We start from the raw sequence: 144,179 nt of genomic DNA on the forward strand, positions 1-144,179 counted from the left end.
GATCTATCCTGGAGAATGTTCCGTGAGCACTTGAGAAGAAAGTGTATTCTGTTGTTTTTGGATGGAATGTCCTGTAAATATCAGTTAAATCCATCTTGTTTAGTGTATCATTTAAAGCCTGTGTTTCCTTATTTATTTTCATTTTGGATGATCTGTCCATTGGTGAAAGTGGGGTGTTAAAATCCCCTATTATAGTTGTGTTACTGTTGATTTCTCATTTTATGGCTGTTAGCAGTTGCCTTATATATTGAGGTGTTCCTATGTTGGGTGCATAAATATTTACAATTGTTATATCTTCTTCTTGGATTGATCCCTTGATCATTATGTAGTGTCCTTCTTTGTCTCTTGTAATAGTCTTTGTTTTAATGTCTATTTGGTCTGATATGAGAATTGCTACTCCAGCTTTCTTTTGATTTCCATTTTCATGGATTATCTTTTTCCATCCCCTCACTTTCAGTCGGTATGTGTCCCTAAGTCTGAAGTGGTCTCTTGTAGACAGCATATATATGGGTGTTGTTTTTGTGTCCATTCAGCCAATCTGTGTCTTTTGGTTGAAGCATTTACTCCATTTACATTTAAGGTAATTTTTGATATGTATGTTCCTACTACGATTTTCTTAATTGTTTTGTGATTTTTATTGTAGATCTTTTCCTTCTCTTGTGTTTCCTGCCTAGAGAAGTTCCTTTAGCATTTGTTGTAAAGCTGGTTTTGTGGTGCTGAATTCTCTTAGCTTTTGTTGTCTGTAAATGTTTTAATTTCTCTGTTGAATCTGAATGAGATCCTTGGTGGGTAGAGTAATCTTCGCTGTAGGTTTTTCCCTTTCATCACTTTAAATATGTCCTTCCACTCCCTTCTGGCTTGCAGAAATTCTGCTGAAAGTTCAGTTGTTAACCTTATGGGGATTCCCTCTTATGTTATTTGTTGTTTTTCCCTTGCTGCTTTAATGTTTTTTCTTTGTATTTAATTTTGATACTTTGATTAATATTTGTCTTGGCATGTTTCTCCTTGGATTTTCCTATGTGGGACTCTCTGCGCTTCCTGGACTTGATTGACTATTTCCTTTCCCATATTAAGGAAGGTTTCAACTATAATTGCTTCAGATATTTTCTCACTCCCTTTCTTTTTCTCTTCCTCTTCTGGGACCCCTATAATCTGAATGTTGGTGTGTTTAATGTTGTCCCAGAGGTCTCTGAGACTGTCCTCAATTCTTTTCATTCTTTTTTCTTTATTCTGCCGTGCAGTATTTATTTCCACTATTTTATCTTCTAGTTCACTTATCCGTTCTTCTGCCTCAGTTATTCTGCTATTGATTCCTTCTAGAGAATTTTTTATTTCATTTATTGTGTCGTTCATCATTGTTTGTTTTCTCTTTAGTTCTTCTATTTCCTTTTTAAACGTTTCTTGTATTTTCTCCATTTTATTTCCAAGATTTTGCGATCATCTTTACTATCATTACTCTGAATTTTTTTTTCAGGTAGACTGCCTATTTCTTCTTCATTTGTTTGATCTGGTGCGTTTTTATCCTGCTCCTTCATGTGCTGTGTGTTTCTCTGTCTTTTCATTTTGCTTAACTTACTGTGTTTGGGGTCTCCTTTTCACAGGTTGCAGTTTCGTACTTCCCGTTGCTTTTGGTGTCTGCCCCCAGTGGCTAAGGTTGGTTCAGTGGGTTTTTGTACGCTTCCTGGTGGAGGGCACTGGTGCCTGTGTTCTGGTGGATGAGGCTGGATCTTGTCTTTCTGGTGGGCAGGACCACGTCCAGTGGTGTGTTTTGGGGTGTCTGTGACCTTATGATTTTAGGTGCCTCTCTTCTAATAGGTGGGGTTGTGTTTCTGTCTTGCTAGTTGTTTGGCATAGGGTGTCCAGCACTGTATCTTGCTGGTCGTTTAGTGGAGCTGGCTCTTAGCGTTTAGGTGGAGATCTCTGGGAGAGCTTTTGCCATTTGATAGTACATGGAGCCAGGAGGTCTCTGGTGGACCAATGTCCTGAACTCGGCTCTCACTCCTCAGATGCACAGGCCTGACACCTGGCTCAAGCACAAGACCCTGTCAGTCATATGGCTCAGAGAAAAAGGGAGAAAAAAAGAAAAAATAAATAAAATTAAGTTATTAAAATAAAAAAATAATTATTAAAAATAAAAAAATTAAAAGTCAGTAAAAAAAAAAAAAAAAAATAAGAGAAAAAGAAAGAAAAAAATGAGAGAAGGAATGAAGAGAGCAACCAAACCAAAAAACAAATCCACCAGTGATAACAAGTGCTAAAAACTGAACTAAAAAAAAAAAAAAAACGGACAGACAGAACCCTAGGACAAATGGTAAAAGCAAAACTATACAGACAAAATCACACAAAGAAGCATACACATACACACTCACAAAAAGAGAAAAAGGAATATATATATATATATATATATATATATATATATTAAAAAAAAAAGGAGGATGAGAGCAACCCAATCAATAAACAAATCTCCCAATGATAATAAACTCTAAATACTAAACTAAGATAAACATAAATCCAGGAACAAATTAGATGCAGAAAGCAAACCCCAAATCTACAGTTGCTCCCAATGTCCACCGCCTCAATTTTGGTGTGATTCATTGTCTATTCATGTATTCCAGAGATGCAGGATACATCAAGTTGATTGTAGAGATTTAATCCGCTGCTCCTGAGGCTGTTGGGAAAAATTTCCCTTTCTCTTCTTTGTTCGCACAGCTCCTGGGGTTCAGCTTTGGATTTGGTCTCGACTCTGCGTGTAGGTCGCCTGAGGGCGTTTGTTCTTTGCTCAGACAGGACGGGTTTAAAGTAGCAGCTGATTAGGGAGCTCTGGCTCACTCAGGCCGTGGGGAGGGTGGGGTACAGAATGAGGGGCGAGCCTGCAGCAGCAGAGGCAGGCATACTGTTGCAGCAGCCTGAGGTGCACTGTGTGTGCTCCAAGGGAAGTTTTCCCCTGACCACGGGACCCTGGCAGTGGCGGGCTGCACAGGCTCCCGGGAGGGGAGGTGTGGAGAGTGACCTGTGCTTGCTCACAGGATTCTTGGTGGCTGCAGTAGCAGGCTTAGCGTTTCATGCCCATTTCTGGTGTCCGCATTGATAGCTGTGGCTTGTTCCCATCTCTGGATCTCAGCTAGGCGGTGCTCTGAATCCCCTCTCCTTGCGCACCCTGAAACAATGGTCTCTTGCTTCTTAGGCAGGTCCAGACTTTTTCCCGATTCCCTCCTGGCTAGCTGTGGTGCACTAGCTCCTTTCAGGCTGTGTTCACGCAGCCAACCCCAGTCCTCTCCCTGGGATCTGACCTCCGAAGCCCAAGCTTCAGCTCCCAGCCCCCACCTGTCCCAGGAGGTGAGCAGACAAGCCTCTCAGGCTGGTGAGTGCTGTTTGGCACTGATCCTCTGTGCGGGAGTCTCTCCACTTTGCCCTCCACACCCCTGTGGCTGCGCTCTCCTCCGTGGCTCCGAAGCTTCCCCCCTCTGCCACCCGCAGTCTCTGCCCACAAAGGGGCTTCCTAGTGCGTGGAAACCTTTCCTCCTTCACAGCTCCCTCCCACTGGTGCAGGTCCCGTCCCTATTCTTTTGTCTCTGTTTTTTCTTTTTTCTTTTGCCCTACCCAGGTATGTGGGGAGTTTCTTGCCTTTTGGGAGGTCTGAGGTCTTCTGCCAGCATTCAGTAGGTGTTCTGTAGGAGTTGTTCCACATGTAGTTGTATTTCTGATGTATTTGGGTGGAGGAAGTTTATCTCCATGTCTTACTCCTCCACCATCTTGAAGGTCTCTATATGTTTAGCTCTTGATTAACACTTTCTTTTTTTATAGCAGGCCTTATATTTGACAGATACAGTCCTATTAGTAATGATGACTAGAGCAATTATCAGGCACCTCCTTTGGGCCAGCCACTGCTAAGTACACTATATTCATAAGTACAACTGCTATGAGCATTTTGCAGATATGAAAATCTTGCTGATTAAGAAATGTGGAGATGATCACTTTTTTGAGATTTCTGATCACACAGTGTTTTAAAACAAAACCCTTAATATTCTTAATCTTGTTGTTTTAGCCATGTTCACTGTACACTGAGCATTTAATTGCTAAAACTCTAGATTTGTGGACATCTCTCGTTCAGTAAAGGTGAAGTTTAACTCTGTCTCTGCTCAGTCTGGGTAAAAGATGGAAGTAGAATTTAACTCATTTTTCTCCTTTCTGAAAATATCACCATGTATTTCTATCCTACCTCTGTTCTCTTGTGTTATTTCTGGGCCTCCAGGTCTTTAAATCGTTAGGCTATAGGCTTAAGGTAGGAAGAGCTATGATTTAGAACAGTGCTGTGAGAGAAGGAAAATAAAGGAAAACTGTCATTGAACCAATAAATAGTCTGCAAGACATTCAACCAAAGGTCAATCAATATTTTATTTTTTGACCTGTTTAAGTCACAAGAGCTCAAGATTCATGGTACTAATATACATTAGCTCTCACGTGTTTCCTTTATCCTCCAATGATGTTCATTTTGCTTGCTATAGTCTCAGTCTAGGATCATGTATAGTTCTTGCTAATAAAAAAAATTAAAAAAAAAAAGCAAGCTTGCTAAACATGGAAGGTGTTAGCAAACTGACAGAGTCATTTTTTTTTTCTTGACTGCAGTTTCATATTTTACTCCTTTTGCAAGCAGCATTACTTCAACTATTTTCGGTCCTACAGTTCATTGATACATAGTAATCAACATTGATCTGAACACAGCTTATTTTTTCTTTTTCTTTGTTTTTTACTTTTACCCAGACTTACCCAATTTGTACATTTTCTATGCTGTCTACATTAAAGAACTTTATTTGATTTTATACATATGTGCTTAAAATTATTAGGTAAAGTCAGTTTATATTTTTATTGATTTTCATTTTTAATATTTCATATATCTTGATAGATTAAAAAGAATATGAGAATTCCAGGCACAAAAATGAGGCCCTGGGTCAGGTTTACCACTGTATAGCTGTGTTCCTATGCGCAAGCCATTTCCTGATTCAGTCAGTTTCCATTTCTAAAATGTGATTAATTATAACTCCATCAAAAGTTTGTTCTGACCAATGGGATAAAAAAAGTGAAAGTGCTTTTTTATAAATAGTAAAGTGCCTGGTAAATATTACATTTTTAAAGTTTTACATTTACATTTTATAGAATATCATGCATATTTTATAGTTATTTAACTTTTAAAATAAGAATATGTGCAAATTCCACAAAAGTTCAAGATATAGATCACTCTGAAGCATATGTCCAAGGCTATGTTACTATTTAATATGTAATTTTAAAACCTGTCTATAATTTCATATTCTTCTTTTTTTGATCATTTACAATTGCATCTCTGACTTTAATTATCATGTTTTTGCTCCCATTAGGCAAGAAAATAACTTATGACTTACTACCATAGATACTCAGTTGAAACTTACATGTGGCTTATTTATTTCAATTTTGAGACAGTCATTTACCGAGAGGGAAACAAAGGTGGTATAATTTTCATCTGCTCCTTTAGGTGAATTGGAAGTCTTCAGAATTTACAAGAAAAGCAGCAATACTGAAAAAGATTTCTAAATCTATCCCATCTAGTGGCTTATGATTCAAGGTGCTCAGATACTTACAGCTTGATCTGTGTATGTCTGGCAAAGGGGCTGACTTCCTTTCAGGGGACTTGGCCATCAACACCGTTCTGATTCTACTAAGAAATAGGCACCTGATCCTTCATCTTTCCGACCTCTTCACCAAGAGCAGGCTTTGACTGTCACTGTTTCTCCTAGTTCTTGGCATCTAATTTTATCTCATAACTTAATTCTGGATTTCATTGCAATGATCCAGGGTTTTAAATCTTGCCATCCTAGGCAACTAATGGCAGTCTCCTTTTGATTTGGGTGCTAAGAATAAGATAAAATTAAAATCCAATAAAAGTTCATTTTCTGGTTTTATCATTATCTAAAGTGCTTGTACTAAAGAGAGAGGTGTTTCAAAAATGATTTGGATATTATCAAATTACCAGATATGAAAAAAGGAGAATGGATCAGAAAGGAGATAAGACAAGCTAACCCATTTATATGTATCTCCCACTCTTCAGGGAAAATAGTTATCAGACAAAAGGGAATTTTATTAGCATTTTTGGTTTAAAAAATAGTTTTATTTTTGCTTTCTATTTTAGCAGCAAATTCTTTTTTCACAATATATCTTACATGTAAACTTTATAAACACAAATTCTTTGTTTACAATATAAAGTGGTGAGAGTTGGAACCCTGAAACTCAATCCATCTTTCTGAGATGCTCCAAAGACCATGTAGGTATCAAAGAAAAACAGTTTGAAAATCAATGAGTTAGGAAAATACCTAGAAGTCAAGATACATAAGTCGTGCCCTCATAGTACTGAAAGTACTTAAAACCAAAGGACTAACTGTGGAACCAACCAAATGATATCCATTAACCAATCAGGCTGAAATGGTGACTAGAGCAGTGTCTGGCACTTGGGAAGTGCTCTACAAATGACTAGTGAAGGCCAACTGCTAGCAATTGACACACACTGGTATTCAGTATCAAATGAAAGCAGATATTTTGTTAACATGCTTTATGCAGAGATTTACAAGACTTTATCTTAGGACATTTATAAGGAGTGCATAATTCCATAGGGAAAAATTTATTAATTTTCTTATTTTAAACTATTTAAGTACATAGATTCCTAGGAAGCTGCAAAGACAGGACAGAGAGGTCCCTTGTACTGTATCCACTAATGGTTACAGCCTACGTAAATACAGAACAATGTAAATAGTAGTAAATTTGGTACAGTGTATATATAGTTCGTGTTTGTGTATATATATATAAATGCCGTTTTATCATGTAGTGATTTGTGTAACCACCACAGCAATCAAGATACAGAACAATTTTACAATCACAAAGATCTACTGGTATCAACATTTTACAAGTTTGTGTAAAGTGTTGAAATGTTGTATCCCTTTGATTCTCTTTACCCTGCACTTCCAATAATATAATGGTTTTTGCTTTGACCATCAAACATAATTTTAAAAATTAGAGTGAAAATTCATTGTATTTACCCTTATATTGGCTATTCCCATTTTTCTTCTGACCTGACATTCCAAGACTCCTTATTTTATCATGTGCTTTCTGCTTAAAGAACTTCATTTAGCCATTCTTTTAGAGTTGTTTGATGACAAACGAAGTTTTCCTTCATTTGAGAATGTCTTTATTTGACCTTCACTCCTCAAGGATAATTTTTTCAGGTATGAAATTCAGGGTTGCCTCAACTTTTCTTTCAGCACTTAAAATGCTGTGAAACTTCTATCTGACTTCCATAGTTCATGATGAAAAATCCACTGCAACTCAAAAAATTTTCCCCTTGGTAAATTGTTGCTTCTATCTGGCTGCTTTCAAGAATTTGTTCTGTCTCTAGTTTTCTGAAGTTTGATTATAATGTCTTGACACGGATTCCTTCAGGTTTATCCTGTTAGTGTTGGCTCAGCATTTTGAATATGTACATTTATGTCACTTGCAAAATTTAGACAATTTTATGCATTGTTTCTTTGAATGCTTGTGCAGTAATACCTTCTTTCTCCTCTCCTTCTGGGTCTCTGATGACATGAATGGTGGATCTTTTATTTTTCAGCAGGTTTCTGAGGGTCTTTTTTTAATGCAATCTATTTCTGTTCAGTAATTTCTATTGTTCCATCTTCAAGACCACTCATTCTTTATGTCTTTAAACAATGTCTCTTCACCAGTTTTAACACTCACTTTTAGAATTTTGCTAGTTTTAAATCTACTATTGGCTGTTTTTATTATTCTAATATACTGCTATTTTTACCTGACTTTAGATAATACCACCCGACTCCCTGTTATGTAAAATGAGGAAATAATCACCCCTCAACTTCAACTTTCTTCTGTCCATTTTTTATGCCTTCTCACTGCTCTTGGCTGTACCTTCCTTTTACATTATCAAGGTTCATAATATTTTAAATCTGTACATTGCATGCTTTCTTTTTTATTATAAGTATTTCAATGTCTTTTTATTGAGGTGTAGTTGACATATATTAGTTTCAGGATATGACATATGATTTGATATTTAAATATATTGCAAAATGATCACCAAAATAAATCTAGTTATAATCTGTCACTATATATACTTACAATTTTTCTCTTGTCGTAACTTTTAAAATGTACTCCTAGCAACTTTCAAATATACAATTCAGTGTTATTAACTATAGTCATCATGTTGTACATTACATGCTCATGACATATTTTATTTTTTTTATTTTTTGGCTGTGTTGGGTCTTCGTTGCAGTGCATGGGCTTTCTCTAGTTGCGGCGAGAGGGGACCACTCTTCGCTGCCGTGTGTGGGCTTCTCATTGCAGTGGCTTATCTTTGTTGTGGAGCACAGGCTCTAGATGTGTGGGCTTCACTTGTGGCATGCGGGCTCAGTAGTTGTGGCTCGTGGACTCTAGAGCGCAGGCTCAGTAGCTGTGGTGCATGGGCTTAGTTGCTCCACGGCATGTGAGATCTTCCCAGACAGGGCTCGAACCCATGTCCCCTGCACTGGCAGGCAGATTCTTAACCACTGAGCCACCAGGGAAGTCCCTCATTGTGGTTTTGATTTGCATTTCCCTGATTAGTGATGTTGAACACTTTTTCCATGTACCTGTTGGTCCTCTGTATGAATTCTTTGAAAAAATGTCTATTCAGATCTTCTGCTCATTTTTAAAATGAGATTGGTTATTTTTATTATTTAGTTTTATAAGATATTGATATATTTTGGATATTAGCCCCTTATCAGATATACGATTAGCAAATATTTTTCTCCCATTTGGTAGGTTGTCTTTAGCCCCTTATCAGATATACGATTAGCAAATATTTTTCTCCCATTTGGTAGGTTGTCTTTTCATTTTCTTAATGATTTCCTTTGCTGTGAAGGTGTAGTCCTACTTGTTTATTTTTGCTTTTGTTGCTTTTGCTTTTGGTGTCAAATTCAGAAAAACTATCACCACAACCTATGTCGAAGAGCTTACTATGTTTTCTCCTAGGAGTTTTATGGTTTCAGATCTTACATTTAAGTATTTAATACATTTTGAGTTAATTTTTGTGCATGGTGTAAGATAGTGACCCAGTTTCTTTCTTTTCTGTACGGCTATCCAGTTATCCCAACACCATTTATTGAGGAGATTCTTTAACCCATTGTATATTCTTGGTTCCTTTTAAAAAAATAGACCATATAAGAATAAGCTTATTTCTGGGCTCTCTATTCTGTTTCCTTGATCTGTGTGTCTATTTTTATGCCAATACCATACTATTTTAATTACTGTGGCTTTGTAATACAGTCTAAAAACAAGGCGCATGATACCTCCAGCTTTATTCTTCTTTTTCAAGATTGCTTTGGCTATTTGGGGTCTTTTATAATTCTATACAAATTTTAGGATTGTTTGTTCTATTTGTCAAAAATGCCACTGAGATTAATAAGCATTGCACTGAATCTGTAGATTCCTTGGGGTAGTGTGGGTAGTTTAACAAGATTAATTCTTCCAATTCATGAGCACAGAATCTTTCCATTTATTTTTCTCTTTAACTTCTTTCATTAATGTCTTGAAGTTTTCAACATACAGATCTTTCACCAGCTTGATTTAATTTATTCTGAGGTATTTTCTGTTTGATACAATTGTAAATGGGATTATTATCTTAATTTCTGTTTCTGATAGTTCATTGTTACTGTATATAAATGCAAGTTTTCTGCATATTGATTTTTGTATGATGCAGCTTTAGTGAATTTGATTATAACAGTTTTTTTAATAGAATCTTTAGAGTTTTCTATGTATATAATGTATATAATGCCATCTGGAAACAATGACAACTTTGTTTCTTCCTTTTCAACTTGGATGTCTTTCTTCTCTTTTCTGATTTCTGTGGCTAGAACTTCCTAATAATATGTCAAATAAAAGTGACAAGAGCAGGCATCCTTGTTTTGTTCCTCATCTTAGACAAGGATGCCTTAGCTTTCAGCTTTTCAACACTGAGTATGATGTTAGCTGTGGGCTTGTCATTTGACCTTTTACAGTATGAGGTACATCCCCTCTATATTCACTTTATTGACTGTTTTTATTACAAATGAATATTGAATTTTGTCGAACTTTTTCTAAATCTATTGCAATGATCATAGTGTTTTTATCTTTAATTTTGTTAATATAGTATATCACATTGATCTGCAGATATTGAACCATCCTTGTATCACTGGGAGAAATCCCACTTGATCATGGTGTATGATTCTTTTAATGTATTGTTGAATTTAGTATGCTAATATTGTGAGGATTTTTGGATCTATGCTCTTCGGGAATATTGGGCTGTAACTTTTCTTGTGACATCCTTGTCTGGTTTTGGTATCAGGGTAATGCTGTCCTCTTAAAATGAGTTTGGAAGAGTTCCATACTCTTCTATTTTTTGGAAGAGTTTGAGAAGAATTGGTATTGATTCTTTAAATCTTTGATAGAATTCACCAGTGAAGCCATCTTGATCTTGGACTTATGTATGTTGGTAGGTTTTTGATTACTGATTCAATCTGCTTACTACTAAATGGTCTGTTCAGATTTATTTCATCATAATTCAGTCTTGATAGGTGATGTATTTCTAGGAATCTTCCCATTTCGTGTAGGTTGTCCAATTTGTTGGCATATAGCTGTTCATAATAGTCTCTTATGATACTTTATTTTTGTCTGGTATCAATTGTAACACCTCTTTTCACTTATAATTTTGAGTCCTGTCTATCTCTTTTTGTTGGTGAGTTTAGCTAAAGGTCTGTCACTTCTGTTTATCTTTTCAAAGAACCAGCTCTTTGTTTCCTTTATCTTTTTTATTTTTTTTTTTGTCTCTGTTGCATATACTTCTTCTCTGATATCTGTAATTTCCTTTCTTCCAGTAACTTTAGTCTTTGTTCTTCCAGCTCACTGGAGTGTGAAGTTAGGTTGGCTTAGACTTTACTTGCTTTTTGAGGTAGACATTTATCAGTATAAACTTCCCTCTTGGAACTGTTTCTGCTCCATCCCACAAATTTTGGTTTGTTATATTTTCATTTTCATTTGTCTCAAGGTTTTGGTTTCTTCTGTGACCCATTTTTTTTGTTCAGTAGCACATTGTTTAATCTCCAGATATTTGTAAATTTTCCAGTTTTCTTTATGTAATTTCTACTTTCATACCATTGTTTTCAGAAAAGATGATGATATAATTTCAGTCCCCTTAAATTAAGATTTGTTTTGTAGCCTAATATGTGATCTATCTTGAAAAATGTTCTGGCAATTGAAGAAAGTGTATTATATTGCTTTTGATTGGAATGTTCTGTAAATATGTTAGATCCATCTGTTCTGACTTATCTGTTAAGGCCAATATTTCCTACTGACCTTGGGTCTGTATGATCTATCTTTTGATGTAGGAGGGATATTAAAGTCCCCTACTACTATTGTATTGCTGTCTACTTCTCTTATTTGGCCTGTTAATATTTGCTTTATATATTTGCATGCTCCTATGTTGGGTGCATAAATACTTAGAAAGTTTATATCTTATTGGATTGACCCTTTTATCAAGAGATGCCTGTGTTTGTCTCTTATTACAGTCTTTGGCTTTAAGTCAATTTTGTCTAATATAAGTATGATGATCCCAACTTTTTTGATTTCCATTTGCATGCAATATATTTTTCTATCCTTTCACTTTCAGTCTATGTGTGTCCCTAAAGCTTATGTGATTCTCTGATAGTCAGCATATAGTTGGGTCTTGCTTTTTTTGTTGTTATTGTTGTTGTTGTTGTTGTTGTTTTAATACATTCAGCCACTCTGTCTTTTGATTGGAGAATTTAGTCCATTCATGTTTAAAGTGAGTGTTATTAGGTATGTGTTTATTACCATTTGTTAACTGTTTTCTGGATGGTTTTGTAATTCCTTTTTCTTCTTTCCTTGCTCTCTTCCTTTGTGGTTTGACGACTTTATTCAATGGTATGTTTGTATTCCTTTTTCTCTCTTTTGTGTATTTAGAATAGTTTTTTGCTTTGTGGTTACCATGAGGCTTCCATAGAATATCTTATATTTATAATGGTCTATTTTAAGTTGATAACAACTTACATTTGATCTCATTGTAAAGATAAACATGATTACTCTCCTTCCTCACATTTTGTTTTTGATGTCACATTTTACATTGTTTAATCTTGTGTATCACTTAACTGATTATTGTATAGTTCTTTTTACTACTTTTGTCTTTTTACCTTTATACTAGCTTTATAAGTGATTAATCCACTACCTTTACTATATATTTACATTTACCAGCAGGATTTATTCTTTCCATATGTGTACTTGTTATTAATTACTGCCTTTTTCTTTTCATCTTATAGATGTCCCTTTTACATTTTTGTAAAGCTAGTTTAGTGGTAATGAACTCCTTTAGCTTTTACTTGTATGGAAAACTCTTTATTTCTCCACTTCTGAGTTATATCATTACCAGGTAAAGAATTCTTGGTGGTTGTTTTCTTTCAGTGCTTTGAATATATCATGCCACTGCCTTATGGCCTACAAGGGTTTTGCTGAGAAATCTGCTCATAGTCTTATGGAGATTCCCTTGTGTGTAACAAGTTGTTTTTCTCTTGCTGATTTTAATATTCTCTCCTTGTCTTTGTAATTAAAACATCAAAAGTTAATGTCTTGGTGTGGGTCTCTTTGAGTTCCTCTTATTTGGATGTCTGTTTCCTTGCCCAGTTTAGGGAAGTTTTCAGCCATGATTTCTTCAGATAAGATTTCTGCCCCTTTATCTCTCTCCCCTCCTTCTACATAGTCCCTTAAGCTACTTTTTTTTTTCTGTTTTAATTGGGTGAGTTTCACTGCTCTTTGTGTTGACTGATCCTTTCCTCTGTTTCATCTAGTCTGCTGTTGAGCCCCTCTAGTATATTTTTCAGTTAAGTTATTGTATTCTGTACCTCTGTGACTTCTATCTAGTACTTTCTTATGTTTTCTATCTCTTTGTTAAAGTTCTCACTGTGTTCATCCATTTTCCTTCCCCATTTGATGAGCACCATCTTAACCATTACTTTTTATTCTTTATCAGGTAAATTATTTTTGTTTCATAACACTCTTTTCTCCCTGAGGTTAATCTTGTGTAATTAGGAACATATTCTTCTGTTTCTTCATTTAGTTCAACACTCTGTGTTGGTGTCTATACTGTAGATGAAACAGCCATCTCTCCCAGTCTTGAAGGAATGACCTCATGTAGGAGGTGAACCTTGTCTTCAACCCTTCCTCAGCTCTTGGTTTTCTCTCAAACCTTAGTGCTAGTCCAAGCAGCCTATTATATTTGTAATAGCTCCCAATAGTTGAGATTATGCCAAGACCAGTAATTTGTCCCAAAGGGGAGGATCTCAGCACCTAGATTCAAGATGACTGGAAACCAGACCTTTAGACATCAGCTTTTAAAAGTATGCAGATGCATACTGTTGGACAATAAGCATAAGCCCTGCTGTCCACCAGAGCCAGGTGATCTAGAAGTATCCCCTGATAGTAGAAGGAAAACTCAGGTTGCCAGACAGGGGTGTGAGCTCCTTTCTGGGTGACACCCATTATTTTAGCCCCAGGAGACCAGGGACACAAGCTTCCAGCCACGATTCAAGAAGTGTCACCTAGGCAGAAGCAGCAAAAATTGGGGCACCAGACATGTGTAAAATCTCCCTTCCAGGAGATACTGGTGCTCTGGAGTACGGCAAAGGGAGAGTGCAAATATAGGGCCTGCAAGTCTCTATCCCTGGAGAGTGTTCCAGCAGGCTCCTAGATGTGCGTGCCCCTCAGGCTGACACTTTAACATAAGCAGTTCAGCCTCCTTCAGTTAGAGTTTGGGCACAACCAGCTACATCTGGTGAGCTGTGTGAGCAAGCCTTTTAGAGTGGTTTTTCAGATTACTACAGTCTTGTGCATCTTGGACAGGAGCCCCCTTGGTTTTCCAAGTTATATTTTTAGAAGTTCATCTCTCAACCGTATGTTTTAAAAGTTGGAATATCCAATGTTGGGTTCAAATCCTCAGCTTCTCAGGGAGGGGCTCTGGGTTTGAGTTCCCTCCCAGTTGTGGGTCACTGTACTGGGGGTGAGGTTTATGGTGAGATTTTGTCCCAGACTCTCCAGTCAGCTTTGATGGGTTTTTATTCTTTGCCTGATGTGTAGTCATCACTCAGCCAGGCTTTAGTTTAAGAGGACAATTTTCCATATGTAGCTGTAAGCTGAGTGTGTCCATGGGAGGACGTGAGTCCAGGACTTTTCTACACTGCCATCTTGAACCGGAACCCTCTGGAATTTATATTTCTCTGTGTCCTAAACAATGCCCAGCCAAAATTTTAGCATAAAGTGGCTTAAATTTCCAAACAGTAACAAATCCTCAGTGGAGTTATCTCACATACAGGCTTTAAAGAAACCCACAGATAGAAGTTTAAGGAAGATAAGGTTCACAGTAAAACAAACAAAAACCATATGGGAATATAAACCACCTTGACAGAGTCCAGAGAAATAACCAACTGCCCAATCATGCACAAGAGATTGCATTTCTATTATTGTATAATACTATAGAATTCACTTGTAAATGTATTTCATAGTTTAATAAAATAAAATGAGTTTAAATATAAAATGGCAACTGAAATAGTCAAGCATATTGCAAAAATAACCAATTTCCAGAACTAAAAATATAATTAGAAAATAACCTCAATGGCAGATTATGATAGTCAAACTGCAGAACATCAAAAGTAAAAAGATCTTTAAAACAGTCAAAAAGAAATGACTGATTTTCACTCTTCGTAGGCAAACAATTGATTTCTCAATGGCAATGATAGAAACAAAGTCATATTCACCATTCAACTAGAGGGGAAAAAAAGTGTAAAGTTAGAACTGTATACCAAGGAAGCTATTTTAATATTGTAGTCAGAATAAGGCTATTTTTAGATTAACTGAATAAATTCTCAATACAGGATCTTCTAAATAATGTTAGGAAGAAATATTATTGCATGTGGAATTTCTTTGATGCAAGGAAAAAAATAGCAAAGTTTTAGCAATTACATGGCCAATCCAAATATTGACCTTATAAGATCATAATATAATGATGTTCAATTGATGGCTTTGTAAACAAAAAAAAAAAGAAAGAACTAGAATATTGGACAGTTTCAGCTTATACATCCCACATGCTTAGAAAAATAACTTTCATTGTTGAAAGAATGAAGGGAGCCATTAAAGAAACCAAGTCACTCTAATGTGTTTGAATAGTTCAGGAGAATGATATATTGATTAAGGCTAACAAACTAATTAAAAAGTCTTTATTGCAAGAATCTGAACAGTCCAAAGTTAGGTTATTTGTAGAAGGTCTGCATATTATAGACCTGATACTTCAACTTTCTAGCCTTCCCATTGGCGTCTGAAATTGTCTTGCTTTCCTGATATGCTTCAGCTCTTCCCTCTTTTGCCTCCCTCATCTCTCCTTTTATGATACTCTAGAGCATGTCTTTGTAATATTGCCTGTCCCTTTGGAATTATACTTGAACAGCTGTTTGTGCTGAGAACAACACTTATTGCAGTTTTTTTTTTAAACATCTTTATTGGAGTATAATTGCTTTACAATGGTGTGTTAGTTTCTACTTTATAACAAAGTGAATCAGTTATACATATACATATGTTCCCATATCTCTTCCCTCTTGCATCTCCCTCCCTCCCACCGTCCCTATCCCACCCCTCTAGGTGGTCACAAAGTACCTAGGTGATCTCCCTGTGCTATGCGGCTGCTTCCCACTAGCTATCTATTTTACGTTTGGTAATGTATATATGTCCATGCCACTCTCTCGCTTTGTTCCAGCTTACCCTTCCCCTCCCCATATCCTCAAGTCCATTCTCTAGTAGGTCTGTGTCTTTATTCCCATCTTGCCCCTAGGTTCTTCATGACCTTTTTTTTTTTCCCTTAGATTCCATATATATGTGTTGGCATACGGTATTTGTTTTTCTCTTTCTGACTTACTTCACTCTGTATGACAGACTCTAGGTCCATCCACCTCATTACAAATAACTCAATTTCGTTTCTTTTTAGGGCTGAGTAATATTCCATTTTATATATGTGCCACATCTTCTTTATCCATTCATCTGTTGATGGACACTTAGGTTGCTTCCAAGTCCTGGCTATTGTAAATAGAGCTGCAATGAACATTTTGGTACATGACTCTTTTTGAATTATGGTTTTCTCAGGGTATATGCCCAGTAGTGGGATTGCTGGGTCATATGGTAGTTGTATTTGTAGTTTTTTAAGGAACCTGTATACTGTTCTCCATAGTGGCTGTATCAATTTATATTCCCACCAACAGTGCAAGAGTGTTCCCTTTTCTCCACACCCTCTCCAGCATTTACTGTTTGTAGATTTTTTGATGATGGCCATTCTGACCGGTGTGAGATGATATCTCATTGTAGTTTTGATTTGCATTTCTCTAATGATTAATGATGTTGAGCATTCTTTCATGTGTTTGTTGGCAATCTGTATATCTTCTTTGGAGAAATGTCTATTTAGGTCTTCTGCCTATTTTTGGATTAGGTTTGTTTCTTTGATATTGAGCTGCATGAGCTACTTGTAAATTTTGGAGATTAACCCTTTGTCAGTTGCTTCATTTGCAAATATTTTCTCCCATTCTGAGGGTTGTCTTTTCGTCTTGTTTATGGTTCCCTTTGTTGTGCAAAAGCTTTTAAGTTTCATTAGGTCCCATTTGTTTATTTTTGTTTTTATTTCCATTTCTCTAGGAGTTGGGTCAAAAAGGATCTTGCTGTGATTTATGTCATACAGTGTTCTGCCTATGTTTTCCTCTAAGAGTTTGATAGTGTCTGGATTTACATTTAGGTCTTTAATCCATTTTGAGTTTATTTTTGTGTATGGTGTTAGGGAGTGTTCTAACTTCATACTTTTACATGTACCTCTCCAGTTTTCCCAGCACCACTTATTGAAGAGGCTGTCTTTTCTCCACTGTATATTCTTGCCTCCTTTATCAAAGATAAGGTGACCATATGTGCATGGTTTTATCTCTGGGCTTTCTATCCTGTTCCATTGATCTCTATTTCTGTTTTTGTGCCAGTACCATACTGCCTTGATTACTGTAGCTTTGTAGTATAGTCTGAAGTCATGGAGCCTGATTCGTCCAGCTCCATTTTTCGTTCTCAAGATTGCTTTGGCTATTTGGGGTCTTTTGTGTTTCCATACAAATTGTGAAATTTTTTGTTCTAGTTATTGCAGTTTTGATTGAGTGTATCTCAAGATATTTTTTTACAAGCAGTGAAGTGTTTTTAATAGTAGAGTTTGTGTATAAGGGAAAGTTAAAATAGTTTTCTCCCTATTTTATATAAATATTTGGTCATGTATCATCTAACATTACAGGGGGGAAATGTGGTAAAATGGAAAAACACAAAACCAGAAGAATTTATTTCTAATTTCTCTACTAATTTGCTCTGTGATGTTCTCAATTCACCTAACCTCTCTGGAAATAATACTTGTTCTTCTACCTTGAGGACAGAAAGAGATAATAGATATTAAATTGCTCTGAAACAGTTCAAAGTGCTACTATTACAAAGAACAGGTCACTTATCAAAGAAAAAAACACAGCTAAATCCTGCAGTCACTTGACTTATTTTTTGTCATGCCCTAGGGAATTATTCAATCAGATGTTGAGCTATCCACTTTAGAATCCTTTGAGCCCTAAAATGATCAATACTTGATTTGCTTCTCTTTCTATTTGTCCCATGTAGCTTTGATATGTTTACAAGCTTAAGAGGAAAAAATCAGAGTTTGGATGTGTTTTCTACATAAGGTCTGATGTTAACTACAATGTATCTGTGGAACATTCAATACAGAACATTCTAATTACTTATATATATTGTTTTGATTTGGAAAGGATTATTCAGGTATACTGAAGAACTTTTTTTCTTGAAAGTGTTTATAAAGTAACCCGTACTAAATGTGTAGAGTCTTATGAAAGCAAATAAATGGACAACACTCTATATGAATGTTTTTCCTTTATACAACTATATTTGAAAATATCATTCTTTTGCTTCAACAGTGTTGAATTTCCTACTTTGATTTTCACTTATCAAGACATGCAAGTCATTCCCAAAACTTTTAATATCTTATTTTGTGCTTTAGCTACCTATTTACCCAGACCAAATAAATTATTTTACATATCCTGGAATACATAGCTTTTTCTAAGAATAATTATTGGTCATTGAGCTCTTTAAAATACTTATTTTAAGGTTCTACTTCTGACAGTGGCAGACAATGTGGTTTTAACCAACTCTCCCCACTGAGAGCAGCTAGGAAAGTTGGAGGAAATTTTTTTTTTTTTAAATTTTTCTTAAAGGTGTTGAAGAACTACTATTATGGAGACAAGGTATAAGAAAAAAGGAAAGAACTCTGACATTTAGTGTTACTTTTAGTTCAAGGCTTTTTTCAGTTCCAAAATCATGGCTGAGGAGTAGAAAACCTGAGTATTCTTAAGGATTCAAGCACTGGGGGCAATATTTGCAGTTGAAGGCCTGTCAAGGAGGAGGAGCCATGGTTAACCACTAGGCTTAATGTGTGCTGTCATTGTTAATCTCTACTCTTCCACTTGCCCAAAAATATGAAGATAACTTCATCTAAAACCTCAAATTATCTCTACATTTAAAAAATATACAATGGCTGGTACTCAATAAAAATCAGGCATACAAAGAAACATGAATTTCAGTTGTAAAATCAGAGAAATTTAGGTTAAAAATGCTTAAAATGATCAAAGAAATAAAAGACATAATTGAGAATTTAAGTCAAGAACTAAAAACTATTGAAAAGAACCAAATGGAAATTCTAGAACTGAAAGCTACAATAACTGAAATTTAAATTCAATGAATAGGTTAATTAACAGAAAACTAACCATAGCTGAGAAGCAAGTAAGTACTGTGTGAGACATATCAGAAGAAAATATCAAAAGAAAAAGGATAAATGATACAAAAAATTGTGCAAAAGACACACGAGGTACAGTGTAAGTCTAACATGTATGCACTTAAGGTCTTAGAAGAGGAGAAAGAAAATATGGTAAGGAAAAACTTTAAAGAATTAAATATCAAGTCAAAGAATCAATAAATGCCGCAGATCCTCAAGATAAATAAAAATAAAACCACATAATGGCATATAACAGTTAGGAAAACCAAAGAGCAAAACCAAAGTGTAAAAATCTCAAAGCAGGCAAAACAAAATTATGTATTCTGAAGGTACAGAAATGAGACTGGACTGAGGCCTTAAGCAATGGAGATCAGAACAGAATAGGTTGATATAAAGTGCTGAAAGAAAATAATTGACAACTTAGAATTATTTAACCCATTAATATATCCTTAAAGAAACTAAGTGATTAAAATACCAAGAGCTCAAAGGCTGTGTTGACAGATATTAGGCATTATGAAGAGTAAACTAGTGAGTTAAAGATCAGAATAGAAGCAATCTAGATTTAAATGGATGAAAAGTATTTAAAAATGTAAGAAATGCATGGAATTCTATTAGTTATCAGTTATCTGGTACAGTAAATTACCACAAAGGTGCCTTTAAACATTTATTATCTTTCAGTGGCTAGGAGTCAAGAGTGTGAACATCACCTCACTGGGTCCTCTGCTCAGGATTTCACAAGGTTGCACTCAAGGCATTAGTCAAGTTGTGTTTTTTCTATAAAGCTTGGATCCTCTTCCAAGCTCATGTGGTCACTGGCAAAATCCAGTTCCTCTTTGCTATAGGCCTGAAGTTGTATTTCTTGCTAAATGTTGGCTAGAGACTGCTCTCAGGTTCTAGAGATCTTCTGCCAATTCCTTACCACGTGGCCCTCTCCCAGCAGGCCCCTCCCTCACAATATGGCAGTTTAATTTTTCAAGGCCAGCAGAAGAATCTCTTGCTCTCGTCCCCTAAGGTGAAGCGTTACATAATGTAACATCATAATGGGAGTGACTATTCCATCACCTTTGCCATATTCTCTTGTCTAGAAGGAAGTCAATTTCCACTTCCATTCAAGAGGAAGGAATTACACAAAGATGTGGATAAAAGGAAGTGAGAATCACAGGGTCATCCTAGAAGTCTGTTTATCACAGGAATAGTAGAAAAGCCTGAAACAGGTGTAATTGGAATCTGAATAGGAGAGACTGTATAGCAAGGACGTAGATTAAGAATGTTTTGCAACCAGAACTCTCACGTGTTTCTGGTGGAAAGAATATTGTTACAGACACTTTGAAACACTGAGAAGATCAGTTAAAGCTGAACATTCGGATATCATATAATCCAGAAGTTCCTTTTTTAGCAATATATCAAACATAAATAAGTATATATGATCACCTAAATAGGTAAACGAATGTCCAAAATGCAGTTTGTAACATACCTCTTTTTATGGACTGAATTGTGTTTCCTTCAAAGAGCTGTGTTGAAGTCCTCATCCATAGAATGACTGTATTTGGAAACAGAACCTTTACAGAGGTAATTAAGGTTAAATGGGGTCATAAAGATAGTGCCATAACGTGATATGGCTGCTGTTCTTACAAGAAGAGGAAGAGACATAGGGGAGTATACACAGAGAAAAGGACATGTGAGGTCACACCTAGAGGATGGCATCTGTAACCCAAGGAGAGAGGCCTCAGGAGAAACCAAACCTGCGATAACTTTGATCTTTGATTTCTAGCCCCCAGAACTGTGAGAAACACATATCTGTTGTTTAGCCACCAAGCCTCCATTTTGTTATGGCAGCCCTATCAAACTAATACAATATGCAAACTGAAAACTGGCCAATGTCCATCAGCAGTAGAGTAAATAAATAGAACTATAATCATACAATGAAATACTATATAGCAATGAGGAATAATGATCCATAACTACATACACAATATGAGTGAATATACAAAGGTAGTTTAGAGCCAAAGAAGTCAGTTGTGATACAATTTGTGTATGATATATTAGTTTGCCTTTGTTGAACTTCATAAAAATGGTGTGAGAAATTAGCACACTGATTACTCTTAAGGATAGTAGCAATTGGAAAAAAGCATGATGTAAGGCTTCTGGGATGTTGGCAATGTTGTTTTTTAACCTGAGTGCTGGACGCAAGGAAGTATCTAGTAAATTAAAATTAATCAAAATGTATATCTATGAGATATTATGTTTTCCTTGTACAAATTATCTTGATTTTACCCTTTTAAAACTTAAGTATAAAGTTATTTTTGGACAAATGAAACAACTGTTTCCCCAAACAATCCTCACTAAAGGAAATAATGAAGAGTATTCTTCAGCTGGAAAGAAAGATCCCTGATGGAAGCTCAGAAGTACATTAAAGAATAAAGAAGTTGAATGTATTGGAAAATGTAAAAATTATTACACTGATAAAAAGGAAACTGTGTGATTATTTTATAAAATGTATTAAAGGACAAATCTAGTATGTAAATCAGGAGGCCTGAACTTAAAGTATTCTAAGTTACTTGCATTTGATTGGAAGTAAAACACTGATTATATTAGACTTTTATAAATTAAAGCTGCAAATTGCAGAAAGAATAGTAAATGTGTTGATATCAAACTAAGATAAGGGAAGATACGCTAAAAGAAATATTCAATCCAACATAAGAAAAGAAAGGAGAAAACCAGAAATGCAGGCCAGGAGGAACAAATAAAATCAACAAGCTAGATATAAAGCATAATACACTTAGAACTACATTAAGAGTAAAATGCTAAACATTCTAATTAAGACAGATTGTCAGAATAGGTAAAACACATGTGCAAGTGTATAGGCGTGCACATATACAAAATGGGCCACTATCTAGAGACATATGTTAAATACGAAGATTCAGAAAAGATTGAAGTATAAAGGTAAAAGGAAACTAATGACAGTAATCCAAAAGAATGTTGCTATCACTGTACCAATATCACACAAAGTAGGTTTTTAAAGAAAGGAACATCATCATAAATAGAGAGGTAATGATAGTTGTTTTTATTCACCTAATAACATGGTCTCAAAATACATAAGATTTATATAACAACAGTAGGAACTTTAGCAAATCTCTCTCTGCCAAGAGAGTGACTGCCAAGCATACAAAGAGTAAACTTGGTAAGAATATAGATTTGAACAGCGCAATTTGAAAAATTGACACAATGTACACACAATAAATACCATCCAGCAACTGACTAAAAATGGTCACGAGTTCTGAATGCATGTGTAGTAAGTGAGGTTTACTAAATGAGTTGATTTCATATGCTGATTCACCAAAGTCATTACTAATTTTAAAAACTTCATTTAAAATTACAAAATATATTTAAAAGGACAATTCCAGGTGTTGGTGGTGAGATGGAGGATGCAGAATTATACACTGCCAGGGGGATTGTAAATTGGTACAACCATTTGGAAACCGCATCCCTTGGGAGCCTACTATGATGTGGACATTTGTGTGCAGGAAGTCTATTCAGGATTGCTCTCAGTATCAACATTTGTGAAGAAGCAAAAGAAACAGGTACAGGCAGAGGAAGAGTTGAACTGCAATCTGTTCGCAACAAAAACCTCCACTTCACCCTATGTGGAGCTCTGGATGTGCACCGGCCTTTCAGAGTTGTCCAGAATTTGAGCTCTATTGCCAGGATTTTATAACCACATGTGATCTAATCACTGGATGCAGGCTGCTGATGAAAAGTAGACCTGACCTCACAGGAGGCAGCTCATGTCAATGAATGGCAAGTTTCCAAGAAGAGCTCATCTGATAACTGTTCATTGTCAATTCTTCCAGCAATAGGCAGAATGAGCGCTTCAGTCTTTGGAAGAGGGGATCTGGGCAGCAGACCATAGCAACTACTGTAATATCCGGTAGACATTTGTGTACATGTGCACCAAAGACATATAAGAATGTTCATAGCAGTATTATTTATACTTAACAAATTTACAATGAACCCAAATGTTCATCAACTGTTAAGTGGATAAATTGCCATGTGTTCATACTAAACAGTATTTAGCAATGAAAATCAATAAACTAGAGCTAACTCAACTGCATGAATAAATTTCACATGTAATACTGAGCCAAAGAAGTGAGACATAGTAGGAAACACACTATGTTATTCCATGTAGGTAAAGTTCAAGAAAAGTAAAACAGTAGCGTCTTCTAGGGTTCTGGTAACATTCTATAAATTCACCGAGTGATGCTTACAAGAGCCTCTTCACATTATAATTCATTGAACTGTACTCTTATGATCTGTACATACTTTAGGTTATGTACATTTTTATTGACAAACATTTATAATACAAAATATTTTACATTTGTCTCTGGTCATTAAAATGCAGACACATACATTCAACTTCTAATATTAAAACTAGATGAATTTGCCTGTCTATACCTTTGTGCTATTTTTCCTCTATGTATTATCTTTAAAAATTAACCTTGCATGTTAAAATGTTTTCTGAACTTAAACTTTCCCTTTTAATTATTTTCTCTTATTATTAGTGCCATACTTCCCAGAGTGAATAGCCTGATTCCCTGTCTATAACTATTATTCACTCTTTCATTTCAGGAATGTTTATAGCTTACATATCTGGGGAAATGAATGCATTAACTCTGAGGAGAAATAAAATGCATATATTTCCATTGTCTCCATGGACTTTCAGATCTAGTAGGAAACCTATGATTTGTAAAGATATTAAAATAACATGAAACTGTGCTACATACAGGTATATTTTTTATCTTAAATTCTTCCCACTGAATAATACTTTTCCTCTTATAAAATTGCTAAAACACCTCAAGTTTAGAAAAAAAAATCTGACTGAAAACAGCTCATATATAGTCTTTCAAAACTGTCTTTTTTCTTCACATTCCAAAATGCCTTTCATAGGTTGAAATTCAATCATCATCTAGACACCTGAGTAATACTTCTCTGGCTATAATTCAATAGATTAGGAAGAAATCTGGGTGGGGAAACATGTTTGCAAATATTTTAGTTTTGTAGATTTTGGCACTGATTCACATTTTAATTCAAGTATTTATTGATTGCCTACTATGTGCCATAGAATGTGTTATGGGAGTATCACTGAGCCAATAGACAGATTTTTGCCCTTAGGTAACTTACATTCTAGCAAGGGAGACAGAAAAGCCACCACTGTAATAAATTGTTCAGTATATTGGATAAGTTGTATGGAGAAAAAGATAAAAGAAGTAGCATAAGAGGAATTTGTATTAGTAGTATTAGGGGAAAAGAATGCAATTTTAATAGTGTTCAGGGTAGGCCTCATGAAGAAGGAGGCATTTGAACATTTCTTGAATGTTAAGAATTAATGTTGTAAGTATATAGAGGAAGAACATTCCAGGCAGAGAGAAGAGTTGGTGAAAAAGCCCTGAGTTCCAAATGTGCCAGACAAGTTTGAAGACTATTAGGGGGTTCAATAGGACAGGAACAGAGTGAATGTGGGGAAAATAAATACAATCAGAAAGGTTGGAGGGGGGGATAGCTTATATGAACTTTCTAAGCCACTATAAACTTTGGTTTTTGCAGTGAGATTTTTGGGAGAAGAGTGACATTATGACTTTTTTACTGAAAGGATGACCCTGACCGCTGTGTGTTGTGATTAGACTGCAGGGGCCAAGGGTAAAAGCAGGGAAATTAGTTAGAAGGCTGTCATAGTAATCCAGTGTAAAGATGATTATGGTTTAAGACAGGGTGTTAGCTCTGAATGTAGAAGAAAGTCTCTGGAATTTGGATACATTTTGAAAATAGAGGCAGAAGAAAAATCTCACAGATTACAGTGTGAGAAATTAAAGGCAACAGAGAAAAAAAAAAAATAGTTGCCATCAACTGAGGTGAAAAGGCCTGGGTGTGGAAGCCTGGGGAGAAGATTCTGTCTTGAGCATGTCACATTAAAAATGTCTCTTAAGCATCCAAATGAGAAGGTACTTTAGGCAACCAGATAAGGTTACTGATTGCTACATGAATAACACCCTATATCATGCTGGCTTAAAGTAGTCTTTTGATTATTTTTCCTAATTCTGAGGAATGACTGATCAGCCATACGATTTTTGGACCGTCATGTTTTGAGTTTCTCCTAAGGATATCGGCAAATGATGATGGGGGTGGTATGTCCAATATGGCTTTACCCAAATGTCTAGTATTTTGGTATGGGTGGCTGGAAATCTGGGACACTGTGTCCAGGTGTGCTTCTCTCTATGTGGCTTTCTCATGTGGTCTCTCTACTTAGTCTCTTCAGCATAGTAGTTGGACCACTTGATTGATGGTTTAAGGCTCCAAAAGCACAAAAGCAGAACTGGCCAGGCCTTCATAAGGCTCAGGACTTGAACTAGCACCACCTACTACTTCTGCATTTTTTGGATTAAGCATATTGCACAACCCGACCCAAACTCCATGTGGCAGGGTTCTCCAAAGGCATGAATAATGGGGGTGTGATTCACTGGGGACCACTTTGTGACCAATCTGACCACAAGCACGTCAGATCTGAGAGGTCTGTTAGGCATCCAAATGTAGATGTGAAGTAGACACTGCGATTGATATATGAGTTGAAATTTTAGTAGCGTAGTCTGGTTTCGAGATACCAATTCTAGAGTTTTTGTCACGCTGAATAGATGAAATCACCAAGAAAGTGATTTACAGGAGAATCAAGGAATGGAAATGTTTCCATTATGTTTTTATAAAATTTTAGTAAACTTGAGGCATTTCACACTAGATAGAAAGTAGGTAGATTGACAAGTGTGTGTGGCCAGGGAGAGAGCATGTGTATGTATTAGTTACATGACAATCCTGTGCTCATTGTATTACCTTGTCTTGTGAGTTTGTTGTACTACTTAGCTGACATAATTAGAAATGAAAAACAAAGTGGTGTGTAACTTAGTTGAATGTACAGTGTGGCCTTGGGGTAAACTAAATAGAAAAAAATACCGTGCTCTGATCCATTTTTAAGGTCTCTGAAAATAAGCATTAAGATATTGTCAAAACATCTTGAGAAGCTAAATTTTTCACCTCATTAGCCTCAGCTGGATACAAAGGCTCAGAGGAAGTAGCCTCAGCTGGATACAAAGGCTCAGAGGAAGTGGCCTCAGGAAGGTTCAGTCAAGATATTTCTCTCTCTACTGCGTTCCCTCCCCCCACCTGTTCCATCCTACACTTTGCAAGTAGTACAGCAACAACCCTGGTTGAATCAGACCTGTTACCCATTCTAGTTCCAACTTCCCATACCTTCTCAACCCCACTCTATGTGAAAGATTTAGTAAAGTCCAGGAACGTGTATTGAGCTAAGGGATAAACTCCCCCTTGCATTTGATACTTAGGAAATTAGATTGGTCATTATCACTGTTTTCCCAAACGTAGGTGTGGCAGTGGGAGGAGAGCAGGGCCTCCTGCTTGTGAGAAGATGCTTTTGGCAACGCTTCTCCTACCCTCCCACTACCTCCTCAGAACATCAGGCAAGGGCCAGCCTGGCTAAAGAGTGCCTGGAACAGATATGTCAGCTCTGCTTTTGCTTTCCTTTCCTTTGCTATGAAAATACTAAGATAGGCAGAGCCACAGTTTTGATATGGGCCTAGTGTATGCAGGTAAAACCAGTCTCTTAATCTACGCAGTGCTTTAAACATTTGCCAAAATTAGGCTGGGCCTAAGCCGGTGGGGGTCAAGGGTGGGAGAGCTTTAAGCCCCTGAGGTATAACTGACTCATCAGTAAACTGGGCCAGAGTTGAGGGCAAAGCCATTTTAGTAAGAGAGCATTCATTTGCATGGTGTTGCTTCTTCCTGTCTCCTTGAGGAAACTAGTTTAAATGGTAGGTGTTTGTTTAAGAGTTAAGATACTAGACAATCTGGATAGTCCAAAGAATACGATCCTAGTATTCTTGACAGCTGCCTCAGACGAGTTCTTTATGAGTAGAACCAAATCATTTAAATTTCACCTTCTCTCTGTGCATTGTAAACACAGGGTAAATAGACTAGTCGCTTTTCCTATGTTCCTGTCAAAACTACACTGAGCAACTTGCTGGTTGCTTGTGAAGCTTGATACGCACCACTGAGTTGAGAAGAATTGGGCTCAAGGGAAGTGCGTGCTGATTGGGTGGAATTCCCTTTGTACTTCATAATCCTTACAGACTTACAACAAACTTTGCCCCTTAGAAGTCATCTGTACCTGCTTCTTTCTTACCATGCTAATTTTTTTTCCCCTTCAGCTGTAGGCACAGTATTTGTTTCATAGAATGCTTTGTTTGTTTACTCATCCTTCAATGAAGAGAGATCACCCCAAAACAGTGTTTGCCAGTAGAGTGTGTGTGTGTGTGTCTGTGTATGCACGTGTGCGCGCGCATGCACGTGCGCATGAGCACACATGTGCTCTTGTGTGTTGCTCTCCTGGTTCTGATTGCCAACCACCCATGTATATTTGAAATACAAATTGATATGCACAGCTCCAGTTCAAATTTTCAATCCTGTTACTGAAATCTATCTTCAGTAAGGATTGATGTAAAGATTTTTCTCTACATCCATACACAATGACTTCCTTCCCAGAATGCAATAGACCCACCTCTGTTAGCTGTTAGAATTTTCCCATCCAGGGACTTCCGTGGTGGCTCAGTGGTTGTGAATCCGCCTGCCAATGCAGGGGGCATGGGTTCGAGCCCGGGTTGGGGAAGATCCCACATGCCACGGAGCAACTAAGCCCACAAGCCACAATTACTGAGCCCACTTGCCACAACTACTGAAGACCTCGTGCCTAGAGCCCATGCTCTGCAACGAGAGAAGCCACCTCAATGAGAAGCCTGCACATGCATCGAAGAGCAGCCCCCACTCGCCGCAACTAGAGAAAGCCCGAGCGCAGGAACGAAGACCCAATGCAGCCTAAATCAATAAATCTATTTTTAAAAAAAATTCCCCATCCAGTTTTTGCTTCTGAAGTTTAAGGAATATTTGGAGGTGGGATTTCTGGAGGAAGTTAGGGAACAGTGGTTGAGAATAGTATGCATATAACCTCACATTAAACTAAATTCATAATATATGTAAAACTGCTAATTTTCTTGTGGATTGTTGATCACAAAGCTTAATAGTATTCAAGTAGTTGGGGAATGGAATGGGAGGACTAAATATATTTTTACCTTCTTAGGGTGAAATGAAACATAATACCAGTCATTTTCATAAACTCTGCTACAGTTTAGACATTGGTTATAAGTAAAAGGTTTTAGTTTGTGTCATTTAAAAACTTTTATGTCTTCATACAAATTTCTCTTGAAATTTGGAAAATGTTCTGTCCAGAGCTGCTATTCCAACTATTTGAATTACAACTAGATTCTTGGAATCCTTCTTTAGTCATTTTGGATTTAATTCCTATCCTTCATCTTGATTTATATCATGTCATAATTTGATCTGCTTCATGTTTAGAGCTTCTTATAATTCTCTTCTCTGAAAAAAAACTAATGTCCCATCTATGACTAGGGAACAAATAATTACAATCTCAATGCCAGGTATATACAGCATTGAGCCAATATATTCCGTTCTTATGGACACATCTATCAATACACCTTCTAGTTTCAAGCTCATAATTCCCCTGTGGATTCTGTAGGAGAGTAAACCTCTCAGGCAGGTGTTAGACCACTAGCTAGCAGAGGTAAATGCATGACTAAGTAGTTCTTTCATTTCACTAAAAATTGAGAACTAAGGCTTTGCCTTGATGTTATTCTTTTCCTACTACTTGATCCTTCATTTTCTGGATATGACCAAAGAAGAGGTAGAATGGAAGAAAAGAAATGAAATTTAATATCTGGGAACCAAAGTAAAGAATATAGCAAACCAGACTGGAACTGAGAAATGAGGCCTAGGGATTAAAACACCTGAGAACTATGTGGATTCCTGATTACAAAATCCCCAACTAGTCTATATTTTCTGAAATTCTCTAGTTTCCACCCTCCAAATGAAAGCACGTCTTTCCTTACAACACCTTCTCCAGAAAACTCCTGAATCTCTATGCTCAGATCCATGCATTTTATAGCAACTTGCTGGTTTCAACCTGGAGTATCTCTAATTTATGCATATTGATTCCTAATTCTTATTCCTCCTATTCATGTACCTAAAGTCAAATAAACCTTTATAGAACCTAGAAAATGTCAGATAAACCTCATTTCCTCAGGTTCAAGGTGATTATAAATGGCTCATTAGGTGTTGATTTTTCATAATTCTTTTTGTTATGAATCTATTATGAGCCCCATGGTAGAAGCTGACAGACTGGTTCACAGTCTCTTCCTTATAACAAAAAGGCACACAATATAAAGCATACTTAGAATTTTATTTTGTCATCTACTTTCTCCTTCCTGAGTTTCTCCTACTAACGTCTCCATTTTCCTTATTACCTTTCAATGCCACCCACTGTGGACTAATAAAGAAGTAAAACATGAGGTTTAGTCCATCCTAAACACTTGTTTTTGATCTAGCATGCGCTTGCACCTCATTGGCCGAGACGGTGTTATCTAAAGCTTAGCCCTGGGAAGCAGCTGCTCATATCCTTATTCTTCATTGTACCTGTCGTCTTTTCCTGACACGACATCAAAACTCTTCCAGAATTTACTCTCTTGGGGTCCACATTTGTCAGAAGGAAAGAAATAGGTCAGGGCTCTGTAACTTATAGATAGAAATCTGAGACCTAAGCCTTTACAGTTAATTTCTTGCTTCTGCAATACATCTCTTGTACTCTTGATCACCTAGGGTCCTGTGAGCTGATCTCACTTCATTAGGCCCTAGGTGGACTTGAATCGATGCAGATTTGGCAGTTTCCTTTTAAATGTGATTTTAGGGATCCTTGGAAAACTCTAATCAGAGATGTCTGCCACTTCTCAGTAAAATAATCAAACAAACACTCCACCATTCTAGGGTAAGGATATGACCTATATTAAAATAAAAGCCAGGCATCACTAACTTGCATATTCCTGAGAATAAATGTATCATATCCTTTCTGAACAAAATGATAAAGAGTGAATTGATACCGCATAGCCTGTATAGAGAAGATTGCTGAAAAAGTTGTAGAAGACACATGTAATCAATTTTTATCATTTTGCCTAAATTCAGCACTGGTTAGGCCATGTGATAACACCAGACTTTCAGTCACAAAAGGTATTAGGGGAACAGGTTAGATATGAAGGCTTTCTATAACTGAAGTTTTCCTCAGAGTTCTAATCATTTTTACTCAAACATTCTGGGAATTTCATCTGTTTGCAAGAAAATTTCTGCAACTAAAATCATGTGTTTTTTTGCTACCCCAGAATAACTTCTTTATGTGCTATATTAGTTTCTTATTGCTGCTATAACAAATGACCAAACTTAGTGGCTTAAAAAACACATATTTATTATCTTACATTTCTGGAGACCAGAAGTCCAAAATGAGTCTTATGATGCTAAAAGCAAAGTATTGGAGGGCTGGTTCCCTCTGGAGGGTTGCAGGAAAATCTGTTTCCTTGTCTTTTCTAGCTTCTGGAAATACCTGCATTTTTTTTTTTTTTTTTTTTTTTTTTTGGCTCATGATCCCTTTCTTGAATCACATTCCTCTTCCTCTTCTGTAGTCAAAATCACCCTCTGCCTCTGTCTTGTAAGGGCATTCGTGATTACATTTAAGGCCCATTTAGATAATACAGAACGATCTCTCCATCTCCAGATCCTGAATTGAATCATACCTGCAAAATCCGTGTCTGCCATGTAAAGTAATGTTCAGAGGTTCCAGGAAGTAGGACCTTGATATCTTTGGGGGACATTATTCAGGCTACCATATATGCTATTAGTAATTATGTTTTAAAATTTGTATTTCAATAGTAACTACATTAGCAAATGTTTATTAGGTGTTAGTCTGGAGATATTACCACTCAAGTGTATTTATTTGGTTAAATATTAGCTGAGCTGGAAAAATTATCATGCATTCATATGCAAACTCCACAGATCTTACATCATCATGTAGATTTGATTGTATTTAAATTTTTCAGTACATAAGAGAAAGCTTTCAGGAAGAAAAACTTACCCAACCCAAAATTTGATTTGAGTTGCTATAGATGAAAGTTATTATTTTTATCATCTTGAAATTTTAAAAAGCTAGATGTTTTCTAGTCTCTTTTGCATTTGTATGGAAATATACCCAAAATGTAAATACAAAAAAAAAAAATAGTTTATATATGTGCTAGAGAACAAATTGAAAGGACAATACCTTTTCAGAATGACAATCTCATAAAACCAGTTGAGAAGCCTTCATGAAAAATAAAGAAATATTTAATTTGAGTCCTCCAAAGGTCATCTTTGTGCATTTGTAGGTTATTGATATTTGCTTTGAGGTTTCAGAAGGTTGGAAAAATACTTGAAAAGGAAGAATTTTGACAACCAGTCAATGTATCTTTTAGTGCTTTTGAGAAAGGAATGGAATCAGTAGCCACCTTGGTGAATGGCACTGCAGGAAGTCTATTTCTATTATAGCAAATGTTAAACTACACTTTAAAAAAAGAAGTAAAAATCTAGGTCTCCTAAGGAACAGCTACTTATGCTTTTGAAACAGTAACCAAAGTAGGTCCCAGCTAGTATAAACTCTCTATAGCCATCGGTCTTGGAAAAGTAGATAGAAGGAAACTGTTTAAGGTAAGATCACTGCTGCTGTTGGAAAAGGAAGCAGAGAAATTTGGTAAAGGTAAATTCAGATATCAGTTTAACCTGGAATTCCAAGGTAACCACAGGCAATGTGTGATTCCCAGTTCAGCAGGTATGCTTAGGGTTAGAGTAACACTTCTATACTGATATAGCTACCCTGATAATCTAATACAGAAATGGGCTGGGAATAATGGTCTCTATTTCTAGATGGACTCAGGACATGTTTGTGTGGAATCTGGAACTTCAAAAAAAATTAAAGCCAAAAATATATTTGTATTCATAAGCAGAGAAGATTATATATGTTATTTTTATCAATATTTTGATGGATTAGAGGAAGAAAAATCCCCAAGGGAAGACGGTGTTTACACTGGCAGGTTTTAGGAAGCAGTATTATTGGCTATAGCAGATTTGGTCATCATCCTTAAACATTTCCTTGCACACTGATCGAACTTCTAACTTTGAGCACAAACTTTGATTCGCCTGAGAATTTTCTCTCCACTCCAGAGCTTTCTCCCCAAGCTTAGTCAGCCCAGAGTGCAGAGAATTAGTGATACCTGGAGCAGCTTTCAAGCAACTGCCCCTCAGTGGGATAACCTGAATCCTGTGTTCTACACAGGCTCCCAGAATTTCTCTATTGGACTGAGCTCCATGCCCATAGAGGTAACTTGTTTGTTAATCCATTCTTTACTAGCTGCCTTCATCTCCCTTCCCTGTCTCATTTCCCGGCTCCTACCCTGGGTGTTTCCAGGGACCACTTCCCAAATAAACTACTTGCATTTGGATATTTGTCACAGGGTCACCTTCTGGGGGAACCCAAGCTAAGATAATTGTTATTGAAACTGAAGGTAGGAAGCAGATTCTCAGGATGGTATTCTGGAATGGCCTCACTTCACTACCTAGCCAGAAGGCTGTAAGAACACCACAGTGTGATAAGCCCTGGCATGATGTTCTACCAGAATTAAAATGCTGACACTTGTGGCTACTAGTAAATGAGGTGCACTAGCTTATTCAGTATGTCTGGCATTTGAGGGAGAAGAGGACAATGGTGTATATTAGGACTGAACTATTTTGGTTGTTAAATGTCACTGAAGCCTGGATGGAAGGAATTGACAACTTAGGGCATGGTGTAAAAGCCAGAAGGCCTTGATGACAATGTTGAAAGAAAATTTCTTCCCTTGTATCAGAGGACAGACTGAACTGGAAACCACAATCAGCCTCTCACTTAAGGTTGTGCCTCCCATCCCTTATATTTTGGTCCCCCTGAACCAGAGTCCTAGTTGCTGGGGCAGAAGTGTTGCCTCTATTATGTAGCACAGCAAGGATCTCACTAATTTTAATTGTCTTTTGCCTAATCTTTTTGGATACATTGTGGCAGTAGATAAGCAGAAAAAGGAGTTGTCACATAAACCCCCCAAAGTCCTTTTCTTTTTTTCAAGAAATTGTGCTTATCCACTACCTTGAATAATCAATGACAGGATAGAGTAAAGGTAATGTAGGGCATGAGTGGAACTAAATGCTGCACGTGCCTTTATTATTTTCATATACACTGGCCTGTCTTCCAAATGTCAGCCCCTGCAATTGGTTTGCCTCAGGGCTTTTTTTGACCTGCGAGCCTAATCCATAAACCACAGGTCAGGCCACAAGGGAATATTTACAATACTGTCCCTTCACCCATGAGCTACCATCAACAAAAGACGTGTACAAGTTGGTAGATAAATAGCATAGCACCTATCAATCCCCCTTAGGTGGGAAAATTCTGACATACATGTTCTCTATCTTGATTTCTAGAATTTGAGTGGAACTGAGAATCAGTTGCCCATGATGGTAACCAGCTTGGTAATTTTAATGGGCAAATATGGGATTCATTACTACAATACATTGGTTTCCTATTGCTTCTGTAACAGATTACCATGAATGTAGTGGCTTGAAACAACACAAATATGTTATCTTACAGTTCTGGACATCTGAAGTCTGAAATGGATTTTGTGGAGCTAACTTCAAGGTGCCAACGGGGTTACCTTCCCAATATAGGCTCTAGGAAAAAATCCATTCCCTTGCTTTTTCTAGTTTCTAGAGACTGCCTGTATTCCTTGGCTCATGGCACTTTCTAACAATCACTCCAACCTCTTTTACTTTTTATGTCGGGTTTTATAAGCGGAACTCAGCTTATTAAAAACAATTACATCATTATGAGGATCGGTATTTTTTTAACTTATTAGGTTTGTCTTCCAGTACTGCTTTTGGCTCTCATTTTATGGCTATTTGGCAAAAGACCCAGTTTTTCACTTTAAATAAACTCAGTGAGTTTATACTGCCCTTGTTTGAGCCATCACTCTTTTGACAGATCGTTTAAATAATGTATATACACTTGAGAAATTAAGGTAAATTTGTTCCACACTAGTGGCTTTGTTGGCATTATATGTTAAATAACCCAGTGGCTGGGTGGAGAGTTATAAAATTGTCTGGAACCCCTTAAAGCAAAAGAAAAGTATGGTTTCTTAACATATGTAGCCAAGATGAAATAGGACTTTTAAAATTCAGAAGTAATCCTCTAAATTTATGGATTCTACCTCTTATTTATCAAGTGGTAGGGACATGTAAAGATGTGCATACTTGCTGTTCAGGTAACCTACATTTCTTTCTATAATTATAGTAAGAGTAAAATTTCTCTCTGAGGATGACAACTTAAAGTTGTTGGTGTGGCAGCATCACGATAGCACCAACTGTTCTGCTTTGGGTAAGATGAAGTTGAGTCTTTTGTAATCAGTTATTTTGTGGGAATAAATATGAAGATCTATATGCATTAGAAAACTTTGTATGACTTTCCATTTCCATTACTTTCCCACATTCTAAAGTTCACCTGTAAAGTTGGCAGTATGTGGAATTTTACTGCCATAACTCATAACCAATGGAAGAACAGACCTGGGCGTAAGTATGTCTGTCCATTGTGTACTATTACCATGAGCATTAGGTATGCGCATTGGAGATTGGGGAGCTCATGTATGGAACAGAGGCTTAAAGTTGGAAGAAAAGTGATGAAACAGGAGGGAACAATTCACTCTAGGGGTATCACTTCTTCCTGTGGTTGAGGAACCTGGTTGAGGCAATCATGGTGACTGGAGTGAGAATCGGGGCCTATCCTTTCAGAGAAAATCACTTTAATCCTCTGGTCCTTAGTCCCTTCATCCATAAATGATGAATTTGTACCATATAATTGGTCATTTTTCTCTCAGTTCTAAGAATGCATTTTTCCCTGTAAGGGCAAATCCAAATAAAGAGGCATAATTCTTCCTGTTAAGAATAAGGAAAAAGACCTTCCTTCCATTTTCTTAGAGCATTTACTTTAGAAAACTTCTAAGTTCTTTCCTAGTTTTTAGAAATGTATGAAAATCTTTTTAGAAGCTAAATAGGTCTCTGGCTAGTTCTAGGACTCAGAAGTGTCTTTCTCAGCAGCCTGGGAACCAGTTTTTTTGAAATCATCAAGGCTGTTCACACCCCCATCTCCCCTACCTCCAAGTCTCTACGGGAGGATAGGAGCCTAACTTTTGTAGCCCCCTTGCTCCAAGTGAAAAATTACTTTTTGTCATAAAGATATGAAAAGTTTTTTGTCTTTTTTCCCTTGGGTTGAAGCCAATTAACACAGATGGTCACCTCAATTACCAAGGGAATTTGGGATGAACTGTGTGAGAACTGGTGCTGTGAAATTCTTACTTGTGGACTAGTTTTGTATCTTGAACATACATGTAATGAGTAGTGTCTGTGTGGATCTATAAAAGGGTATGCAGGACTCTCGAGTAGAGCAAGGCTTTCTGTCTTTGCAATCTTTTAGTGGATTGCCTGTACTGGGCATCACATTCAGGTTTTAATGCTTATTCAATAACGAAACATCTTTTTCTTTTACCTTTGTGGAATTTTCAGGGTCATAAGATTTTGTTTTTAACTATATTTCCCCAACAACCTGGATATATCCTCTAATCATTAAAAAAAAATATGACCAAATTACACTGCCTTTTGTAAAGAATTTTGAAAGTTGTCATGTAAGATATATAAAGAAGCATATATTTAGACTTTCTTTAAATTCATTTTATTCAAGTATAGTTGATCTACAGTGTTGTGTTAATTTCTGCTGTATAGCAAAGTGACTCAGTTATACATATATATATTCGTTTTCATATTCTTTTCCATTATGGTTTATCACAGGATATTGAACACAGTTTCCTGTGCCATACAGTAGGACCTTGTTGTTTATCCATTCTGTATATAATTGTTTGCATCTGCTAATCCTAAACTCCCAATCCATCCCTCCTCCACTCCCTCTCCCCTTTGGCAACCACAAGTCTGTTCTCTACATCTGTGTCTGTTTCATAGATAAGTTCATTTTTGTCTTATTTTAGATTCCACATATACGTAATATCATATGGTATTTATCTTTCTCTGTCTGACTTACTTCCTTAGTATGGTAATCTCTAGGTCCATCCATGTTGCTGCAATATCCTTTAAATATTGAACTCAGAACAAGAGAGTCAAAACTCACAACATTTACCAGAATCTTCGGTGTTGCCTTCTCGCTTCCCAGGAGAGGAGTCTAGGTCCTCAGTTCTGCTCTTGGTCCCACTCTTACAGCCCAAAGCTCATTCTACAAGGTAGAAACAATACATGTAAATTGTTCTCTGAAAAGTGAATCATTTGTTTCTTAATCCTTTCTTCTTGGTCTATGTAATATAGACCCTCAGTTTGCAATGTCACATTTAGAGGGAAGAAGCATTTACAATGTTTTATATATTAACACCACGATTATTTTTATTTCATGATTGGCTTAAATTTTCATCATTTTGTATTGTGTAACTGCCCTTCTCATACAGATTATAAGGGAAGCAAAGTTTAGAAGACAAGGGATAGTCCAAGACTAAGAGCAAGTTTTAAAATGAAGAACTCCTGAGTAACGCTTTTAGTCATGAAAACTCCGTTTTGAAAATAACTCCATAGCACAAGAGGTAATTATGAATATGGCAGTCAACTAATTATCTCAACTTGTCAAATGTAACAAACAGAGAAAAAGAGGCAATACCATTAAATTTTAAGTTTGTTAGGAGCACTTCATAATGAGGTATTATTTCTGAAACCCTTTGAAGTGATTTTAAATTTTTGATATTTTCCAGAAGATGAGGGATATTGTCCAGGAAAATCATTTTTATAGTCATGTGTGAAATGATGATTTATTAATCATACATGAAATAATATAATCCCCTCATAGTTTGGGTCACCTGAACGGATACCTTGGTTTCTGCTGAATAAATCTGTTAGAACCACAGATGCTACAGTTACTTTAGCTGTGTTTCTTCAGTTCAGTTTGCTTTTTAAATCCACAGAATGCTTTCAGCTGGTAGCGGCAACCATACTCTCTCTATAATTAGAATGTTATTAGCCTTAAAAGGCAGATCTGGAGGGAACTTGTGTTCTCCCGTAACTTCAGGCACACCGGCCCTGACAAATTTCCTCTGAGCTTTTTCTCCAGAGACTTAGAATCTGTGTCTTTTTAAAGAGTTAAATTAGTCACAGGGCACCAGCAGCAGTTGCATTGCAAGATTTTTGCTTATTCTCAGTCTTTAACTAATTGCCCCACTTAAATGGCAGCCAACTCTTAAAAAAATCAATAGTTGCTTTGCTCAGATGTTGGTTGAATTGTAAAAAATCCACTCGGTAGAACACTTTGCCATTTAACGAAGGATAATATTCTTTCAACCACTTTTTAAAAAACTCTAATTGTACAGTCTGCCAAGTCCTGTGTTGCTTGATCTCCAACTAATATTATATTTAATCTTCTGTAATCAGTTTAATGTTGAAAGAAACAAAACAGCTGCCTTGCAGGATTTCTAAATGCCAAGTATGCATGTCTCACCGTCAATAACACATTATTTGCTTTGAATGGAAGTGAAATTCAAGACAACTGGTGCCTCAGCTGCTGAGGAAGCCGAGGAAGCATCAGGTGATAGGAACTAGCTTGCTCAGTAAAACTGCTGCACGCTGAGGAGCCCAACCATCAGGAACTCACTGAAAATCCTGCTTCAGTGGACTGAGCATTGCTGTTTAGTGACTCATTTCAGATGAAACAGAATTTCTGAAAGACGATGGCTTGTGGATTTTCACAAGCTCACATTTTCATTGTACTAGCTGTCTAATCCTATAACGCTGATTGGTGTCTCAGAGGTAGTTTAAAAACATGTCTGCAAATTCTTTGACCTTCTTTCCATCAAAAGGCACGAATGTCCCTTCCCCTTAAAACTGGGTGAACCCTTTTAGATAACCTCAGCAAACAGAATACAGTGGAAGTGATGCAGTGTGCCTTCCAAGAGCAGGTGAGATAAGGTCATGAATGAAGAGTCTGCTGGTCCCTCTTGGGACACTTGCTCTGGGATCCTTTGGCTACCACATGGGAAGTCCAGCTACCCTGAAGCTGCAAGGAGTGGTAAGACCATCCAGAGATAAGAGAGGTGTTAGAGAGGCCCCAGAAGTACAGTTGTTTCTTAGTAGCCACGGATTGGTTCCAGCAGCCCCCGTGGATACCAAAATCTATGGATATTTAAGTCCCTTACATGAAATGGTGGATATACAGGGCCCACTGTACTTGCTGCCAGCTCTTTGATCTTCCCAGATCAGGTGCTGGAAAATGAGTGGGAAAGTTTTCAACATCTCCCCAACTCCAGCCACCTTTGGATGGCAATGGTATGAGCCATCCTGAGTGAGAAGTGCCTAGCTGAGCCCTGTCACCCACAGACTCAGGAACAAAACAAATGATTGTTACTGTTTTAAGCCATTGAGAAGGAGTGCATTTTTATATAACAAGAGATACCTGGGAATGTTTCATTATAGTACACTTTTCAGATTTATAGGCTGAAAATAGATAGTTGCCTAAACACATTTATTTCTCTTTCAGGGGTTCTGTCGCATTACATGAAAACATTTCCTCACATGATTTCTCTGACTCTATTTATTTTATTTAGCTTCAGATATTATGTTAAGTCCAAACTGAATCATAAATTCAACATAACATAAGTTATGATATAAAAGATTCTTAAACTGATAAGTATAAAACAGATAAAATGCAATTTGGCAGGTCTTTTGTTGATCTTTTTCTCCCATGTTGAATGTGAGATATGCTAAAACTTCACTCTTTTCCTTAGAAAACATATGGATTTTTATGAATTTTAATAGCTTTTTTTTTAATGTAGCTAATACTCTCCATGATGTTAGAAGAATAGGGACTTGTTCACACTTAGACTTATTCTTTCCACAGATTAGATGTATTATATTAATCTCTTAAAGTTCCTAAGATTTGAAAGATATTTTATAAACATTAGGGGAACAGATAAGAGGGCTCTGAAATATTTGTTTTTATAAAAAATTATTTAAGAAAGGAAATCACCTAAGACCATTACAGCAATTTTGATAAATCATTGTGAACATTATCACCTTAACACACCCACTTTCATTTTGGTAGACTATCTTCTAATATGCACACGTGTGAATTTTTAATTTAAGTATTACTCTACAATTTATATTTTAGAAAATAGAAATATACATTACCAAATATAATTATGTATTTTTTCAGCTTGGACTACTATTAAAAGTAACATCTTAAGAAAGACTAAGCAGGAGGTCTCCTTGCTTCCCAGAGTGAAGTAAACACATGACCTTCACAGAGCAGGAGTTCAAGTCCTTGGAATCTGTATTTGTAGGCTTTTTCCTAAATCCATGTTTGTCTTCCCCCATTTCTTTCTTTAGAACAAATTTAGCTCATACATCTCAATGAGGTTAAAAATACCAATTGATGATAATTAATAATCACCAAATGCCAGGCACTGTGATAGAACCCCCTACTAACCGCAGGCATCAGCCTTAAAACTATCTTTGGAGGGAAACACTTTTTCTTATACTATTTTTACATATCAGGCAACCGAAACTCAGAGTTTCAGTGATATATTTGAGGTTTCTCTACTGTTAAGTTATAGATTGGCTATTTGATACAACCTCTGACATCAGAACGCAGATTATTAACTCTTAGTTTACTATACTTCACAAAATATAAGCAGACTCTATAGAATTAAGTTAGCATGAATAAATGGATATTTTAAGAAGGTATGTATTTTTAATGAATACCTCTTAAAAATAATTATCTAACATTGCCTATGTTGATCTTGTTAACACAATCGAATTATATTAGATGGGAAAATCAGTTGACTCATTATCTAAATGTCAGTAGATTAAAACCCAAGGTTTAGCAACGTTATAATATGGACATTTCTGTTCAAATGAATTCTAGTATAATTAAAGGATCTTTCTTATGAAAACATAACAAAATTTGTAAACAATTAAATCATGAAGGAGAGTTATTGAATTAAAATTGGAGAATATTCTAATCATTGTTCCTCTTAGAAGACATGATAGACATATGATACATCACATAAAGTAAATGGAAAATATTTCCTACATGTTGGTGTTTGGGGAAAATTTGTATTTTTCATGTTTCTTTTATATAAAATAAAATGCCATTAACTACAAAGCAGTAAGAACAAGATGCAACTTACTATAATCTTTGGGTTAAGTCCCATTCCATTTCCTCACTTTCCTAATTGAGAATATGTGATTAATCTATCATAAGAACACACTGAATTTAAAACATCTCATGGTCTGTTTCATTCTGCTGTAAGACTCTATCATGTTAGGAAGCTATAAGTGTGATCAGTTTACTTATTAATAACTCTGTGCTCTTTATCCTTTCACCTGTCTAGGTAGGATGTAAAGATGGTTAAAGATTGTTTATTTCCAACAAGTTAATTGTAAACTCAAACTATGTTGCTTTCTCTGCCAGGATGCTAAATACTGAGTAGTTCATGAATGATTAAGGAAGGTCCAGTGATCTTTTGAAAGATGATAGAACAGCAAAAATCTATGTTTCTTTTCACTTATTCACAGCAACATGAAGCATGAATTTGAAAAAAAAAAAAAATCAGACCTTGAACTTGAGAACCTGGTAGGTGGTAGAAAGGAAATACATAATTTACCTTATACAGAAACAATTTTGCCTTAAAAGTATTTTAAACTCATTCCAGATTTTTTTTCACTTTGATTCATTTATAGTGTTCTTGTGAGGGTTGATCATACTGGATAATGCCCTTATATATAAAAATTGACCACTGTGACCCTTACTATCAACTTAATTGGCAAGAACCACTGAAAGACAGCATTAGTGCTGCTTTACCACACTATATTAAATACGGTGTGCTCTTCTCCAAAATATCATGTTTAAATGATCCCTTTTTATCCATTGCAGACTGTAAATGTGTTATTGGTAGCAGTCTATTAATTTCAAAGCCACTGAAGTCAACAAGAACTATAGAAGAACAGCTTTAGGGGTGACAGCCCAGATTGCTGGACTAAGCAATCTGAATATCCAGGGCACTAAGTAGATTGGTTTTCTATTACAGCAATAGGCAGTATTCATCTCCCGGGTTTTCCTTTGGGAACAGTAACTTGACACATGACTCTACAACATCAATTACCTTCTCCAGATAAGTTTCTGATGGGTAAGAGGAATTCCTACTCCTGCTTAGATTTCAGGCCTTCTGATAAAGATATTTTTTATTTGTAAATTGTTGCCCAATTTGTTGAAATTCCTGAAATTTCAGAAATTTGTTACCCAATTTCTGTAAATAGGAGCAAAACATACACAATGGATAAAATAGATATGCAAAAGTACTGAATTGTGACAGGGCAGAAAGTCTCTAGAAGGAATTAGAAAAATAGAAGGATGATTTAACTCCAGACTAGAGGAAGCAGGAGTATGTGCAACTAGGTAATGGAGAGAGAAAGAAATTTTTAAAAAGTGAATTAAATCAGAAAACATTTGCGTCTATCAGATTCATGTCATCTGGCCATTGGGTCAAAGTAAATGAGAACAATGACTTTGTCATATCTAAGAACTGTCAAGTGAGCATTTTCAGCATCAGTCTAAGAACTCTACCCATATCAACAGAGGACAAGGGGCTTAGGGAAAATTCTTACTTAAAAATTCTTAGCTAAAAGTCTAACAACTACTAAACTCTGAGACAGAGGAGACCCTCACTTTGCAATACTGCTGTCTGTACTGTGCCAACCTCTGTGCAATCTGCATTCACTGATTTTCTACAGTTTTGATAGAAAAAGACATTATCTAGTTTGAATAATTGACAGAATGTATAATGTACTAAAATTGAGATGCTAAAGGAGTATGTTTGTATGAATTACCTGGGGAGCTTGATAATATTTCAGATTTCCAGGCTTTACCCCTAGAATTCTGATCAGTGGGTCTGGAGGGGTGTATCGGGTAACTCTTAGGACCCAGTTCACTTATCCTCTTAATTCCACATCAAGAACTGTGAAGGGACTGATATCTTACCTTACTTGCAAGCTAACAAACCCACCTGCCACAGTTTCATGGATATTGGCATAAGGGACAAGATTCCTGGGTCAGAGACTAAGAACTTTGTTATTCTAGGCACAGAAAGCAGTGTAATCATCGGCATATCTTCAGCAGTTCCCTTTGCCCCCAAGTCCCACAGCCTGATGCATTTGGGCTCAGATATTCATCTGCACATGCACTGGGCTGTGTTATAGGAGAGGGGTAATAAGTTCAGGATATCTTTATCTTATCAAAACTGGAGATCTTTATCAAAACCAAACTCTGGGAACTTTCTTTCTAAAGAGTCCTCTGACTCCAGTCACTTATTTTTGACCAGAATCTCTTGAAAGCATGAAAACTGATACATACATTCATTTTAAATTAGAAGTAAGTAAGCATGATTTTGAGTACCGTCCCCTAGGCCTTGTGCTTTTTGCCATCAAGACAAACTTAAGTACATACCTTTAACTCATAGTTGTGGTTATTTTTGTAACCATCTATCACAAAAATATCCCCTTACTCCTGTTTTTGATTTTCTTTGCTCATGTGACATCTTTTTTCATCATGACCACTCTATCCAGCAGTGGAAACAAAAACAAGAAAAAGTACATGACTAGAGAATGTATTTTTATTCATTTACAAACTACATGAGTAACCTCATTTCTGCTTTTGTCACATTTCATTTTTGACCAGAGAAGTTCCACCAAGCTAGAATTGGCTCTAGTTCACATGGCCATTTCTTTAAAAAAACAAAGACAATATCTAGCAGTACAGGCTTGCTACTATTAATGATACTCTAGATTTTATTTTTCTTATCCATATTTCTGTTCATATAGCTTTTCTACCTATAATTCCCTAAATAATTACATCCACATATTCTCTGGTACACTTCACCAATGCCATGCTCTCCGTAAAAATCTTCCATTTTTCAAGATAAATTATATCATCCTATACCCCTCTCCTGAGGCCTTGGTTTACCTTTCTATGTCACTTAGCACATCTACCTTGGGTAACTTAACATATGCCTGTCCTTTCTCTGCAACAGCTAGAGCTTCAGGGTCATAGATCATGTATTATTCGTGGCGTGTTCTTCCTAATGCCAAGCATGGTTAACTTCCTTGTGTCATCTAGTCTTTGAAGATCACCTAAATAGCCAACACAGCATCTTGGCACTCTCCATTCAGTTACCAAAATTATTGTTAGATAACCTCTCACTACCTGTCTATATATTATCTCTATTTACTGACACACTTACCTAACTCCAGTGACAGAGACTCTCTATTTACTCTCAAACAAAACAACAGCAAAAAAAAAAACACCTCATAACTTTCAAAACCATCTACTTAACATGACACACATCCCTATATGCAATTAATGCATTTATTGTAAATTATTTGTATCAATCCACTAAACAATTCTTAAAATGACTTCTACTTATAGAATCACTGATTCCAAAAATTATCCGTTGCATTCTTCTGACTTTAGTTAGGTAATATGTCATTAACAGCCCTTTATGAACAGTGAAGAATCAAATACCTAATGATTAAAAATTAACAGAATTAGGTGAGGAGGTAACTAGTAACTGAATTGGTTAACTTTGGGGGCAGTGCATAATGTTATTTATACTTCAAAATAAAAAATTGTATTAATTACAAATCATTCTCCACTTGGTATCTTTTTATTCTCTACAGTATCCAAGTTAGTGTTATCCATATATTTGTTTATTTTGTTAAGGAAAATATGTTCATGCTACACAAGTCATTTCTGGCACACTATTTTCTTCAGTAGTTCTTTTTTTTTTTTTTTATTAAGAACTAGTTTCATTAGATTCCTTGAAAAATGAACTGTGGACCGTCAGAAAAGTTATTTATCTATATGGAGTACCCAATAATAATTCCCACATTAGAGGAACGTAAATCAAATTTAACATCAGCTTAATTTTCTTGCATTTGACTTGTCTAGTAAATATTTTTCCGTGTTCTCCTCAAATTTTCTCCACAATAAATCTACACCAAAAATGCTTTGTATGTTTTTTTATATTTTTGTACTTTTATGTATTTTATATTCTTTTTTATCTTTTTTGTATTCTTACAGTGACAAGAAAATTCTAGATCAAAATAATTTATATTTTTGGAAGAAAGACAATCATTTCCTTGGAAGTAAGGGGCTCCAATTTTAGTCTTATTTTCAATTCTATGTGTATAAACAAAATCAAATATTTTCACAGCTCATGAAGACCTGGGGAAAGTTTTATTTTGAGGGATTAAAATTTAACTGTAAACGTTTTATCAAGGAGACTAGGCCCTCAATTTTAAAAGTAGTGGTGCAAAACAAATACAAAGCAAAAATGAAATAAGATCATAATTATTTTCAAACTCTTTTTTAAGGAAGGAGTTCTGCCTGACATGGTAAGTGGACTTTTAGGTGACAGGGAAATTGGCAAATATTGTTATCTGGTAAAAATTAGAATTCTAGCATGTAGATGGTTACCGATAGTGACAAATATTGATTTGAAATATACATACAAGGATAAAATTAGACCACAATTATGTCTTGAAGCAAACAGAAATAGTGTAGCTGATCCTTGTATTAGGAATTTTGTCCTAAAAATCCATGTCTCTAGAGCTTATTAATTATCAGGTAACTACAGAGAACAAACTCAAATATAATTCAAAGGGTGGTATACTGCAATCTGTATATTTTCCAAAGTCAGGCATCAAAACATTTATGAAAATGATTTTCAGTTACCAATGTATTTTTGAATTAGTATTAGCTGCCTACTTTTCTACATGTGACTGAAAATTTTTTCTCTAGAATAACACAATGTGCAGCAAATAATATCAATTTGAATAAGTATTGAGAATTCAGTCTCTGTGTTCATGGAGAGAATCAGTACAGTATGGAAGCTCAAAGATGATGATTGATGACAAATTCAGACATTTTTTTATAACATGATTCTGGGTTAAATGCCTATAGGCAGTGGTTTGGACAATAAAGAGAAATAATTGTTAATTTGAAAACATTTTACACTAGGTCATTAATAATGATGAGTTCAATATCATTTTTAAAGATACTTTATTTTTGAAATCATGGTAAATGCAATCAGCATATGCTTTCAAACATAATCTCTTCCTCTTCCTATCTCTTTCTGTTGTAGATTTCATTATAACCACCTACAAAAAAGGTTCAGGCAATATTGAAATCTATGCCTTTTAGTACAACTTCTCTCTATTTGCCTCATTGACCTTCCATGTATTGCATATCTAATCTCACTTAAAAGCATTCTAACACTTTCTTGCTTATATAACTATTGCCTTTCCCCTCTCTATTTTTCATTGCTCTTTAATTTTACTGCTGTATTATTTTGATGTTCCTCTGAAATGAAATTTAGAATGAAAAACTTCTGAGAATCTCAGTACTGTGATAACTAAGCAGATACTCTCTGTTACATGTATGACTATTTTGGTATTTACGCGTAACGTAGGTGATGAAAAGCTGTTAGCAAATTTTATGCTCATTTTCCCATAACATAGTGTTGATTTCTAATCACTTTTTGTAGCTTCTCTTTGTTTTTCATCCAATACTGTTGAAAAATATAAACTCTGCAATATTAGAAAATAAGGCATAGTTTCCTAACACTGGACATGGTGCATATTTTTCAGAGGGAAAGCTTTAATTCAGCTGATATTTTACAGTATGTATCATCTGAATTGTAAACATCTCTCACATAAATGTATAACTGCCTAATAAGGTGAGACAGCTTCCACTGGTGTATCCAGGGAAACTCTTCCTCCTTCTTCCCTACCAAGGTCATCAAGATGGTCCCTTTGAAACAACTGCTGACACAAGAGATGACTCTTCCTGCCTTCAGCTTTTTGTTCTTCTTTCTCTTTTTCTGATCTGGCAATTGCTGCTGCTGCCTGCTGAAACAATTCAGTCTGCCTCTCCCTATTTCTCCACCTCCTCCTTCCAGACTTTAATTACTACACAGTTAAAACATGGGATGATGGTGATATTGCTGGAAAAAGACTTGAAGTTGCTACTATGTCTCTCTAGAATATCAAATTTTAATTAGGTTCTTCATATACAAGTATTTGTCATTTACAAGTGTCACAAAACTTTACTAATAATAAATAGCAAAGATACTGTTTTTTTTTTTTTTTACAAACATTACATATCTGAGAGACTCAAGGTCATCCCTAATTCAGTACCTCCCTCACTTGTTTTCCAATATGCTCTTTGAGTAGATGGAAGTAGTTTGTGTGCTATGAACAGAATGTAAGTCTGAGGTACTCTAAACTTTGTGTAGTGAACATGAATATTTCTGATGGTAAGAAATCCTTTCTTTTGGAGAACAACTACTGCCCTCCCACACCTATTCCATGATAACTTTAGACCGTGTGGTTTTGTTAGAGCAGCTTCTATATCCCTATCTTTAACATAATCCACTCGTGGTCCTGTGAGCCCATGTAAGCTCATGGCACATGATCCAAGCCTAATTATCAGGGTTTCCCACTCTGCCACAGTGATAATTTCAGGGATAGGTGGGGAAACTTATGTGAACTTGTCAGAGTCTTCCCCAGGACTTTGACAGAGCTATAAAGATTGTTCAAAGTAGGCCAGTCTGAAAATGTGACTTGAAGAGAAGGTGAAGCCAACAACTGGGAGGAGAGAGTGGGTGAGCCCGGTCCCAGGTTCTCTGAGCGCATCTCTTCCTTCCGTCCTTCCAGCCTGAGTGTGGTGGTCGAGGCTCACTGCAGTAGCTATTCAGTCCCTTTCTTCCCTGAAACTGGTTTGATTTCTCAGGCTCTTCCATCACCTGAGTAATACCTAGTCTTTTTGTTTTAAATACTAAAAAGTTTTTCTTTTCTTATTTTCCTGTTTGGACACTAACAGATACACTTTTTGGATCTTATTATTATTATCTTTTTTGGAAACTATATCTTTTTCTCTAAATAAAGCTTACAAAGAAGTCTAAAAGATAGAACAAATGTAGAGGCATTAATAGATCTGTTTCAGTGACATAATTTTAATAAAACTGGTTCGATTTCTTTCTAGTTCTCTGCCTTCCCAAATCCCTAGAGCACTACTTAATACAACTAAAAATACACTGCTATATTCTTTTCAGTTGAGAATATCTAGATATATTATTAATATATAGAAGTCCTGTTTGAGTCGTATGTGTTCTTTGTGTGTTTTGGATGTTAACCTATTACTGGATATATCATTTGTGATTAAAAAATGGGCAGAGGAGAGGAATAGACATTTTTCCAAAGAAGACATACAGGTGGCCCACTGGCACAGGAAAAGACACTCAACATCACAAATTATCAGGAAAATACAAATCAAAACCGTGAGATATCACCTCATGCCTGTTAGAATGGCTATTATCAAAAAGGTGGGATCAGCCGTAAAAAAAAAATGAAATTGAGTTATTTGTAGTGAGGTGGATGGACCTAGAGTCTGTCATACAGAGTGAAGTAAGTCAGAAAGAGAAAAACAAATACCATATGCTAACACATATATATGGAATCTAAAAAAAAAAAAAATGGTTATGAAGAACCTAGTGGCAGGACAGGAATAAAGATGCAGACGTAGAGAATGGACTTGAGGACATGGGGAGGGGGAAGGGTAATCTGGGACGAAGTGAGAGAGTGGCATGGACATATATACACTACCAAATGTAAAATAGATAGCTAGTGGGAAGCAGCCACATAGCACAGGGAGATCAGCTCAGTGCTTTGTGACCACCTAGAGGGGTGGGATAGGGAGGGTGGGAGGGAGACATAAGAGGGAGGAGATAGGGGCATATATGTATATGTATAGCTGATTCACTTTGTTATAAAGTAGAAACTAACACACCATTGTAAAGCAATTATACTCCAATAAAGATGTTAATAAAATAAAATCCTGTAAAAAAAGGCAAAAAATAACAAGTTTTGACAAGAATGTGAAGAAAAGGGAACCCTCCTGCACTATTGGTGGGAATGCAAGATGATGCAGCCACTATAGAAAACAGTATGGAGATGCCTCAAATTAAGACTAGAACTACCATATGATCCAGCTATCACAGTTCTGGGTATTTATCCAAAGAAAACAAAAACTCTAATTCAGAAAGACACAAGCACCCTTATGTTCATCACGATATTATTTACAATAGCCAAGATATGCAAACAACCTACATGCCCACCAAGGGATGGTTGGATGAAGATGTGATGTATATATACAATGGAATACTATTCAGCCATAAAAATGAAATCTTGCCATTTACAACAACATGGATGTAACCTGAGGGTAACATGCTAAGTGAAATAAGACAGAGAAAGAGAAATACTATATGATTTCTCTCATATGTGGAATATAAAGACAGCAACAACAACAAACCAAACAGAAACAAACATGTAGATATAGAGAACAGAATAGTGGTTACCAGAGGGGAAGGGCTGTGGTGGGAGAGGGTGAAAGGGGTGTGGTGACAAATAGAAACTAAACTCTTGGTGATGAGCATGCCTTAGGGTACACAGAAGTAGAAATATAATGTTATACACACCAAGTTTGTCATAATCCAATGTTACCTCAATAAAAAATAAATCTAAAATAAAGTTAAAAATTTTTAAAGTAAAAAATATACATGTAGATGTCTTATCACAAAAACAGAAAAACCTTAGAAATATTCTGGATATACTTCATCATATAGAGGATGAGGAAGTCCCTATTTCATTGTGATAAACATCTTTGAATACACTTCTCTCATATCTACTAATCACTCTAGAAGTTTAGTCCAGCCTTAAATTTATAACTTGATTACACATCTTTTCCTAATACTGTCCTTTACTGGAGACTTTATCTTTTCTGTGTCTTTCCAACATTTAAGAATTTTCAATTCTGAGACCTACTTATTGACAATTTTACCACTCACCTTCCAATACCCATTCCTATTTTACTGCCTCTGTATACCTCTCTCTCTTTCTTTCTCTTTCATCTCACACACAAACATGCAGACGTATTTCAGCATTGCATGTGAATAAACTGTAAAACTTTTAGATGATTCAGTTTTGTCCTTGTTCTGAACTCTCACCAACTAATTCTGACCATAATGGACCTGACTTATAAGGATCAAATCCACATCTCTATACTCTACACCAAGTTGTAAATGTGGTATTTTAGAGAAGGCTTATATCAGAGGAAGTACATTATAGGATGGAAAGATTGAATCAGGTAATATATGTAAAGACAATATTAAGTAGGAAATGCTGAAACAATTACACAGGATTAAGAGATTGCTCCAAGCAACAATTTGCAATATCAAACATCCTTTCTAGTCTAGACCTGCCAGGGGCAGCCCGCATCCCTCCACAGTAAATCATCTTCCTTGAGGAGACACAGTAATTCACTCAACAATTATTTATTTAACAGCTGTTCTTTTCCCGGCCAATGTATCAAGAACTTGGGAGCACGGGGATGGCAGGTAGGGAACATATCTTCAAGTACCTTGTGTTTTCACGTAAAGACAGGAATATAAATGACTGCAATGTGAAGTAATATAGCTACAGTGAAAGACTGGATAAGGTACTGATGAAGTGAAGACAATTTGGACGTAAGATTGCATGAGGAGGCCGTGCAGAGTAGCATTCAAGTTCAGATTCTCAAGTAACTCCGTGTGACTGATGCAAAGAGGGAAGAGAGTGGTTGGGACTGAGGCCCTGACATGGGCATCCAGCCAGTTTCCCAAAGATACATGAATTATTTTGATTAAAAAAGTGGCAGCCGGGCTTCCTTGGTGGCGCAGTGGTTGGGAGTCTGCCTGCTGATGCAGGGGATATGGATTCGAGCCCTGGTCTGGGAGGATCCCACGTGCCGCGGAGCAACTAGGTCCGTGAGCCACAACTGCTGAGCCTGCGCGTCTGGAGTCTGTGCTCCGCAGCAGGAGAGGCCACGATGGTGAGAGGCCCGCGCACCGTGATGAAGAGTGGCCCCCGCTTGCCGCAGCTAGAGAAAGCCCTCGCACAGAAACGAAGACACAACATAGCCAAAAAATAAATTAATTAATTAATTAAAAAAAAAAAAAAAAAGTGGCAGGCACATTGCATTAATCAATACACAGTACATGGTTTATATAAATGGACAGAGATGGTGGGTTCTAGTGTAGTGACAGAGGCCCTGGGAACAGACAGAGTCAGGGTCATTCACCTTTATAAACCTTCATTTTGAATATATTTACAGTTCTCATTGATATTGCAAGGTACATCAGGGACAAAGTGTGTTAAGCACTTAGCAAAGTATTTGTCACATTAGAGGCACCAGAGAAGTGGAGGTTATTTGCAATAGCCTGAGTATTAATGAAAGCAGTGGTGGTGGCTGTGTTGGCAGAGTGATAATAGATGGTCCCTTGGAATTACTCTATTAGCCAAACCATGTCATCATTCTATGCCTGCCTGATACTAGAAGGAAAACTAAACTTAGGAAATTCAAAATATGTTTTTTCTGGTGCCTGGAAAATTAAAGAATGATAATAAATATTTCCCCGCAGTAGAAAATGAGGGTAATTTTTAAAAGGCATGCAAAAGTCCTAGTTCTCTTTACTTTGTACATCTGGGACTTAATTTTAGAGTCCATCATAACCTACTGCTGTGGCAGGGTCAAATTTGTCCTTCTACACCCATCCCTACACCCATCCCTACACCCATCCCTAGCCCCATCCCTAGCCTAGGTGAGTGTCTACTACTGATTAAGATAAATGTAAATAATGCCCTTTACTTAAGCTGTCCAGACCTATTTTTTTCAAACAAGGACACAGAGACTGAGATAGCTGGGCATTGAGTTCTGGCTTTAGTGAAATGTGGCTACTCTTGAGACTAAGGAATGGCTCTAACTAAAAGCTTAGGCACTGCCTCTTAGAGGAAGAAGCAGTTTTTTCAGGAATCAAAAGTCTCCTCAATAATTCTTGGAACAAAAAAACAGAACTGCAACCACAGCTCTGATGTAGCTCTGATGTAGCAAGGGACCAATTCTTCTCTGGTCCTTGGTGAAATATGCATTTATTAGCAAACAGGAACTCTTGAGAAACATCTATTTTATCCATTTACACAAAACAAATTTACAGTTGGGCCTACCCTAGGGTTGTCCTTATATGAAGAGCCAGTAGAAGTATCTAAAAATTGTAGACAGTACCCCTCATCCTGACTCTTTAATAGTAAAATATTATCTGCAAGTTTTATCAGTAATTAATCAGGAATATTTTAATTGCAGTTCACTGTTATGTACCTTAATTTTACTTCAAAGTACCTTATTTAAAGGGACTTATGTCAATTTTATGAGCTGTATTACTTTTTTCCATAGGAGATTTTTGAACTATATATCTTGAGATATTTTATATAGGTGTATTAATGATCAGTAAAACAAACTGATCTTAATCATATTCTTTGTATTTTAAAAAGTTGCTATTACTGAATCCAACCTTAAATTTGAGTATTTAGACAAGAGAGTATTTAATGATATGAGGAAATGTCCATAATCATTTTGCTCAAAATACACTGTTAAATTTTTTTTAAAAGGCTGAAAGTAGTTTCCAAAATGTAAGTCAACTTTTATTGTATTTTTTTAAAATTAATTTTAGTCTAAAATAAGTATATCAAATGTATGTATTTAAGGAAAAATGATAAATCTAGTATGTACCAATTTTCTTAGGTTTAATTATACAAATTTAGGTACATACATTCTCTCTCTCTCCCTCTCTCTGATTTTTGTGTGTGAAGATTATTTCTGCTGTAAAAATGAGAGACATTAGGGCAATGGCACTGTTTACTTATTGGTCCATATTGCTTTGTGGTAGTAAGGCAGCATATTTCTTACATATGTAGTAAGAAATTCATCTGAAAGGAATATTTTCATTCATTGAGTCTCTTTTCTGGATTTCAGATAATTGCCCCATACCATCCAACATTAAACAGTAACAATAATATCAATATTTAATGACTTAAAGCTTTTATCACATGATGAGCTCCATTTCTGACTACTGCTTGGAATAATTCTACAGTTTAGTTCTCCAAAGACATTTTCATGGGAAATTACCTGTTTTGTTGATTACTGAACACACTTTTCACGGTATCCTTCACTAGTTTGAGGAAACAGTAGTGGTGGTGAAGGGATGGATGTTGGAGTATATTTTATCGTCAGTAACTTTAGAGAAATCATGCAAATACAACGAGGAGAAACAGTGGAAAAATGTCTTAGAAACATCTAAAAAGTGATCATTATTGATTATATTTCTAGGCTTAACATGTTAAAAATGGGACTTTAAACATAGAAATCAGGAAGAATTAGTGAAAAGATGTTATCCATCATAATGAAATTGCAAGATACTGGAAATAGTGCAAAAGAGTTTGATAGAAAGTAGTGATAAATGTCATGGAACTGTGTCACTGAAGGGGTTGTGGAGCAAACATTTTAGAGAAATTTAGAGTTCTGTGACTAAATTCTTCACTAAATTGCAAACAAAATTGTCTTGGCTAAGTGAACTATAGTGTGCATTTACAGCAAAATTGTATGTAGCCATTAGACAAGATAGTATTTAAAGATATGGGGAAATGTCCATAAACATTTTGTGTAAAATACATTGTTAAATTTTAAAAAGTTGAAAATAGTGTCTAAAATGTAAGTCCTTTTTAAAATGCAGATGCATTTGTAAGGAAAAGTCTATAGAAATAATTCAAAATATTAGCATTTATTAACAGGATGTCTTATTGATTGGTAGAATAATAGATTATTATAATTTTACTTCTGTATATTTTCTAAGTTGTCTACAGTAAATACATATTGTTTTGGAAATAAATCAGTGTTTTAAATGTTTGTATTTAAAATAGTCCTCTCACGTTTTAAACACATGCATGTAACTGGAACATGACATTCTTTACCTATGCATCCTAACACAATGCTTACTGCTTACCATATAAGAGGATTCCTTAATATTTGTTGAAAAAATGGAAATATATTTGGAGAAGGAGCTGCTATTTTTTCTGAAAAGGAATACATAATTGGAGAATGTGAGACACAATTACCAGCCTAATGATTCCTGGAATGCTCTCTTACTTGGGCGTACACACAATGGCTTTATTTTTGATTAACTGGAGATATTGAATTTCAATCCTGACCTTAGTGAGGTTAATTTTCAAAATTATTAATGTCATTGGGTATGTTCTGCTACTTACTGTTTCTTGATTTCCGGGTTTCAGTTCATTATCTTCATCTCCAAGTTAGACAAGGATCCCATAAAAGAGTTCAACTTAGAATTCCAACCTAGTATAACACAAACATAGAAGAGATTTCCATGACGATGGAATTGGTTATTTTGTGTAGTTTGGCAATGAAATCTGTTGGTTAAGAGATTCCCATTTTATATGCATTCCTGTATTGCCAATTAGATACTCTTCTGATTTTTCAGTTTCTACTTTATTATGCATCTTTGATATCCCGTTCAGAGCCTCCTCACTTTCTTCTACTTTTCAAAGTTGCGTTATTTTTACATACAATCTCTTTTACTGTGATTCTTCCTTTTGTGTCAGTATTTTCAGCCTTTCTCGGCCGTTGGTGCAGCAAACATGATCAATCTCAGTGGCCCATTCTCCTTGTTCTGGGGCATTCCTTCTCTTGTCTTTAAGCTCTCTTTTCTATGGTGTTTTGGTACTGTCACTACTTAACTGAAAGTAAGAGTTTAATTCACTAAATGCCAGCTGGCATGATTGTATATGATTGTAGAGATAAAATATGTCTCTAGCTCCTTTCTTCATTCTTTCCTTCTCTTTTTCAGACCACAAATACTAAATTGCAGTTGTTAGAGGCCCAAACTCTGAAGCCAAACTGCCTGTGTTTAAATCCAAACTCTGCCTCTAGTTAACTGTGTGAACTTGGACAAATTCCTTAACTTCTCTGAGTCTCAATTTCCTCATATGTAAAATGAGAAAGATGACAGTAGTCATGGTAGGCAAAATAATGGCCCTCTGGCCATGTACCCATGTTCACAAGTATGCTACACTACATAGCAAATGGGATTTTGAAGATATGGTTGAGACTCTTGAGATGGAGAGAGGATCCTTAAAAGTGAAATAGGCAAAGAGTAAGAATAGGAGATGTGACGAGAGCAGAGAGCCAGTGTGATTCAGCAGATGATAAGACAGGACTGGCCACTGATGGCTTTGAAGATGGAGGAATTGCGGTATAAACCAAAAATGTGGGTGTCTTCTAGAAGCTGGGAAAGACAAGAAAACAGATACTCCTCTCAAGCCTCTGGGAGGAACACCTTGATTTAGCCCAGTGAGACAAACCCATTTGAAGAATTATAAAATAATTTATGTTCTTTTAAGCTACCCTGCTTATGATGATTTGTTATAGCAGCAAAAGGATATAGTAGGGTTTCTAGGAGCATTTTGTAATATTTGTAAAGCAATTAGGACACTATCTTATAATAATCACTGTATATACTTTTGAAAAATATGTAAATATGTACCTAAGGAAAGAAGTATTGAATGCCTTCTAGAAACACTTAGCATGCAGTTAGATGGAAAACATATGTAAAGAATTGTCCCTATTCTTCAGATGTAATGCACCTTAAAGGAGACTACTTAAACACATACTTTAAAGATACTTATATTAGAGCTGCTGAGGGCTTTGACCTGGTAATAATGAAGCAACAGTGCTATGAAATAAGTGTTCTGCGTAGTTGCTTTAATGATGTGCCCTAGTACTCAGATATAATGCTGTGAACGTAATGCTCGCCTCTGAATGTCTAAATTCTGAGGAAAAAAAAGCCTTCGCTAAAACTGCTTTCAGTTCAGATGACAGAACTTCAGTTCAGAAACACCCAATTTATTGATAGTTTCAGGGGAAAAAAACCCCAAAAGTATTAGCATACACAGGGGTGCTTGAATAGCAGAAGGCCTTGACTTGTGCAAAGGAAGCAGAAACTGCACTTTCGAAACCCAGATAAACACCGATCCTCTCAGAAGATTCTGCATCGGGAACCCGATGCAGCTGGCCCACTTAAGACTGACTTTTCTGATGTTTTTCTTCAGTGAAGAGGTTGCAGCTGTCGGTATAATGACAGCAGCTGGCGTCCAGGCTGGCACTCGGAGAACAGTGCTCTGAGACTCCCTGTCTGCTACTTGGGCTGATTCAGTACTTTGGTGACTCCAATTACTGGACCTCTGCAGCATCAAACCACATGCCTGACTCTTGGGAGAGAAGCTGTTCTCTTCCCTGACCTACTTGAATGACAGTCCAGAAACATAGTCATGAAATATGTCTCATGCTAAGAGAGAGATTAAAAGTATTTCCACCCCTCCCCTATGGAATAGGACAAATTTAAACGCTGGAGGTGGGGCTGTATTCTCTTTTGAAAGATGATCAAGGGAATTATCCCTATTTTATCAGTAGAACGCATGGTCTTTTCCAGGCCATCAATAATTTGGGGTAACTGGAAAAACCTGTGGGACGGTCATCATATGTTTTGTAGAAACATTGATCTATATACTATTAGTACAATTTGATTTTCAGATAATAAAAAAGAGACATCTGCAGTTCTCCAGTATTGAAACTAAAGAAAACTAAAAAAAACCAAAAAAACAGAAAGAAAACTTCTATTTTAAAGAAAAGCTTTGTGCATCACTAACTTAGGTCCTTTATGTATACTGAACACTGTGTTCTACATGTGGTCCTTTAAACCTCATAATTCTCTGATATATATGTTGATTCAATCATGTACTTCATAGATGAAAACAAGATATACAAGATAAGTAGTTCAGTATACAGAGTCCAGATTTGTCTGACTCCAAATCCTGTGCTTGTAGCAACTCAACGCTTCTGCCTTCAACAGCATTTTCTGGGGACTGAATGATGACCCACAAAATATAGGGCAAAATTTTCAAATATGTAGCAAACACACACACACACATGTATAATCCTATGAGTCTGGCATTTCAGATTTTCTCTGTGACCTTATCTGTTACATCCCTGGATATTGAACTTGACTGTACACAGCTGCTTTACTAAATATTAAAAACCCACAGGAAGCACAGAGAAGCTTGCACCACAGAGAGCCTGGCAGTGCCTTTACCAGAAGGCCATAGCACTAAATCAATGTAACCGAAATGTACTTTCATCCCAAAGTGCTCCAATCCTAGAAGTTACCTGAAAGATGCAACACATTTATCTTCCAGACAAGATTCCTGGTGGGTTACTCCTCAGTTCTCCAAATCGGTCTGATTTTCTTCCACCAGGGGGTGCCAGAGCAACAACAACAGTACTGCAATTCCTAATGAAAAAATGTTCTCCTAGTTATGACTCATTTATAGAGATAGGGTGGTGGCACCTATTGGAACAATTCCTGATAAACCAAAGCTTCACAAGAGTCCACGGTATTAATTTTAATTTAAGGAAGGATAAGATCATTTATGTATACAGAGAACTCTGAAACCTTATTTTATCTATTTATTAGAATATTCCTCCTGCCAAAAATACATGAGCTGTTACCAAGAGGTAATTTATTTTGTTTTCTGCCTACTACTTTTCTTTTTAATGGAAATGGGTCTTAGAAGAAAAGCAGAAAGACCTGCTAAAAAGATGAGACAAGTAGTAAAAATTAGCTACTTAACAATAGAAATAGTGGCATTTGGGTAAAGAAAGCACTTTTTTTTTTTAACTTGAAAACTTCTTACAACTCCACAAAGTAAATATTACCTCTAGTATTATTGCTACAAAATCTTTAAAAAGTGCAAGTTCCCATTCCAAGTATCTCATTACATCCCTCAGAATAATCACTAAGATTTTTTGTATGTTTTTATTCCCATGCTTGTGTATATGTATGTGTACCATGTGTCACATATATTATACAATATACATGGCATATATACTTTAACAATGGACTCACAGTGTGTGTGTATAATTGTCAGTTTCCTTTTTTTATTCACTTCATATATCAGAACATTTTTCCACATTAGGGCATAAATATCTAGTTCATTTCTAGAAGTCTAAATTACTGAGCTAGCAGAAATACATAAAGCTATATAATAATGATTTTTTTTAAAAATCATTGCAAAAGCAAGTTCAAAGGAAATTCTGTACTAATTTAGTCCTAGTATTTAGTTGGCATACAGTAGTTCATTTGAATAAATAACTGGATATTTCTGCATACTTTGGGGGGAAAAAAACCCCTGCATACTCTATACCCGTCTGAAACAATGGCAGTACACATGACCTCATACAAACTATCAGTCTAGCAGTAGAAACAGCTGCTTATTTCATTTAGTCTGGTATTTCACAGACTTACTCAAACATACCACTTTTAAAATAGATACCAATACAAACATATATCTTGGCAGACACAGATGGTGATATCCCATTCTAGGTCACTTCTATTTTACCTTGGTCCTAGAGCAGTGGTTTTCAAATTCTGACCTGCATACTAATCATGTAAGGATCTTGTTGAATTACTGAGTCCGGTTCAGTAGGTTTGGAAGGGAGCCTGAGATTCTGCATTTTTAATTAGCTCCTGGGTTATGTTAGCCTGCTGTGAATAGCTTCAACCAGTAAGAACTCAGATTAGAAGACAGGATGTAATTGACGTAGAATGAAGTTTTAATCACAGGAAATGGCAGGAAGCGGAAATTAGAATGGCATTTTAAATTCATAAAAGGAGTTTTCCCCCTTTATTTTGTAGTGATTCATTTGTTGGTGCTTTACATTTGAGTGAATTTTTAATGCTATCTTTGAACATGGGTTAGGAAATATATCTAAGGGAAGTAGCATGCTTAAAATTTTATGTGAGATATTATTTAACAGCAGTATATTAGCCAGATTTGGTAGTAAGCAAGAGAAATGAGCTAAGAAAGAAATATTGTTGTTTTATTCCCCCTGCCAAGTACCACTGCCCCTGCCTGATATGTGTGGAGCTGCGTGGCAGCCTTTTTAAAGTGGGTAAGCTGTTCGACATACATAACAGATGGGGTCATAACTTCCCAATTCCATAAACATGGCCTCCACTCCTGGAGGCAGTAATGCTTTTTCAATGTGTTTATAGTAGGTGCATTGCTGGCATTTTACAAGTTATTGAAGCTCAGGGCAGCAATAACTTGTAATGTAGTTTTCAACATAGTTTCAATGTGTTTTTAGGGGTGAGGTGTGTTAGATAAGAAATAACTTAGTAAATTATTCTTTTTTTCCTGTCAGTTGGTCCAGGAGTGTTATGCCCTGGCATTTGAGTGGGAATTTGCAATTGTTTTGGCATCATTATTTTCATATTTTGTCCTTTGTAGGGTCAGTGAGGTTTTCAGTTACCTCTGGTAAACTGCCTCCCTCTATAAGACACTCTTCATATTGCCCCACGCTCTTCAAGATCGACAGCAGCACGCTACGCTCTAAAATCCAGGTAGCCTCAGTGGAGACACAGCACCCCCAAGGACAAGAAAAACAGGACTCCAGGAGAACATAGAGAAAATATATTTCAGGAGGGAAATTTATATTTTAAGGTCTTTCTATGAGCATTATCTTCATCCATTGAACAAGCGTGTATGTAAAATATCTAGCAAGTGCGATAGGCAGTAGGTACATGTTAATTTTTGTGTCTTCATCATTCCAATTTCTAAAACTCGATTTCAGAAAACAATGAAACAGTGATCAGAAAATAATTGCTACTATCCAGGCACTCAAAATCTAGTGAGGAAAACGGAAAAGTAAAAATTTGGTATATATTAATACATTATAGCAAACACGTGTGTGTGTGTGTGTGTGTGTGTGTGTGTGTGTGTATGTATATAGTGACAGAGAAAATACCTTATTTCAGTTTGAAATGTATCTGTTGATGGGAGAAGTGAATGGGTAGGGTAGCAAAGATATTCTTACTAATTATTATTACTATCATCTGAAGATTGAGTTCTGAAAATTCATCACACCACCTCCACTCCTTCCTATTTCCCACATAAATACTATTCTGTGTTCCATAGACATAGATATTACATTTTTGTTTATTCTCTATAATAGATATTACATTTGTGCTTATTCTCTATAATAGTTGATGCATGTTTACCCTTTATTACAGTGTTATACATGATTGATATAATGTACAAGATTTAAGGTCACTGACCAGAAAACTAGAGTTTGTTTATTTACCACTATATCCTTGTCCCCACCATTTGCCTTCCACCTTCAATCCTAAGTAGACATTAATGGGCACTATAAATGCTCACAGTTAAATATGGTGTTATGTCTGGTTTTATATATTGTGATCAAACACATAAAGAAATGGCTACAGAGAACAGACCTGTGATATTATGCATCAGTTTCCTATTTGCAAGCTTCAATCAGTTTAATGGGGATAGCACTTCTCTCTATAGCACTTTATAGAATTTTGGAGGTTAGTGGATTGAGATGAAAAATATTTTTCATTGGCTCACAGTAATTATTGTTTCTCCTTCTCTGGACAATCCAGACTAACACAGTACATGTATGGTAAAACTTAGATGATAAAGGCCGTGGGTAGTCAAGTTTGGGGAGAATCTGAAAAGTTCAGTTTGGGACATGTTGAATTAGAGATGTCTGTTAAACAGACTAGTGGAGATATCACAGAGGCATGTATATTTTTGGAGAGTCTGGCCTGGAGTTAGACATAAAGCTGTGCAATTATTTTTATATTTATAGTAAAGAAGAGGATAAAAGATTGAGGTACTTCAATCTTAAAAAGCAGGGACGAAGAAGAGAGATCAGAAAAGATGACTGAGAAGAAAGTGGGATAGGAGGTATGTCAAGAGAATGTGAAGTCCTGGAAACCAGATGAAAAAAATTTATCAAGAAAATGGTAGTAGTCACCTGTGTTGAATGCTGATTACTGGTCAAATGAAATGTGTAATGAGAGAGATAAACATTGAATTTCACAGCATGAGTTTGTTGATGGCATTAACAACAAGAGTTTTAATCATATAATGAGGCCAAAAGCCTAATTAGAGTTTGGTTAAAAGAGAAAAGAGGGGGAAAGGAGAGAGGGAGAATGTATGCTACAGCTGCCATAACAAAGCATCACAGACTGGTTGGCTTAAATAACAGAAATTTATTTTTTCAGTTCGGGAACCTAAATATCCAAGCTCCAGGTGTTAGCAGGGTTGGCTTCACTCTTAGGCCCCTTTGCTTGCTGGTAGATGGCCATCCTCTCCCTTTGCCTTCTCCTGGTCTTCCCTCCCTATGTTTGTCTGTGTCCTAATTTCCTCCTCTTATAAGGACGTCAGTCCTATTGGAATAGGGCCAACACTAACCACCTCATTTTAACTTAATTACATTTTAAAAGACTCTATCTTCAAATATAGCCACATTCTGAGATACTGGGGATTACAACTTCAACATGAATTTTGGAGGGAAATAATTCAGCCTATAACACTCCACTCTTTGGCCCTTCAAACCTCATATCCTCATATTCAAAATACATTCACCCTATCCCAGCAGCCCCAGAAGTCTAAACCTATTTCAGCATCAATGCTAAGTCCAAAATCTCATCTAAATCAGTATGGTTGAGAATCAAGGTATGATTCATTCTGAGGCAAAGTTCCTCTCTAGCTGTGAACCTGTGAAAGCAGACAAGTTATCTGTTCCAAAAACACAGTGGTGGGACAGGCTTAGGATAGGTACTCCTATTCTGAAAGGGAGAAATTGGAAAGAAGAAGAGGATCACAAGTCCTAAGCAAGTCTGAAAACTAGCAGGGAAAATTCCATTAGATTTTAAGGCTTGAGAATAATTCTCTTTGGCTCAGTGCTCTGTCCTCTGGGTGGCGCCACTAGGGTGGTGGCGGTACTTTATGTGGCCACCAGCGTGGTGGCCCCATCTCCTAACTGTAACTTACTTAATCTTTAAAGACCCTAAATATCCCATCTTTAGTTACAGTAGCATTGTGAGGTACAGCGATTAGGGAGGGCAGACACAACTCAGCCTACAATAGATACTACAGACAATTCTGAGGATTAATTTTCAAAGGTCAGCAAGGATATATGACAGTATCTTATGGAGAAGGGTGAGTGAAGTAACATGATGTAATGACAATAAGATAAAGGATCCAGTAGAGGGATGTTTTGATGCTGTAGAAGAGAGGGGGGAAATTGCTAGAATAATGTCCTTAAGTGTACAAGAGAGAATGGAAACAAGTATAAAATTGGAGGGCTTGGCTTTAGATGGGAACACAAATTTAGGGGACAGGCGTAGATATCATTAGGTGGGTTGATGTGAGATGGAATATGTAGAAGTTCTCATCTCTTCTTTGTTTTCTTTTTTTGATTTTTTTTTAACATCTTAATTGGAGTATAATTGCTTTACAATGGTGTGTTAGTTTCTGCTTCATAACAAAGTGAATCAGTTATACATATACATATATCCCCATATCCCCTCCCTCTTGTGTCTCCCTCCCTCCCTCCCTCCCTCCTTACCCCACCCCTCTAGGTGGTCACAAAGCGCCGAGCTGATCTCCCTGTGCTATGTGGCTGCTTCCCACTAGCTATCTATTTTACATTTGGTAGCGTATAAATGTCCATGCCACTCTCTTTCAACAAGTAAAAGGGAAGGTCATAAGCTCTAAGTGAGCCTGGCAAAGTAGAGAGAAAAAAAATACGTAATAGTCATTTGGGATAACTTTGTCATAAATCTATAGTGGGAAGAGTCATTCTGATTTTAAGCTTATTTTTCTAGTCACTTTTGGTAAGAACAAAAACTGGGAATGATGAGTGTTGTTTTTTTCCAGTTTTTAGGTTTTTCTTATACAGTATGGTAAAGGAAGAAAGGGGCAAGTGAGACTAGGATATTTGTAAGGGAGTGATTTTAATAATTAAGCATATAGTTTAAGCTGTGTAAGAGTAGGGGAAAGACAAAAAGGAGACAAAGGATAGTGAAATAAAATAGAGGTCTTTGCAGTGTCAAGAGATTGTTGGAGTCCATGTTCTACAGGAAGTAGTCTGAGAATAGAGGACGTGATCATCAATGAGAGTCACCTTTTGGAAAAAGTGATCACAATAAGCACTACCACTTGAGGCAATTGAATTATATGCCTCCTTCATTTGTAGCTGCTGTGTTTAATGTGGCTTAATGAAGCGTTAGAAACATTTGAAGAGTTCATTCTATATTCAATATAATTATGCTTTCTATGCTACCTTAGAAATTACCACAAACTTAGTGACTTAAAACAACAGTTGTTTATTATGAAACAATTTCTGTACATCAGAAGTCTGGGGACTGCATAGCTAAGTTCTGTACTCAAAGTCTATCTGAAATCATGGTATTGAAGACTAAAATCATGGTATTGGCCGGCTGCATTCTCAACTAGGCAAAAATCTACTCCCAGCCTCTCTCAGGTTGTTGACTGATGTCACTTCATTGTGGAAGATTTCTTGGCAGTTTTTTTTTTTTTTGGTTCATTTTTCAAAGCCAGCAATAGAGTCTCAGACTTCTATACCACCTTTTAAATGACTTACCTAATTAGATGAGGGCCATGAGAATAATTCCCTTTAGATTAAACTCATTAGGGTATTTAATTGTATGCAAAATCTTTTACTTTTCCCATTTTCTGTTGATTAGAAGCAAATTACAGGTTCTGCTTGCACTCAAGGTGAGGAAATTATAAAAGGGTGTGATTCATGACTGAGGTGGTGGTGGTTACTTTAGGCTATATCCACCACGATAATGAATATGTTGAACTACACATTATTTAATTAAAGATGCTTTTTCAAGAGTTTTGCTTTCATCCATGGAGGATTAATTGCAAGTGAGAATCACCCTGCTACTATAAAATACTAGAAAACCCAGGGGAGTGGAGGAAATAACTGTTTTCAGACATTGGATCAGGCAGCACATGTCTGTGATTCATGAGAGAAGAGAAATAGCAATATGATCCCTAGGATTTCCATCAGACTACCTAAGAAGATTCTATCCATGCCTCAGAAAAAAGCAAGGGGAACCCAAGCATAACCCAGCTGAGTAGGGAAGACGTTGTTTGTAGAGACTATAATTTTCAGGGAGGAATACCAGAAATGGAGGAGATTGATGATTGATAGGGCAGGACAGAAGAGGAGAAAAGAAAGGAGAGTATGCCATGGAGACCTGCAGAAGGATCCCCTCAAGTATTTGGCTAAATATTGACCAACCTTCCAAGGAAATCAGGGATGGGACTACTAGAAAGTGATACCAGAACAATTCATGGAGATCACATAGGGCTGAGAACTGGAATTCTCATCAGCTAGAATAAGAATACTTCTTAATACATAGGGCATCATGTAGAGTGGTCAAAACAGTCACCTCTTGGTTACTAGACTAAACTAATCCCAGAGTAAAATCTGCTCTGAAACTGTCCAAACTGAAATCAAGCAACTAAAGGAAGAAAGTGAAAGAATGTAAGCTAATTGTGTGCTAGAACAAAGTTCAATAATCTTTATTAAAAAAAAATACAAGAAAATCCAGCATTCTACATAGTATGACTCACAATTACTAGCATACAGTCAAGATTACTAGGTATATAAATAAGTAGAAAAATATGAACCATTAACAGGAGACAAATCCATCATTAGAAACAGACACAGAAAAATCAAAGATGGAATTAGTATATAAGAATATGAAAAGAGCAATTATAAATCTGAGTCCAAGGATTTAAAGTAAAACATGAACATGAAGGAATATGATCTTTCCTGTTCCTTTCCTTTACCCAACGACATTCTCCTACCAATTTTTCTTTACCTCTAGAGCTAATTTATTTCAGTGGCAACAATTGATTCTAGTGTAGAGTTTTCCATAACACTCTTTGAAACATCATGGCCTAGCTCAGAGGCAATCATATCGGCCAGCCAAATGATCTCAATTATGGATCAAGTGGTATAATCACACTGAGACAAGTTTATTTCACATGACAGTCTACAGGACAATATTTGCTTCTTAAAAAAGTTAATAGCATGCAAAATAAAAATTGAAAGTTATAGAATAAAAAACTAGAGAGATAACTCAAAGAAGAGGTGGACAGTCCAACTGTAAAAAGGGAATTGTGTGAAAATTAGGAAAATGTGAATATGGACTATGTATTGGATGATATTAAGAGATTAATTTAAAAACTTTATGTATTTATTTTACCTCTAAAATGTTTTTAATGTGTGCATTTTTTGACCTAGCAATTCCAGCTCTAAGAACTTATCCTACAAGTACTTGCACAAGTCAACATAGATATACACGTACGTACACATTTACATATACATTCACATAATCTTGGTACATCTGCTGCAATGAAATGCTATTCAGCTATTAATGGATAACAAGGTAGATTTGCATGTACTAATGTAGAAATATATGTTAAGTGAAAAAAAGTAAATTTCAGAACAGAATGTATAAGATGAAGATAATTTACTTTTTAAATATATGTGCATATTATATATTGGTTATATTATGTACAGGTCATTAAGCATAGAAATAAATCCAAGATTTGTGTGGTTTACGTTAGAGAAAAAAAAAAAAAAAAAGCCTTGTCAACAAGATACATACTTCAGGTATTTACGGATGAAATGGTATGGTATCTTAGATTTGCTGAGAGGATTCAGCCATAAAGTGACAAGAGGTAAATGACACAAGAATAGTTATTAAATGTTGAATCCAGTTAATAGGTACTTGGGGTTCATTATATCACTTTCTACTTTGTGTATGTTTATAAATTTCCCAAACAAAACATTATAAAGGGGAATGTTGGGATAGCATATCCTTTTTTCCTAAAGTTTTAATCATTTCACATAATCTCTAATTTTTCTTGAAGCTGTGATTCAAAAAGGCCTTGTAGTTTAAACCCTCTTGATAACATCCTATTATTAAATAAATAATAAGCTCACAAGTATTGTAAGCACACCTTACCATCTTAGAGAAAACTTTGCAAACTAGTGATAACTGCTTTAGCCACTGTAGATAAGCCAGGCCAAAATCTCAGTAGCTAAACAGTGTAAGGTTTTTATTTTATTTATTTAGAGTTGACTCAAGTATTTTTAAAAAGAAAAAAATCTACATTATTGAAAGCCTTAATATTTTGCCCAAGTTTTTAAAATTTTCTCAATCTTATTTTGAAAGAAATATGCTGAGTGATAATACTTCCCTATTTCTAACAAGCAGGTCTTGTTCTTTTAGAATAGAAATTCTTCTGACTTTTTTTTAAACACACAAAGTTTCATCCCTTGTGTGAATCAACATCTAATGCAAGTTGGTGATGGTGATGGGAGACTCTACATGGTTATTAATATATTTAAACTCTTTTCCTTTCATCTGTCATGGAAGCACTGAGAGGTTGTGAAGGATCAGGGGGAAGTTTTAGAGGCAAGGTCTGCAACTGGCATATATCACTTCTGCCCACATTCTATTCACCGCAAATCAGTCTTATGATCCCACTCAACTGAAAGGGAGGCTGGAAAATTTAATTTCCTGTTTGCTAGAATCAACTATGAGATTTATGGAACCCCAAATATTCTCTTTGCCACAAGAAATATTTGGTTTAATAAATATGTTCATATGTTTACACTTATAAACAATCCATTTAGCCTACTTTAAGCTATCAAAAGATAAACTGTCATAACAGAAGTATGAAAGGAAAGCTTAATTCGTGAATTTGATTGGCAGTAAATGCTGTGGAGCCATAGGCCAGAACTAAAATCCACCATTCATGTATTCATGAAAGAGTGATTGAGTGCCTAACATAAGGTACTACACTAGGCACTGGCAATGCCAGTCAGAGATCCTGCAACCTAGGATCTCTTATTCTACGAGGGAAAATAAGAAAGAATGCAGGTAATCACAATAGCGTGTGCTCTGAGAACAGGTGGAAGGGACACCTACTTAAATACTGGTGGGTCAAGGCAAATTCCACAATAAAAAGTGAGGTGATATCTTTAAACTGAACCAGACTAGCAAGAAATGAGGAGATAAAGAGGTTAGCCAGATGAAACTGGGGTTTTCATGTGTACCCCAACCCTAGGCTAAGGGAATGGCACATGTAAAGCCTTGAATGTTGGCAGAGTGTCTGAACATTTGATAAACAATAAGGGCTCAATGTTTCTGGAGTCTAGTACATTGGAGAAAAACCAAGAGATGAGGCTGGAGAGAAAGTAAAGCCAGCGGGTTAATTGTTTATTAGGAGAAGGATGTAAATGAGGTGCAAATCTAAGTTATGGATAAGACTGGCTGTTTTCTAAAATTTTAATTCATTTCGTAGAATCTCCAATTTTGCTAAAACTGTGTCCTGAGGGTCTTATAATTTAAAATTTTTTGATAGCGTTCCGTTAAATATCACCTTTTCCTTACATAGCAGACCTTATTTTCTTAGAGAAAACATAGATAGGATAGAGAGTTTACCTTTTTCCAACAAGTTTATAAAGATTAGGACTCTGTGCCTGTTCCTTACCTAAGGGAAATAAAATACAACATTTTTCAGTGAAAGTGATTCTACAAAAATCATTTCAGCTTCTCTGAAACAAGTAAATTCTGGTGTTTTACTTGTATTTTTCATTCAAACTTTTCTGTTGAGATTAAGAATTTGAAATTAATTTGATACAAAGCAAACAATATAATTTTATAAGTAGTAATCTTTGTAATAGTTTAGGTAATATAATGATTTTCTGTTAGATTAAGAATTTTTTTATAAGCCTCTTGGATTTTTACATAGTCTTGTAATAATGGCGTATCTACATTTACATTTCCTGTAATTTCTTACCTGAACCGAAATCACATAACACACCCCCCACATCTATACATAAACATACATATATTGAGCTTTTTTATGTCAGATTTTAAAATATCACAGTATATTAAATATACTTTAAGTTGTCACTGATACTGCTTGATTTATAGATATTTGAGATTTACAAAAAGTAATGACAATATAATTAGAAAATAGAAAATACCATTTATAATATATAGTAAAAATGTTTAATTTTGTTAATGTTTAATTTTTATTTTACTTGAACATGATTATTACTGCTTATTGTCAAGTGCAAGCAGTCTTAAATACCCCCAAAAAGTTTTCAGAAATTTAGTATCATCATGTAGTGGAGACGTAAGTAGGTTATCCATTGAATGATGCTGAATATTTTTTTCTAATACAGTTTTCAAGACATTTGAGAAGATGTGAGTGCCAAAATATGCCAGTGTCAATTTAGATGATATGTTACTGATAACTTTTAGAAAATATTTTTCATAATGTATTAAAATTATGAAAATCAGATAAGCCAAAGTTATACCTGACTTATATCTCTTGAGACATTTACAATAAAATATCTGCATGTAATATGTACATATAGTAAGTATACATGCATATACAAACATATACTACATATATATATATATTTTGGGGGCGCTATAGTTGCTTTTACAATGTTGTGTTAGTTTCTGCTGTACAGCTAAGTGAATCAGCTATATGTATACATATATCCCCTCTTTTTTGGATTTCCTTCTCCTTTAGGTCACCCCTGAGCATTAAGTAGAGATCCCTGTGCTATACAGCAGGTTCTCATTAGTTATCTATTTTATGCATATTAGTGTATATATGTCAATCCCAATCTCCCAATTCATCCCACCCCACTTTTCCCCCCTTGGTGTCCATACGTTTGTTCTCTACATCTGTGTCTCTATTTCTGCCTTGCACAGGTTCATCTGTACCATTTTTCTAGATTCCACATATATGCGTTAATATATGATATTTATTCTTCTCTTTCTTACTTCACTGTGTATGACAGTCTGTAGGTCCATCCACATCTCTAGAAATGACCCAATTTCGTTCCGTTTTATGGCTAATATTCCATTGTATATATGTACCACATCTTCCTTATCCATTCATCTGTTGATGGACATTTAGGTTGCTTCCATGACCTGGCTATTGTAAATAGGGCTGCAATGAACACTGGGGTACATGTGTTTTTTTGAATTATGGTTTTCTCAGGGTGTATGCCCAGAAGTGGGATTGCTGGGTCATAAGGTAATTCTATTTTCAATTTTTTAAGGAATCTCCATACTTTTCTCCATAGTTGCTGTATCAATTTACATCCCCACCAAAAGTGCAAGAGGGTTCCCTTTTCTCCACACCCTCTCCAGCATTTATTGTTTGTAGATTTTTTGATGGTCACTCTTACCAGTGTAAGGTGATAACCTCATCGTAGTTTTGATTTGCATTTCTCTAATAATTAGTGATGTTGATCATCTTCTCATGTGCCTCTTGGCCATCTGTATGTCTTCTTTGGAGAAATGTCTATTTAGGTCTTCTGCCCACTTTTTGACTGGGTTGTCTTTTTGATATTGAGCTGCATGAGCTGTTTTGTATTTTTCAGATTAATCCCTTTTCTGTTGCTTCATTTGCAAATATTTTCTCCTATTCTGAGGGTTGTCCTTTCATCTTGTTTATAGTTTCCTTTGCTGTGCAAAAGCTTTTAAGTTTCATTAAGTCCCAATTTTTTATTTTTATTTTTATTTTCATTACTCTAGGAGGTGGGTCAAAAAAGATCTTGCTCTGATTTATGTCAAACAGTGTTCTTCCTATGTTTTCTTCTAAGAGTTTTATAGTGTCTGGTCTTACATTTAGGTCTCTAATCCATTTTGAGTTTATTTTCGTGTATGGTGTTAGGGAGTGTTCTAATTTCATTCCTTTACATGTTGCTGTCCAGTTTTCCCAGCACCAGTTATTAAAGCAACTGTCTTTTCTCCACTGTATATTCTTGCCTCCTTTGTCATAGATTAGGTAACCATAGGTGCATGGGTTTATCTTTGGGCTTTCTATCTTGTTCCATTGATCTATATTTCTGTTTTTGTGCCAGTACCATACTGTCTTGATCACTGTAGCTTTGTATATACTACATATATTTTTAACAAAGAGCAAAATATACATTACTGTTTTGTTACCAGTTTTTTAAAAACTTTAGTGACATATCACAAACATATTTTCATGACAATCAATATTAATCTATAACTTCATTTTATTGACCAAAAAAGTTTCTATTTTATGAGGACGACTAATCCTTTTACTGATGTTCACGTAATAACCAAGTGATGGTTAAGCCTTATTCTCTTTCTCCAACCTCCATTCCAAAATTAGCACATGAACACATTCAAATACAAGTTTTCAGCAGTTTCCCATTGCCTACTAAATTTAATTCAGACTTGAGATCTTGCCATTTAACAACAGAAAGGGCAGTTTATGTTACCTTTGTCTATTATTTATAACTTAATTTCCTGCATGCTTAGTATGTGTTGGAACAAATAATTTTGTGTACTTAATTTATTTTAATCCTCAAATCTATGGAAAATTTACTCTATGAAGTAACATACCTGTAGTAAAACCTAGACTTTTTAAATTGGAATTTTGTGTAATTGATTAAACAAGAATACTTGGTGCAGACCTTTGAGACCGTATTCTGACAAAAGAAATATTCCACATCCACATGCATACTAAATATTGTACAAATTATATACCCTGATTCAGATCTCAGTATCCAATTCTTTCTCACTTTGAGGAATTTCTAGCAATATTTTTAACAGTGAGATTAACAGAGTATTCTCTACACTTCCAAAACCCCTTTGTTGTGAGCCGCAAAATCTGTGTTAAGATATCCACTTTCTACTTTCCCTTGATTACTGAACTCTTACTTACATCTGGAAATGGTTAAAATGATCTCAAAATACACATCCTATGTAGGCTCTATCTCCATCCAATATACTCTGGAATGTTTTAGTTTTATGTAACATTGCCTTGGCACATATAGTAAAAGTTGGCTTAGCCTAATTCTAAGGTATAGGGGCAAAATTCACATCCTCCAATCACTTTCTGTGACTTTGACATGAGAATGCATAAATAAAAGTAAAGGCAAATTTAATTGCTGATTATATGATTTACTTACATTATGGAGTGTTTTTTCTCCTTCTAACCTAAATACATCCTGTCCTCATGAGTATCTTTCTGCCAATCCATTCTCTGCTACAGTTAGAGTTTTGTGTGATAGGACAATGAGAGTAGAATTTTAAACTCTCCCTTGAGGGGATGAATTATTTCTTGTTTGGAATCTGAGTAGAAATCGGATTGCTTGTTTCGTTGTGCCATCTCATTTCTTGGCATTGAACTTTCCTTTGGCAGCAATATATATCAGGGATATAAGTTTTAGCCTCTTCCTGTCTAATTTAATGAAAAGTACAGTCATTAAAACCGCTGTTTTGAAGATAAGTAAACTGATATTTACAACCATCAAGTAATATTCTTTCTAAGGCAAAATGGCAAGTAAACAATAGATTGTAACCCAGGAATCCTATTCTAAGTCCAGTTCTTATTCTGCTACAAAAAAATATGACCCTGTCTAGCATCCACTTTCCATTTTTGAGCACTGGGGACAAAACAGATCCTCCTTCTTAAAGACTTAATGTCAACTGAATTTCAGGGATTAATGTTTCTCCTATTCAGAATAAATTAACTAGGCCCTTGGCTTTAGGCTCAGCGATTTTTTTCTGATTTGCTTTCAAATATGATCCTCACCATAGTGGTTAGACTAAGGACTCAGTTCTTGGGACCAAATTCCTGAGCCTTACCCCGTTCTAGTAATAAAACTAGTATACTTATATTTATTAATCACCTTTTGCATTTAATACACTGTGCTAGGATAATTATTTTGCATCTATTTATAATACCTGACAAGACATAAAACAAAGGAGAAATAAAAATTGTTATTGATTTTAAATGCATAAACTGTCTCAATACTCTCTAGGTCCCCAAATTCCTTAATTCGAAACTGCTTTGCTTCTCTGCTCTTACCATTCATGCATTCATTTGATGAGCATAAATGGAGTACTTAGAATTCTGACATTGAAAACCAGAACCCATTACACAGGAGATGGAAAAGTATCTCAGTACTTACACCCTTCAAATACCCATATTCTACCTACTCATAAAAAATGTTACCCTAACGTGACATTCCTCACTCTTGCCTGCCTGCCTTATATTTACTGGGACATATGTGATTATCTAGTGTTGCTTCTCTGGAATGCCATATTCTACAACTCTGAAACTTTGTCTCACTGGTAAATCTCTGCTTTTTAAAAAAGAGCCAGACTATCCTATGTAAGTCTAACCTTTATGAATTTGATTTTTTGGCATGTGTTCCAGTACATGACTGTGTCACACCAATTTACTAGTACCTTTAAACCCAGTTCAAGTAGCAGAGATCAAAGAGTTGTCGCCATTTTATTGGGTGGACCAAAGAGTGCCTTTGGTTTTTTAAGTAAAAATAAAAGACACATTTTTCATTTTCACCAAGAACTTTATTGAACAACGTATTCACCCTTTTGTTCCACTACCTTCTGCCATTTTTCAGGCAACTTTGTAATTCCATCTTCCCAAAATTTTTTATCTTTTTGAGTGAAGAACTGTTCCAGGTGCCTTTTACAGTCTTCCAGGGAATTGAAATTTTTTCCATTAAGAGAATTTTGTAAAGACCTAAATAAATGGAAATCTGAAGGTGCAATGTCTGGTGAATATGGCGGGTGAATCAGAAGTTCCCAGCCAAGTTGTAACAGTTTTTGCCTCGTCATCAAAGAAACATGTGGTCTTGCATTATCCTGACAGAAGATTATGCATTTTCTGTTGACTAATTCTGGACGCTTTTCGTTGAGTGCTGCTTTCAGTTGGTCTAATTGGGAGCAGTACTTGCTGGAATTAATTGTTTGGTTTTCTGGAAGGAGCTATAATAGAGAACTCCCTTCCAATCCTACCATATACACAACATCACCTTCTTTGGATGAAGACCTGCTTTTGTTGTGGTTGGTGGTGGTTCATTTCCCTTGCCCCACGATCTGTTCCATTCCACATTATTGTACAGTATCCACTTTTCATCACCCATCACAATTTGTTTTAAAAACAGAACATTTTCATTACGTTTCAGTAGAGAATTGCATGTGGTGATATGGTCGAGAAGGTTTTTTTCACTTAACTTATGTGGAACCCAAACATCAAAGCGATTCACATAACCAAGCTGGTGCAAATGATTTTCAACCCTTGATTTGGATATTTTGAGGATGCCGGCTATCTCCCGCTTGGTATAACGTTGATTGTTCTCAATTATTGTTTCCATTTGATCACTATCAACTTCAACTGGTCGACCTGACCGTGGAGTATCATCCAGCGAGAAATCTCAAGCACAAAACTTCACAAACCACTTCTGACACGTTTGATCAGTCACAGCACCTTTCCCATACACTGCACAAATCTTTTTGTGTGTTTCAGTTGCATTTTTAACTTTCTTGAAATAATAAAGCATAATATGCTGAAAATGTTGCTTTTATCTTCCATCTTCAATATTAAAATGGCTACACAAAAATTCACCAATTTTGATATCTTTTTTTAAATGCATGCTGATATGACAGCTGTCACATACAATCTAACAAAATTGTTTTGAATGAAGTTAAAGACAACTAAATGCTACTAGAGCCATCTTATGGGAAAAAACCGAACTAACCTTTTGACCCACCCAATAATATCAAACAGTTACCTACCATTTTAGTCAAAGGAAAATGTCCAATATTGTGCTAAGGTATTTGTAGATTCCCCCCAAAACCTATGGTGATTGGAAGCATCAATCTCTCTGATTAAGTTATATAAAATATTTTAGACTGAGGAAACCATAGAGATTAAAGCCTTTAAATTAGGGCATGGCACAGCCTTTTATCTCTACAGTCACATAATATTTCCTGAGGTTCATTAAAAGGAGTCTTAGGACTTTCTCTATCCATGATCTTCATGTATACAAGGAAAACAAAGGAAACCTCACATGCACATTAATATATATCCAGTGACCTCATTTCTATTCCCAGATTTTCTCCTGGTTCTCTGTGTCAAGTCTGTTAACCTCTTATGCTTCTTCTTCCATCTGTAAAATAGGATAATAATAACCACATCCCACATCACAGAACAGGCAGATTAATGAGATGTCTAAGAAATATTTTAGCCATTTAGAAAATGTGTCAAGGAAAGGTACATTTTGTGGAAGCATTTTTAAAAAGTGGCATTTCCTATGGAATCATGGAAAGACTCCTTTACTGAAAATACAAATATAAAATTTTTGAGAAAATGCTTAAGGCAAAGCTACTTTTTATAAGACTATCAACATGTTTATATTTTATCTGAAATATGGTCATTGACATTGATAAGTTCAAAGTTTTAAAAAGTTTCTGTTCTTTGAGTGTTAACAAAATCATTGAAAAGGAGACAGTATTATCGGAGTGAAGGCTTGCGTGAATGAATGAGTGAATAAAGAATGATGAGATGGATGGAGTAGTGTCTAAGAGCTAGTAGAAGAGTGGCTATTGTTACTTAAAATAACCAGCCTGAATGATTCACCATGATGAGAGTGTGCTCTAGAAAACAAAGGGTTATATGGACACTGAAAATGTCATCTATACTTAGAGTGCAAGCAGCTCTCTTGAGGGATCTTCTGAGGAGGGAGAGGCCATTTCATACCCCAAAGATGATTGCCAACCATTCATTACAATGTGAATATTGAGAAACTATAGCTTAGCAGAGACACCAGCCACTAAGGGTCCCAAAGAAGGCAGTCAAACCTCACCAGTGATTGTAGAGACTGCAACATTTGAAGTGAAGAGGCCCTGCGAAAATAGCTGATGTCCTGCAAGTCCAAAAAGCTAAAATGTATTTTCATTTTGGTGTTAAATTTCCATACACCTTCTGGTGAATTCCTGGGAGATTTGGGATGTTTGTAGGTTATTTTTAACTATAAAATTATTAGTGGAAGATTGTTGTAGAATTGGGGGAGGGGGGAAGTTGTATCATTGGTATAAGTAATCACAGTCCATAATTGATGTATTAAAAGAAATGACCAAATGAAACCTATATATTGGATATTTAAGGGTTAGAACTGTGAATTTAGTATTTATTTGGAAAATATTTATGTAACTCTGGCTATGTTGGGCATTGAGCTAGTTTTGTGGAAGCCCTCAATGAGTTTATAGTTTTAGGCCAGTTGAAAGCCAATAATGATAAGACCATATGATCATTACCAAATTAAATATATGTAAGCAGTGTTATGGAAGAGACAAAAGTTTGCCAAGAGACTTCAGAAAGTATGCAAAAGTTTAAAGACTCCTGCAAAATTTGGTATTTTTAGGTGGTAAGATACAAGAAACCACAGGGATGGGATTAAAGAGGCAGAATGAATTTATATCTTGATGAACCTTGTATGTTTCCCCTGCTTGGTAATTGGGAGCCATTAACTGATCAGATTTGCATTTTTAGAGTGATCCTAAATTAAGAATTAAGACAAGAAATCTGTATTACTTTGTATTGCTGCTGTAATATATTCTTAGTAATACATATACTATAATAAAGTATCAAATTTAGTGTCTTAAAACAACATAAATGTATTATCTTACATTTCTGGATGTCAGAAGTGCAATACCAGCTTCACTGGGCCAAAGTCAAGATGCTGGCACCTTCTGGGGGTGTTTGTGAGGTGACTCCATTTCCTTGTCTTTTCTAGGTTCTGGTGGCTGCCTGTTTTGCTTGGTTTGTGTTCCCTTCCTCTGTCTTCCAAGTGCATCACTCTAATCTGCTCATATCACATTCTTCAGCTCTCCCACTGCCATCTACTTATAGGGACACTTTTAGAGACACATTATATTTATGGTATACCCAGATATTCCAAGATTATTTCTCCACCTCAAAATTCTTAAAATAATCATATTTGCAAAATCCATTTTGCTATATAAGGTAACAGGTTCCAGGGATTAGGACCTAGATATCTTTAGGGGCCATTATTCAGCCTACCCCAGAGCTTATGTTCGATTATAAGGAACCCCTTTCACATATCCCACTACAAACATGCATACAAATGCGCACACACACACACACCAAAAACATGCAAAAAAAACAAACAAAAAAACCCACCAGGACAGGTACCTGCGCTAAGTCACTGGCCATCATGGATTTGGTGAGTGAGTGGTTGTACAGAGTATGGAAAATGGAAAATTAGAGTTGAAATCTAGATGTATGGCTTGTGTACTAAAATGTATGATAGTGCAATTAATCAAAATGGGAATTTTACTCAAATGGAACTATATATGTTCATAAAAAAAAACAAAAACTAAAGTATAGCTAGGCATTCAGTCAAATTATCTGTATGCTGGTCCTGGGGTCATTTCTTTTAAAACCACTTCCCCAGTAAATGTATATATTGAACGATCACTCCCACCATGACAGCTCCTTTCCGTACAAGTAATGATGGAGGAAATATTTCTAACTGCTCTGTCTCCATGGAATACAGTTCTACGTTCTAAAAAGAGTAGTGATTAATTTCAGATCAATGTATTTCAACTATGTGAATGTGCTCAATGTTATTACAAGTTTTGAACCATAAAATACTTAGGTTGTGGATTTTTACTGTTATATTTAAGTTATGATAACCATTTAAAATTTTAATGTGCTGTGTCTTTATATTTCATATAAAGCAAGGCCCAAAGATGAATTACTACCATTTCAAAAAAATACCTAATCATTTCACAGAAGAAAACCAATAATATCATATTTAATGTAATTTTTCCTCAACTCAGTCCTCTACAAATACCACTTTTTCATATATTTGTCTGGTAAAAATATCAGTTATAGCTTAAGTTTTTAAATAATAAGATACTAGAGTTTTGGGGTTTTGAAAAGTAATCATTTCAAAGGAGAAACAATATAAGATACAGTGTAAGTTTTTTCTGGTAAAAATAGAAATCAAATATTTCTTGTTTATGATATGTGGTTTAACATGAATCATTTATAGATACCTGTCTCTTGTAATTCTATAATATTTTAATCTACAAAGATTCATTTGGATTTTCTTACAATCTTAGAATTTTTATAGAGAATTATGGTATAGGAAAGAAAATGTCATAATTTCAAATATACTAAAAAAAGGAATCCAAATGGGGAATACAGAAATGAAAAAGTCCATGTTTTTCTTTCCCCATAAAAATCTTCCTATTTCTTACTTGTTTGATAATTCTGAACTAAAATCTATGTTGAATTATAAGGGTTCAAGAGTTCTACGTAGCTAACTTTAACCATATTTTATACACTCCAAGTTAAGGCATGTGGCTCAAACCATGACTGACAATAGAGAAGAACTTTTGAAACCAGTAGCTACTGGGAATGAAATGGCAAACATATATCTACTTTTTTGACAGAAATCTTTTAAGCTGTAATTTGGCCTCCTCAATAGTCTTAAACCTGTCAAAGAAATGATCATATGGAATTCATTAGCTTCTCTGAGTTTGACTATTTTAGATACTTCATGTAAGTTGAATAATGCAACATTTGTCCTTCTGTGTCTGTCTTATTTCACTTAACATGGATAAACTTCCAGAACATTATGCTGTCACATAAGTGATGATTTCCTTCTTTTTTGAAGCTGAGTAATATTCTCTTGTATGTATATACCATATTTTCTTTATCCATTCACCCATCCATCGACATCCATTCTACATATCTTGACTATTTTGAAAAATGTTGCATGAACATGGGAACACAAATATTTCTTCGAGATCCTGATTTCAATTCTTTTGGATAAATACTCAGAAGTGGAATTGTTGGATTATATAGTTTATGGGGTTTCTTTATTGAGAATTATTTTTATTGTTTTCTATAGCAGTTGCACCATTTTGCATTTCCACCAACAATGTATAAAAGGGTTCCAATATTTCCACATCCTTGATAACACTGGTTATCTTTTGTTGGTTACTTTTTAAAAAATAATAGTCATCCTAACAGGTATAAGGTGATATCTCACTGTGGTTTTGATTTGTATTTCCCTGATGGTTAGTGATGTTGAGTGGATGTTCCTATATCTTTTGGCCATTTACCTGTATTCTTTGGAAAAGTGTCTTGTCTTCTCAAGTCCTATGCTCAATTTTAATCAGGTTATTTCTTTTTACCTATTGATTTGTAGAAGTCACTTATATATTTTAGACATTAAATCTTTATCAAAAATATGGTTGGCAAATATTTTCTCATACTCCGTAGGTTGCCTTTGCACTCTGTTAATTGTTTCCTTTTCCATGCAGGAGATTTTTAGTTTGATACAGTCCCACTTGTCCATTTTTGTTTTTGTTACCCATGCTTTTGGTGTCATATCCAAGAAATCATAGACAAGACTAATTTCATGAAGATTTTCTTCTATGTTTTCTTCTAGTAATTTACAGTTTGAGGTATTACATTTAAGTCTTCAATCCATTTTGAGTTGATTTTTGTGTATAGCCTAAGTGTTGAATCTCCTTCTTTTGCGGGTGGATATCCAGTTTTCCCAACACCACTTGTTAAAGAGACTATCCAGTTACCATTGTGTATTCTTGGCACCCTTGTGGAAGGTTTTGTGAGTTTATTTCTGGGTTCCCTATTGTGTTCCATTTATCTCTGTGTCTGTTTTTATACCATTACCATACTGTTTTAATTACTATAACTTTATAGCATATTTTGATGTCAGGAAGTGTTAGGCCTCCAGCTTTGTTCTTCTTTTTCAAAATTGTTTTGTCTATTGTGTTTATTTATGATTTTATATAAATTTTATAATTTTTTTCTATTTCTGAAAAAATACCATGAAGATGTTGAGAGGGATTGCATTGAATTTACACAATGGGTTGGGTGGTATGGACATTTTAACACTATTAGGTTTTCCAATCCATGAACACAGAATTCTTTTCATTTCTTTGAGTCTTAATTTCTTTCATCAATGTGTTAATATTTTTCAGTGTACAAGTTTTTCACCTCCTCAATAAGTTTATTTCGAAGCATGTTATGGTTATCGATGATATTGAAAATGGGATTATTTTCTTAATTTCCTTTTCAGATGGTCAATTGTTACTACTAGAAAAAATGATTTTTGTAAGTTGATTTTGAATCCTACAGCTTTAATGAGTTTGTTCTAAATTTTTCTTCTAAAAATTTTTAGGATTTTTTACATATAAGATTGTGTCATCTTCAAACAGAGATAATTTTACTTCTTCCTTTCTGACTTGGATGCCATTCATTATGTTTTCTTGCCTAATTCCTCTGACTAGAATTTCCAGTACTATCGTGAATAAAAGTGTCAAGAATGGGCAGCCTTGCCTAGTTCCTGATCTTTTAGTTTTTAATCATTGAGTATGATGTTAGCTGTGGGCTTGTTATATATGGCTTTCTATTCCTAGTTTGTTGGAGTTTTATCATGAAAGGCTGTTATGTTTTATCAAATGCTTTTTCTGTAACTATTGACATGACCATGTGATTTTTATCCTTTATTTTGTTAATGTGGTATAGCAAAGTAATTGAATTTCCATATGCTGGACCATCCTTGAATCCCAGAGATAAATCCCAACTTGGTTATGGTGTGTGCTCTTATTTATGTGCTATTTAATTCAGTTTGCTGGTATTTGGTTGAGAATTTTTGCATTTATATTTATCAGGGATATGAGCCTGTAGTTTTTATTTTAATTGTAGTATCTTTGTCTCTTTGTCTTTTGGGGAGGTTAATCCACTTTTATATAAAGTAATTATTGATAAAAAAGTTTACTATTGCCATATTGTTAATTGTCTTCTGTCTTCTACTTCTTTTCTCTCTTTCTCTCTTTATATCTTCCTTTGTATTTCATTGATTTTTTAAATTGATATGCTTAGATTCTTTGCTCTTATTCTTTTGTGTATTTTCTTTATATACATTTATTTATTTATTTATTTATTTGGCTGTGCCAGGTCTTAATTGTGGTACGCAGGATTCTTGTTGCTGCATGAGGGAATCTTCATTGTGGTATGTGGGATCTTTTCAGTTGTGGCATGCAGGATCTTTAGTTGTGGCACACGAACACTTAGGTGTGGCATGTGGGATCTAGTTCCCTGACCAGGGATCGAAGCTGGGCCCCCTGCATTGGGAGTGCAGATTCTTAGCCACTGGAACACCAGGGAAGTCCCCTGTGTATTTTCTATATGTATTTTCTGTTATCATAGGGCTTGCTTAAACATAGTTATGACAGTGTATTTTAAGCTGTAACAATTTAACATCAATAGCATACAAAAAGTCCACACTGTTACTTATCCCCCCTTCATGTTTTTGATGTCATAATTTATATCTTTTTATATGGTATATCCATTAACATACTTTTATAATTAGTTATTTTAATTTTTTGCCTTTTAACTTTTATATTAGAATTGAGTGATTTACCCTCCACCATTACAGTGTTTACAGTACAGTTATCCCTTAATATCTATAGATGATTGGTTCCAAGACCTGCTGTGAATACCAAAATCTGTGGGTGCTCAAGTCCCATAGTTGACCCTCCATATCTGCAGTTCCACAACCACAGATTCAACTAACAATGGATTATGTAATACTATATGTATTTACTGGGGAAAAAAAAATCCATGTATCAGTGGACCTGTGTGGTTCAAACCCATGTTGATCAAGAATCAACTGTATTTTGTATTTATCTATGTATTTACCTTTATGAGCAAGTTTTATACTTTCATATGGTTCTGTATTGTTGTTTTGCTTCTTTTTGTTTCAATTTGAAAACTTCCTTTAGCGTTTCTTATAAATCAAGTCTAGTGGCAATGAACTCCCTCAGCTTTTGTTTGTCTAAGAAAGTCTTTATCTCTTCATTTTTGAAGAACAGGTTTGCCCAGTATAGTATTCTTGGTTGGCAGGTTTTATTCTTCCTTTCAGCACTTTAAATTCATCAACCTGCAAGGTTTCTGCTGAGAAATTGCTGATAGTCTTAGTAGGAGTTCCCTTGTACATGACAAGTCACTTTTCCCTTGCTGCTTTTAAAACTATTGTTGCCTTTGACTTTTGACAACTTAATTATAGTATATTTTGGATTTCTTTGGATTCATTTTATTTGAAATCTATTTGGTTTTCTGGATGTAAAATGTCCATTTTCCTCTTTAGATTTAGGAAGGTTTGGACATTATTATTTTGAATAATATTTCTGCCCCTTTCTCTTTCTTCTCCTTTTGGGACTCCATTGTGCATATATTGTCCACTTGATGGTGCCTCATAAGTCCCTTAAGCTTTCTTCACTCTTTAATTCTCTTTTCTTTTTGTTCCTCTGACTGAATAATTTCCATTAATTGGTATTCAAGTTCCCTGATCCTTGCTTCTGCTTGATCTGGTCTGTTGAACCTCTCTAGTGAATGTTAATTTCAGTGTTGTATTCTTTAGTTTCAGAATTTCTGTTTGGTACTTCTAAATATTTTCTTTTTCTTGAAATTCTCACTTTGTTCGTTCATTGTTCTCCTGACTTCATTGCACATTTTTACGGCAGTTATTTTTCTGTCAGGTAAATCATTTATTTATGTTTCATTAGTGTTTGTTTCTAGAGATATATCTTATTTCTCTGCTTGGTACGTATTTTCCTGTGTCTTCATTTTTCTTGATTCTTTGTGTGGCTTTTCTCCCAGTCTTCACAAATGGGTCTTGTATAGAAGACCCTCCCCAATCAGCCTACTTAGAGATTCTGGGACTTCTTAAAACTTTGTGCCAGTCCACACCACTGCTTTTATTCTTAGTAGCCACCAGGAGTCTAGAGTATGCCAGGTCCCATCAGTACTTGGAGTCAGGCAGGATAGAAGTCAGTTCCTTTGGGCAGCCCCTGGAGATGTTGGAATATTGGATTTATAGTCCAATTCTTTCCCTTCCCACAGAGAAGAGGTGATCTGAGGTTTTTCACTTACTGACTCTGCATTGAGTAGGAGAACAGGCTGTGGTGATGGCTCACATGCTAGATCAAATTGCCATCTTTGTTCTCAGTCATCCCCAGGCATTGAGAGTATAGCACAATAAAACATAAGTAAAGAGGAAATATAGAAGCAACTCCCTTGGACAGCCTGTAAGCTCAAATTTTTCCATCCCCAGGGAGAAGCTGGAAGCTAGAGATTTTCTCCCCATTGTATGACACTGTGCTCTGGTGGCAGGGATTATGCAGAAGGAGAAAGGGTGTCTTGAGTTTTCCTACTAGCTTTGATGTGGCTGGTTTCATGTTTGTCCAGGATGCAGGGGTCTCTCAACTAGTTTCTAAATTTCTCACAAAGGAAATTTGTCCATGTATTGTTAAATTGATGTGTCCATGGAGAGAAAGAGAGTCTAGGAATTACTAGTTGAGGAGAGTGACATCCACAATATGGCCAAACTGTGACTTTTGAGCAGATATGCTCAACTATCAAAAGTACTAATAAATTGTGCAGATTTGGGGTCAGTTACTATATTTGTGTAATCTCCCACAAATAAGACTTTAATGGCAAATGATCATACTGCTATCTCTTTGCTTATATATGAGCAAAAAAAGGTGGTAATAGAACTGCAATGTGAATAGTGCATAGGGATAGTGTTTTCCTTGTGGGCTTGGGAAGGTTAAATGCATGAATTTTAGACTGATTGATTTTGGAAGCTCAGAAATCTTGCCATGTTTTCTTCAGACTTACATTAGAAGTAAGAATCAGCTAAATAAAATAATGCAAATGGTAAGCATCAATAAATAATAATTATTAATAAGTTTAGTATTGGTTAAAAGAATTTCTAATGCATTTCCTCAGTAAGAAATTTTGAGCTCTATGAAGATCTGATTTCTCTTTATATCCATTATTCTCAGACTTAGAAGACCCTTACACCTGGTGAGTGATCAGTAGTTTGTTAAATAAATGAATGGTCAGAGGTGCATATAAAATCAACCATCAATGTCCTCTATGTGTATAATTTGAATAACCAAAAAATAACCATTGTGACCTTTCAATCCTTACATGAGCACTCGTTACACTTTCAATTTTAAACAAATATATGTTAGTCTCCAAACATTTTGACAATTGTTTGTGAGTAAAATACAAAATTAGATAATCAAGTGACATCTGAATCTGAGGTTATAAAATTTTTATTTTAAGTTCTTTTGAATAAAAATTGTAAAAGAAATCAAACGTGATGAATAACAAAAAAGTCATTTCACCATTTTTAATAAAAACAGAGTCTGTATTTATCCTATTGAAGAAAAACTGAATTGGATTCGAAAATGAAGTTAAATGAGGAAAGCAATTTCTCATCAAATTAAATTTAAATTGAACATAATAATATAATATTTTGCAATATGGGTATGGAGATTTCTGTAGTGAAATCCTATTATGCACATAATACTGAAGAAACGGAATGCTGAAAAACTCCTGCCTGCTAAAAAGCACCATGTAGAACCACATCCAGTAAATATCCCCATCAGTGTTCTTTATAGGATAAGCAGTCCCTATTGTTCTGAGGGGAAAATATAAATTATTGTCTGTTAAAAATAACACAAAAGACCTCCACTGCTATATAATACTCTCTTGATATATTTTCAGTTCCTTTAAATATTAAGGTAATAACATGAAAACATTTCTAAACTTTTAACATCATACAAGAAAACAGAATATAGTTTTTAGTAGATTAATGGACTATATTATAGTGGCTTTTTGATAGTATATTCTAAGTTGAAGAGAAAACATGTGTGTGCAGTTATGTTTTTAAATGAGTGGGAACACTTACCGTCTGGTAAAATTAAAATTCAGTTTATATGATATACTTTGGTTATGTGTAAATGACAAGCCATCTCTTAGAAATAGGATCTGAAGAAAGCTAATCCATATGATATAACCAGATTGGTTAAAGCACTGATTTTAATAAAAGCAATCTTTCCCTGAAATCATTTAATTAGATATGATAATAAATAATTACTTCATATATTTTTAATTAAAGGGTACAATTTCCCAATGAAAACTTTGAGAAAATTAAAAATAATAAACATATAAAAATAAAAGGTATTACTTTGGGATATCATCTCCGCCTTTGATAGAATCACTTGCATTACACCAGTGCTCTTACTGAGAACTAGAAAAGTTGGATGAAATACAAAAGAGTTCTGCTTCAGGGCACCAAAAACCTGCCAAGTTAGGCAGAACTTCATGGGCAGACATCATGGAGAGAAGGGAATACATCATGGAGAGAAGGGAACTTGTGAAAGGAGAGCCAATATTTTGAACTGTCACTTTCCTCTCTATGACATTTCATATGACAAGTATCTGCTGATTATTGGAAGTGGGCAAGAGGACCACTCTAAGGAAAACAGAAAGCAACAGAGCTTTTAACAATCTCATGAGGCTAGAGAAACAAAAATTGAAGTTGGTGACTGACTGTGCTGCCAGGACTTGAGAATCCATGATCCCAGAGAGAAGGGAGATATTGAGAAGTGAGCATGAAACTCAATTTCCTTCAAAGCATTGCTGAATTCATAGCAGCATAAGATATCAGTATAAGAAGCCAAGTTAAAAGAGGCTGAAAAGCAGAGTAGAATTTTCTACAGTATTCTGTTACTGTGGAGACAAAAATTTGAGTGTAGGGAATCAAAGTTGGAGAGGCCCTATGATACACTCCAGGCTGTAGCTTTGTTTCCCTGGAAGGATGGGAGCAAACCAAAGACAGACGGAGCCTTAAAAAGACTGAAAACAACCATCAGGTAACTCATTATTGATTAGATTAAGGTGGTCTGCTCCTACTTTTATAGCCTACCTAAGGATTGATGAACTTACTCTGGAAGATGGTAATAGTATTCAGAGGCCTTACAATTTCCTATACACAATTTCTAGTATTCAATAAAAAATATACACAAAAATCTATATTACAAACCACCCCCAAGCTCTGTAGCATACTACAAAAATAGCTTATCTTTTTTCATCCATATGAGGCTCGATTGGGGCAAAGGTGCTTCAGTATGATGTTTGGATAGAACAACTCTACATCATGTGTGTTTATTCTGGAGTCCATGATAAAGAAGTTTTATCTACCCAAAGGGAGTTTTTCTTATGGGAGATGTAGAAAGTTACCAGGGGATTAGGCAGAGACCCAGAATGCCTACTAAAGTCTAGGCTGAAATACTGTAAACTGTCACATCCACTGAGAATATATTAGCTAAAGAGAGTCACAGAGTAAGCCTACTGTCAGTGGGTGGGGAAATGCACTCCATATGGAGTGGGAGGAACTGTGAAGTCAGGTGACTAAGGGCATGGATTCAGGGAAGCAAAGAATTGTCAAAGCAATGCCATCTACAACAATCCACCATTTTAGTGATTTTTCCCGTACCTACCATAATCAAAATTTGCTTAAACCCATCCTCAAATCCTCAAATGTCTCATCTAATTGTTATTATGCGTCAAGCCCAGAATGTTGTGGCTTATATCCGGTCTGGATGAAGTTTCTCAATCTGTAGAACCAGTAACTAAAAAGGCAAGTTTTTTATGACTTAAACGCTCCAGAAAATAGATTCTGAAATAAGGATAGGGTAACTGTAACAAACACTCTGATTTGAAAGAGAGAAGCAGGTAGTAGTCATTGAACCCTAGTAATTCTTAAACCTTGCTGGGAAAATATTTTCTTGTCCCATAACCTGGAGTTAAAGAATAGATCTTTTGCTCCCTGTGAGTTTCTCTGCAGTTTACTGTTTTCCCAGAGCTTTTCTCTCCATCCACTATTTCTTTTCCACCATCCTAGTCTACTTCTGAAGATATCGTGGGAGAAAATGCCTTACTTGGTAGGTTGCTGTAAGTCAGTCTGCTGCCTGCCTGTAAAGAGGTGGGGCCCCAAAGGTCTCTTTATATGTCATATTCTTTTCTTAGGTAGTACCATTATAAAAACAATTCCTGAGATTCCAGTTAACTCCATGTCCAGTTCTTGGCAAGCTGCCTTTCTCTCTAGATTTATTTGTGGATATTCTATTTGGGGCATATAATGATTATTTGTGACCATGTCTTTGTCTTTTTAGAAGCTGTTTATTTAGCTAAAATGTTCTAAACACCATTTGCATTTTCTCAAAGGTATTCATAAAGAGATTTATAGCCACACACTTAATTTAGTACTCACCTGTTTATCCTGAGAACATCTTTCCATGATGGAGCCCTAGGTCCCCCCTCCCTTTGTTGAAGCTGTCAATGCATTGATTTGGTGATAAACTGAGTAACTTTCCAATGCATCTTCTGGGCACAGTTTACTCCTTCTAAATTTCATTTGCAAATTGGATAGTTTATTTTTCCTTACCTCATCCATTTCTTATAGTTCTTTATGAAATGAAGCTAGCAACAGCCAACTTATACATTCAACACTCTGCCTCAAAATCTTCTTACCCCATATGACAAGTTAACTAGGTATATTTTCTGCCTTCCAATTTATCACATGTGACAGTTACACCAAATATTTGACAGTACATAATAGAGATCATTATATATACCAACCATCTATAACAATTTCCTTATAGCATACACTTTCCTAAATTCCAAGAATGGTTTCTTTATGGGTGCCTCCTATCCTAAAGTCACAGCCACGTATTTTAGTGTTATTTTTTCCTTCCAGCTACATCTTATTCCTAGGTATTAATTTCTATCTTAGTCAACTATTGCTACAATAATACTGCTTATCTAATAACCTTAAGATTTCAGTGGCTGAAAACAACAGTTATTTCCCTCATTCATATGTTCATCAACTCTGATTCGGATGATCCTGGCTAGAGTGGGCTCTGATTGGTTTTAAGCTGGAGATTGGGTCTATATCACCTTCGTGTGCCCTTCATTTTTTAGAATGAGGGCTTTTTCTTTCCATAATGGAATTCAGAAATTCCCAGAGGGACAAGTGGATGTGTGATGTTTCAAGGCCTAGGTTGAGAATCCACAGAGTCACTTCTTCTGGCATTCTGTTGGCCAAAGTAAAGCACATGGTCAAGCTCTAAATCAATGGAGTGAGGACACATAATCAACTTCTAGTAGAAGGAAGTTCAAAAGCACATGACAAAGTGCCTCATTGTTGACAGGGGACAAGTGTTTGGAACAATAAAGCAATCTCATAAATAAATAAATATATACAACCCTACCTACACCTTGCCACAACAGAAAGCAAAATAAAAGGGGCTAAGTGGACAGAGCATTAAACAGAAACAGACCAACATATTAGATTTTATCAGATAGTATAACAAAGAAAAAATGATGAAGTAAGTATGTTTATCATAAAACAAGAACCTATACTTACAAGCAATGGAAATTCCATAACTAAAAAAACTGAAAGTATATACTCAATATATAAGTTCGACAGTATATTTGACAAGACCAAAGATAATTAATAAAATGTATATATAAAAATGAATCAGAGTTTAAAATTCTATCATAATGTATATTATGAGGTCCAATAGTAGGAAGAGATGACAATAGTTCAGAAGTAATATTTGAGAACATAATGCCCGAGAAGTTTCAAAAACTGAGGAGCCATGAAACTACAGGCTCTGGATGCACAATGAAACTCAAGCAGGATAAAAACAACAACTGTAATTACCACTAAAACAACAGTAACAGAAAACTCCCCTAGGCACAGCAAAGTAAAACTATTGAAAATAAAGCACAAGAAGATAATCTTGAATCTTAGGACATTCTAGGAAAATAAAACTTTCAAAGGCAATTTTAAGACTTTCAGCTATTTTTTTCCATGGAAATTATGGGAACAATTGAATGTCATCTTAAAGTGCGAAAGGAATATCAACATGACCTATAAGTTGATACTCAGAAAAAATTATTCTTGAAAGTGAAATGAGAAGAGATTTCCAGAACAAAAATTGAGTTAATTCAATACTATCAGACACCTACTAAAAGAATTTTAAAAGCAGCTTTTCAGGGAAAAAAATATGATCACATATGGAAAAAAAATTTTTTAATGCATAGTAATAAAAAATATTCATTTTTAGGTAAATCAAAAGGAATATTCACCATACAGTATGGTGATGATAATGTGCTTTGTAGCTCAAAATAAATGAAGAAATAGAATCCCCAAGCAATAACTTGAAAAGCAGAGGGGAATGAATGGAATTAAGGACAATCTAAGATCTTTCTATTGTTTTGGAAATTCGTTAATTTAATATAATCAGGAATGCAAGCCATAATTTCTGTTACAATCACTAAAATTATAGTGTATAACTAATAAGTTAGTAGAGGAGAAAAATAATAGAAAATATTTCGTTAATAGAAGAAGGAAAACTGGAAAAATAAAGCAACATAAAAGAATGGACACATTGTTGACAATAAAATGGTAGACATAATTCAAATTTAGTTATATTTATGATAAATATAACAATACTTTAAAGGCAATATTTACCAGAATTGATAAAATATAAATGTTATCATCACATATAACTCCTGCAGGATTAAAGTTCTGTATTACTGCTTTTGCCTATAGCCTAAGTCCCTGACATGAGCAAAAATAAATCCTTTCTGGCACTCAACGAGAATAGCTAAGTATGAGTAGATAAGAGCACATTAATAGCTAAGTATGAGTAGATAAGAGCACATTAATAAAACCTAATGGCAAAAAAAAAAAACAATAGAAATAGATGTGATAGATAATTGTATTGTCAGATGTGTACTTTAAAATAATATATGTTCACAGATAAAAGATATTGAGGATTTTGTCACAGAACTAGAAAATGCATTCTAGAAATAAATGATAATTGGTAATTTTTAGAATGTAACCAGGCATAGCTAGAAAGAAACTTAATGAACTAGAATATATTTAGAAGAATGTATTCATGAAGAAACAGATGGGACGTGGTCAAAACAACATTTAAGGTTAATTGGAATCTAAGAGGGTAGAGAGAGAAAATGAGGAGGAAACAATAATTAACTGAAACTAAAAACTAAATAGACTTATTATTTAAAACTTAGCTATAACAGTATTATTTGTTAATATTCAAATACTTGGAAACATGCCAAATATCCATTAAGGATAAAATACATATATAAATTGTGTAATAAGCATTCTATAGAGTATTATGTGGTAATAATAACTAACTACAGCTATATGCAACAACATGGATGGTGTTGCAGAACTATAATATTAAAAGAAAACAACCAAAATACTATATATCTTATGATCCATGAAATGATATTTAAAAAGCAGGGAAAACCCTGCTATGATGATGAAATTTAAGGTCAGGATGGTCATTACTTTGGGAATAAGAAAATGTGCAGTGTTAGGGAAGGGTGTGACAAGGGCTTTTTTCTTTCCTTTTTTTTTTTTTTTGGTGCCAGCAATGTTCCAGTTCTTTATATGGGTAGTGATTGCACAGCTATTCTTACTTTCAAAAATATTTTTAAATATTCTGATAATACTAAGGTTTTAATGCATAGAAATATGAAATTCATGAGTATTTATTGTAAGCACTTGAACACTTAAAAGTACTTGACACCTGAAGTGAAGAGGTACTCAAAAAACATTGGTTGAATTAGTGAAGGTAAACGATTGGCTACCAAACAGACTTTAAATGCTGACATCTCACTTAAAATTGTAGTATAGAACCTCACACAGAGAGCTCATTTTTAAAATTTATATAAGAATAATACTCTATTTCCAAAGAAAAGAGAGTCATTCAGGTCCCTTACATTAAAAAGTGTATTGTTAAATGCTAAATGAGTCTCTGTTTCTTTAGAAGAAAAAAAGAATTCATTTGTGTCCTCCCTTTTCATCCTCATTGTAAATCAATAAATTTGCATGTTTGGTTTATAGACTCTAGTGTGCTTAAACAGACTAAGTGAATTGAAACTGGGGCTGGAAGTTGGCTAGGATTCCATGCTCATCTGGGGATTAGCTACTCTCTTTTGCATAGTGCCTGGCACTTTGGGAATGCTCAAAAACTCTTAGTGGTTATTTTTGTTACTATTGGTAGTCATATGCCTTAATTACATATTGTATATTGTCATTCCCACTGGGCCTCTTTTTCCTTGGAATGTCTAATCCATTAATTTTAAACACATAACTTCTTCATCCTTTCTGCCTTTTCCATTTTAAATATAGGAGGTGGAAAACCTGACTGTCTTACTGAAAGAGCATCACCTCTAGCATCCCTAGTACACATAGTCTTTTGTAATTGGTTGCTTCCTGGAATACTAACCATCCTGTCTGTTGATGGCTGCCCTAACTCTTCTGCAAACTGTAACAGATTTATGCTTCACTGGCAGGTGACTGCAAATAGGAGATTTGCAGTTAGAAAGGGAATTTAGTTTTTGATTGGAAGTGTAGCTAATATTTCTAAGACAATTCTCAAGTGAACCAGACACTTTCAGAAATTGAAAGCTCTTTCTTTCCCTATGATTAAACTCCACAGGATCCCAAATATCAACATGTCGATTTTTTCTTTTTTTTTCTGACAAATGTATATATTAGAATTGCTATATGCCAGGCACTGTGCTAGGTGTTAAGGAGGTAAGAATCAAAGAACAATCTCTAATCACATAACGCTTATGTTCGAGTAAAGAGAACAGATATTAATTTTAAATGTACACACACAATTACCTCTATAATAAATGTAGGGCATTACAAAGTGTTAAAATCAGAGATTTAAGTAACTGGGGAAACCAAAGAAGGTATTCAGGAAGAAGTGAAGAAGCTAAGAAAACCTAGTTAGCTAGGGGAGAGGGGAGTGGGTGTAATTATTTTAGGTAAAAGGAAAATAACATGTGCATAGGTCTTGTGGCAGAAAAGAGTTAGAGGAACTGAAAAAGGCCATGGTTGCTGATGTGCAGAGAACAAAGGGAAGCATGGGTTGAAAGAAGGCAGCATGTTATGAATTTTGATTTGTGTACTAACAAAACTAAGCTTTTGAAGTCTTTGCAGTGTTTTTAACTGTGGGAGGTGTGGTGAGGTAAATTTGAGAAAAACTATCTGGCAACAGTTCAGTTTCTTGGAGATTGTGGAGCTAGAAAAAAGGAAATTAGGGAAATATTTCAAATTTTAATGATATCAAATTAAGTTTGGTATACACAGTTCCACAGCAGGAGGTGCTATCATCGAGATAATGGTCAGATGGGCTCATATGTGGAAGTTGTTATTTATTCTAAGTGTGCTTGGAAGTTACTGCTGTGTGTCAAGCCCAGGAGAGGTTTGATCACATTTGTATTTCCATATGATAATTACAGCTATAGTATGGAGTTCCAGAAACTTGGATGATTGCCTTTCCTACTTTTACTTTTGAAAGGTCCTGTACTCCACTTATGATTAAATGAAATATTCTCCAGATTTATTATTGAATTCAGACATATCTCATGGACCTGGAAAATATTCTATTTCTCTAAAATTACTTTGCACATCACTAATATAGTCTATTTAAATATCAAAGAGAATCCTATATCTTGCTAATTAATTCATTAATTTTTTCATTTACTAACAGAAATTTATTCTGTGCTTAGTTTACACCAAGTACTGCTTTAGGCTCTATGGATATAACAATGAACAACACTGTGCCACCTGGGCTTACATGACATTTATGTTAAGAATGGTAAATAGATGTCAAGCAGCTACATAAGGATTTATCTAAATACGTGCCATGAGAAAACACTGGATGTGAATCCAGCAAATAACAGGAAATAGTAAAACAAAGACTTGCTGTGGTCTGAGAGGGATGGGAAAGGGAAGACTTCTCTCAGAAAGTTGCATTTATGACCATACCTGAACAACTGGATTTATCCAGGGTAAGAAAGTTCCAAGCAGAAAGAATAAACATGTACAAAGAGCCTAAGGCAGGGAAAAGATGGAATAGTCATAAAGCAAACAAACAAATATGATTACTTGTGGCCGAATCTGGAGCAGGAAAAGAAAGTTGAGGCTGATGATGTAAGCAGAGGACCATGTGCCTTATAGGCAATGTGAGGGATTCAGGTGACATAATTAATGATGGAAAGGCAGTGAGGTATTATAGAATTTTCCTAAATTTCAGTTTTAGAGATCTTTGGTTCAGTTTCAGTCTTTGTCATTAATTGCTTGTGTAACCTTGAAATATTTATTAAACCTTCTAAGCCTCAGTTTCATCATCTGTGAAATCTAAATAATTATAGAATTGTTTGTGTAGAATTATTAGGATTAGTTAGAAAATACATTTAAGTATTTAACTCTAAAAATTTTAACATATATTAAAGTCATAGCTAAATTTTATTGAAAGGTTTTGTAGAGGGGTAGTATATAGATATGTTTGAAATTTTTATTATAATATCCGATGTTTTATTCAGAATGCTAACAACTGACAATCTATTTTTTAGCTCTAATTGATAAACATATATCCATTATGTTTACAAATCCACGTTTGTAAAATTCATACAAAATCAGGTTTGGAGTATAAATTCATTTTTTACTTGGGATTGTGGATGGCATTGGATTAAATTAGAAAAAAAAATACAAAATTATATTAATGCACATAAAAAGGGCAAGAACAGAATACTACTGGGGCAGTTACTATGGTAAATATTTCCCCAGTATGTTTTGTTTGGTTCTAAATTTTTAAAACAATTTTTCTATATTAGAAATAAGTTGTAAACAATTTTGTCTATGTGACAAATCATTCCTGAAAAGTTAACCAGTTTCTTTCATTCTCTTAAAAGTTTTTCTGACCTTTACTTAAATAGCTCTTTGGTAAACCAAGCTATTTGTTTTTCCCAAATAATTGAAGTTTTGTCATGTCTCTACTAGGAAAAGTATCATCCCAGATGTACTTGTGAATTGTGTTCTCATTTATCACTTTCTTATAATTGGAGAAAGGGATAAAATTTTTGTTTTCTGTGACCAAATTGATGAAAAGCCTATAAAAAGAATTGACAAGGAATAGGGATATTCAGTGGTCTGGAGACTAACTTGCCATGTTTAGATAGGTCCTGCGTTTTATTCCACCCTGAATCCAAATAGGACTGTTGCCTGGATAAAATGCTGGAGGAATTCATTAGTTTTACTTTTTAAAACATGGATGCACTAAGGGTTGTATGCACCTTTGATAGACAGAAATGTGAATGTGATATATCAGGATTATCACCAGCATTTCAAAATGCTCACATGGAATAAATGCTGTATATTTGTATATGTGTGTGAGTATGAGGAGGGGGTTATGGTAGAGGTTGCAGAAATGGAAGTGAGATCCAGATAAAAATTCATATAACTTATTGTACTCATTATCACATCAGGTCTAATACTATGAACACTGTATTTTTAAAATCTTTTACTATAAAATTCAATATACATTTATGACTCAATATCTTATATATATTTATGTATTGTATATATACAAATGCATATTCATATATATAATATTGATGAGCCTATAGTTATATACAGATATATTTGTATGAATTTGCTTGTATCTTTGGTTGTTTTTCCCAGTTGTTTTAGAGATTGAGAATTTGACTAACCTGTGTTAACCATATGTCCTAATGCCCAGCCTATGGGTCAGAGGTATACTTTCAGTCTGTCTTCTTGTGCTTTCTCTATTCAGCCAAAAGATAAGGGGGAGATGCAATTCTTTCAAGGAAAGCTAATTAGGTATTTTTATGACCAGTTAGATTAATGAACATATACATTGCATACTATTATAAATATTAAAGTTCTCTCAATGAAAGAGTCTCGGATTTTCACTTAAATGATAAATTTTATCCTTATATTATTTCCTAATGAGATTTATCCTTATGTCTGTGATTGGTTTATAGTCTAGAATTTGGGGAGGATATATTGTTCCTGGATGTAGGAATACTGGGAATGTAAAAGTAAGTGCTGATATCATGAAAATATTGGACGAGAAACCCAGGTTATAAAATACCATATAAAATTTTCAATAGTATCACATAAATGTTTAAGGTCATTCATGGAAGGTACTTGATAACCTCAATAAATGGCAATGTTAATCACAACTATAACCATAAAATACCTGATGTTTAAAGTGATAACGTTTAGCTACACCTTCTACTAGGTATTTGAGGGATAGATTACTGTTTGGAATCTCTAAAGCTTACTCTAGTTTACACTCAAAGATTCTAGGATTAAAAAAGCAACCAAGTTACTTGAAGGGACATTTTTAAAAAAACGGAACTAAGTAGAAGTCAAAACTTGAAACCACTGTGAACTTGAGGCCTAGACTAAAAGATGCTACTAACCTAGTTTCCATTTTATAGGACCTGAATGTATCAACAGTTTATATCTTCATCTTTCTGCATATAAATAATGATTCATTTCTGTTTCTCCCCACCTAATGTGACATAGCATGAAACAATTGGGAAGTGGTATTCTTGGTTATTGATGGTAACCTTTCAATGATACCTCCAATCATTCTGTGGTTTCTTAAGATGTTAGTTTCCTGTCATCCAATGCATCTAATATTAGATGCAATAAAATAAACTGAGGGCAATCTATAGAACAGAGAATACTTTTTGAATCAGAAAGATGATCTTGTGAACCAATAAACAAATCAGCCAGTTTATAAGGCCAAAATATAGGGAACATAGTGTTAAAGCTAGGCTGGTATAACAAAATGAATCAAGGAGGCTATTAGAAGGGCATGTTGAGTAAGAAGTAATAGTCACTTATCTAGAATGAAAGACCAGTCCAGAGTAAGGCCTTTGAACTCTAGACTCTTGTATTAATGTTCGTTATTTTTGCAATTGTCTAAATTCATCAAACTTGGGATGCCATCTTGAAGGCGCAAGTCTCCGCTGGATACCCTTGGTTTCACAAAATCTCATGGTCTTGTTGTACTCATTAGATAGCTCATATTCTCTATTATTACCCATTGCCTAGGAATATTGACTAAATCTTCTGTTGATCTGCAGATTAATTCCTTCTTTTCAGTTGTCCTAATTTCCCATCTTAGCCAGTATTAACTAGGTCTTTCAGATGCTGGAATTTGTGCTTCAAAATCTCTAGGAGATGTTGGAAGCACTGAGCTTACTGAACCGTTTTTCCTTGACTTTGGTGTTTAAAGCTCCTCCATGAGGAGAATTGCTTCCATTCTTACAACCAAAAAAGCTAGAAAAACTGAAAATCATTGACTTTTTTTAGACCCATAAAAGAACTGAGGTCACAGGGAAATCACCACCACAAACCTGGAAAAACAGTTCCACCCAGAGAGAGACAGATGAAACCTGTCTACCTAGAGCAGAAGACTCTGGAACCATAAACTAGTTGGGATGTTTAAATAGTCATTTTGATGAACTTCTGGAGGGTAAGTTTGGAGCAGCTTGAGTCAATCACTCCTGTGTTCCTAAGTTTTAGGGACCTCCTCATATCCATGAACTTTACCTCCAGGAATCCCATCAGAATCTCACACTGAAAATCCAAGAAATAACCCTTTCTGTCTCTGGCAGAAGAGGACAAGTAATCCTTGTGAAATACACTAAATATTTTCCATAAAAAAGGTCCACTCTCTAGTGTTGGAACCTTATCCCAGCTGGGAGAAGGGAATACCCCCAGTTCAACCTCCTTTCCAGGCTTCTTGTCTCACCTCATGGAAAAAACAAAAGCAAAAAACCAACCAAAATCATAGTCAACCAATGACAGGGCTTCATGGAAACAGATTAAGAACACTATAGCCAGGGAAGGTAGTAGGGGACTAGGAAAAAACAAAACAAAACACAGCCATGCCACCAAAAAAAAAAAAAAGTGTGCAAATTTGATATCCCCAAGATACAGGCCCTGAGAAGCCATCTGACATTTTTAAAATTACAGAACATTCCTTTTTCCTCACACAATACCAACAGGCCTCCAGTATAAAAACAGTGGGTTACAGCTGAAAGAGCCACAAGACTCATACTTTTTTTGAGGAGGAATAGTTAAAGCCCAAAGTTAAGGGATAAAAACAAGGACACTAGAAGAATTCAAGCCCCTGGCACCTATAGCTACAACAAGCTTTAAACATAGACCAGCTCCTAGCTAGATTACCATAAATCCTCAAACCAAATATCTGTTAACATCAGCTCTTATTACCTAATACAGCATGCTTGGGTTTCAACCAAAAAATAACAAGGCATGCCAAAGACAAGGAAAAGAAGAGTCGGAATAGATCATCAGAAACAGACTCACAAATTGGAGTTATCAGGGAGGAGATCTACCGTAATCATGATTAAAGCCTTTAGAGCTCCAAATGTAAGAACTGATGGGTAATGTAGGCAGAGTGATAGTAACCCTAACAAAGTATCATAGGAAATGCTACAAATCAAAAACGCTGTAACAAAAATAAAGAATGCCTTTGATTGGTTCTTTAGTAGATGGGCCACAACCAAGGAAAGAATCAGCAAAATTTGGTAAAAGATAAGCAGAAACTTCTGAAACTGCATGCCAAGAGAAAAAACTACAAAAATCAGAACACAACATCCAAGCACTTTGGGACAGTTTCAAAAAGGGCAACATACATGTAACTGGAATACTAGAAGGAGAAGAAAGAACAAAGCAGAAGAAATGTTCTGAACTTTCTAAAGCACTTCCAGAAAATTCTTTAATGAAGGAATCCTTCAAAAGCTTCCTAGAGTTTCTTAGGGAAATTAGCAACTTATAGTTCAGTGATTTCCACCACCCCTTCTGATACCTTGTGCCTAAACACAGATCCACTGATGTTTTTTTCCTTTTCCCCAGTTTTACTATTTGGAGTTATTCCAACAAAGAGTGACAATGTAGAATACAGTTACGCTCTATGTTTGATGAAGAAAGTATCTAACACTTTCCAGACTTAAAAAATCTGTTTAAAATATCATTTTGCTATTTAGTGATTTTTTGACATTTAAAATTGTGTAGGAACATGTTATATAGAAAAATGCAATTGAATAAATGGTTTCCAAACATAGCTGAACGTACAAGCTAGTATTAGTTGTAATGGCTGTGCTTCTAACTACAGAACTTAGCATAGCAAAATAAAGCAATATAGACAACTGCTTACTTATAAGAAGTCCTTTATTTTTTATTGAGGTATAGTTGATGTATATTATTATGATTCAAAAATTTTAAAGGTTATACTCTATTTATAGTTATTGTAAAATATTGGTTATATTTCCTGAGTTGTACAATATATCCTTATAGCTTATTTTATAGATGATAATTTGTACCTCTTAATTCCCTACCCCTATATTTCCCCTCCCCACCCCTCTCTCCCCACTGGTAACCACTAATTTGTTATCTGTATCTGTGAATCTGTTCTTTTTTGTTATATTCATTAGTTTGTTGTAGTTTTTAGATTCCACATCTAAATGATATAATCTAGTATTTGTCTCTCTCTCTGCCTGACTTATTTTGCTTGGCATAACACCCTCCAAGTCCATCCATGTTATTGCAAATGGCAAATTTTTGTTCTTTTTTTACATCTGAGTAGTATTCCGTTGTATATATACACCACCTCTTCGTTATTCATTCGTATGTTTATTGACATTTAGGTTGCTTCCATATCTTGGCAATTGTAAATAATGCTGCTGTGAACATTGGGGTGCATGTATCTTTTTGAATTAGTGTTTTTGTTTCTTTCATATGTACACTCAGGAGTGGAATTGCTGAATCATATGGTAGTTCTATTTTTAATTTTTTGGGAAACCTTCATACTGTTTTCCACAGTGGCTGCACCAATTTATATCCCCACCAACAGTGTACAAGGGTTCCTTTTTCTCCACATCCTCACCAACATTTCTCATCTGTGTTCTTTTTGATGATAGCCATTTTGACACGTGTGGGGCAATATCTCATTGTGGTTTTGATTTGTATTTCCCTGATGATTTAGTGATGTTGAGCATCTTTTCACATGCCTGTCAGCCATTGTATGCTCTCTTTGGTAAATGTCTATTTAGGTCTTCTGCCCATTATCTAATTGGTTTGTTTGTTTTTTGACGTTTAGTTATATGAGTTGTCAATATATTTTGAATATTAACTCCTTATTTTTCATATCATTTAAAAATATTTTCTCCCATTCAGTAAGTTGTCTTTTTGTTTTGCTGATGGTTTCCTTTGCTGTGCACAAGCTTTTAAGTTTAATTAGTTCCCATTTGTTTATTTTTGCTTTTATTTCCTTTGCTTTAGGAGACAGAGACAAAAATCATTGGTATGATTTAAGTCAAAGAGTGTTGCACAAGTTTTATGGTGTCATGTCTTATATTTAGGTCTTTAAGCCATTTTGAGTTTATTTTTGTATATGCTGTTAGAGGATATTCTAATTTCATTATTTTACATGTATTTGTCCAGTTTTACCAATACCACATTGAAGTGATTTTCTTTTCTCCATTGTATATTCTTCCCTCCTTTGTCATAAATTAATTAACCATAAGTACCTGGGTTAATTTCTGGGCTCTCTATTCTATTTCTTTGATCTCCATTTCTGTTTTTGTGCCAGTACCATACAGTTTTGATTACCCTAGCTCTGTAGTCTGAAATCAAGGAACTTGATTCCTTCAGCTCTGTAATTCTTTCTCAAGATTATTTTGGCTATTTGAGGTTTTTTGTGTTTCCATATAAATTTTACAATTATTTGTTCTAGTTCTGTGAAATATACCTTTGGTCTTTTGATAAGGATTGCTTTGAATCTGTAGATTGCCTTGTGTAGTATGGTCATTTAAACACTATGAATTCTTCTAATCCAAGAGCACAGTATATCTTTCCATCTGTTTGTGTCTTCAATTTCTTTCATCAGGGTTTTATACTTCGTAAAGTACACGTCTTTTGCCCCCTTAGGTAGGCTTATTCTTAGGTATTTTATTCTTTTTGATGCAATGGTAAATGGAACTGTTCCTTAATTTCTCTTTCTGATAGTTTGTTGTTAGTGTATAGAAATGCAACAGATTTCTGTATATTAATTTTTTATCCTGCAAATTTACCAAATTCATTCATGAGCTCTGGTAGTTTTCTGATGGTATCTTTAGGATTTTCTATGTATAGTATCATGTCATCTGTAAACAGTGACAGTTCTACTTCTTTCTTTCCAGTTTGGATTCTTTTATTTCTTTTTCTTCTCTGATTGCTGTGGCTAGGAGTTCCAAAACTGTGTTGAATAAAGGTGGTGAGAGTGGGCATCCTTGTCTTGTTGCTGGTTTAGAGGAAATGCTTTTAGCTTTTCACTGTTGAGTATGATGTTAGCTGGGGGTGTGTCATACATGGCTTTATTATATTGAGATATGTTCCCTCTATGCCCACTTTCTGGAGAGTTTTTATCATAAATGAATGTTGAATTTTGTCAAAAGCTATTTCTGCATCTATTGAGATGATCATATGCTGATCACATGGTTTTCATTCAATTTGTTAATGTATCACATTGATTGATTTGCAGATATTGAAAAATCCCTGCATCCTTGGGATAAATCTCATTTGATCATGGTGTATGATCCTTTTAATGTACTGTGGATTCATTTTGCTAGTATTTGGTTGAGGATTTTTGCATCCATGTTCATCAGTAATATTGGCCTGTAATTTTCTATTTTTATGATATCTTTGTCTGGTTTTGGGATCAGGGTGATGCTGGCCTCATAGAATGAGTTCAAAAACACTTCTTCCTTTGCAATTTTTTGGAATAGTTTCAGAAGGATAGGTGGTAACTCTTCCCTAAATGTTTGGTAGAAACAAACCTGTGAAGCCATCTGGTCCTGAACTTTTGTTTTTCTGGAGTTTTAAAATTACTGATTCAATTTCAGTACTGGTAATTTATCTGTTCATATTTCCTCTTTTTTCCTGGTTCAGTCTTGGGAGATTGTACATTACTAAGAATTTGTCCTTTTCTTTTAGGTTGTCCATTTTATTGGAGTATAATTGTTTGTAGTAGTCTCTATAATCTTTTGTATTTCTGTGGTATTGATTGTAACTTCTGCATTTTCATTTCTGATTTTATTGATTTGGGCCCTCTCCCTATTTTCTTGATGAGTCTGGCTAAAGTTTTATCCATTTTGTTTATCTTTTCAAAGAACCAGCTTTTACTTTCATTGATCTTTTTTTAGACTTTTTCATTTCTGCTCGGATCTTTGTGGTTTCTTTCCTTCTACTAACTTTGGGTTTTGTTTGTTTCTCTTTCTCTAGTTCCTTTAGGTGTAAGTTTAAGTTGTTTATTTGAGATTTTTCTTGTTTCCTCAGGTAAGCTCTTATCACTCTAAACTTCCCTCTTAGAACTGCCTTTGCTGCATTGCATAGGTTTTGGATTATTGTGTTTTCATTTCTATTTGTCTCTATTTTTTTAAAATTTCTTCTCTGATTTCTTCACTTATCTATTCTTTGTTTAGTTGCATATTGTTTAGCCTCCACTTGTTTGTTTTTTGCAGTTTTTTCTTGTAATTATTTTCTATTCTCATAGTGTTGTGTTTGCGAAAGACTGATATGATTTCAATTTTCTTAAATTTACTGAGGCTTGTTTTGTGGCCTAGAGTGTGATCTATCCTGAAGAATGTTCCATGTGCACTTGTAAAGAATGTGTTCTGCTGCTTTTGGGTGGAATGCTCTATACATATTAAGTCCATCTTGTCTAATATGTCATTTGAAGTCAATGTTTCTTTATTGATTTTCTGTCTGGATGATCTGTCCATTGATATAAGTGGGGTGTGAAAGTCCCCTGATGTCATTGTTACTGTCGATTTCTCCCTTTGTGTTCATTAGTATTTAGTTGTTCTAGTATGGGGTGCACATATATTTAAGATTGTTATATCTTCTTCTTTGACTGATCCCTTGATAATTTTGTAGTGTCCTTCTTTGTCTCTTGTAACAGTCTTTAGTCTATTTTTTTCTGATATAAAAAATATATATTTACTCCAGCTTTCTTTTGATTTCCAATTTGCAGGGAATACCTTTTTCCATCCCCTCACTTTCAGTCTATATGTGTCTGTGGATCTGAAGTGAGTCTCTTTTAGGCAGTATACATACAGATCTTGTTTTTGTATCCACTCAGCCATGTCTTTTGATTGTAACATTTAGTCCATTTATGTTTAAGGTAGTAATTGATATGTATGTTCTTATTGCCATTTTGTTAATTGTTCGGGGGTTGTTATTGTAGGTCTTTTTTTCCTTCTTTTGTTCACTTTTCTTGTGATTTGATGACTATCTTTAGTATTATGTTTGGATTCCTTTTTTCTTTGCGTGTGTGTGTGTGTGTTTGTGTGTGTGTGCATGTCTATTGTAGGCTTTTGGTTTGTAGTTACCATGAAGTTTTATATAGCAATCTATATATGTGCTTGTTTTAAGTGGCTGATATTTTAATTTCAAATGCATTTTAAAGACCCTGCATTTGTACTCTTCTCCTCTCATGATTACTGGTATTGATGTTATATTTTACCTTAATTGTTTTCTGTATCTTTTAACTGATAATTGTGCATATAGATGATATTACTACTTTTGTCTTCTTACTAGTTTTGTACATGGATGATTTCCTACCTTTACTTTATGTTTGCCTTTACCAGTGAGATTTTTCATTTGGTAATTTTCTTGCTTCTAGTTGTGGCCTTTTCTTTTTTGCCTAGGGAAGTTCCTTTAACATTTCTTATAAAGCTGGTTTGGTGTTGCTGAACTCTTTTAACTTTGCTTGTCTGTAAAGCTTTTGATCTCTCCATCAAATCTGAATGACAGATATAGACAGAATATCTCTGGACAGAATATTCTTGGTTGTAGGTTTTTCCCTTTCATCACTTTAAATATAGCATGCCACTCCCTTCTAGCCTGACTGGAAGTTTCTGCTGAAAAACCAGCTGATAGCCTTATGAGACTTCTGTTGTGTGTCATTTCTTGCTTTTTTCTTGTTGCTTTCAGTATTCTCTTTTTATCTTTAATTTTTATCATTTGGATTACAATGTGTTTTGGTGTGTTTCTCTTTGGGTTAATCCTGTATGGGACTGTCTGTGCTTCCTGGTCTTGGGTGACTGTTTTCTTTTCCAGGTTAGGAAAGTTTTCAGCTATTATGTCTTCAAATACATTCTCAGCCCCTCTCTCTCTCTCTTCTCCTCCTGGGACCCCTATAGTGTGAATATTAGTGTACTTGATGTTGTCCCAGAGGTATCTTAAACTGTTCTCATTTCTTTTCATTCTTTTTTCTTTTTTCTATTCATCTTCAGTGATTTCCATTACTGTCTGCCATCTCATTAATCTGTTTCTCTGTATCATTTAGTGTACTGTTGATTTCTTCCAATGTATTTTTTATTTCAGTTTTTGTATTCTTCACCTCTGTTTGGTGGTTCTTTATATTTTCTAACTCTTTGTTAAAAATTCCTAATTTCTTGCTCTGCTCATCCATTCTTCTCCTGAGTTCTTTGGTCATATTTAAGATCATTACCCTGAATTCTTTCTTTCTTTCTTGCCTATTTTCACTTTGCTTAGTTCTTCTTCTTGGTTTTTTCTTGTTCTTTTTCTGAAACATGTTCCTCTGCCACCTCATTTTGCCTAAGTTGTTCTTTGTATTTTTATGTATCTGGTAACTTAGTTATGTCTCCCAACCTTGGAAAAGTGGCATTCTGCCGGAGACACCCTGTGCATTCCAGTAGCACACTGCTGCCTTGTCACCCAAGCTATATGCTCTAGGGGTTCCCCTATGAGGGCTGCGTGGGTCCTTTTGTTGTGGCAGGCTGACTGTGTGCATGGTCTGGTAAGCTTGGTTGGCCCTAGTTCATTTGGTTGCCAGGACCCACTTTGTGTGGAGGCCGGCAGCTGCTGGTTGGTGGGTCCTGGTCATGAGGCAGCTGACTGCAGAACCCCAGGAGGCTCCAGGGCTACTGCTGGCCATGTCCTGAAGTCTAGCTGCAAGGCCCAGGGATCACAGAGCTGGTGTCAGATCACTGGCTGGGGGCAGTTCCTGACACAGTTGGGTACAGGATCCAGGGTGTCCCAAAGCTTGTGTTGGTCTGCTAGTGGGCAAGGCTGGGGCCCAGCTGGCCCCAGGACAGAATCTGACCTGCTGTGAGATTATGGTTTTCTTGAGTCTGAAGTCTTCCCTCTGGTTGGTGAGGCTGATCCAGAGGCAAGAGAAGGCTTCCTGGAGAGCAAGGTTGGTGTCTGCTCACTGGTGGGTAGAGCTGGGTCCTGGCCCTCAGGTGAGCAAGATTGTGTCTAGAGGGGTGTCTAGAGGTGGCTGTGGGCTCTGGAAGTCTTTAGGCATCCTGTCTGCAAGTTAGTTGCTTGGCCTGAGGCATCCCATCACTGGAGCCTAGAGGCTGTTGCATGGGGCCAGGTCTTGGCACTAATGAGCTAGAAGGAGGTTTGCACAATGGCTCCCACCAACACCAGTGTCCACTCAGAAGAAGGATCTACCAGGAATGGCTGCTGTCAGTGTCTATGTCCCCAAGGTGAGCTGCAGCCACCTCCTGCCTCTCCAGGGGACTCTTTGAGACCAGCAGGTAGGTCTGGCTTAGGTGCCTATCAAATTACTGCTTTTGCCCTGGTTCCTGGAGCATGTGAGGTTCTTTATGCACCCTTTAAGAGGGAAGTCTTTATTTCCCCCAGTTCTGTGAGACTCCTGAAATTAAGCCCCACTGGTCTTCAACCTCTGGGGACTTATCTTTCCAGTGCAGCACCCCTGGGCTGGGGAGCCTGATGTGGGGCTCAGAACTCTCACTTCTGTCCGATTTGTGGGTCACCCACCTGGGGGTATGGAACTTGATTTATCATGACTCTGCCCCTTCTACCTATCTCAATGTGGTTCCTTCTTTAGTTGTAGATCTTTTCTGGTAGGTTCTGGACTTTTTCACCAATGGTTGTTCTCCAAATAATTCTGATTTTTGTGTGCTCCTGAGAGGAGGTGAACTCAGGGTCTTTTCACTCTGCCATCTTGGCCAATCTCTCAATCCTCTAAAATAAGATTATTATAATATAAAGAAATCTAAATTTTATATAATTTATAATTTTTTCACAGAATTTAATATCTTAAGTGTATACATTTCATCCTGACGTGAAACACAATATTGCTACATCAGAGATCAGACCAACTCTTTACTCTTAGCAACAATAGTGCCAGTCTCCCATGATCTATTACTCCATGTGGCAAATGATGAAAACACATGTCACTTGCATGTGCAAGAGAGGGTTTTGCACCACAGTAGAGGAATCTGGAAGTATGAACACTGAAACTTCTATAGGGGGCTTCCCTGGTGGCGCAGTGGTTGAGAATCCGCCTGCCAATGCAGGGGACACGGGTTTGAGCCCTGGTCTGGGAAGATCCCACATGCCGCGGAGCGGCTGGGCCCGTGAGCCACAATTGCTGAGCCTGCGCGTCTGGAGCCTGTGCTCCGCAACAAGAGAGGCCGCGATAGTGAGAGGCCCGCGCACCGCGATGAAGAGTGGCCCCCGCTTGCCACAACTGGAGAAAGCCCTCGCACAGAAACGAAGACCCAACACAGCCATAAATAAAATAAATTAAAAAAAATTAAAAAAAAAAAAAATTATAAAAAAAAAAAAAAAAAAAAAAAACTTCTATAGGGCAGTTTGCATAGCTACCCCAACATTTGCTCCCTAGTATAAAAAAATTATCTGGAGGGAGGAAGGGAACATTTTTACAACCATTTAGAATGTAAAGGAATGGGCCTGAGAGAATGAAAGAACGGCCTCTTAATATCTCTCCTGAGAGTTCTACCTTAGGGTTACGCTTCAGTCATCCTTTAACCCAGATCCCAACGACTTCTGCTCAGAAAGCCCTGACCATGCAGAAAAATAAAAATATTCACATTGGTCCCCAAAAAATTTAGTATAAAAATGTTTAAAAGAAATAAATACATATATATATAGAGAGAGAAAGATGATAATAGGGATATTATTTAACTATTAAAATACAGTTGAATGGTCAGTTTTACAGTTTCATAAAATTAATCTCTGCCTCATTATTTCTATATAATATCCCAGAAAGGCATCATGTAAAATAAAATATGTATCTTGTATATTAAAAGACAAATGAGAACATATAGGAGAAGGGCTTATGCTTGAGGGTCAAGTACTTAGGCTTTTGAAGATGTGAGAGAACTTGTCAACTTATAGCAAGAAATATACATTAAAATACTTGAATTTTTCTTAAATACATTTGTAAGCCTTGGCTTTTCCACAAAATTCCTGAAATGTGTGCCTTAGGTACTAAACATAGTTATTAACAGAAGAAGTATTTGGCTTAATTTCCTTGGATGACATTTGTAATATAAAGTCTTTTCCATTGTGAATAAAACTGGGGTTAAAAGTAGTCTGTTTCATTGAGGTGTATGTGCGCAACATTGTTCTAAGACTTTTTGTAAAAGCAAATACTTTGAAATAAATGTGTTTATTATATCTCAGATATGCCTCAAAGAAAATAAGTAACTAGAAAAGGTCAGCTGTAGGAAACCAGCCTACAAACACCCCAGTGTAATTAATTATAACTTCTGCCTGCTATAGATGCAGAGGATGACTCCTTTAATATCTGAAAACATGTGCCTTGAAGTTTTCAATTACTCTCAGGAAACTGAACATTTCTTCTGGAAAATATTTAATAAGTCTGGCTGAAAAATGTGATTCTGCAGAAGGAAATGCCATTGAATCACTGGAGTATATTTGGAAGAAAAGCAAAAAGCAGGGTCCTGGCTCCTCACAGATGAAAAAGTTACTACTCATGGTATCAAGTCCCTGGAAGTAAAACTCCTGAGCCCTTTATCCTGGCATCAAATGACATTTAATGCCAGAAAAAGAAAGCAAGGATCACTGTCTTAAATGAGAAATAAACACATTTTATAATTTACAACTTTCAATTTAAAAGTATGATATATTTATGATTTCCTATATATAAAATTACATAATAACAGCTTTTAATAAGCAGAAGTTACAGAAGATACATGGAGGCATAGACAGAGACATAGCCAAATCAGGTGCAGAAGAAATTAGAAGAGAGGTGTCCAGCTAAAATTATCAATAACTTAGACCTGAAGTTCCTCAAACATCATTCCAAGAATGTCACTTGTACATTTTCTCAAAAGCCAGCTACATCCCCACCTTAACAGAATTTTTATCCCCATACAAAAATTCACAGTAACTTTATATAATATATAACTTAAATTTCATGCACTCCTGAGCAAGGGGAATCAGTGGAAGCTTGAATCATCTTCTAATACAGGGAAATCTGGAGTTGTTCCCAAAGCTAGAATGCCATCCCATGTTCATTCAGTGAAAGTATATTCTACCCATTTTGAAAACACAGTGGAATATAGTCAGTTATGTAATATTTTTATATGGTGACAGTTGGTAACTAAACTTATCACGGTGATCATTTTGAAATGTATAGAAATATTGAACCACTATATTTTGCACAGGAACTAGCATAGTGCTGTAGGTCGATTATACTTCAAAAACAAACAAACTCATAGAAAAAGAGATCAGATTTGTGGTTACCAGAGGAAGGGAGTGAGGAGATGGGGAATTGGATGAAAATAGTCATAAGGTACAAACTTCCAGTTAGAAATGGTACGATTTTTTTAAAAAGATAAATAATGCTAGGGATAAATTGTGCAACATGATAAGTATAATTGACACTGGTATATGTTATATATGAAAGTTAAGAGAGTAAATGCTATTTATCACAAATAAACAGATATATGATTTGTTGTTAGTTCTGTAATAGTTTCTTTCCTTATAAATGCAATTTTCTTTGAAACTTTGTTTTTCTTTTATTTGGAATATAATCTTCATGACTAAGACATTTGCTACACTAACTTTTCATTAATAAAAAATAAAAGAAAATACAGGTCAAAATACAAATGCATCTTTTTTTGTGCTAAAGAATGAAATACCTTCTATTTCAGCCTCATCTTACCTTTTGGTTTTATTTCATTTTACCAAGAGTAAACAGTACTAATGATTTTTGTCCTAATGAAAAGACGTGTTTATCTTTTTGTTTAATATCTTTAAACAGGATGGTTTTGAATGAATATCTACTAAAATCTTCAAGTTTTTAAAAAATAAATGTTAAAGTATATGCTAATGACTGATTACATACTAACCAAGACTACCTAATAACATATTGCTCAAAAGGAAGGGAAAAAACTTAATCTAAAACAATTTTAAGAGTGTCTCTTTTCATCTTGGGGATACATCATAAATCTTATAGCCTTTCTACTGGTTTGTGTGTAATAGGAAATTCAATGCCACTGAGCAACTAGGTCACAATTGGCTTATTGATATGGTTAAAAAAAATTCCCAAAGAGACTGCAGCGAAATACAGCATTGAACTAACTGTGGAACAATGAGCGGCATTTCAGTCATCCTCTTTTGTCCACGAGATGAGAAAACATCCTGTATTGTCACTACCTGGGACTGGGATGGAAAAAATAGGAAGATACTCATCAAAGAATACAAGCCTTCAGTTAGAAGATGAATAAGTTCTGGGGATCTAATGTAGAGCATGGTGACCAGAGTTGTTAATATAATATTGTATACTTAAAATTTGCTGAGAGTAAATCTTAATTATTTTCAACACACACACACACACACACACACAGAGTAATTAGGTGAGGTGATGGATGTGTTAAATTAACCTCATCATGGTAATCATTTCACAACGTATACATATGTTCAGTCATCACATGTATAATTTATTTATATATATGTGTGTGTGTGTATATATATATATATATATACATACACACACATAAACACACACACATATATATAAATTTTATTTTTCACTTATAACTCAAAGCTTGGGAAATTTTTTGAAAAGAATCTGTATAGAAATAAGTGATTATTTCCATCTTATATTAAATCTTTACTTAAAATGTTTATTTTTGCAGGTTAACATTATTAGAAATTACATATGCTGTTTAATCACACCACTATTTGTTAAGAATTCCCTGTTTAGGAATAATAAGTGTGATTCTGTTGCTTTATTGGATTCTTTATGCCAGGGTATGCCCTGTTTATGGCATGATTATATTGTTCTAGCTTTTGAAACATTATTACTTTATATAACTACATAAAAACAGTGCATATAATACACCACTAGATATTCTTAACTATTGAAAAATCTATTTAGGAAACTATCACTAAAGTGAGGAAATAGATATCTTTTCTCTCCATTTAATATTAGTAGCCAGAATTAACATAAATGTTAATTCAGTGAAATATTATCTCCTTATAAATATACTTTTTATTGCATCGAAGAAAGAATAAAGTGCCATCTTTTTCAGTTACAGTCGGCCAAACCAAATATAATTTTGTCTTCCTGACTTAAAAGCATATATAATTTTCAACTTGAAGAAGTAAAAAACACTTCAAATCTACCATTTTGCTTTATTTCTCAGGGTAACTGACAATTCAAAAAGTGACCTACTTTTTCTGGAGGTTATAAAATAAAAATCATGCCTTTGCACATGTTAATGTGATTGCTATGCATTAGAAAAACCAAGTTAAATTTTATACTCATGATTTAGATTGATTTCTTACCAGGCAAAGGAGATAAACTAAAATCACTACCCTTGATGAAATGAAACAAATAACAATGATGATGTGCTAATGTATACAGATGGACTGACGTAATAATTTCAGTAACATACTATAAATGTGAAGCATGCCGGTACATAGGAAATTCCTTTTCATTCATTCAAAACAAGTGAAATAATCCTCACTGTAGACTATCCAGATGAGATGATAGTACTGAAAGAAAAGTTAAACTATTTTGAGAACTTTATTAATTGCATTTAAATTGCATTAATTCATATCAAATTATCCAACTAAGCCTTGCTTGGTCCTGAAAAGATTACAAACACATAAATTACTTTTATATGCATCTCTTAAGACAATAGTTAAACTAGAACTGGAAATTGCTGGTGGTCCAGTGGTTAGGACTCTGCGCTCCCACTGCTGGGGACCCAGGTTCGATCCCAGGTGGGGGAAATAAGATCCTGCAAACCACACGGCATGGCAAAAAAAAAAAAAAGCCAAAAACAAACAAACAAAAAAGTGGAACTGTTTTATTGAAGTTCATTGTAAAAGAATGATGCAAAGTGTTTTTGTGACTAGAGTCTTTCAATATTATATTTGTAACATACATGTTCTTTTATATAGTTATAGTTGATTTCTTTTTATTGGTAAGGATTTTTCCATCATATGAATATATGGTAACTTATTCTACTGTTGATCAATATTCAGGTTGTTGGCAGTTTGGTGCTATTATGGAAAATACTGTGGTAAACTAGCTTGTACATGTTTCTTGGTCACCTGTGTATGCATTTCTGTTGGAAATATACCTAGAAATGGAATTCCTGTGTCATAGGTTATACATAGATTCAATTTTAGAAGTTAACGGCAAATGATTTCCTGAAGTAGTTGCACCGATTTATGTTCCCAACTGCCCCTAGTGTATGAGAATTTCTGTTGCTCTGCATCATCACTAACACTTGGTACTCTCAGTCATCTTAACTGTAGACATTCTGGACTAAATATTGCATAATGTGTAGTGGTTTCTTAACGGGGTTTTAATTATGGTTTACTCAAATTAAAATATATTCTTCACCTTTTCATGTATTTTTGGCTATATGGAAATCCCCTTCGTGAAGTACCTCTTCAAATCTGTTGTTTAGTTTTCTTTAGGGTTTCTGATCTTTATAATATTGGCCTGTAGTTCTTTATCTAGTTTAGATGTGAATATTTGTTGTTTAATACATTGTCAACTTCCACTTGGCAACTTTCTTTTCATCCTTTACTGGAGTCAATTGATTAATACAAGTTTGAAATTTTGACATAGTTCAATTTATCAGTCTTTCTTTTTTGGTTAATTTTGCCCCCAAATATACTTACCTAACTCAAGCTAGTTATGATATTCTCCTACATTATTTCATGGAAGATTTGTTGTTTCTCCTCTCAGAATTGTACCAACAGTAGACATGGAACTGATTTTTGTATGTGGTGTGAAGTAGGTATTAATACAGCTTTCCTATATAGACATAATACAGTCCCAGAACTGGTATTGAAAAGACCATTCTTTCCCTCACTTCTCTGCAGCACTAAATTCTTTACAACTGAGGTGCTCAAACATGAATTGGTAAGCATCTAGCCTCTCTATTCTGTCATGTGTCTCTTTGCCTATCATTGGACCAATAACACCCTGTCAGTTACTGTAACTTAAAGCTGTTGGTACCTGTTCTTTTTCTTTCTTTTTTTTTTTTTTTTTTTCCAATATTGTCTTATCTGTTCTTGGTCCTTTGCATTTCCATATAAATCTTAGAACTGGATTGACATTTTTGGAAAAATTATTAATAACATCAAGTCTACAAATCAATCAGAATTTTAAGAGAATTGATATTAAACTCAATCCAAGAGAAAGTCATATCATTCTTTTTTATCTTCTTTAATTTCTTACAATGCTGTCTTTAAACATTATTGTTTAAAGATATAACACATAGAAATCATGTACATCTTTCATTAGTTTTTATGGGCTCTTTTAAGCTATTTTAAATGGTATCTTTTCAAGAAATGTTTGTTGCATGTGTATAAAAATACAATTGATTTTGTCTATAGGGCTTATACTATCTTGTCACCTGCCATGGCATCTCCTTACAATCCTTTCATTTTATTTTTTCTTATATCATTGGATAAGACCTTCAATACAGTACGTACTAAAAAATAGTCATTGTGAGCATATCTTACTTGGTCCTTGACCCAGAGAAAAAGCTTTTAGCATTTCATTATTATGTACGATTACTACAGGTTTTTGTTGTTGTTGTTGTTATTGTTTTGTTTATCTATACGTGAACTTTATCAGATTAGGTAATTTGCCTTTCCTTCCTACCTTAATAAGTATATCTAATGAAAACTAACTAAATATAATTTACTAAGACTTTAAAAAATTCATGGATGTTGGATTTCACCTAATTCTTTCACTTCATATATTCAGATAATCATATAATTTTTCTTATATTTATGTATCAAGTTACACTAGTTGATTTGGGACTATGAAATTATCTTTGCATTTCTGAGGTCATTGGCCTTGAGCCAAAGACCACCATGAAGACACCTGTATTTGGACAATTTGGGTTTATTGATTCTTCCAGCAAGGGAGAACAAACACAGTGGAGAACCACAGGATGCTGTAGTAAGGTGCTGTTAGAAAGAACATGAAGGATTTGGGTGGGTTAGGTGATTTTTCAGGAGTGTACCAGGAAGCCAGAACTTGTTATGTATTGGATGGTTTCAGGACATGGGGACAATTTTATGATTGGATATTTTAATAAGTCTAATTTATAAAGTGAAAGGAATGAAACAAGTCTAAAGCCGTCAAGCTGTCATTGTAATGGAATGGTAAATACTCATATTAACCAATCTAGGGGAATGTTTGGCTATTCTGTGGTATGAACAATTGTCATTTTTTAAACCACTTTATTGAGGCATCATTGACATACAAAAGCTGTATATATTTAATGCATACAACTTGATGAGTTTGGAGATAATTATCTGTCAGACATGATAATGGATTGGGTTTTTTTGGGTTTATTTTGGGGTTTTTTTGGTCTTGATTCACCATGATCGCCGAGTGGCCTTTGTTTGATGTTGGTGTGCTGTGAAATTATTTATATTTAAAAAAAAAAATAATCTAGCTCTTAGCAATATCAAGCCTTAGATGACAATGCCAAGCCAGCTCCTGGATGGCTGAGGCTGCTTTTCTCTTTCTCACTAAAATTAATTGTGTAGTCCCGTTTAGAGAGTACTGAATTGGTTTGCTGATTTCTTTTAGGGTGTTTGCGTCTGCATTCATGAATTGCATTAACCTGTATTTTTTAGAATGTGCTTGTCAGGTTTTGGTATTATGCTTATGTTGGTCCTTGAAAAATAAGTTTGTGACTTTTTTCCTTTTATTTTGTGGAAGAAACAGTGTAAGTATTACATACCTTCTAGGTACATTTATATATTACATCAAAATATAAAATTTTCTAGTAAACAGTAAGGATAATGTATTATAAACAAAAAAGTGAGTTAATAACTATAAGTAAACATGAATTGGTTTAAAGCAATACATTAAAAATATCCTCTATGTTAATTTCCAGCAAGTAAATCCCATGTATTTCTCTCTGTGTCATATATTTGTTTGAATTGACTTTACATGCATTTTACTCTCAATTATAGCTGTCACACTGCAACTAGCAAAATCTGGAAATACTCTATTTGCAGAATAGCTACTTGTTTGTTGGTCATTTTGCTCAGTCTGACAGAAAATACGATTGCTCTCAGAATTCACTAATAGAAAAATCTGTAAGACTAGCTTTTACCAAACCTATCTTCTAACTATTCTGTGGTAGGATAGTTCTCCTAATCAGTTAACAGAATGACTGGAGGAACATAACTGGAGTTCTGCAAACTCCCTGGTGTGATTGTCTTTCGGTGAGGATATTTTTCAGTTGATCAAGAATAACAACCCCAAGCAACCTCAACACCAAGGCTTCAGTTTAGTTACCAAAACATAATATATTGCATATTTCAGCTGTGAAATAATCACTCCAAAATTATTTGTTTTTGAAACCAAGAGTGAGGAACTGCTAAATGATACCTATTAATAAGCAATGCCACGTAACACACTGGTTATGACAGGCTAAAGTAAGATGACACACACAAATACATATATGCAAATGAGTGCATTGTTAACTGGTGAAATCCTTTTAAGGTTGATAAATTGTATCAATGACAATGAAAGCTCTAGTTTAAAAATGACCTCTGAATCCAAGAGTTTTGACTCTATTTTGTAGTTAATTTGAATAAGCATTTAGTGATATGACCCTTCAATATTCTGTTACTTTTTTCATCGTATCATTTGCAATGTTTACCTCAATTTAAAAAAACATATCAACTATCTATATGGTAATTGACATTAACTGTTCAAAAATTTGGTGGGAAAAGCAGGAACAAAAATGTTCTTGAGACCCCAAAATATATGACATAGAGCTTATTATATATATAATGTGTGTGTGCACATGTGTGTATAAAAATGTCTAATGCATTTTTGTTTAAGGGATGGAGTCTCCACTTGAAACTTTCTCTTCTCTAGTATATTATTTTAACAAGTATAGTTTTTTTTTTTTTTTTTTTTTCAAAATGCACAGTATAATAGAAGGAGAAAAATAAATGTCATAGAAAGCAGGTTGACAATAGTAAAATGTGAAAGCCAAGAGTGGGATAGCAAGAGCAAGGGAGGAAAAGTCAGGAAGGCAAAACTAAACAGCCTTTATTATAAAGGCAAGTAGTCATTAAAGGATGAATGAGAACATCATCTTTACAATGTGGTAAAGTTATGCCCACACTGTTGATCTTACATTATTAAAAGTTTAAATCATGATTAACAACTATTTAAGAAGACAAGTAAAATCACCTTTTTTGTGTAATACTTTTAATAATGACAAAACTGTACAAAATATCTCAGTAATTTTTTAGTGCTTTTTCATTGTGTGCATATTATGTACCAGGAAGTTTCCATTTTTTTGGCCATAACAACTTTTTAAGGCAGAATATGCAGATATTCTCACTCATTTTGAAGAAAAAAAAAATTGAGAAAAGTTGTTCCACAAAATAACCCAGCTGAAAAATTGAAAAACTGGAAATTAAATTGTTTATAGATATAAATGTGTGTCAAATTAAAATTTTTAAATAGTTTTATTTTTCTTAAAGTACAGTGCTTCTGCACTGCTTGAGATCTCACACCTGCTTGTTTTGGTCTTGGTATTAGTGCTTAAAGCTTAAAAATTCAGTTTAGTAGAAATTTTTATTCCAGTTATTTCTTATGATTATGGTCTTTGCTTTTAGTAATTCATTTGGAAACTATGTCTCAATTCATCTTGACTTTTTGTGTGTGATGAGAGCCCCCATGCCGAGACAGTGTTTAGAAAAAGATTACCCATGTATGTAAGATTAGTACTAGATTACTGAGGAATGGGAAAACTGAAACAATTCAGTTTGAGTCTGAGGAATCACACTCAGCATTCCTGATAATCCACAGACTCCAGTAGGTTTTACGTGGCCTAGGCAATACTATATACTCCATGATACAAAGCCAGACCAATGACTGGAGCTTTGCCTCAAACTGTTACATTGTGAGCTTTTTAGAAAGAGAAATATCTTTCCTTCTTGTTTATGGTTTCCTTTGCTGTGCAAAAGCTTTTAAGTTTCATCAGGTCCCATTTGTTTATTTTTGTTTCTATTTTCATTACTCTATGAGGTGGGTCAAAAAAGATCTTGCTGTGATTTATGTCAAAGAGTGTTCTGCTTGTTTTCCTCTAAGAGTTTTATAGTGTCTGGGCTTACATTTAGGTCTTTAATGCATTTTGAGTTCATTTTTGTGTATGGTGTTAGGGAGTGTTTTAATTTCATTCTTTCACATAGCTGTCCAGTTTTCACACTACTATGTATGAAGTAGATGGCTGGCGAGGGCCTACTGTATAGCACAGGGGAAAAAAGAAAAAAAGAAAGAGAAATATCATCTCTGGTGAGGTAAGAGAGGGATTAGTATTTCAAAAGCAAAGAGGAAAAGAGCAAAGCTTTCACCTAGTCTTGAATGAATGTAGCAAGAAAGAATTGTAAGAATTGAAACACTTCCAGACTGATAATGACATTCCTGCTGAGAGTGTCAGTTTCTGGAGTGTGCAAAGGAACTAGGAAGAGTGGTCTCTCAGACAACAAGATTGATTCTGTAATTCTCCATGAGCACTACAGGCTGTCAGCATGATTGCACTTGTTTCTCTAAAAGCATTAGCAAGGCAATTACCAATTATTTCACCACGGCATTTACATGTTTGTGTCCATCTATCCCTGGAGCCCAGGAAATTGATTATGCACTGCAGGACATTTTTGCCATCCTATGTAGGGTATCAGGTACTCAAAGTAAGATTTGATGGCACGAGGGAAAATCAAGTGCTGTGAGCTTATGAATTATGTACACAATAAAGGAGAAATCCATGAAGTATGCTTGGCAAAGTTTAAGAAATCAGAGTAGGTTTTTTTTTGCTTAGAAGAGAACAGTGTTTTTGTCAAAAGGGAACAAAAGAATGTGCAGTTTCATATCTCATTCTTGTTAACGGACTAAACATTATAATCGCGTGTATTATTTTTTCTACCTAATTTTTCATTCTTTATTCTTTTTTAAACTACCAATTGATTGCCCAGCTTTTTCATACTGATTTGTTAGAAATGTATATATATTTAGTAGATTAACGTTTTAGCTATTTTTGTTGTTTTTTGCTTTAACTATTCATCATTAAATTTGACATTAAAATTTAATGTGTATTTGTGACATCAAATCTATCAATATTTTCATTAATAATTTCTTTGATTTTATGCTTACAAAAGTATGCCCTGTGATATACATTGATAAATATTCACCTATATTTTCTTGTTGTTTTAGTTTTAACTTTATGTTCAACCCCTCAATGTATCTGAAACTTTCTTAGCTTACGCTATGAATAATCTAATTCTTTTCATATACGTTGTTAACAATGTGACCCAGTGCCATTTACTAGGAAGTCCATCATTTCATTAATTTGTCTTGTTCACCCATATTCTTCCATTATTGCTACTATTCATTTATAGTCAGCTACTGAATCAAAACAGTAAAGAAGTCCCCAGAACTGCTTTCAGATTATTAACCAATGCTCAGGGCTGAGGACTCACTCAGCACAAAGACTGGCAAATGGCCTGGAAGGAGCTGTGCCAGGCAACGAGCTGGCTTAGGCTTCCAAGGAGAAAAATAAAATAAATGTTAAAAATTAAATTACTCCTATTGCCTACAGATGGACCACAAACACTCAATTCTATATAAGATAGAGGGGACTTACTTAGTTCCCACTGGCCAGTATGATGCTGAACATTGAGAATTGACTGAATGGTGGCCGTATGTTGAAAGAGAATCACCCTGTCATCCACACTGACACCCAGAGTATCATAGAAGCAACAACTTGTCTGGAAGTGACAATGCCCAGTTTTATAATGCCACATCATATCATTACTGGTTGGGGCCTTCCTAGGTTACATGATTAGATCAATGTAGATACAGATACAGAAATATGTAGATATAATTGAAACTGGCATTCCTATCTTATACCTATTATTTCTAGTATAACTGTTACTTGGTTGTTACTTTTTAAAAAATTTATTCTGGAAAGGATGTCCAATTTTATCAAATTACTTTTTAGCATCAGTTACGATTGTATTTCTGAATTTATAGTAAATACTATTTAATTTGCCAGCTCCTGTGTGCAATACAACTTGTACACTGAATCTTTTCTTCTTCCACATACTGAGAACTTCGCCCTTCCAAATGATCTCCCCTGACTTTATCATCTAGTTTTCTCTTAATACTGTGTGTAGAAGCTCTAGCTGACTAATACACTGTTATTTTTACCTTAACAACATCATGCTGTAATATCTCCCATCTTAAAATTAAAAAAAAAAGCCTTTGACACTATGTCTCTTCAGCTTCACATTTGTCTATCCTGTTTCACAAAGTTTTCAAAAAGTGTTTGTAATCATTTTATTTCTTCATTTTCGATCTTTTTATATTTAAAAAAGAGTAACAATAAACATAGGTTAAACAGTTATGTTTTACTGCAAATCTTAAATTGAAAGCAGCTATCTCCTTGGTTATTACTCCCCACCTCTCAAGTCCCATTTTCAGTAGCCACAGTCTATTTCTGCTAGTAAGTTATCTCCATAATTGTGTATTTAAATAAACAGCTAAGCTTGTTTGGTATGTTCCATATTCACACATGAACTCAAGATTACTGCCAAAATATTTATGGAAAGAGTTTGTAAAATCAAAAAAGAACCTCAGCTTTCCCTAGGCTAATTAATACAGGTAAAATACCATTAATATAAATTCGTTACAGGAAGGATTGAAGGTCCCTGGAGAGGTGGCGATGTCCTTGCTGTCTTAATATGTTCTTGTTCTCAAGATAAATATTGGTCAAATCCTCATGAAATAAATCCCAGAAGATTATTTTACATTTCTTCATTTGATACTGTTGATCACTATAATGAGTTAATGAGTGACTCATATAATAGAGTCACTTAATGACTCTAAAGTCATTAAGTCTTATCATTAACAGTTGGTGTTTATTTTTTTCTTGCGCTTGCCTGAATGTTCTGCTAAAAGCTGTAGGCTAGAAATTAAGTCTTCAACAAAGTGATACAGTCTCAGAGGGACTGCATCAGGTATCCTTAACTATTGATAACTGAAGAAATAAAGTCTTGGATACAGGCCTTGGGGTTCAAAGTGGCACAACTTAAACAACTCTCAGGCTGTACCACAATACAGACTCAGAATTTCCAGGATTCTTGTTAGTTTAGAAATTAATAACCTCATGCAAGCAGATTGCAAGCAGAATTAATTTCACAGGACTGAAGGGACTGACAAACTGATGAGATATTGCTAGTTGTGGCTATTTGCTTTGGAATATTTTTTGTCATATTTTTAAATACTGTATTTTCTGTGTGGGGGAAGCCTGCTCTCATCCTCCTTCACCTATAATTACACCTCAAGTCAGTAGGCTATGTTTACTCAAACTACAGTGGAACTTCCTTTAAATGATAAATGGTTACCACTGACCCCTTAATATTTTGGAACAAATACAATAGTCCCTCATTATCCACAATTTCGCTTTCCATGTTTTCAGTTACCCATGGTCAAGTATGGTTCAAAATATTCAATGGAAAACTCCACAAATAAACAATTCATAAATTTTAAATTGCACACTGTTCTGAGAAGCATGATGAAATATCTTGCTGTCCCACTCCATCCCCGCTGGAATGTGAATATTCCCTTTGTCCAGTGTATCCCCCCCGTTAGTCACTGAGTGGCCATTTCAGTTATCTGATTGGCTGTCATGGTATGTCAGTGTTTGTGTGCAAGTAACCCTTATTTTACTTAATCGTCTCAAAGTGCAAGAGTAGTGATGCAGTCAATTTGAATATGCCCAAGAGAAGCTGTATAGTGCTTCCTTTAAGTGAAAAGTTGAAAGTTCTGGACTTATATAAGGAAAGAAAAAAAAATTACATGCTGAGGTTGCTAAAATCTATGATAAGAACAAATCTGCTATCTGTGAAATTGTGAAGAAGGAAACATAAATTTGTGCTAGTTTTGCTAGCATAAAACTGTAAAAGCTACAGCCACTGTGTGTGATAAGTACATAGTTAAGATGGAAAAGGCCTTAAATTTGTACAAGATACTTTGAGACATAGAGAATACAATCACATAACGCTTATTAGTTGATTGGTATAATTGTTTTATTTTATTACTAATTATGTTGTTAGTCTGTTACCATACCTAATTTATAAATTAAATTTATCATAGGTATACATGTAAAGGAAAAAACATAGTATATATTGGGTTTGGTACTATCAGTGGTTTCAGGCATCCACTGAGGTTCTTGGAACATATCCCCCATGGAGAAGGGGGGACTACTGTACTTTGAGTTCTATGTACTTTTTGTAGCAATGTGGTTTTTTGCACAAGTTCATTAAGAAACTGTCCTCCTTTAATGGGTTAAGTATATATATGCACACACTCGTACATACATGTGTATGTATACACACACACTTGAAATTGAGTCTGATTTTATGTTTGTATATAAAATCAGCCTCTCAGTTTCTACTTTGAACCAATTTTATTCTGCTGATTTAAAAAATCTTTGATACATACTCCTAAAATTTTTGTGTAAGATTCATTTAAAAATTTTAGAAAAATATGCATATATTCTTTCTCTATATGTTTTCAAATTTCTTAATTCTGTTGATGTTGGTGAATGTGTGAAGAGTGTATGATAGATATTGTCCATGTATGATGTTGGTGAAAAAGAGTATATATATGTATATATTTTTTATATATAATGTAAATAATATATATGTCATGTGAAGGGATCTATTTAATTTTTACTTGTGGACTCATTTCTACTAGAACCTTTCTACCCTTTGTAAACTGGTTTGTCTCTGGGCCTGCAGCACAGCTGTCACTGTTCTAGGAATTTTCTTTTCCTCTCACTGGAGTTAGATCCCTTGTTTCCTACATCCTGTATATTCATCTTTCATTTTGATGGAGCAAATCTAATTAATCTTTCAGAGTTTCCTGAGAACAAGTGAATGGAAAATATTGTTTCCTTGAGAAATTAATATAAAACATCTATCCAAATGCTTTATTTGTAGTTTGGCTTAGTATAGATCATATTCAATAATTTTTTACTCAAAATTTTAAATTACTTCTAGATATTTTAGTTATAGTGTCTAATGCTTCTGATCCTTAACCATAGAAAGTTGAATTATTTTTCTTTCTAGGAGCTTTTATGTTCTTCTCTTTATCTTTGGTGTGTATTCTGAAATTTCATGATCTCTGTGCCTTGTGGTGTGTGTCTTTGTATATGTGTGTGTCTTTTTTAATTGTAAACTTGGTAGACCGTTTAAGTCTATTCTGTCATTCATACATGTAATCCTCCACACTTACCTCTACTTTTTCTACAGCATTTATCACCTTATAATATAATTTTTATTACACATATAATTTTTGTATCTGTGTCACTCAGCGCTAGACAGTAAACTCAACAAGATGGGGATATCTGTCATTCCTTCTACTATAACATTAGTTGGAAAAACAGTGGGTACTCAATAAATGTGTATTGATTGGCTGAGTAGCTTCTCAACTTACCTCCCTGATTTTATAATTGCTCCCTTACAATGTATTTTACTCAAATTCACAATAAATTAACTTACCATTTAAAAATACAGAGCAAAGATAGGTCATTATTATTTCCAAACTCCAATGAATCCCATAAATCTTAACACTATCCACCAAATACTATACATATAGTACTTTACTTGGAAGTTACCACTTGCCTTTGTTAGGATATAAGTTTCCCAAAGACAATGATGTGTTTTGTTTTTTTAAACTTAGATATCACAAATACTTGGAAAAAGGCCTGACATGTTGCAACTCCTCCATATTTTTTTTGAGAAAAGGAAAAAAAAGAATAATATATACAATTTAATACTTTAAGTAATTCCCTCCTTTTGGTCTTGTACTGGTCATAGTAGTTTTAATTCGACAGAAGAGAATTTATTGACCTAAAAATGTTTCCTGCTATAATCCTGTGGAATAAGTGTGATTTTCTGTTTATTTTAAATATCTGAATACCATTTGTAGAATATTGGATCTCAGTTATCACTTGATCAATGAATGCAGAAAGTTACTAAGGACGTTGAATGAATACTTATGTAGATAATTTAATGGGAACAATAACTGATACCTGATTTCTCTAAACAAACAAATGTTTTGCTTAACTAATTATGCATTTTAAGTGCCTAGTTTAGGCTTTGTTGCTGATCCTTATTCTTTAGGATTTGCTAAAAGATAGTTCATTGATCAGAGAAATAAAGTCCATGCCTGAGTTTTCCAGGTCTGTGAATGTGTCTCTGCCTTAGTTTGTGGACTTTGAGACAAAGACTTGAGTACAAATTGTTTGTTGGGAAGTGTTAGTAGGGGATTGGGACAGTGAGAAGGAATTGCAGGAAGCCAACATAGAATGTATTATCAGGTAGGTATCCACTGTGGGCACCCGGAGACTAGTCTCTCTGTGGAACTCTGTGGGTCTATCCTCATAACATCAATTCCCAGTTAAATCTGACCTGTGGGCCAAGAGAGAACCCTAAGGCAAAGTCCCAGATGCTGAAGTCAGAAGTGGACTGCATGTAGAGATATGTTATGCTGAGCAGACTTAGGCAGGGCACCTGCTGCTGCAATCCCCTGGAGTACTATCCACAGTTTAACATAATACTTCAGAATACTTTTGTTCTAGACATGCTATTTTAATGATTATCAGCTGGGGCCATAGAGCATAAAGAAGAATCTAATCAGTGCTATACCTTAAGTGGGTTCAAGTTGCACATTGGCAGGACACACAAGATAAGGCTCTCTCCTTCATAAGTAGGGGATGTTAGATCAGTCTTTTGAGCATAATGTTTTTGACCTTAATGTATGCCAGTTTTCCTGAATTCATATCATTGGCATATAAGCACTATTAAGTTTAATAGTTTAATCTTTGCCTTTACTATACTTCAGACAGCTTTATACTTTTAAACTGCCATACTATTAAATGGCATCATTCTTCCAAATTCTTTATTGTACTACTTTTGTTTCATTCTTTTTTTTTTTTTTTTTGGGTGTGCCACATGGTATTCAGGATCTTCCCCCACCAGGGATCAAACCTGTGCCCCCTGCATTAGGAGTGCAGAGTCTTAAACACTGGACTGCCAGGGAAGTCCTATTCTACTACTTTTTGTAAGTGTAGCATAATCAGAATAATAATCGTTTGCAGAAAAACAGATGGTAAGCTCATTACAGGACTATTAATGTTAACATTTATTTGAAAGATCAGATGAATGTACCTGTATTATTTTCTTGGTTTAGGCATCCACACAGTTTGTACTAGTTCTCATTCAAAAAAAAGAAAAATGTTGAGGGGGACCTTCAAGATGGTGGAGGAGTAAGACATGGAGATCACCTTCCTCCCCACAAATACATCAAAAGTACATCTACATGTGGAGCAACTCCTACAGAACAGCTAGTGAATGATGGCAGAAGACCTCAGACTTCCCAAAAGGCAAGAAACTCCCCATGTACCTGAGTAGGGCAAAAAAAAAAGAAAAAGCAGAGACAAAAGAATAAGGATGGGACCTGCACCTCAGGGAGGGAGCTGTAAAGGAGGAAAAGTTTCCACACACTGGGAAGCCCCTTCACTGGCGGAGATTGGGGGTGACAGGGAGGAAGATTCGGAGCCACGGAGGAAAGCGCAGCAACAGGAGTGCAGAGGGCAAAGCGGAGAGATTCCCACACAGAGGATCGGTGCCCGACTAGCACTCACCAGCCTGAGAGGCTTGTCTGCTCACCCGCTAGGGCTGGGGGCGGGGGCTGGGAGCTGAGACTCAGGCTTTGGAGGTCAAATCCCACAGAGAGCACTGGGTTTGGCTGTGTGAATACAGCGTGAAAGGGGTTAGCATGCCACAGCTAGCCAGGAGGGAGTCCAGGAAAAAGTCTAGACCTGCCTACAAGGCAAGAAACCATTGTTTCGGGGTGCGCGAGGAGAGGGGATTCAGAGCACCACCTAAACAAACTCCAGAGATGGGCGCGAGCCGCAGCTATTAGCTTGGACCCCAGAGACAGGCATGAAACACTAATGCTGCTGCTGCAGCCACCAAGAATCCTGTGTGCAAGCACAGGTCACTGTCCACACCCACCCCCCATCACAGGAGCCTGTGCAGCCCGCCACTGCCAGGGTCCTGTGATCTAAGGACAACTTGCCTGGGAAAACACATGGCATGCCCCAGGCTGTCGCAATGTCATGCTAGCCTTTGCCTCCACAGGGTCACCCCGCATTCAAATTATAACTACCACATCCCTCCCTCGCTCCGGCCTGAATGAGCAAGAGCCCCCTAATCAACTACTGCTTTAACCCCGTCCTGACTGGGCAGGGAACAGATGCCTGAGGGTGACCTATACGCAGAGGTGGGGCGAAAACCAAAGCTGAACCCCAGGAGCTGTGCAAATAAAGAAGAGAAAGGGAAATTTCTCCATGCAGCCTCAGAAACAGCAGATTAAATCCCCACAATCTACTTTTGTACCCTGCATCTGTGGAATACCTGAATAGATAACAATCATCCCAATATTGTGGCAGTGGACTTCGGGAGCAACTGTAGCCTTGGGGTTTGCTGTCTGCAACTAATTTGTTCCTGATTTTTATATTTCTCTTAGTTTAGTGTTTAGCGCTTATTATCACTGGTGGATTTGTTTATTGGTTTGGTTGCTCTCTTCTTTTTCTCTTTTTTAATCATTATATATATATTTTTTTTATTTTAATAATTTTTTTACTTATTTCATTTATTATTATTATTTTTTCTTTCTTTTTTTCTCCCTTTTGCTCTGAGCCGTGTGACTGACAGGGTTTTGGTGTTCCGCCCTGGTGTCAGGCCTGAGACTCTGAGGTAGGAGAGCCAAGATCCAACCATTAGACCACCAGAGATTTCCCAGCCCTATGTGATATCAACTGGCGAGAGCTTTCCCAGAGATCTCCGTCTCAATGCTAAGACCCATATCCACCCAACGGCCAGCACGCTCCAGGGCTGTATGCCGCATGCCAAACAACTAACAAGACAGGAACACAACCCAACCCATTAGTGTAGAGGCTGCCTGAAATCATAATAAGGTCACAGACACTCCAAAACACACTGCTGGATGCAGCCCTGCCCACCAAAAAGACAAGATCCAGCCCCACCCACCAGAACACAGGCACCAGTCCACTCCAACAGGGGTCCTACACAACCCACTGAAACAACATCACCCACTCAGGACAGACACCAAACACAATGATAACTACAAACCTGCAGCCTGCCAAAAGGGGACCACAAACGCAGTAAGTTAAACAAACTGAGAAGACAGAGAAGTATGCAGCAGATAAAGGAGCAAGGTAAAAAACCCACCAGACCAAACAAATGAAGAGGAAATAGAGAGTTTACCTGAAAAAGAATTCAGAGTAATGATAATAAAGATGATCCAAAATCTTGGAAATAGAATGAAGAAAATACAAGAAACATTTAACAAGGACCTAGAAGAATTAAAGAGCAAACAAACAATGATAAACAACACAATAAATGAAATTAAAAATTCTCTAGAAGGAATCAATAGCAGAATAACTGAGACAGAAGAATGGATAAGTGACCTGGAAGATAAAATAGTGGAAATAACTACCACAGAGCAGAATAAAGATAAAAGAATGAAAAGAATTGAGGACTGTCTCAGAGACCTCTTGGACAACATTAAACGTACCAACATTCAAATTATAGGGGTCCCAGAAGAAGAAGAGAAAAAGAAATGGTCTGAGAAAATATTTGAGGAGATTATAGTTGCAAACTTGAAAAGAAATAGTCAATCAAGTCCGGGAAGCACAGAGAGTCCCGTACAGGATAAATCCAAGGAGAAACACGCCAAGACACATATTAATCACACTATCAAAAATTAAGTACAAAGAAAATATACTAAAAGCTACAAGGGAAAAGCAACAAATAACATACAAGGGAATCCCTATAAGGTTAACAGATGATCTTTCAGCAGAGTCTCTACGAGCCAGAAGGGTGTGGCAGGACATATTTAAAGTGATGAAAGGGAAAAGCCTACAAACAAAATTACTCTACACAGCAAGGATCTCATTCAGATTCGATGGAGAAATTAAAACCTTTACAGACAAGCAAAAGCTAAGAGAATTCAGCACCACCAAACCAGCTTTACAACAAATGCTAAAGGAACTTCTCTAGGCAGGAAACACAAGAGAAGGAAAAGACCTATGATAACAAACAAAAAACAATTAAGAAAATGGCAGTAGTAACATACATATCGATAATTATCTTAAACGTAAATGGATTCAATGCTCCAACCAAAAGACATAGACTGATGAATGGGTACAAAAATAAGACCATATATATGTTGTCTACAGGAGACCCACTTCAGACCTAGGGACACATACAGACTGAAAGTGAGATGATGGAAAAAAGATATTTCATGCAAATGGAAAACAAAAGAAAGCTGGAGTAGTAATTCTAATAACAGACAACATAGACTTTGAAATAAAGACTATTACAAGAGACAAAGAAGGACACTATATAATGATCAAGGGATTGATCCAAGAAGAAGATATAACAATTGTAAATATTTATGCACCCAACATAGGAGCACCTCAATACATAAGGCAAATGTTACCAGCCATAAAAGGGGAAATCAACAGTAACACCATAATAGTAGGGGCTTTTAACACCGCACTTTCACCAATGGACAGATCATCCAAAATGAAAATAAATAGGGAAACACAAACTTTAAATGATACATTAAACAGAATGGACTTAATTGATATTTATAGGACATTCCATCCAAAAACAACAGAATACACTTTCTTCTCAAGTGCTCATGGAACATTCTCCAGGATAGACCATATCTTGGGTAACAGATCAAGCCTTGGTAAATTTTAAAAAATTGGAATCATATCAAGTATCTTTTCTGACCACAACGTTATGAGACTACATATCAATTACAGGAAAAAAACTGTAAAAAACACAAACACATGGAGGCTAAACAATACACTACTAAATAAACAAGAGATCACTGAAGAAATAAAGAGGAAATCAAAAAATACCTAGAAACAAATGACAATGAAAATACAACAACCCAAAACCTCTGTGATGCAGCAAAAGCAGTTCTTAGAGGGAAGTTTCTAGCAATACAATCCTACCTCAAGAAACAAGAAACATCTCAAATAAACAACCTAACCTTACATCTAAAGCAATTAGAGAAAGAAGAAAAAACCCCCAAAGTTAGTAGAAGGAAAGAAATCATAAAGATCAGATCAGAAATAAATGAAAAAGAAATGAAGGAAACAATACCCAAGATCAATAAAACTAAAAGCTAGTTCTTTGAGAAGATAAACAAAATTGATAAACCGTTAGCCAGACTCATCAAGAAAAAAACAGAGAAGACTCAAATCAACAGAATTAGAAATGAAAAAGGAGAAGTAACAACTGACACTGCAGAAATACAAAGGCTTGTGAGAGAGTCCTACAAGCAGCTCTATGCCTATAAAATGGACAACCTGGAAGAAATGGACAAATTCTTATGAAAGCATAACCTCCCGAGCAGAACCAGGAAGAAATGGAAAATATAAACAGATCAATCACAAGCACTGAAATTGAAACTGTGATTATAAATCTTCCAATTAGCAAAAACCCAGGACCAGAGGGCTTCACAGGCGAATTCTATCAAACATTTAGAGAAGAGCTAACACCTATCCTTCTCAAACTCTTCCAAAATATAGCAGAAGGAGGAACACTCCCAAACTCATTCTACGAGGCCACCATCACCCTGATACCAAAACCAGACAAAGATGTCACAAAGAAAGAAAACTACAGGCCAATATCACTGATGAACATTGATGCAAAAATCTTCAACAGAATACTAGCAAACAGAATCCAACAGCACATTGAAAGGATCATACACCATGATCAAGCGGGGTTTATCTGAGGAATGCAAGCATTCTTCAATATACGCAAATCAATCAATGTGATACACCATATTAACAAACTGAAGGATAAAAACCATTTGATCATCTCAATAGATGCAGAGAAAGCTTTTGACAAAATTCAACACCCATTTATGATAAAAACCCTCCAGAAAATAGGCATAGAGGGAACTTACCTCAACATAATAAAGATCATATATGACAAACCCACAGCCACCATCGTGCTCAGTGGTAAAAAACTGAAACCGTTTCCTCTAAGATCAGGATCAAGAAAAGGTTGCCAACGCTGACCACTATTATTCAACATAGTTTTGGGAGTTTTAGCCACAGCAATCAGAGAAGAAAAAGAGATGGAAGTAATACAAATTGGAAAAGAAGAAATAAAACTGTCACTGTTTGCAGATGACATGATACTATACATAGAGAATCCTAAAGATGCTACCAGAAAACTACTAGGGCTAATCAATGAATTTGGTAAAGTAGCAGGATACAGAATTACTGCACAGAAATCTCTTGCATTCCTATACACTAATGATGAAAAATCTTAAACAGAAATTAAGGAAACACTCCCATTTACCACCGCAACAAAAAGAATAAAATACCTAGGAATAAACCTACCTAAGGAGACAAAAGACCTGTATGCAGAAACCTATAAGACACTGATAAAAGAAATTAAAGATGATACAAATAGATGGAGAGATATACCGTATTCTTGGACTGGAAAAATCAATATTGTGAAAATGACTATACTACCCACAGCAATCTACAGATTCAGTACAGTCCCTATCAAACTACCAGTGGCATTTTTCACAGAACTAGAACAAAAAATTTCAGAATGTGTATGGAAACACCAAAGACCCAACATAGCCAAAACAAACTTGAGAAACAAAAACTGAGCTGGAGGAATCAAGCTCCCTGACTTCAGATTATACTACAAAGTTACAGTAATCAAGATATTATGGTACTGGCACAGAAACAGAAATATAGATCAATGGAACAGGATAGAAACCCAGAGGTAAGCCCATGCACATATGGTCACCTTATCTTTGATAAAGGAGGCAAGAATATACAATTGAGAAATGACAGCCTCTTCAATAAGTGGTGCTGGGGGGCTTCCCTGGTGGCTCAGTGGTTGAGAATCTGCCTGCCAATGCAGGGGACACGGGTTCGAGCCCTGGTCTGGGAGGGTCCCACATGCCGTGGAGCGACTGGGCCCATGAGCCACAACTACTTAGCTTGCGCGTCTGGGGCCTGTGCTCCGCAACAAGAGAGGCTGCGATAGTGAGAGGCCCGTGCACCGCGATGAAGAGTGGCCCCCGCTTGCCACAACTAGAGAGAGCCCTAGCACAGAAACGAAGACCCAACATAGTAATCAATCAATCAATCGATCAATAAATCTTTAAAAAAAAAAAAAAGAAAAAAAAAATAAGTGGTGCTGGGCAAACTGGACAGCTACATATAAAGAATGAAATTAGAACACTTCCTAACACCATACACAAAAATAAACTCAAAATGGATTAATGACCTAAATGTAAGGCCAGACACTGTAAAACTCTTAAAGGAAAACATAGGCAGAACACTCTATGACATAAATCACAGCAAGATCCTTTTGGACCCACCTCCTAGAGAAATGGAAATAAAAACAAAAATAAACAAATGGGACCTAATGAAACAAAACTTTTGCACAGCAAAGGAAACCATACACAAGATGAAAGACCACCCTTAGAATGGGAGAAAATATTTGCAAACGAACCAACTGACAAAGGATTAATCTCCAAATTGTACAAGCAGCTCATGCAGCTCAATATCAAAAAAACAAACAACCCAATCCAAAAATGGGCAGAAGGCCTTAACAGACATGTCTCGAAAGAAGATATACAGATTGCCAACAAACACATGAAAGGATTCTCCGCATCACTAATCATTAGAGAAATGCAAATCAAAACTACAATGAGCTATCACCTCACACCAGTCAGAATGGCCATCATCAAAAAATCTACAAACAATAAATGCTGGAGAGGGTGTGTAGAAAAGGGAACCCTCTTGCACTGTTTGTGTTAATGTAAATTGTTACAGCCACTATGGAGAACAGTATGGAGGTTACTTAAAAACTAAAAATAGAACTATCATATGACCCAGCAATCCCACTACTGTGCATATACCCTGAGAAAACCATAATTCAAAAAGAGTCATGTACCACAATGTTCATTACAGCTCTATTCACAGTAGTCAGGACATGGAAGCAACCTAAGTGTCCATCAACAGATGAATCGATAAAGAATAGGTGGCACATATATACAATGGAATATTACTCAACCATAAAAAGAAATGAAATGGAGTTATTTGTAGTGAGGTGGGTGGACCTAGAGTCTGTCATACAGAGTGAAGTAAGTCAGAAAGAGAAAAACAAATACCATATGCTAACACATATATATGGAATCTAAAAAAAAAAAAAATGGTTCTGAGGAACCTAGGGGCAGGACAGGAATGAAGACACAGGCATAGAGAGTGGAGTTAAGGACACGGGGAGGGGGAAGGGTAAGCTGGGAGGAAGTGAGAGAGTGGCATGGACATATATACACTACCAAATGTGAAATAGCTAGTGGGAAGCAGCCATAGCACAGCACGATCAGCTCGGTGCTTTGTGACCACCTAGAGGGGTGGGATAGGGAAGGTGGGAGGGAGACACAAGAGGGAGGGGATATGGGGATATATGTATACATATAGCTGATTCACTTTGTTATACAGCAGAAACTAACACAACACTGTAAAGCAATTATACTCCAATAAAGATGATAAAAAAAAGTTCCTTTAACATTTGTGTCATTTACACTACACCACTTTGAATACAAAGTGACATAATAAAAATGCTTTATAGAAGCACTGTTTCCAAGGCATCTTCAGTATTCTCCTCGGAGACCGTCCTAATTTTTCCCAAATTAGCGTCATGAATCCTGAGAGAACATCTCATATGTGCTCCAAAATCTCATTTTAGTTTTTTCTACATAGCATCTCTGTGTTCCTTCTCTGCAGTTCACTGGCTTATGTCTCTTTTCATCTACAATTCCAAGTGTCAGTTATGCTATTAATAATCAAAGAGGGTTCCAGAACTGCCGCTCTTGTCTATATTGTCTTGTACTCTTGCTGATTGCCTATGTTGTGGGTCCACTATCTATACCATCTCCTGTTGTTGGTACCATTGACTAAAGTTTAGAACCTGTTATGTCCAATATGTTAGCCACCAGCCAGCCCCAAGTGGATACTGAACACTTGAAATGAGGCTACTCTGACTGAAGCTCTGATTTCTATTTTGAAATTTTAAAACTGATCTTTGAGTTATTAGAAAACTCTTAAGTATGGAATAACTTGGTTATATGAATTTATTTTTCACTTGTACATTTAAAAAATCTAAATACAATTATTTCCATAGAAAACTTAACATTTGATTTGAGAAATGCTGTAAGTGTAAAACACCGACAAGATTTCCATTTCTTTTCTTTTTATTTTTGTGGCTACTATAAAGTTTAAAATTACATATGTGGCTAGTGTTACAATTCTGTTGGATAGTGCTGTTTTGCACTAAGGCTTCCAATATCCTTTTTAGCTCACTTTAAAAATAATGTTCTGTTGGGGAAATATAATTAAAAACAGCCTCTTGCCAACCTCTCCACAAATATAGAAGAGAAGGAAAACAGTTTTATTTTTAAGTAAGCATGAAATCAAAATACGATGTATTAATATATCATAGGCAATTGGCTAAAGAGATTGCAAGATAGAAGTCTCATTAGTTCACACAGTGGAGCATATGCAACCCATTCCACACATGTTCTCAAAGTAAATGATAACTAGTCCTTAAGTAGGGAACTTCATGGAAACATTTGTGATACACTGTCATTCTAAATTCATCTGCTAATTGGGATAGTCTCATGTATTTGCTAATTGCCTTTTTCTAAAAGAAAAACAAGTTTCTCATCTCTTAAAACAGTAGGTAGGTTTTCAACCTACAGCACAGCACAGGCTAAAGTTAGGCTCCTACCATCCTAGGGGCAATGGGAGATATGGGTACAATCCTTTTTTGATTACTTCTCAAAAAGATGTTTCCCAGGTCCTTGAGAAAAAGATTTCTGGCTTATAAAGCTAGCTGGGGATCTATTTAGCCTTTAAAAATATTTATATACACCTCAAGGGGCAGAGAAAGCATTACAGTTACAGGTTATCTAAAGTAAATGTTCAAAGAAAAAGCCCAGCGAGGGAAGCATCTTTGCTGTCTTACACCAGAGAAGCTCAATATTTTTCTGTTTTTAGATTTGTATTTACATTTACAGTTCTTATTTCATGTGAGTTATAACAGTAATATTAGTACATACATATTGTAAAACAACTTAAAAATAGGAATACTTAATAATAATTTGCAATATTATTTTTTCCCTTATTCCTAATTCCTCACCTTCTGTTATAGTTAAATCACTTGCTTTCGAGAGATTAATAATGTATTGTTTATTTTCCCCTTTTACATATCACAGAGGACATTTCTTTCTTTTGGCCTGCCTGCCCTTTTGGCATGTGCAATTCACTCACTCCATGTTTGGGTGGGGTTTTTTGTTGTTTTTTTTTTATTGTTTTTTAAATCAGTTGGCTCCATCTTTCTTCTCCAGAGATGGCACAAAACTCAAGCTGTAGTAGAGTTTGTTTGTTGGTTTCCCCTAGGATTAATATGAATTCTTGGAAGAAATTACACTTCATCTATGAGACTACAAACTCTAAGGACAAGTTAACCTATAACTGAGGGAACTGATTTTGCAGCTTCTTAGAGAGTTTACCTAAGAATGAATTTAACTCAGAGGAAAGCAGAGCTGAGCTGAAGGGAGAAAAAGAGAGGTCCATGTGTTATGGCTAAGCTCTTGGATTCAGCAGGGCCTGTAGTCAGAGCCCATTGTGCATTTCCTAGGTAAGAGCTTCACATACTTCACCTCTGCTTAAGCTGGCTGAGGTTGGATTTTTGTTTTCTCAAGCACAGATTTCCAGCCTATACACATATATGTGAGACTTTGTCTTAATTTAAGGAGGCACACTCTTAATCAAGAATGCAATGTATTATATAAGACAAATGATCATTTTAGAGTGCTCCTTTATGTCTAGTTTACAACCACAGTTTTTTATTGGTTTGACTGTCCAGACATAAATTTCTAGACTTTCCTTTAGACAATTTCAACATTCTATATAATTGCTATGGTCAGTACAGACTCTTTAAAAGGGGACCTTAAAAATAAGCTGTGGGTTTAATTGAATTAGTTTTATTATGATAATATTTAAAATACACAAAAAAATAGTATAAAAACTATTATTATAGTAATAGTTTAATACTACTTATAACAGTATTAAACCAAAACAAATTCTGATGCAAATACAAATTCTAAAAAGTCCAATAATACATAAATTATCTACATATATTATGTATGTTTCTGGGGTGGGGATCCCTAATCATAAGAAAAGTCTTCTACTTTGTTCCAGCATTTTCATAGATTTGTCTCTGTGTGTTTGGGGTGATATCAATAACTTAGGTTGATTTATCTGAGTTATATAAAGTAGAGATTCTTTTTTTTTAATTAGACACCCAATTGTCCCCAAGGCATTTACTTACCAGCCTACTCTTCCCATTAATTTGAAATAGGCACCTTTATAAACTTTCAAATACAGCATTACCCCCTTAGTAGTTTGAAAACATTTTGCCCTATTTTTCTTTCTAGACCAGCAAACTTATCAAAATCTTCTTCATTATATACTTACTACTCTGTTTACTGCCAATAAAATATTCCAGTTTTGTTTGTATAGATCAGAATCTCTTCAACATACCTACCTTCAAGCATTACCCCCTTAGTAGTTTGAAAACATTTTGCCCTATTTTTCTTTCTAGACCAGCAAACTTATCAAAATCTTCTTCATTATATACTTACTACTCTGTTTACTGCCAATAAAATATTCCAGTTTTGTTTGTATAGATCAGAATCTCTTCAACATACCTACCTTCAAGCTGAATGTATTACTTACTAGTATGACAGAAGTTTAGAGGTTGGCGTATCTGTGCTATTCTTGGCCAAGTGATAACTCAATTGGTATTATTTAGATTCATCTGACAGTAACTTGGCACCTCCTGTGCCAAACTTTTCTCTTTCTCTCTTCTCTCAATGGATAGAAAGGTAGACAACTTCTCTTTCTCTTTCTTGAGCTCACCTTTGAAATTTTCTCTTTATCGTTATTTGTTTCGTATTCTTCTATGAGATGGTCATTCAGGTGCAGCCACGAGATGAGACACAGAGGCTCGGGAAAACAAGTTTAAATACTCACAGGTCCTCAAGGCAGCAGGCACTGCCCGCCCTGCAGGTCCACATGAAAAGCATCAGGGTGGTCAGGAGGCCGAATACAGACGGAGGTGAAAGCATTAGGCCAGAGCCTTCACTGGGGTTTCCAAGGGAAAGGCCAAAAAGGGCGGGGTAACAGTTTATGATTGGCTAGTTTGAATGATTTTGGCTGGCTCTAAGCTATGGGGGGGGATGGTGTCTAATTGCCTGGTCCCTGGCCCTGGAATGATTAAGGCAGAAGAATATTGGCTCTTGGGGTGCATGGGACAGATTGAGGAAGTATGGCTCTGGATTGGTTAGGCTGCACATCAAAGGCATACTCCAGAGGCCCTTTGCCCCTGGAAGGGCAGACTATCCCAAGGCAGAAAGGTTTGTTTTTTTTTTTTTAAATGTCAAAACACAATAATATACACCATTTAAAAAAATACATTATTACCTCCAAATTTAATGAGGATATATTTCATACTATCAATTTTATTTTTTTGCAGCCTAGCTGGATGTTCTTTCTGCGAGAGTACATTTTTTGTTATTGTTACCTTAGTGATGAATCAGCTTCTCTGTGTGTTTATGAGTATGCTTGTGTTGGGGAAGGTGGTCATAGGGAAGGGGTTTTAAGTCCAGGGTAATTAAGTTAACCCTTCTACATGGGATTTCAAATAGTCTGTATCTGTTGAGTTTTAATGGAATGTTCGTATCTGCTTTATATGTTACAGAAATTGTTCTAATATAGTTATATCACTGCTCTGAGCCATAACTACTTTCTGATACACACACATATATATGTATATGTATATATGTGTATATGTATACATACATATGTACATGGCAAAATATATGTTCTATATTTAAACATATATAAGTATACCCTATAGTTGAGCATACATATATGGAAGTAAAGTATTTGTGTGTTTAAATACTTTTTTACCAGAAATTCCAACATACTATGTTTGTTGTACTTAGATTTTTCACCTCAAATTGAACCAGAAACTTTTGTAGTGTTTCTTTACTTCAGAAAGCTTTTGTCTTCTAAAGAAACCCTAGTGTTTCTGCCCATCATCCTCCAGACTTGCAGGAAGGTTTGAAATATAGCAGTTCCATATTGTGGCTCAAAGTTGGATCACTGATATCCTCTTCATTACATAGAAGTTACAAAAATCGTTGAGCATTGTTTTCAATGTTTAATAATATTTTGACTGATGCTTTGGTACTTCCTGTCAAAAACATTCGTCTGCTCTGTCAATATTCTGAAAAAAACTCAATTATTTTATTTTCATTTATTGATGTAATTTAAACAAACATTTTAGTAGGCACATATAATTCACAATAGATTTGTTTTGAACTTTCTACCTTGCTTTTGTATAGATTTTATGGAAGTGTGTATTCTAGGACACACATTCACAGGACATTCAAGGTGGTATTTGTTAGTCCAGGAAACATGGATTTTTATAAAAATTTAATAGCCAATAAATGTAATACCATGAAAATGTGGGAAGAGGATAAAATATTTATGTAACCTTTTGTGTGCCATGGAAATAATCCATTTCCAGGTTTCATATATCATGACATGATTTTTTTCCTCAGATCTTTCCTTAAGCATAGATTTTTTTTTTATATGATGATTTTGCCATCAGTTATGTCTATGGTCTATAGTCATAATATAGTCAATATCGTTAAGTATATAAGAACAGATAATATTTTACATAATATTTTGCACTCATTTTAATAAATAAGTTTTATTGATTTATCCTTGAGTTAACCATTTTCCATATAGTTAAATATAGGATGACAGATAAGTAGTATAATGGATATGTATCACAAAAATGGATATCATACTTTAAAAGTTTATAATCTATAGGAATAGATTGAAGGATGAAAGAAAGAGTTTTTATAATTTCTAAAGAAATCACAATAAAGCAGCCTGATTTCAGATAGCATGGAGTGTGAAAGATAGTTTCAAAATGAAAATAAAAAGTATATGCAGTATACATTCTATAGAAATAAGTTATAGATTAGTTAGAAATGTGTGAGAAAATAACTATACTCTTCATACGAAAACATTGCAAATAGGAGGAGGTATTTAAACACATATTTCTGATTGACTGAGCTGATTTCAGGAATAATAACTAAATTTACAGCTACTTCTTCATACCCATATTTGTTAGGTATGAACAGTATGGGAACTAAGAAATTACCTTATCATGGTTTTCATACATATACTCTGCGCCAGTGAATAAAGAAATCATCTTTGTATCAATCTAAGGCAGTAAGTTCTGCAAAAATGTATCTAGTAGAGTTACACTTTTCTGGGATTAATATTTTTCTTTTCAGATAATTTTTATTTTTTATTAACATATAGTTGATTTACAACATTAATTAGTTTCAGGTCTACAACATAATGATCAAATATTTTTATAGTTTATATTAAACTCCATTTACAGCTTTATAACATATTGACCGTACTCCCTGTGCTGTACAATATATACTTGTAGTTTATTTATTTTATATATAGTAGTTTGTACCTCTTAATCCCCTACCCCTATTGTGCCCCTCACCCTTCCTTCTCCCCACTTGTAACCAGTAGTTTGTTCTCTATATCTGTGAACCTGTTTCTGTTTTGTTATATTCATTCATTTTATTTTTAGATTTCATACATGTGTTAACATACAGTATTTGTCTTCCCTCTGTCTGACCTCAGACAGATCAGGTCACCTTAGTGACCTGATTTCACTAAGCATAATGCCCTCCAAGTCCATCCATGTTGTATAAATGGCAAAGTTTCATTCCTTTATGGCTTGGTAATATTCCATTTTGTGTGTGTGTGTGTATGTATGTGTGCTTGTGCGTGTGTGTGTGTGTGTGTGTGTGTGTGTGTGTGTGTGTATATATATATATATATATATACCACATCTTCTTTATCCAGTCATCTGTTGATGGACACTAAGGTTGCCTCCACATCTTGACTATTGTAAATAATGCTTCTATGAACATTGGAGTGTGTGTATCTTTTCAAATTAGTATTTTTTTTTTCTTTGGGTATATACACAGGAGTGGAATTGATGGATCATATGGTAGTTCTATTTTTAGTTTTGTCAGGAACTTCCATACCGTTTTCCATAGGAGCTGTACCAATTTACATTCCCACCAACAGTGTAGGAGGATTCCCTTTTCACCACATGCACTTCAGTGTTTCTTGTTTGTGGTCTTTTTAATGATAATCATTCTGACAGATGTGAGGTGATAGTTCATTGTGGTTTTGATTTGCTTTTCTCTGATGATTAGCTATGTTGAGCATCTTTTCATGTGCCTGTTATTCATCTGTATGTCCTCTTTGGCAAAATGTTTATTCAGGTCTTTTGCTCATTTTTTATTGGGTTTTTTGGTTTTTTGATGTTGAGTTGTATGAGCTGTTTATATATTTTGGATATTAACTCCTTAACAGTCATATCACTTGCAAATATTTTCTCTCATTCTGTAGGTTGTCTTTTCATTTTGTGGAAGGTTTCCTTTGCTATGCAAAAGCTTTTAAGTTTAATTAGGTCCCATTTGTTTATTTTTGCTTCTGTTTTCTTTTGCCTTAGGAGACAGATACAAATAATATTATTGTGATTGATGTCAGAGTGTTCTGCCTGTGTTTTCTACCCTTTTCACTCTGGGACCCCCATTATGTGAATGTTAGTATTCTTGATGTTTTCCCACAGGTCCTTTAAACTGTTCTCATTTTTTAAAATTTGTTCTTCTTTTGGCTGTTTTGTTTGGGTGATTTCTATTCTATCTTCCAGATCACTTAGGCATTCTTCTGTATCACCTAGTCTGCTGTTAATTCCTTCTGGTGTGTTTTTCATTTCAGTTACTGTATTCATCAGCTCTGACTGGTGGTTTGTATTTTCTGGTTCTTTGTTAAAATTCTCACTGTATTCATTTATTCTTTTTCCTAGTTCAATTAGCATTATTATACTAATGCTCTGAACCCTTTACCTGGTAATTTATTTATCTCTATTTTATTAGTTTTTTTAAAAGTTTTTTTCTTATTCTATTAATTGAAACAAATTCCCCTATCTTATGTTGCCTACCTTACTCTGTCTCTATGAAATTCAGTGAAACAGTTACCTGTCCTGGTTTTGAAAATATATTCTTGTGTGGGAGCTTCGCTCTGCAGTGTAATTGTGCCCACTGGCTTTGTTGGGAGCGCTAGATCTGAAATAGGCATAGGTCACATCTCCCCCCAGGGTTTGCTGACAGCTGTTACTTTCGTGGGACATGGGGCTGGAGATAGAGAGGGGCTAGAGCTAGAACCAGGTGTGAGCCAAGGCTTCTCCTATGATCATTGGCTGACAGTGTCCTATTAGGGGCAAGAGCAGGACCCAAGGTGCTGGAGCTGAAGAGCTGAGGGTTAAGTCCGAGCTGGTCTGTTCCCTCTAAGTGCACACTCTATTTCCTCCCAGCCTCAGCACCTTCACTCCAGAGGGGATCAGTGCTAGAGCATAAGGGGTCTGAGCCAGCACCCGATGCCTGCTGGGGCACACACTGATGCAATCCCAGCACACCAGTCAGAATTCCAGACCATTCCCTGTCCACTGCCTCTGAGAGCACCAGTAATGGCCACTTTTGCCCAGTTCAGGTGCAATGCCAGGTCCAAGCCAGATTTAGCCCCCACAACTATGCACTGTCCTCAGCAATGACAGCCTTCACCCTAGGGGGGAGCTGCACCAGAGCAAGAGGGGCTGGAGTGGGCTTTTGGTGTCAGCTTGTGCACAGGCTGGGATAATCCCAGCATACCAGTGAGAGCGTGAGACAGCTCCAGATCCACCGCCTCTGCAAGTGCCAGCAGCCACAGCCCCCACCCTGTTCAGACGCAGTGCCAGGTCCGAGCCTGCTGCATCCCCCTTGACTGCAAACTTTCCTCTGCAGTGCAGCCTTCAACCCAGTGGGAAGCCATGCCAAAGCTGGAGGAGCTGGGAAGTTGCAGGAAACTGGCCAGAATCTTGAGCAGTCTCAATCTGCTCCCTCCACCTTGTTCCTGGGTATAAGCAAGCAGGTTCTTAATAAGCAGTCTAGGTTTCTTACAGTCTTCCTGTTAGTCCCACTGGTTTTCAAGCCAGCTAAGGGGATTCATCTTCCTGGTGTTGGATATCAGGGCTGGGGTGCCCAACATGTGGTTCAGACTACTTTCTCCCAGGGAGGATCTTTGAACCCACGCAATTCCCCTTCTTTTCTGTGTTATCTCCTAGAGGTACAGGTCCTGAATTGATTGCTTGTCTTCCCTTCCTACCTGACTCCATGTAGATCATTCTTTATAACTTTGTTGTGTAAGGGTCGTTATGCCAGTCTCCAGTTTGTTTTCAGTGAGTATTGCTCCATATGTAGATGTATTTTCGACGTGTTCATGGGGGAAGGTGAGCCCAAGGTCCTCCTGCTCTGCCATCTTGATCTCCTCCTCCCAGATTATTTTTAAATCTAACTTAGGTTTCTGCTTATAACTATATTTAAACATATTTGGAAACATGCTGAGCATCATTTCCTAAATCATTTTAGGCTCCCAGGAATTGATTCAGTGCTCATAAATAAATGCTATTGTTAGAAGAATATTCCAGTTCCATATTAGTAAAAATAAATTCAATGATCACCAAGCAAGTATTTCCCATTTGATCCTGATATTTGTGTATCTTCTAGTAAGCTGTTTGGAAATTAAATTATTCTATATGAGGCATTCTAGAAATTTAACCAGAAAAAGCATTCTTTATTTTTCTGAGTAACTAGAAAGCTATTTCAAGTATCAAATTCTCATCAATTTCAGCTTTGTTCCAAGATGAATAGAGAAAGCTAAAACATCTCAAAACTGAAATTATAGTAAGCTACAATTTTATAATGAAAGTGAATTATCTAAAATAAATTCTTTATACTTCAGATTTTCAAATAATTTTCCCAAGCTCTATCTTCTTCTCAAAATATACTTTAAATGCATAGTTTAATTCTCCAGCATAAATTAATTAAAATATAGCTTTTGAATGTCTAGGTCATTCAATACTTTATAAAAAGCAATGAAAGATGAGAAGAGCATGTTCAAAGACAATTAAGACATGTTGTTTGGATTAAATGAATTTCCAAATTAATAACAAGAAAAATAACTACACAGGTAGTAAATAAATACAAACGTAATATTGAAGGAGAATTGCCATCAGTGTATCAAGTACTTTGAGAGTACTGAGGATAGAAAGATTTCTTCTTGTTCAAGGAGAAAGTGGAGGGTTTTTTTGAGGAAAAGGCATTTGATTCAGATGTCCCACTAAAGGTCCCACTAAAAATGGCATTTCTAGTGCCATTAAATAGGAGAAGGAATTGTAACAAAGAAGGAATATTTTGAATCAAGAAAAGAAAACAGGAGAGTTTAGAGGACATTGGGGCTATTACATTTTTCATTTTTGCTACATAAGTGTTTCAGTTGTCATTTTGGGTCAGACAATTCTTTGTATGCTGTCCCGTGCATTGTAGGATGTTTAGCATCTTCCAAGATCTCTACCAGTAGCACTCATCCTCCAGTCTTCTTATCCATGAATGTTTGCAGACATGCCAGGTACCTCCTAGGGAAAAATTTGTTTCCATTTATGAACCACTGGGCCACAGTGCAAAATGCATGAGGGATTGTGCTAAAGTATAGGTTGCAATAACTTTTAATGAGTACCTTCTCTGGAAAGTCATTGGCTAATCATTTTGTGTTCATTATCTTATGTAATCTTCACCCTGACATTATGCCATTATTACAGAAACTAAGATGAGATGTCTAATGACTTTTCTAAAATCTCACATCTAATTAGTAGTAGATCTTGGCTTTAAACAGTTATTTGCCTCCGTAACCTGTGCATTTGTATATAATGATGTACTCTCAACAGACCGTAAACCTTGATATTCCTCCCATCAAGAGATGGGGTTGGCTTCCCCACTCTTTGAATTTGGGAGGGCTTTATGGCTGTTTTAACCAGTAAAATATGGAGTAAATGAAGTTGTGCTAGTTTCTGGGCTTATGCCTTGATGGAATGGTTTTCATTTTTATTCTATAAACTCTGGATTTTTGTAAACAGTGGCATATAAATTATGGCTTTATTTTAGTAAGAATTTTGGAGGCAGGAGCTTATATTTGAGAATTGAAATGGAATTGAATACAAGAAAGCAAAATACTGTTGTAGTTACTATGAACAAAATTGATGACTGAAATAGGAAAGAGAGAATTTGGAAAAATTGTAATAATGCCATCATATCTTGAATAGATATATTGTAGGATTACAGGAGGAGCAAACTGATTCAAAGCCCCTATTAAATTTGAGTTCATGGAAACTTGACTCTGTATGTTTCTGTTTCCATTTCCCTAGTGACACATCTCCAACTATATCCCATAGCCATTCTCCTTCCCAGGAATACAGGCATTTGAGGAACAGAATACTAAATAACTGAGCAAGGGGAGAATATGCTTGTAGCAGGTCAGAAGGTCATTAATTGTACTGGAATCTCTGTTGTCTTTGGTCTCTTGGCTTTTCTTCTCAGCCCAGCCTGCTTTTCCAGTAATTTTCTCACTCGTGATGATTTTGATCAGGGGCTATCATTTGTGCTTATCATCACTAGCTGGTCAGCCTTGTCAGTACACATTTGATCCCTTCTTATGGATAGTTTAAAATTTTTCTTTTTCCCACAGAGGTCCTAGGTTCTATGTAGAACTGAGGACATATCAAAACAGCTGCTTTAAGTGTTCTTGAATTTTTGGTAATGGTAGTTTCTAAAATATTATATTACAATAAGAATCTTATCTCCTCAGAGATGAAGAAAACCTTTAGATGGAAATGTTGCTTTATTTCACACACATTTTATCCAAGGCATAACTCTGACCTAATCAATATGTATTCTTAGATTGGAAATAATGGTATTAAAACTTAAGGGAAAAAAGATAGTTATGAATTAGAAAATCTTATGAATATAAGTGATAGGAAATGCCACCATTTCCTGTGTTTTCAATGATGACCTATCCATGCATTATACAGAGTGACATAAGTTCTAGTTTTCTCTGGACAATGTCAATTTATGCCTATTTCCTGGTATGATCAATAGCACTCCTCTAATCTCAATAGAGGACATTATTTGGATAATAAATTATATGGAAACCATATAATAAATTATAATAAATTATATTAACCAAAATTATGTAAGTGTGCAAGTGACTAAGGGATCTCATATAGGGGTTGTCATAGATTCAACCCACCCTTCTTTTGCTGTGCAGAAGGTTTTCAGTTTGATGTAGTCTCATTTGTTGATTTGTGCTTTTGTTGCTTGTGCTTTTTGTGTTATATCCAAAAAATCATTGCCAAGATCAGTGTCAAGGAGCTTCTTCCCTATGTTTTCTCCTAGGAGTTTTATGGTATCAGGTCTTAAACTTTAAGCCTTTTATCCAATTTTGAGTTAATTTTTGTGAGTGGTGTAAGGTAAGTGTCTAATTTTATTTTTCTGCAAGTGTTTATCTAGTGTTCCCATTACCACTTGCTGAAGAAACTATCCTTTCCTCATTGGGTTTTCTTGGCTTGCTTGTCAAATACTAGTTGACCATATATGTCAGGGGTTAATTTTGTGCTCTCTATTCTGTTCCATTGGTCTATTTTTTAATGCTAGTACCATACTATTTTAATTAATGTTTTTTTCTATTTCTGTGAAAAATGACATTGAAATTTTGATAGGAATTATATTGACTCTATAGATGGCTTAGAGTAGTGGAACTTTTTAACAATATTAATTCTTCTTTTCCATGAACATAGGATGTCTTTCCATTTGTTTGTGTCTTCCTGAATTTTTTCCAACAAAGTCATATAGTTTTTGTTGTACAAATCTTGCACTTCCTTAGTTAAATTTATTCCTAGGTATGATATTGTTTTTAGTGCCATTGTGAATAGGATTGTTAACTTCTTTTTCAGATGTTTCATTATAAGTGTATAGAAATGCAATTGATTTCTCTATGTTGATTTTATATTCTGCAACTTTAGTGAATTTGTTGATTGTTTGCAACAGTTTTTTGGTTGAATCTTTGGAACTTGCTTTAGACAAAATCATATCATCTGCAAATGAAGAAAATTTTACTTCTTCCCTTCTGATTTGAGTGACTTTTATATCTTTGTCTTACCTAATTGCTCCAGCAAGGGCTTCCAGTACTATATTGAATAGAAGTGGTGAGAGCGGGCATCCTTGTTTTGTTCCTGATCTTAGAGGAAAAACTTTCAATTATTCTTCATTAGGTATAATGTTAGCTGTGGGTTTGTTGTATGTGGCCTTTATTATGTTGAGGCTCATTCTTTCTACACCCAATCTGTTGAGGGTTTTTGCTGTTTTACCATAAGAAGATGTTTTGTTAAATGCTTTTTTGCATCTATTGTGATAATCATGTCATTTTTATCTTTCATTCTATTAATGTGACGTCTTATGTTTATTAATTTGTGTATGTTGAATCATCATTGTATCTCAGGCATAAATCCCACTTGATCATGGTGCATAATCCTTTTAATGTGTTCTTAATTCAGTTTGATAATACTTTGTAGAGAATTTTTGCATCTGTATTCCTCAGGAATATATTGGTCTATAGTTGTCATTTCTTGCAGTTTCCTTACATGGTTTTAATATTTTATCTGGCTTTAAAGTAACGCTGGTTTCATAGAATGAATTTGTAATTATTCCCTCTATTTAAGTTTTGGGAAGAGTTTGAGAAGGATTGTCATTAATTCCTCTTTAAATGTTTGTTGGAATTTTCCAGTGAAGCCATCTGGTCCTGGGATTTTCTGGTCTTGGGGTGGTTTTTGATCACTGAGTAAATTTTCTGACTCATTATTTGTCTGTTCAAACTTTCTATTTCTTCCTGATTCAGTCTTGGTAGGTTGTGTTTTAAGGATTTTATCCATTTTTTCTAGGTTATCAAATTTGCTAGCATATAATTATTCATAGTATTCTCTCATGATTCAATATACTTCTGTAATATCAGTTGTGATGATTTCTATTCTAATTTTTTCTGACTTTTTTCTTAGTCTAATTAAAAGTTTTTCAGTTTTACTTATCTTTTTGAAAATCCAGCTCTTAGTTTTGCTTATACTTTCTATTGTTTTTCTGGTCTCTATTTCATTCGTTTCCACTCTAATTTTTATTATTTCCTTTTTTTTCTGCTAATTTTGGGCTTAATTTTTTCTTTTTCTAGTTCCTGAGGTATAAAGTTAGGTTGTTTATTTGAGGTCTTTCTAATTTCTTAATATATGCATTTATCACTATAGGCTTTCCTTTAAAGACTGCTGTGGCATCATCCTATTGTATTTGGTATGTTTTCATTTTCATTTGTTTTGGCATATTTTTTATTTCCCTTTTGACTTCTTTTTTGACCCATCGGTTGTTTAGAAGTATTGTTTAGTTTCCATGCATTTGTACATTTTTGACATCACTCGTGTTGCTGATTTTTAGTTTCATACCGTTATTGTCAGAAAAGATAGTTGGTACGATTTCAATCTTCTTAAATTTGCTAAGATTTGTTTTGTGTCTTATTATATGATCTATCCTTGAGAATGTTTCATGTACGCTCAAGCAGAATATGTATTCTGCTACTGTTGAATGAAATGTTCCATATATATGTCCATAAATTCCATTTGGTTTACAGTATGGTTTAATTCTGTTTTCTTGTTGATTATTTGTCTGGATGATCTATCTGTTGCTGAAAGTGGGGTATTAAAGCCCTCTATTAATATTGTATCATTTTCCATTACTCCCTTCAGATTTGTTGGTATTTGCTTAATGTATTTACATGCTCTGATATTGCTTATGTATTTATTTACAGTTGTTATATCTTTGTGATGTACTGACACCTTCATCAATATATAATGACCTTCTTTGTCTCTTGTTGCCATTTTTGGCTTCAAGTCTATTTGTCTGATATAAGGATGGCTACCCTCATTCTTTTATTAGTCTCCACTTACATGGGATATCTTCTTCCATCTTTTTACCTTGATCTTATGTGTGTCTTTAGAGCTGAAATGAGTCTCTTGAAGGCAGCATATAGTTGAATGGTGGTGTTGTTTTGATTCATCCAGCACTCTGTGCCTTTTGACTAGTGAATTTAATCTATTTACATTAAGAGTATTTATTGATAGGTAAAGACTTACAACTGCCATCTTATTAATTCCTTTCTGGTTGTTTTGTGTTTCTGTTGTTGCTTTTTCCCTCTGTTTATACTTACGTTTTTAAGTTGGCTAGATATTTACTCTGTGGTTACCATGGGGCTTATAAAACATCTCACAGATAAAACAGTCTGTTTTGTGGTGATAACAACTTATCTTTGCTCTCCTATGAGGCTCCACCCGTTACTCCTCCTCTTTTTTATTTTTGACCACAATTTACATGTTTTTATGCTGTGTATCCTTTAACAAATTATAGTAGCTAAATCATTCTAAATACTCTTTTTTTGTTAACCTTCATACTATAGTTAAGTGGTTAACATACCATTCTAATACAGAGTTACAGTTTTCTAATTCTGAATATCTATTCTTTACCTTTACCAGTGTGTTGTGCACTTTCATATGTTTGCATATCACTAATTAGCATCTTTTTATTTCAGTTGAACTCCTTTAAGTATTTCTTGCAAGGCAGGTCTAGTGATGGTGAACTTCCTCAGCTTTTGTTTGGCAGGAAAAGCCTTTATTTCTCCTTTCTATCGGAATGATAACTTTGCCTGATAAATTATTCTTGGCTGGCATTTATATCTTTTAATACTTTGAATATATATATATATATATATATATATATATATATATATATATATTCTACCCTCTCCTGACCAGTAAAGTTTCTGCTGAGAAATCTGCTGGTAGCTTAATGGGGTACCCTTGTTGGTTATTTTCTTTTTTCCCTGGACTGCCTTTAAGTTTCTTTCTTTATTGTGGATTCTTGACAGTTCTTTTATAATGTGTCGTGGAGAAGGTATTTTTGCATTGAAATCCTAGGGCCTCATGGACTTTTATGTGCAAGTTCTTCCACAGATTTGGAATGTTCTCAGCTACTATTTCTTTAAATAAACTATCTACTCCCTTCTCCCTCTTCTCCTTTGGAACTCCCTTTATTCTAATATTTGCTTTTCTGAACAGCACTCATGGGTTTTATTTACTTTTTAAAAAAAACTTATTTCCTTTCTTCTAACTGTTTTCCTATATTCCTATTCTTGAAGTCATTTATTCATTCTTCTATCTAGTTTACCCTGTTACAGGTGCTCTCTACTGCATTCTTCATCTCATTCATTAAAATTTTCAACTCCAGAACTTGTTTGGTTCTTTTTTTTATAATTTCTATCTCTTTGATAAATAACTCCTGTCCACTAATTCTATTCTGGATTTTATTGAATTGTCTTTCTGAGATTTCTTATACCTTGGTGAATTTCTTCATAGCAGTGATTTTGAATTCTTTATCAGTCAGATTGCAATATTCTATGACTTTGTTTTTGATTGTTGGAGAATTATCTATTCTGCAATATCATATTTCCTTGATTTTTCATATTTTGAGGTGTGTACTTCTGCTTTCACATTTGAAATAGCAGATACCTCCTTAACTAAGCTTTTATGTTTTCTTTGGTTCTTTTAGTTCACTAGGATGACTATTAGAAACCTTTTTTTGTATTCCAGAAGGTGGTGATATATAACTTTCAAACATAAACAAAGGTGACTCAGGTAAGAGAAACCAAAAACTTGTGTGAAAACACCACCAACCAGAAAACCAATAAAAGGAATCTAACTCCTAACCTGTCATTTAATATCAGATACACATGCAGAGGAACAAATACACAAACACATAAAGAACCATAGTATACTATAAAAGGA

This window comes from Balaenoptera ricei, chromosome 2 (assembly GCF_028023285.1).
Source record: "Balaenoptera ricei isolate mBalRic1 chromosome 2, mBalRic1.hap2, whole genome shotgun sequence".
Lineage (NCBI taxonomy): Eukaryota > Metazoa > Chordata > Mammalia > Artiodactyla > Balaenopteridae > Balaenoptera > Balaenoptera ricei.